The sequence below is a fragment of the Mercenaria mercenaria genome, chromosome 4, assembly GCF_021730395.1.
Source record: "Mercenaria mercenaria strain notata chromosome 4, MADL_Memer_1, whole genome shotgun sequence".
Taxonomy (NCBI): Eukaryota; Metazoa; Mollusca; class Bivalvia; order Venerida; family Veneridae; genus Mercenaria; species Mercenaria mercenaria.
In genome coordinates, this window is record NC_069364.1 from 76,787,666 (window position 1) to 76,931,844 (window position 144,179).

General features: G+C 35.2%; 3 protein-coding genes across 9 annotated transcripts in view; 1 reads left to right on the forward strand and 2 right to left on the reverse strand.

The window, feature by feature from the left end:
• Positions 1-4,406, reverse strand: part of LOC128556672 (ATP-dependent RNA helicase DHX33-like) — a 13,001-nt gene extending 8,595 nt beyond the window's left edge. Inside the window, exons 1-4 of the mRNA XM_053542285.1 lie at positions 4,335-4,406; positions 3,697-3,763; positions 1,735-1,839; positions 1,166-1,299 (exon numbers count right to left, since the gene is read on the reverse strand). Coding sequence (XP_053398260.1) covers positions 1,166-1,299; positions 1,735-1,839; positions 3,697-3,763; positions 4,335-4,402 — 374 coding nt within the window. The 5' untranslated portion in view covers positions 4,403-4,406. The remainder of the gene's footprint in view (positions 1-1,165; positions 1,300-1,734; positions 1,840-3,696; positions 3,764-4,334) is intronic.
• A 9,385-nt stretch (positions 4,407-13,791) lies between these two features.
• Positions 13,792-40,090, reverse strand: LOC123552202 (ATP-dependent RNA helicase DHX33-like). The gene is made up of 21 exons (XM_053541728.1): positions 39,908-40,090; positions 36,003-36,068; positions 35,105-35,250; positions 32,759-32,809; positions 31,850-31,921; positions 30,587-30,696; positions 30,157-30,274; positions 29,506-29,604; positions 26,298-26,383; positions 25,097-25,268; positions 24,650-24,747; positions 23,140-23,313; positions 22,196-22,286; positions 21,778-21,843; positions 21,232-21,320; positions 20,596-20,662; positions 18,822-18,926; positions 18,239-18,372; positions 16,046-16,112; positions 15,411-15,520; positions 13,792-13,935 (listed from the first exon to the last, which is right to left on the reverse strand). Exons 2-21 carry the CDS (start codon positions 36,061-36,063, stop codon positions 13,809-13,811), a joined length of 2,043 nt encoding a protein of 680 aa, XP_053397703.1. The 5' UTR covers positions 36,064-36,068; positions 39,908-40,090; the 3' UTR covers positions 13,792-13,808.
• A 224-nt stretch (positions 40,091-40,314) lies between these two features.
• Positions 40,315-116,254, forward strand: LOC123552203 (uncharacterized). 7 transcript variants are annotated; one of them, XM_053541725.1, is made up of 16 exons: positions 40,315-40,379; positions 47,532-47,587; positions 51,699-51,853; positions 68,578-68,692; positions 70,346-70,405; positions 99,251-99,381; positions 107,632-107,730; positions 108,051-108,149; positions 108,457-108,555; positions 109,069-109,167; positions 110,712-110,810; positions 111,063-111,161; positions 111,892-111,969; positions 112,253-112,408; positions 112,916-113,071; positions 113,442-116,254. In XM_053541725.1, the coding sequence occupies exons 6-16, from the start codon at positions 99,259-99,261 to the stop codon at positions 116,112-116,114; spliced, it is 3,780 nt and encodes a 1,259-aa protein (XP_053397700.1). In that variant the 5' UTR covers positions 40,315-40,379; positions 47,532-47,587; positions 51,699-51,853; positions 68,578-68,692; positions 70,346-70,405; positions 99,251-99,258; the 3' UTR covers positions 116,115-116,254. The 7 variants fall into 7 exon arrangements, with proteins under 7 accessions (XP_053397700.1, XP_045197615.2, XP_045197617.2 ...); XM_045341680.2 differs by lacking the exons at positions 40,315-40,379; positions 47,532-47,587; positions 51,699-51,853 and adding an exon at positions 55,774-56,302; XM_045341679.2 differs by lacking the exons at positions 40,315-40,379; positions 47,532-47,587; positions 51,699-51,853 and adding an exon at positions 56,397-58,032.
• Positions 116,255-144,179: the final 27,925 nt, after the last annotated feature.

Below are 144,179 nucleotides of genomic sequence, written 5' to 3' on the forward strand. Positions count from 1 at the left end.
CTGTTTCGAACTTGACCTAGATATCATCAAGATATCTTCAAGATGAACATTCTGACCAAATTTCATACAAATCCCATGAAAAATATGACCTTTAGAGAGGTCACAAGGTTTTTCTATTATTTGACCTACTGACCTAGTTTTAGACGGCACGTGACCCACTTTCGAACTTGACCTAGATATCATCAAGATGAACATTCAGACCAACTTTCATGAAGATCTCATGAAAAATATGGTCTCTAGAGAGGTCACAAGGTTTTTCTATTATTTGACCTACTGACCTAGTTTTTGAAGGCACGTGACCCAATTTCGAACTTGTCCTAGATATCATCAAGGTGAACGTTCTGATCAATTTTCATGAAGATCTCATGAAATACCGTATATGGCCTCTAGAGAGGTCACAAGGTTTTTCTATTTTTAGACCTACTGACCTAGTTTTTGACCGCACGTGACCCAGTTTCGAACTTGACCTAGATATCATCAAGATGAACATTCAGACCAACTTTCATACAGATCCCATAAAAAATATGGCCTTTATAGAGGTCACAAGGTTTTTCTATTATTTGACCTACTGACCTAGTTTTTGATGGCACGTGACCCAGTTTCGAACTTGATCTAGATCTCATCAAGGTGAACGTTCTGACCAATTTTCATGAAGATCTTGTGAAAGATATGGCCTCTAGAGAGGTCACAAGGTTTTTCTATTTTTAGACCTACTGACCTAGTTTTTGAAGTCACGTGACCCAGTTTCCAACCTGACCTAGATATCATCAAGGTGAACATTCTGACCAATTTTCATCAAGATTTCATGAAATATATGGCCTCTAGAGAGGTCACAAGGTTTTTCTATTTTTAGACCTACTGACCTAGTTTTTGACCGCACGTGACCCAGTTTCGAACTTGACCTAGATATCATCAAGATGAACATTCTGACCATCTTTCACAAAGATCCGACTGAAAATGTGACCTCTAGAGTGGTCACAAGCAAAAGTTTACGGACGCATGGACGCACGCACTGACGCACAGAGGGACGACGGACACCGCGCGATCACAAAAGCTCACCTTGTCACTTTGTGACAGGTGAGCTAAAAAGCATGAACATATCACTTTAAATCCACATAAAACATACAAATTATTTTTGAGATGGATAACTCTCCTAGAACAATACCTGATAGAGGCTGTATCATGACCACATGTATTGAGAGGTAGTTCTTGTCTGACACATATATCCCTGAGCTGCCGTCGTACATCAAACACTGTCCGCATGTTTCTCATGTTGATAAAATTCTCTTTACACCATCCCTATAAAAAGAAAATAATTTCTTCATGTCACCTTCTCAACATAAAATAACTCATAAGAAATAATCCATTACTGGAACTTTTTAATTTGAACATATTCAGCAATAATTTAATGATGTGTTATCGAAATGAATGGAGGACACCATAAAGGTTTATTGTGGTTAAACGTTTTAATTTACCTGCTAATAGTGCATTTTACCATTAGACATCATAAAAACATGTATAGTTATCATAAGAGGATTTCAATTTTCCCGTACTAAAGTCTTTTAGAAAACAATTTATAATGGAAATTCATCACAGGAAACATAAAGGAGTGTGTTATGGTTATGATATTTCTTACAAATCAAAAATCAAACACTGAACTATTTAACTGGTTTTTAGTTAGAATCTTCTCCCTATATCTAAAATTTCTTACATAAAATACTGTAATTATCCTACCTTGTTTCCATTAACACCTTTATAAGCCCTGAATACATTAAGTAGTGTTATATGGTCACCTTCACTTGACATAAACTTCTGCCTTACAGCTACAGCTTGCTCCCTCTGTAATTAAAGAAAAAACTTTCTTAAACCTGCACACTGAGCTCATATTTTTACACAAAGAAATAACACTGGCTTGAGTATCGATGTCTGAAGTACCCCAGCTGGCTCGAACAATACATAACATTGTAGTCCTTGGCCATATTCCTAATATTTTGTAGTTTGGATCCCTTGAAACCTTGGACAGCTCGAACATTATGCTCATCCTTCTGCATCCTTAAAAAATCAGTGTTTTTCAGTCAAACTTCATTCACTGCAACTTGACAGGGCCAGAAATATTTGTTGGAGTTATCGCCAATCTGAGCCATCAAGCAATACACATTATATAGGGATTTTGCCAGAACTTAATGATTGTGAACAAAGGGTGGTGTTTGAATTATCAAGTTCAAGTAAACGAAGTTCAACTTTACTGTTTTATTACTATGCTCAAATCAGCCTGGCTGTCATACTATTACTGTTTCTTTTAATTCCCCCCAAAAAGTAAACACAATTTTAGACTGCAAGAACCCAAATTTCATGTAATCCACATGTGTGCTGCTTAACTGAAATAATACTGTGAAATCATAACTAGTTGCTGGAGACACTTTATTACATGTTTTGTTTTTCAGTAAATTATCAAAAAATATAACATTGAACTATATATATAGTAATTTCAATGTGAAAAATATATATAAGATATATTTTAGGGGTACAGAACTACAAAATGGGTAGAGATTGGTTAAAAAACTTTCAAAAACAAGAAAAAAAAGAAAATCTGTTTGATTAACATGAAAGATCAAACACCAGATCTTGCATTTTCACTTTTGCTATGACAAACCTGAATATACTGTATCCATTGTTCTCTTAGTAGAAGTTAGATTAGTTTGATCTTACATGAAAACAAATTTCTTCATTTACATAAAGTTTTACATAAAATAAATATATGAAATTGAAACATAAGAGTGAAAAGCAATATAAAAGATCTTTGACCTCTAAGTGTGACCTTGACTTTGGACCTAATGACCTGGGCTGTGCGCTCTGCATGTCATCTGGATGAGGTCAACAACTGATGTTAGTTTTTTAAATTAATTTAAGAAGTTTAGAAGATATAGAGTAGACACAAATTTGAGCTATTTGATCTTTGACCTCTTGATCCTAGTGATCTGGGCTGTGCACTCTGCATACTTTCTTCATGAGGCAAATAATTGATGCTAGTGTTATGAAAATCCTTCTAGTAGTTAAAATGAAATTAGCAGACAAAAATTTAAGCTATCTGATCTTTGACCTCCAAGTGCAACTCTTATCTTGGACCTTATGAGCTGGGTTGTGTGCTCTGCCCATCACCTTGATGAGGTAATCATTTGACTTTGTTTTATGAAAATCTTCCAAGTAGTTTAGAAGATACAGAGCAGACACACAGTTCGAGGTATTTGGCATTTGACCTCCAAGAGTGGCCTTTTGAACTGAATGATGCAGGTTGCGCCCTCTGCATGTTGCCCTGACAAGGTAATATTTGATGCTAGTTCTATGACAATCACCAAGTGGTTTAGAAGATACAGAATGCAGCTATCTGACTTCTGATCTCCAAGTGTGTCCCTGACTTTGAACCCAGTGACCGCCTCCCCCCTCTCCCATATACAATTTCATTACAGTAACACATTTATTTCAAAATTTTGCTTATAGATATATAAAGTAATCCATATGTTACATCTTTCCATTACAATCTCAATTTAGTCTAACTGGTATAACAGTGTATAATTCTAGTTGCACTTTATATGCTCAATGTATTCATATACTCTTCTACTTTTTACTGTGACTATACAGGGGCCACTTTATCATTGTTTCACCTTTTGTACAATAAAAATTCTCTTAGATACTTACTCTGCTTTGTGGAGTATAAAGAACAGAGTCCACAGACAGCAGTGACACTATAGTCAGAATCTCCTCTCTGTAACATTAAAAATAATCAGTATGTTAAAATTGAAAGTCCATAATGCAAGAATACTTCATGTAAAAACATCTTTAATTCCCCACAACATACTCAAGCTATACAGCTTGTCACCTTGCATTTATTCGCATATTTTATAGAGCTGTCAGTCCACCATATAATTTCTTTCTGAAGTTCAAATTTAAATAAAAGACCCTTACTTAAGCATATTTTTGTGTAGGTCATGCAAAGCCTGTGATATTGTCCACATAGTGGACGAGACCCGCCAGAGTTCTCTTCAAGAAGAGTACTGCAAGAATCTTTCAATGGCTGAAGGATCAGATTGATATACATGTATCTGGCTTGAGGGTAGCTGTTTAAGTGTAATGAGGCTCTCTGAAAACACAGAAAATTCTGGCTGGCATGCAAGAAAGAAATGCTATAATCTCAATCTGATAGAACTGTTCCTTCTGCACGTAACTTGGCTGTTTCTTGACTTTTTGTGATTTTCTACCATAACAAAATATATTTTACTAAGCTTTAAATTTCACACAAGCTGACTGTGGCTGAAATTCCATTATCAAAGACTTACAAACATTTGAAATCTTTGGCTGATATAATGGCCTTTGACATTCTAGGGTCAAGTGGAAATTCTGCCATCTGTTTGCCTTGTGACCTCTCTAGAGGCCATACTTTTCAATGGATCTTCATGAAAATTGGTCAGAATGTCCACCTTGATGATATCTAGGTCAAGTTTGAAACTGGGTCATGTGCCTTCAAAAACTAGGTCATAAGGTCAAATAATAGAAAAACATTGTGACCTCTCTAGAGGCAATATTTATCATGTGATCTGAATGAAAGTTAGTCTAAATACTTCTCTTGATGATATCTAGGTCAAGTTTGAAACTGGGTCAACTGCGGTCAAAAACTAGGTCAGTAGGTCTAAAAATAGAAAAACCTTATGACCTCCCTAGAGGCCATATTTTTCAATGAATCTTCATGAAAATTAGTCAGGATTTTCACCTTGATGATATCCAGGTCAATTTCAAAACTGGGTCAACTGTGGTCAAAACCAGGTCAGTAGTTCTAAAAATAGAAAAACATTGTGACCTCCCTAGAGGCCATATTTTTCAATGGATCTTCATGAAAATTGGTCAGAATGTTCATCTTGATGATATCTAGGGCAAGTTCGGAACTTGTCATGTGCTGTCAAAAACTAGGTCAGTAGGTCTAAAAATAGAAAAACCTTGTGACCTCTCTAGAGTCCATACTTTTCAATTGATATTCATGAAAATTGGTCAGAATGTTCACTTTGATGATATCTAGTTCAAATTCGAAACTGGGTCACGCGCAGTCAAAAACTAGGTCAGTAGGTCAAATAATAGAAAAACCTTGTAACCTCTCTAGAAGCGATAGTTTTCATGGGATCTGTATGAAAGTTGGTCTGAATATTCATCTTGGTGATATCTAGGTCAAGTTTGAAACTGGGCCAACTGCGGTCAAAAACTAGGTCAGTAGGTCTGCGTCGTCCGTGTGTCTGTGCGTAAACTTTTGCTTGTGACCACTCTAGTTTAAGATCAAGCCTTGAAATTTGGATGACATGTACAGTTTTGCACACCAATCTTTAAACTGTCTTTCAGTGACCACAAATATGACCTACTGATCTACTTTCTAATATTTTAGCATCAGTTTGCCATTTGAAACGTGGTTCAATTTACTCAGGTGAGCGATTCAGGGTCATCATGACCCTCTTGTTCTTTGATTTGACTGGGTGACCTAGTTTTTGACCACAGACGATCCATATTTAAACTTGACCTAGATTTCATTAAGACAAACATTCTGTTCAAATTTCATGAAGATCCAGTGAAAAATATAGCCCCTATTGCATACAAAAGGTTAATCTTTGATTTGACTGGGTGACCTTGTTTTTGACCCCAGATGACCCATATTCAAACTTGACCTAGATTCATCAAGACAAACATTCTGATCGAATATCATGAAGATGCAGTGTAAAATGCAGCCCTATTACATACACAATGTTTTTCTTTGATTTGACCTAGTGACCTATTTTTTTTACCCAAATGACCAATATTCGAACTTGACCTAGATTTTATCAAGGCAATCATTCTAATCAAATTTCATGAAGATCAAGTAAAAAATGCAGCCTCTATTGCATACACAAGGTTTTTCTTTGATTTGACCTAGTGACCTATTTTAAATAACATTCTGACCAAGTTTCATTTAGATTGGGCCAAAATTGTGACGTCTAGACTGTTAACAGTCAAATTGTTGTCGATGACTGACGACGGACAAAGGGTGATCACTAAAGCTCACCTTGAGCACTGGTGAGCTAAAAAATGAATGTTACCCTCAATAAAATCTTGGATGGGTTCGATATTGGGTCATCTGGAGTCAAAAACTAGGTCATCAGGTCAAATGAAAGGAAAAGCTTGTTAACACTCTAGATGCCACATTTATGACCCTATCTTCGTGAAACTTGGTCAGAATGTTTATCTTGATGACCTCTAGGCCAAGTTTGAATCTGGGTCAAGTTGGGTCAAAAACTAGGTCACCCAGGTCAAATCAAAGAAAAAGCTTGTTAAAACTCTAGAGGCCACACTTATGTTTAACTTGATGACCCTTAGGCCAGGTTTTAATCTAGGTCATGTCTGGTCAAAAACTAAATCATTAAGCCAGATCAAAGGAAAATCTTGTTAACACTCTAGTTACCACATTTTAAGTTTGAAACTCATGAGAATTGGTCAGAATGTTTGTCCTGATGATTTCTAGGTTAAGTTTGAATCTGGGTCATATGGGGTCAAAAACTAGGTCACCCAGTCAAATTAAAGGAAAAGCTTGTTAACACTCTAGAGGCCACATTTATGACCCTATCTTCATGAAACTTTGTCAGAATGTTTATCTTGATGACCAGGTTTAAATCTGGGTCATGTGGGATCAAAAACTAGGTCACCCAGTCAAATCAAAGGAAAAGCTTGTTAACACTCTTAGAGGCCATATTTATGATCCTGTCTTCATGAAACTGCCTCGGTAGCCTAAGGGTAGTGCGTCCGCTTCATGTGTGGGAGGTTGTGTTTTCTATTCCCGGCCGAGTCATACCAAAGACGTAAAAAATGGTACTAGTAGCTTCCTCGCTTGGCGCTCAGCATTAAGAGGGTAGTGCTAGGACTGGTCAGCCCGGTGTCAGTATAATGTGACTGGGTGGGGTATCATGTCACGTGTCTACGGCGTGATATTCCAGTGAGCCAGCACTATAAAGTTGGGCATTGTGCTCACTGCTACAAGCAGACACCGTCGTTCATATGACTGAAAAATTGTTGAAAAAGGCGTTAAACCTGAACACAAAAAAAAAAATCTTAATGAAACTTGGTCAAAATGTTTATCTTGATGATCTTTAGGCCAAGTTTGAATCTGGGTATCTGGGTCATGTGCGGTCAAAAACTAGGGCACTAGATCAGATCAAAGGAAAATCTTGTTAACACTCTAGGGGCCACATTTTTGATTCAATCTTCATAAAATATTTGGTCAGAATGTTTGGTATCATGAAGTCTTGTATGATTTCGACTCTGGGTCATGTAGGGTCAAAAACTAGGTCACTTAGTAAAATCAAAGGAAAAGCTTGTTTATACTCTAGAGGCCACTTTTTTATCCAATCTTCAGGAAACTTTGTTAGAATGTTTGTTTTCATAAAATCATGGACGAGTTTTGAACTGGGTCATGTGGGGTCAAAAACTAGGTCAAACATGTTTGTTATGGTGTGTTACTCTGGTGAGCGTCCTAGGGCCAACATGGCCCTCTTGTTATAACTGTTGTGATCGCTCATTGTCCGGCATCTATCCATCGTCCATCCAGACTTTCCTTTAAACAACATCTATTCTGAAACTTTTGGTGGAAGTTGAAACTTGGCTCGGATGTTCCTTGGGTGGTCCTCTTCCAAAATTGTTTAAATGGTTCCGCTTGGAGGCACATAGGGGCTGCCAGGGCTAGAAATAGAAAAATCTTTAAACAACATCTCCTTAACAGCTGGTCCAATTTTGAAATAATTTCACATAAATGGTCCGTATATAATACTCTACCAAGATTTTTCAATTTTTTCCGATTCGTCAAAAAACATGGCCGCCAAGGTTAGTGGTCACTTTCCCTATATGTATTTATTGGAAACTTTAAAAATCTTCTTGTATGAAACTGCTGGCCCGATTTAAAATAACTTCACACAAATGGTCCTTGTGTGATCCTCGAACAAAATTGTTCAAATTATTTTGATTCATCAAAAAACATGGCTGCCAGAGGGCATGGTCACTTTTCCCTATTTGTATATTATGGTTTAAAAATCTTGTTGTATGAAAATGGTGGGGGTGCCTGAGTGGAGTAGCGGAGTAGTGAGGTGGGGGGGGGAGTGTACAACTTTACATGTTTATTAATATTTATGGAAGGTTTAACATTTTTTTTAAAAAATGAAAAAAAAAAAAGAAAATTTTGTGGGGTGGGGAGAGGGAAGTGGTGTGATCAGGGCAGTGGGGGTGACCGGATGTGGGTACACAACTTAACATGTGGATAATAAATATTCATGGAAAAAAATGAAGGAAGTGCAATGAAATTCTACCAATTGGTTTGTTTGTTATGTACAAATATTTAAACAATTAAAGGGCAATAACTCTGAAGTTACTACAGAGATCCTGACAAAATTGAGTGTGCACTACCACATTATGGTGATCTAAATTTAATTCAAGTTTCATAGTTCTAGGTCAAATATGTCACAAGTTATGAAGCAGAAATTGCCATATTTATAGTACCCTATATAGTTAACACTAGAAACTACAAAGGGCCATAACTCTGGTGTTATTTGGGCAATCTGTCTGAAACTTGACAGGCAGCATTTCCCCATAGTGGTGAACATGTAGATGAAGTTCTATTTAAAAATTCAAAAACACTTCCTAGATATGGCTCAGGACAGACAGAAAATGCCAAAACTATATCCCTCTGCCTTCGGCGAGAGATATTGATTTCATAAAACAGTCCTTGTGTGTCCTTCTACCAAGATTGTTCAGATTATTCCAGTTCATCAAAAAACATGGTTGTCAGGGGGGTGTGGTCATGTCTTCCCTAAAAATGTTCTTGTCAGAAACTGCTGGCCCTTTACAAAGATTGTACAAATATACTGTTTCACAATAATTTCACAGACATTTTCCTTGCATAATTAACTTCCAAAACAGTGTATCTCAGGTGAGCAACCTAGGGCCATCATGGCCCTTTTGTTTATTTGGTCTCCCCATACTTAGATTCAGTGTTGTTGTTTTTTTCTGGTCCTTTGGGATCATGGAGTCCATTCAACATAATTATGTGTAATAGGGTTCTGCATAAGCCGGTGCTAGGGGGCAGGGGAGGTGTTGCATATTTCATTACCTCTCATGAACAGACTCAATCAAAGCGTGTCTGCTATTATTCTTCTTGGTTGCATTCTTTGCTTCTAAAGGATCTTTTTACAAATTTTTTAACACAGATGTTGCATTCACATAGGGGTCAGAGGTCAATTCTGATCTTGTCTAGACTTTAAACTTAGACATGCATGAACAAACGTTTTTTATCGGAAATGTTTGCCTCAATGTCACATTATTGTGTCAAAGGTTAAACAGACCTTATCTGATCCATTATTTAGACATGCATGGAGCAATCTTTCTTTATTTTACAGAACTGTTAACCTTAATGGGGTGGCATTTCACACAGAAGACACTGGTTGCAATCTCAGATCAAGGCAACACTTGTAGGTCATCATGCCAGATTTTGTATGTATTGTAGTGTTAACATGGCTTATTGCACAGAGCAGTATGTATTTAATAAGAAAATGTTTGCTATGTGATGTGTTAACTCAGATGAGAGGCATGGAGCCGTCTTTTTTCAATTTAAACAAGAGGGTCATTGACCCTAAAGCGCTCACCAGTGTACAAGGCTTCAAGTGTGTCCAGTACAAGTACAGAGTTAGGTTTCTTTTATGTTAGCCTATATTATATATACATGTCACACACATTTTTGAACCTAGGGCAATAATTTGAACAATTTTGCTAGACAGTAAAACTCTGATATCACACACCAAATAGCAAGGCTCTAGCAGGAGATTTTCAAAGTTTCTAATATAAAAGTCTATAGTAAGTACATATGCCACACACAGGCGTGGCCATTTTTGACCTTAGTGCAATAATCTGGACAATTATGGTAGAGAGTCGAACCCTTATATCACATGCCAAATATCAGAGCTTTAGAGAAGAAGATTTTTAAAGTCTGATAACTGAAAACCTATTTTTAACCAAAAAGTCCCATATGTTCAATGATCCAGAACCATTTGAACAACTTTGAAAGAGATCATTTATGTAAAGTTTCATCAAAATCCATTCAGTGGTTTTGGAGATGTCATTTTAAGAAATTGTCGATGGAAAGTGACCACACCCTCCGGGGGGGCCATGTTTTTTGATGAATGAGAAAAATTTGAACACTATTGTAGAAGGTCACACAAGGACAATTTGTGCGAAATTATTTTAAAATCGGGCTAGCAGTTTCATACTAAAAAGATTTTCTAAGTTTCTACTATACATATAGGGAAAAGTGACCATGCTCTCTGGCGGCCATGTTTCCATGAATCATAATAATTTGAACAATACTGGTAGAGGGTCACATAAGGATAATTTTTGTACAGTTATTTTAAAATAGGGCCAGCAGTTTCACACAAGATTTTTAAAATCTCCACTATAAACATATAGGGAAAAGTGACCACACACCCTGGCTGCCATGTTTTTTGACGAATCAGAATAATTTGAACAATCTTGGTAGAGGGTTACACAAAGACCATTTGTGTAAAATTATTTTAAAATTGGACCAGCAGTTTCACACAAGAAGATTTTTAAAGTTTCCACAATATACATATAGGGAAAAGCGACCACACCCTCTGACATCAATGTTTTTTGACGAATCAAATTAATTTGAACACTTGGTAGAGGGTCACACAAGGACCATTTGTGTAAAATTATTTTAAAATCTGGCCAGCACTTTCACACAAGAAGATTTTTAAAATTTCTAATACATACGTATATGGAAAACAAAAGTGACCAGGCCCCCTGGAGGCCATGTTTTTAACTCACCTGTCACATAGTGACATAGTGAGCTTTTGCGATCACCCTTCGTCCGTCGTGTGTCCGTGCGTGCGTCCGTCAACAATTTCTTGTCTGCACGATAGTGGTTTCATTTATGATTTTATTTTAACCAAACTTGCACACAACTTGTATCACCATAAGATCACGGTTCCTTTCTTGAACTGGCCAGATCCCATTATGGGTTCCAGATTTTAGCCTCTGAAAGGGCCAAAATTAGCTATTTTGACCTTGTCTGCACAATAGCAGCTTTATTTATGATTGGATTTTTACCAAACTGGCACACAACTTGTATCACCATAAGGTCTTAGTTCCTTTCTTGAACTGGCCAGATTCCATTATGGGTTCTAGAGTTATGGCCCCTGAAAGGGCCAAAATTAGCTACTTTGACCTTGTCTGCACAATAGCAGCTTCATTTATGATTTGAATTTAATCAAACTCTCAAAAAACTTGTTTCACCATAAGATCTCGATTCCTTTCTTGAATGGGCCAGATCGCATAATGGGTTCCAGCGTTATGGCCCCTGAAAGGGCCAAAATTAGCTATTATGACCTTGTCTGCACAATAGCAGCTTCATTTATGATTTTATTTAAACCAGACTTGCACACAACTTGTATCACCATAAGATCTCAGTTCCTTTCTTGAACTGGCGAGATTCCATTATGGGTTGCAGAGTGATGGCCCCTGAAAGGCCCAGAATTAGCTATTTTGACCTTGTCTGCACAATAGCAGCTTCATTTATGATTTGAATTTAATCAAACTTTCACAAAACTTGTGTCACCACAAGATCTCGGTTCCTTTCTTGAACGGGCCAGATCGCATAATGGGTTCCAGCGTTATGGCCCCTGAAAGGGCCAAAATTAGCTATTATGACCTTGTCTGCACAATAGCAGCTTCATTTATGATTTGATTTTAACCAAACTTGCACACAACTTGTATCACCACAAGATCTTGCTTCCTCTCTTCAACTGGCCAGATTCCATCATGGGTTCCAGAGTTATGGCCCCTTGAAAGTCCAAAATTGGCTATTTTGGCTTTTGCAGCCATATAGAGACTTCATTTATGGTTTTATTTGATACAAACTTCCAAAATACCTTCAACAACAAGAAATCTTGGATTCCATGACAAATCAGATCCAATCGTAGGTTCCAGAGTTATTTTATATCTGATTACCTCCCCTGATTGTAATCAAAATGGATTTATATCAGTAAGTACTTACAGGACTTATTTGAAATTTCATTATTGTTATTAGTTGGACTGAGACAATCAGGGTAGATAACTATGGACTGATTTTATGTCAAATTACCTCCCTTTATTTCAAATTAAAATTGTTATATCTCCATAACTAATGAAGATACTGATCTGAAATTTCATTTACGTCAATAGATTTATTTGGCAGATCCTTTTTTTGTCCACTTACAATATTTATTTTTTTTAATTACTTCCCTTTTATGTTACTATAAATAGCTTATTTTTAGTAACTTTTTTTATTATTGGCCATAGGAAAAACACGAGACCAGTTTTCTGTGGTACAACATGGATGGTACCTCCAATTTTTAGGTGTATTTTAACATATCTGTACCTTGTAAGATTTTTTTTCTTTTTGGTTAAATTTCTTCCCTTTCCTGTCCTTTGGATTTTTTCTGAGGACCTTCTTGTCCTCAAGTGCAATGATAACAGGTGAGCGATATAGGGCCATCATGGCCCTCATGTTTGACGAATTGGTATAATTTGAACAATCTTGGTAGAGGGTGACATAACGACCATTTGTCTGAAATTATTTCAAAGTCGGACAATCGGTTTAAGAGGAGATGTTGTTCGAAGATTTTTCTATTTTTAGGTCTGGTGGCCTCTATGTGAAACCAAGCGGAACCTTTGACTAACTTTGGTAAAGGACCACCCAAGGAACATCTAAGCCAAGTTTCATCAAAATCCATTCAGTGGTTTTGGAGGAAATGTTGTTTAAACACAATTGTTGACGACAGACCAACAGACACAGCGTGATCACAATAACTCACCATGAGCACTTTGTGCTCAGGTGAGCTAAAAAAAATGTACAAGGTATTGTTGTTGCTTTGACTTGTTGGTGCTTTAAAAGTTTTGTTTTGGTCCACTTTCTCGAGTACTATGGGAGTTGTAGCTTTTAAACTTTGCACACTTGTTCATTGTTCTCTGGTAAGTAGTTTTAACACGTTTTTTTAGATTTAGCATTTTCTGAAAATAGATTTATTGGTGCAGCAGACTTCAGTTTCTGCGAAACTTAAATTTTGAGAAAAAACTTGCAAACATGAATGAGAATTATTACAAGTTCCATTTACTAACAGTAGGTAGAATATAAACAATGATTTATCAGTGATGATAAACTATGCACAGACGATATGTACAATACCATACACATATTAAGTGAATTGCTTAAATCCTCATCAGTGTTGATGTAGAAAGAAAAAAGGAAACAAAATTTGCATAATGATTAATATCTCTTCTTAATAACTACTGATCTCTCATAGTCACATACTTTCTCACTGGTACATATTAAAATGCTGTTTGCATTTAATAATTCAACATACTGTTTCGCTTAATCCTATAAAAATTTATTGTTTTAAACTGTAATTGTTGCATATTCAGTTGTATTTTCCAAACGTAGCATACTGTGAAATTATAAACATTCACAGTCAACAATTTCTTTGATCAATGAAATTAAATTGCAAAGGACAGATAAAACTGCCATACATGTTTTATGTTAAAAAGTTGAAATCAACAAATTCATCTCCCCAAGAAATAAACATTTTTGCCGAGAACCAAGAAATATCATGCCCATGAAATTAAATTATTTCACAGTATTGGTTTTCTCCATGAGTGCATTTTGTATGTTAAGTGAAAAAAAACAACATGCTTTTTATATTATACATTTATTTCATTAGATTGATAACAAGTAAAGAATAATAATTTACAACAGCGCATTCACCAGGTTTTTTCTTCTTGAAGTAGGTAGGTGCAGTCTCATATAACCAGTCAGCATCTACGACACACAGATCCCTATAAAATTGAACAAAGAAAACTTTATATCTATTCATATCATTTTGGACATTAAAGCTATTTTCCATGCCTAATATACTCACATTTCTCAATATCTGTATTATCTAATATATCATACATTTTATGTGGTAAAAATCATGTATGAGGGTTCGATTCCCTCCGCAGACTAACAATGATGCTGGTGCAAAGTGGGCAGATTGTCTGTTGGCCCCGCATGATTTTTTCTTACTAATTCAACCATTTAACTGCTGATGTCCCTCTTTTTTAACTTTTTATCCCCCGCCGATGAAATCGGGAGGGGGGTATTGAAATGGTGTTGTCCGTCCGTCAGTCAGTCCGTCCGCAGCCATTTCTCTGTAACTACTTGGTAGAATTTCATGAAACTTGAAATAAACATGAACCAACATACTGCGATGATGCCCGTCAAGTTTTGTTTTTGATTGGTCAATTTCCCTCAGAGTTATTGCCCTTGATTTAATAAAAAAAGTCCGTCTGCAGCCATTTCTCAGTAACTAACAGGTAGAATTTCATCAAATTTGAAATAGACATGAACCAAGATACTGTGCTGATGCCCGTCAAGTTTTTTTTTGATAGGTCAATTTCCCTCAGAGTTATTGCCCTTGATTTAATGAAAAATGTCCGTCTGCAGCCATTTCTCAGTAACTAGCAGGTAGAATTTCATCAAACTTGAAACAGACATGAACCAAGATACTGCAACGATGCCCTTCAAGTTTTTTTTTCGATTGGTCAATTTTCCATATAGTTATTGCCCTTTAATTGTTTAAAAATCCACAGATCTGTACATAACAAACCAACCAATTGGAAGAATTTCATTAAACTTCTTTCATTCTTTTCCATGAACATTTATTATAAACATGTGATGTTGTGTACCTACACCTGGTCACCACCTTACCACGCTCACCCCCCCCCCCCCCCCCCCCAATTTTTTTTTTTTTTCATTTTTCGTTTTCTGTCAATATTTATAATCAACATGTAAACTGTTGTATCCTCACCCCACCCCCCACCCAAACAAACCATTCATTTTCTTTTAATTTGATTTTGACTAATGAAATTATTTGCTTCTTGGTAACATTCTTAACTTTTTGCGATATATTTTTTGCCGTTCCTCAACTCTGACCCTTTTGGCGGGGGATTCCAATTCATCGAATTTGCTTGTTGTATACTTGAAAGTAATTAGTCTTCAAATGGTAACATACTACTTCATATGTTACTACATATTTTTGATGAAATGAATTTATCTTTTATTGGAGTTCATTACAACTGTCATACACAGCTATTGAATTTCAAAAAACAAACATTGTTTGTCTACACACTTTATGAAGTAAGTTTGTCATATGGCTTCACCATTTAAGTCTACCGTGAAAATCATTGTTGGTCATGGAGGACTTATTTTTGTGGATCCATGAAATTAAAACCCAAATGAATGAATGTTACAGAAAGTGTAGTAATAATACCTCATGTAACATTTAGTAGTCTGTACAAGTTCATTATAGATGACATATGCAGGTTTACAATGGAACAAAGCTGATGATGGATGTATCGTAACTGATTTCCTAGTTGATAACTGTAAATGAAGAAGTTACAGGTAAGTTACATATTATACGGTTATTAACTAGCAAGCCATACAATATTTTCTGATGTCAACAGGCAGGAAGTCATAATGACAAAGGCGAACTTGTTGCTCGACAAGTGTATATTTTGCTTCTCTGATTGTGTACTGGACAATGAGATACTGTTTGTTTATAGGTTATATAACAGAATTTTTTTTGGTCATTAAAACGAAATATGCTGAGACCCGCCCCTCAACCCCCTCCACAGCAAAAGCAGAAACATATCCTGAATGAAAAAATGTCATCGTCTGACATAATTTGATTAGATATAGTGTATGTTGCAAAATTCTGTTTTGTTGTGAAAGGACATAATTATCAAGTTTCACGACGCCATAAACATTATATATATTCGAGATCCTTCCTCGTTTCTTACTACAGAAAATGAACTCAGAATATCTTTACGCCTGATAAGACTACTTATGTTATATCTATATTTCTTGAGGCTATCAGTTAAATAAAACACAACTTAAATCACTTACAGACATGTATTCTCCTTCCTTCTGCAGTTCTGCTGAATTCATGAAAAATCCAGTAGCTAAACATTTTCTGTAAAAGAGAGAATATCCTTTACATACAGTTTACAAAAATTGCACATTGCAACCTTCATTTACAACTTTAAGTGATGATATCTACATGGTCAGGAAGTTTGTTGTAAAGACAACATTTTAAACAACAAAATATTTCAAACAAATACAGCTTGTCAGAGCGGTACCACAAGTAGAATATTGCACAGATTGCAATGGAACTTGGCAGAAATCTTCATTCTGCAGCTAATGATGACTCAGCAAAATTTTTGCAGTATAAATATGCTATATAGTTTTGAAAAATTGAACACTTGTCTTCCTAAAATTTTCCGTTTCAGACTTTAAACAGTAATGATTACGAGCCGAAGAGCTCGAGTCCTAGGCAATGAAATTGTCTGAAGGAGGATTTGACATTAAAGAGTATGTCTGGCATCATTTATCTTTCACACCTGATTCATAAAGGGAAGTTGCCATTTATCGCAGGAAATCAATGTAGTACTGATATGCATTCAAGGTAAATTGAATGCCATCACATAAACAATGAAATCAAGTTGAAACATGGCATTAAATTTAATGCTACTTGTCAGAAATGGCATGAAAATTTAAAATATCTTGATTTCTGCAGAACTGATATAACTATAAAATGTGTGTCTAAGTCTGATAAATAACAACAGAAGTGAAAACCATTAATAAATATCAGTAAAAAAAACATTATATATTGATTACATATATCATAAACAAGAGCTGTCCGACAACAGCGTGCTCGACTATTCGAAGAATTGATTGAAGAATGGGGTCAAAATATTTCCACGGATATTCAGACAAAAGAAATAAATAGATTAGACAAACAATGTTCCTGTATTACTTTGATTTCGATAAGTCTTGCACTAAATGGCAATATATGAGCCAATTTCAAAGTCCAAAAAGGGCCATAATTCAGCCAAAATAGTTATGTACTCTTGCCTACAGATGGAAATCATAATGATAAACAAGTGTTCAAAGTTTAAAAGCCATATGTCAAATAGTTTTGACAAAACATGGACTTGTATGAAAACAGAACCAATTTCAAAGTCCAAAAAGGGCCATAATTCATCCAAAATAGATGACAGAGTTATGTTCTCTTTCCTACAGATAGAGACTATTATACTAAACAAGTGATAAAAGTTTAAAAGCCATATGTCAAACACTTTACAAAAAATATGAACTGGTACGAAAAACTTAACCAAGATTTCTAAGTCAAAAGGGGCCATAATTCAGCCAAAATCTTTGATGGAGTTATGTACTCTTGCCTATAACTGGACATGGTGATGATAAACAGATGTTGAAAGTTTCAAAGCTTTATCTCAAAAGACTTTGTCAAAATATGAACTGGTACGAAATATTTACCCAGATTTCTAAGTCGAAAGGGGACATAATTCAGCCAAAATCCCTGATGGAATTACGTACTCTTGCCTATAACTGGCCATGGTGATGGTAAACAAGTGTTGAAAGTTTCAAAGCTTTATCTTAAAAGACTTTGTCTAAATATGAACTGGTACGAAAAACTTAACCAAGATTTCCAAGTCGAAAGGGGCCATAATTCAGCCAAAACTGATGGAGTTATGTACTCTTGCCTATAACTGGCCATGGTGATGATAAACAAGTGTTGAAAGTTTCAAAGCTTTATCTTAAAAGACTTTGTCTAAATATGAACTGGTATGAAAAACTTAACCATGATTTCTAAGTCAAAAGGGGCCATAATTCAGCCAAAATCCTTGATGGAAATATGTGCTCTTGCCTATAACTGGCCATGATGATGGTAAACAAGTGTTGAAAGTTTCAAAGCTTTATCTCAAAAGACTTTGTCAAAATGTGGACTGGTACGAAAAACTTAACCAAGGTGTGACGCTGACGCCGACCTGAGTAGGATAGCTCTACTTATTCTTCGAATAGTCGAGCTAAAAAGAATCTCCCACATTTTTTACTCCTTTTCAATGATACTTTTAAGAAGTTAATGCCAGCTGATTCCTGCCAAGACCAGCTTTACCAAAATAAATTACGAAAAAAAAAACCTTTCATTTTTATCAGGAAAATCATGAATAAGTCACTTTAAATCCATATAAAACATACAAATTATTTTTGAGATGGATAACTCTTCTAGAACAATACCTGATAGAGGCTGTATCATGACCACATGTATTGAGAGGCAGATCTTGTCTGACACATATATCCCTGAGCTGGCGTCGTACATCAAACACTGTCCGCATATTTCTCATGTTGATAAAATTTTCTTGACACCATGCCTATAAAATGAAAACAATTTCTTCATGTCACCATAACATAACTCATAAGAAATAATCCATTACTGAAACTTTTTAATTTAACATATTCAGCAATAATTAATGATCTTTCAGATGTGTTATCAAAATGAATGGAGGACATCAAAGAGTTTGTTGTGGTCAAACGTTATAATTCACCTGCTAATAATGCATTTTACCATTAGACATCATAAAAACATGTATAGTTATTATAAGAGGATTTCAATTTTCCTGTACTAATGTCCTTTCGAAAACAATTTATAATGGAAATTCATTACAGGAAACATAAAGAGTGTGTTCTGGTTTAAATCAAATGCAATTTGATATTTTTTACAAGTCAAAAATCAAACACTGAACTATTTAACTGGTTTTAGTTAGAATCTTCTCCCTATATCTAAAATTTCTTATATTATAAAATACTGTAATTATCTCACCTTGTTCCCATTAACACCTTTATAAGCCCTGAATACATTGAGTAGTGTTATATGGTCACCTTCACTTGACATAAACTTCTGTCTAACAGCTACAGCTTGCTCCCTCTGCAATTAAAAAAAAACTTCCTTAAACCTGCACACTGAGCTCATATTTTTACACAAAGAAACAACACTGGCTTGAGTATCGATGTCTGAAGTGCCCCAGCTGGCTTGAACAATACATAACATTGTAGTCCTTGGCCGTATTCCTAGTATTTTGTAGTCTGGATCCCTTGAACCTCTGACAGCTCGAACCTTATGCTCATCCTTCTGCATCCTTAAAAAATCAGTGTTTTTCAGTCAAACTTCGTTCACTCGAACTTGACAGGGCCGGAAAAATTTGCTGGAGGCATCAAGCAATACACATTATATAGGGATTTTGCCAAAACATAATGATTGTGAACAAAGGGTGGTGTTTGGATTATCAAGTTCAAGTGAACAAAGTTCAACTTTACTGTTTTATTACTATGCTCAAATCAGCCTGGCTGTCATACTATTACTGTTTCTTTTAATTCCCCAAAAAATGTAAACACAATTTTAGACTGCAAGAACCCAAACTTTTAGGGGTACAGAACTACAAAATGGGTAAAGTTTGGTTAAAAAACTTTCAAAAAACAAGAAAAAAAAGAAAATCTGTTTGATTTACATGAAAGATCAAACACCATATCTTGCATTTTCACTTTGGCTATGCCAAACCTGAATATACTGTATCCATTGTTCTCTTAGTAGAAGTTAGGTTAGTTTGATCTTACATGAAAACAAATTTCTTCATTTACATAAAGTTTTACATAAAATAAATATATGAAATTGAAACATAAGAGTGAAAAGCAATATAAAAGATCTTTGACCTCTGTGACCTTGACTTTGGACCTAATGACCTGGGCTGTGCGCTCTGCATGTCATCTGGATGAGGTCAACAACTGATGTTAGTTTTTTAAATTAATTTAAGAAGTTTAGAAGATATGGAGCAGACACACATTTGAGCTATTTGATCTTTGACCTCTTGATCCTAGTGATCTGGGCTGTGCACTCTGCATGCCTTCTTCATGAGGCAAATAATTGATGCTAGTGTTATGAAAATCCTTCTAGTAGTTAAAATGAAATTAGCAGACAAAAATTTAAGCTATCTGATCTTTGACCTCCAAGTGCAACTTTGATCTTGGACCTTATGAGCTGGGTTGTGTGCTCTGCCCATCACCTTGATGAGGTAATCATTTGACTATGTTTTATGAAAATCTTCCAAGTAGTTTAGAAGATACAGAGCAGACACACAGTTCGAGGTATTTGGCATTTGACCTCCAAGAGTGGCCTTTTGAACAGAATGATGCAGGTTGCGCCCTCTGCATGTTGCCCTGACAAGGTAATATTTGATGCTAGTTCTATGACACTCACCAAGTGGTTTAGAAGATACAGAATGCAGCTATCTGACTTCTGATCTCCAAGTGTGTCCCTGACTTTGAACCCAGTGACCGCCTCCCCCCTCTCCCATATACAATTTCATTACAGTAACACATTTATTTCAAAATTTTGCTTATAGGTATATAAAGTACTCCATATGTTACATCTTTCCATTACAGTCTCAATTTAGTCTAACTGGTATAACAGTGTATAATTCTAGTTGCACTTTATATGCTCAATGTATTCATATACTCTTCTACTTTTTACTGTGACTATACAGGGGCCACTTTATCATTGTTTCACCTTTTGTACAATAAAAATTCTCTTAGATACTTACTCTGCTTTGTGGAGTATAAAGAACAGAGTCCACAGACAGCAGTGACACTATAGTCAGAATCTCCTCTCTGTAACATTAAAAATAATTAGTATGTTAAAATTGAAAGTCTATAATGCAAGAATACTTCATGTAAAAACATCTTTAATTCCCCACAACATACTCAAGCTATACAGCTTGTCACCTTGCATTTATTCGCATATTTTATAGAGCTGTCAGTCCATCACATAATTTCTTTCTGAAGTTCAAATTTAAAGAAAAGACCCTTACTTAAGCATATTTTTGTGTAGGTCATGCAAAGCCTGTGATATTGTCCACATAGTGGACGAGACCCACCAGAGTTCTCTTCAAGAAGAGTACTGCAAAACTTTAAATGGCTGAAGGATCAGATTGATATACATGTATCTGGCTTGAGGGTAGCTGTTTAAGTGTAATGAGGCTCTGTGAAAACACAGAAAATTCTGGCTGGCATGCAAGAAAGAAATGCTATAATCTCAATCTGATAGAACTGTTCCTTCTGCACGTAACTTGGCTGTTTCTTGACTTTTTGTGATTTTCTACCATAACAAAATATATTTTACTAAGCTTTAAATTTCACACAAGCTGACTGTGGCTGAAATTCCATTATCAAAGACTTACAAACATTTGAAATCTTTGGCTGATATAATGGCCTTTGACATTCTAGGGTCAAGTGGAAATTCTGCCATCTGTTTGCCTATTGAAGTTAACTGAAAAGAAAAAGTAGAGTGATACATTCCAATATAGCATTAATACTTATTACATTTAAATGTTTTAAATTGATTTTGCATACATTAATGCTATAAAAAAAAAAAGAACCAATCAGTTACTTGTTTTTTACATAGTGTGTCCTTCATCTGTGACCATATTCTAAAACTGTTCTATTCTTTATTACAAACAGAAAACAACTGTTTAACACCAATTTAAATAAGTTATGCAATGTCTGTCACTTGAAGTCAAAAGTAGTCCTTGATTCCCTATCATTACTAACTTCTGTGCAAGTTACTGATAATTTTTCAAGAAATGACTTTTAGGAATGTTTTCTTTCGAACTGTCACCGAAAATATTTAAGCACATTTAAAGAAGCCAACCAAATTATATAACAACTGTTCAAGAGTCAACAAAATTAAACATCTTGACAAGCTGCGACTATATGCTTGTACTTACCCTGATTTCTTCTGTATTCTCCAATGCCCCAAGAAGTTTCAGATGTTCTATTGCACTTATTATCGCCTATTCAATGAAGAAAAAAAATTCAAGTAATATGTAGTAAACAACATTCAGGCAAACTAAAATATTACTAAAATCTCTGTATGTAGTAATGCCATAATTTTACATCTAGCAATACTGATGTGATGATAAACTTTAGAAGTGAAAAATGGATTGATACTTTAGCTCAGTCTGAAGTCTTGTGTCATTTAAAGGCTTTCAAAACCATAACAGGAGAAATTTCAAAAAAAAAAAATCAATTTGTTCAAGGTCCAGATTTAATTCAGATAAATTTCAGAACAATGTTCTGTCAACACGCAATGAACATGTCATGTGAAATCTGAAAATAAACTTGAGTTAAAGTACAATTACCTACCTCAGTAGAAGGTTTATCCATGAAATCAAAGTTAACTATATCTTGTATACCCATTGCAGTTAACTGTAACACTACACTGGCTAAATTACACCTGAAAAAAAAAGCATGTATAAATTCATCTTACTGGGTAAAAACCTGAAATACATGTCAATGAAAACCACTCTATGCACATGAAGAAGTCAGAATCAGTAATTCTTTTTGATGCTGTTGTAATTTCATGTATGAAGTAACATTGGACCTGAAAACTTGGGTTACTCAAGTTTTCAAGCTTTCATGGAAAACCCTGCGGTCATCTGATAAACACCACCTGAATGCCAGTTGAAGAGCAGCATTCAACCTTGAGGGCAAGTTTTGAACAAGCTTAGAGGAGTTAGTGCTTAAAAACATACTGTCAAATCATTAAAATTCACGGGGGACTAATTTTCCTGGATTTTGTGGTTGCATGGATCCAGGAAAACAAATTCAGACAAACTTTTATTTTATTTGATCTAGAAAATTTGAGATCCAGTAACTTAGGTCTCTGTGATATACCAGTAGTCATTTTGACAAAACCACAAAATTTAATACCAATGAACTTAAATGATTTCGCAGTTCTATTGTAATTCTTTCAAATATGTTTGTATATCAAAATGAATTTATTTACAGTTATTTGATCTAGACAAGTACTGCACAACTTGTTACATTATATATGATCTGTTTCAGTAGATGTTTACAGGTTACTAGATTTACATTTGGAAACATACAAGGGTTCTGCAACTGAGATACTGCATAACTTTAGGTGCACATCATTACCCAGCAGAAGAAGAACAGGTGTGTATTTGTCGATGCTAAGCTAATAATTTTTCTGTAACTCACAGTGTTTAAGAATCAGTTACTGTACATGTATATAATAATTTCCTAGCTCGGCCTTGTTCATAACTCGTATATACAGAAGAACTTAATACCTTTGTATTTCTGGGATTGTTGTTTTCCTGAAAGCTTCATACTGTTGTTCAGTATACAGTCTGTAGCAAGTCCCTGGAGACTCGCGCCCGGCACGGCCACATCTCTGCTGCGCCTGGGCCTGTGACACATGTACAACCTTCATAAGGTCAAGGCCACCTCGGGAATTATATATTCTGAAAATGAATGAATTTTAATTTCAATTTTAGGTTTAAAAATAAATCATTTCATGTTTCTTTGGTTTTACCAAATAGTCCAGATAATTTTCTAGCTGTACTGGTGGTAAAAGATGAAAGATGTTCGTCTAGCATTATTAAAGGCGCAGGCTAGCAGCTGGCCTTCCACATCCAGAAGAATGCTTTCTTGCATGATGACCTTAACAGGGCTTATACCTACAGAGGTGAGGGACGATTTGAAATCAATGATACTGACCACTTTTAAAGCAGTACAGGAATGACAGAGAAGTACTATGCATAACTGGATAGGATAATATTTGTGAAAAGTTTTACTTTGCAACTTTTGCATACAATGCTAAATATGCAACATATTGTCTGCAACTATATCCACCAGTTATAGAGGATTTTTAACCAATGTCATTAAATCAATAGCCAGATATTGGTAAAACAAAAAATATTCTTTTACAATATATACAATGGATGTTTTCGGCTGTTGGTACTTTGTCTGTTTTTTTTCTGACCACTGTTCTGGTTGCTTAAAATTTGAAGGACACATAACATAGCATTTCATACAGTTTCAGTCTTAGTGTTACCATTTTATAAATTATTAATACAATACAGCAAACAACACTTGAGGAGACATAAGTCTGTTTTGTCATGTGTAATAAAATATACATGTAGTTCCAACAGAAGCAAAAATGCAATGAAGCAAAATATCTGAACTCAGATAAACTGATTTTGTTCATGAAAGATATTGAAATATGAAACATTAGTCATGCCCCCTAGCACCAGCTTAAGCATAATTCTATTTATATATATGTATATATCTAATGAATTCCATGACCCCATAGGACCAGAAAATATAACAACAAGGCTGGGGAGACTTTTATTGTGCTAAACATCACTTGGACATTACAGTCATGATACTAAATAAAGTCACCAAGATCTGATAGATTCCACAATCTCAAAGGACCAGACCACACTGAGTTCAAGTACAGAAGACTTACTATGCACTTATAGACTGCTGTTGTGAAGGTTAAAAAAACTTGTAGGAAGATCTTTAGATGCATACATGTGTATAACCAAACAAAAAATAGCAGACTTTATATGACTGAGTGTGTTTATGACAGGAAATGAAATTTGCAACAACCCTTACACTCCCTATTCTTAAATTTAAAAAAAAATTTTTTTTTGGGGGGGGGGGGGGGGAAGGGGGTGTTTAATGCCGTTTTTCAACACTGCACTCCATACCAAAAGTTGGAAAAATTAATTTTTTCCATCAGATTGTTCGAAAGCACTTCATTTTTCAAATAAATAATTTGAGTTTAATGCTTACTTAGCCTTAACTTTCCCGGAGTCTATGACATATTTCACACCACTGACTGTAATGGACGTCTCTGCTATATTTGTAGCAATAATCACTTTACGACATCCCTGAAAATTTATCAAAACAAATAGAAATGTGTCAAATATATCTTCAATTATGGCTTGTTCACTAGAACAATTCTGGTATTGGAAACTCTAAGCCTATTTATTTAAATGCACAAATCATGGAACTTTCTGTCAAATATTTCATTAATCACAGAAAAAAAAATGTTTTTCTTGCCTTATGTTTCTACAAACAATGTAAAATTGTATAAATATTGTATTAAAATTGCAAGCAGTGTAGCAAACTTAAGTTAGGAACACTTACAGTACTTTGTGTAGGCTAGAATACTTTTAGCTGTTGCTGTGAAGGCAGTGCAGCATACAATGTTCAGAAAATCAAGTTAGGAACACTTACCTTTGGTGTAGGCTGGAACACTTTCAGCTGTTGTTGTGAAGGCAGTGCAGCAAACAGCGGACAGACAATCAAGTTGGGAACATTTCCTGTCATGTTTTTAGCTATATCTCGTATTGACTTAGCAGCAGACTCTATCTCTTCTTGTCCAGTCAAAAACATCAAAATATCTTCCCTTGAAAGAGATAAATGTATTATGTATGTCAAACGAAAGGTTCAAAAAACTAGAGCTATCATTTAAGGTGATTAATACCCCAAGACATCGCTTAGATACAGGGAAAGTAAAATGTTGTTATCTTGACCTTTGACTTTCAATTGTGACGTTGACCTTGAATCTTGCTATGCACTCTGCATGTCTTCTAGATGAGATTAACAACTGATGCTAGTTTTATGAAAATACTTAAAGTAGTTTAGAAGATATGGAGCCGACACAGAATTTAGCTGATCTTAGACCTCTGCATGTGACGTTGAACTTGGACCTAGTGACATGGGTTGTGCACACACTGCATGCCATTTTGATGAAGTGTGTATTTTATGCTAGTTTAATGAAAATTTCCCAAGCAGTCTAGGAGACATGGATAAGACACAAGTTTAAGCTATTTGACATTTGATCTCCAAATGTGACCCAGACCTTGACCCAGTAACCTTGGTTTTGTGCTCTGCAGGACAGCTTGATGCGGTTAATAACTGGTGTAAGTTTTATGAAGAGTTTCCCAGCAGTTAAGAAAATAAGGAGTGACCAAGAATAGGGATTGACCAATGGATGGATGGACATGTGTAACTCCAATATAGCCCCCATATAACTTTGTATATCTTGTCCTCCAACAGTGACTATTGCCTTTCAATTCATTCCTGGGCGGTAGAAAAAATTGCTGATCAGTCAAATTAAAACAGAGAACATTGTCTTGCCTGTGCATAAATTTCATAGCCTTGCACTTTTTAACTTAAGCAGGAACCAAAACTTACTAAAAAAATTTAAGAGTTATATCTATATTATATAATTTAATCACAATCAATATTTCAACAATATATTCTAATGGTTTTTAAGCCATACCAACCCAGTTTTGCTCTTCGGGCATTATCTCAGGCACAAGCAGACACCTGGGTAGAACCACCAGCCTTCCATATGTCAGCTTGATAGCTTCATTACTTTAACAGTCATAATTTAGTCAGTAGCTTAAACAGAAAACTTTGTAATACTTACTGAGGAAGAGCTTCCCTGTGTATCTGGAACAATGTGACCAGTGAAGCAAACAGATAATCTGACTGCTCTTCTTTGCAGTACATCACCTGAAAATATTACATATAATTATCTATCACACTATCTGTTACCTAACTGTCTATATCTTAATATAACAATCTTACTATTCTGTGGAGGCCGGATTTTTTTATGAATTGTTTAATTTTCATACGAAACAGTGCATCACCTCCGAATGTCGATCAAGCAAATCATGATTGAATTTTTTATTAAATCAAACTTCTTAAGACTTTTAAAACATTTTCTCTTAACCTCAGTCTTTCTCAATTTTGTAACATCACTGCAAACATGAATATATTTGTAATGTCCTTTTTATTATTACTAATATTATACCAGATTTATATAGTGCCCTTTTCATGATAAACACGTTCAAAGGCGCTTTACATATAGCAAATGTAGCAACACAGGGTGCGTAATTCATCCTCTACTAGTACAGACACAGAGCAATCTGACCAGAGGGACAGAGTGAGATAAAGCCTCCAGAACAGAGAGAGAGAGAATCCTTTTCAGATACAGACTTGTCCGGCTAACTTAGCCTAGCTCTTTGCGGATAGACAGTCTGGTTATAGCACCGATACACGCGAAGCTGTCTTTCCCGGGAAGAACCAGTACAGGCCTCTAAGTTAGGTGGGAGACACTCAAGAGCATCTCAGAAATTTCCAGTGCCTGGACCGGGATTCGAACCCGGACCTCTGGACTGACAGTCAAACTTGTTACCACTAGACCACCGGCCCACCTTCTTGTCTGTTACTGAATTTACTAGCACTGAAAAGTGACTAAAAGAACCAAATTCATGCTTTAACATAATAACTTCAGTAGCTAGATTACAGTATTACCTTTTATGGTATTTTTTAAGCTTTAAATGTTAGGCAGATGGGGGCTGGGGAAGACCCCAGGGGCCCTTTGCAGAGGGGCACCTAAGGTCAATGTCTGAATGCTCCCACAACAATTCTACACTCAAGGCAGACTTTGAAACCAAATGAAGTGACAGGCAATTGATTTTAAGTCGGCAATCAAACAACACCACAGAAGCCCCTTGAAAGAACAAGTGAATGAAGTATTGCCATGCAATACAAAGTCCCCTACTGGAAGGCACCTAATTTTCTCTACTGCAGCATAACATAATGAACTGATATCTGTCAATGATGTATAAACAATATTGTACTACATATACAATATGTTATAATCGCACACTTGGATTAAAATGTGCATATATAAAAACCCACAGTTGCTTTCATATTGAATTTTTTTGGCTGATTATAAAAATGTTATCATGTAAGTTATTTATAGTAACAACAAATGGAAATTAATCTTAAAAAAAAAAAAAAAAAAAAAAAAAAAAAAAAAAAATCTAAATAATATAAGTCCACAAGAAACTCTTTACCAGGTAGAGAAAGGTCAAAATACACCTAAAAATTGGATGTAACATGCATGCTGTACCACAGAAAAGTGGTCTTGATTTTTCTCTACGGCCAGTAATAAAAAAGTTACAATAAAATCTATTTATAGTAAAAACAAAGGGATGTAATTCTAAAAACAAGGGTGCCTCATGGTGGTGAACATTTGGTCCAAGTTACATCAAAATCGCTCCATGCATGAAGAAGAAATGTTCAGTACAAAGTCATTCTAATTTGACCTTTGACCTCTAAATATGACCTTGACCTTAGACCTAGGGACCTGGTTCTTGCGCATGACATGTTGTCTCATCCAGGGGAATATTTGTGCCAAATGATATCTAAATTCTGCTTTGCATGACAAAGTTATAGACCGGACAGGAAAAAAATCCTCTTGACCTTTGATCTCAAAGTGTGACCTTGACCTTTAAGCTAGGGTACTGGGTGTTGCGCATGACAAGTCGTCTCATCATGGGGAACATTTATGCCAAGTAATATTGTAATCCCTTGATGGATGACAGAGATCTGGATCGGACAGAGAAAAAACCTTATTGACCTTTGACCTCCAATTGTGACCTTGACCTTTGAGCTAAGGGTCTGGGCGTTGTCTCATCATGGGGAACATTTGTGCCAAGTAATATTAAAATCCCTTCATGGATGGCAGAGTTATGGACGGGACAGGAAAAAAACTCTGTTGACCTTTGACCCCCAATTGTGACCTTGACCTTTGAGCTAGGGGTCTGGGATTTGCGCATGACATGTCGTCTCATCATGGGGAACACTTGTGCTAAGTGGTATTAAAATCCCTTAATGAATGTCAGAGTTATGGACCGGACACGAAACAGACCCTGTTCATGCTATGTTAACATTTGACTGCTAAGTGTGACCTTGACCTTTGAGCTAGGGGTCTGAAAGTTGTGCATGACACATCGTCTTATTATGAGGTACATTTGTGCCAAGTAATACTAAAATCCCTTCATGGATGGGAGAGTTATGGACCGGACAGGAAAAAAGCCTTGTTGACCTTTGACCTCCAATTGTGACCTTGACCTTTAAGCTAGGGGTCCAGGTTTTGCGCATGACATGTCATCTCATCATGGGGAACATTTGTGCCAAGTAATATTAAAATCTCTTCATGGATGGGAGAGTTATGGACCGGACAGGAAAAAAGCCCTGTTGACCTTTGACCTCCAATTGTGACCTTGACCTTTGAGCTAGGGGACGGGATTTGCACACGACATGTCATCTCATCATGGGGAACATTTGTGCCAAGTAATACTAAAATCCCTTCAAGGATGGGAGAGTTGTGGACCGGACAGGAAAAAAGCCCTGTTGACCTTTGACCTCCAATTGTGACCTTGACCTTTGAGCTAGGGGTCCGGGTTTTGCGCATGACATGTCGTCTCATCATGGGGAACATTTGTGCCAAGTAATATTAAAATCCCTTCATGGATAACAGAGTTATGGACCGGACACGAAATTGCGGACGGACAGACGTTGTAACGTTAAACGATATTTATGTGACACCCCCATTGTTCTCTCCATTGTTCTAACAGTCACATAAAAAGAAAAAGGTCACATAAACAGAACGGAATGAATGACATCAAAGAGAAAGTACCGTTATGCAGTCACTTAACCATCATTTCGCGGGCACGGACAGACGGACGGACGGAATGACGGAAAAGTGCATTCCTATAGTCCCCGAAACTGGTTTTCAACCAGTAGGGGACTAATAAACCTCATTAAGAAACAAAACTTACTGTAATTGGGAACTGACGTCCTTCCAGGTAGAGTACAGGTGCTTTGTTAAAATACTGTGAGAAGTGATCAACATCCATTGTTGCAGACATCACTATTATCTATAACAAAACAAAGATGGATAAATTAGAATCAATATGTATTGTAATACTAACATCCAGATTTTATTATACATACTCATTTCTATTCCCCGTTAAGTTACAATGGTACCGGAAACGTCAATATTTTTCCATACACTGACGCCTGAATTTTATATCTGGTGCGTGACATAATTTAATGTGTGTCGTTGCATAAATTCTTTTATTTAGTTCAGTTTTGTCAATCTTATTCAGGCTATTGAACAAATTCATAATATTTAAATCATATTTATATGTGTAGATACGTATGTAATAAAAAGGTTATTATCTTAGCACTGGGAAATATGCACTCATTCTTTAGCAGAAGAATATTTTGCTCCTGAAGTTGTGCAATATTTCCACTAAAGAACGAGTGCATATTTCCTGATACAAAGCTAATAACCTATAAATATTGTAGTTACAAGACTATGTCCAGGCTGACAACCTGTCTCCCACTTCTCTCAACAATTTCAAACATAAAAGGCATACATGCAAACTGTTACTATTTCAATGTCTGTATTTCAGTAAGACTAATACCTTGAGAGGTTTCATTCCTAGTTTATGTCTCTGACGCTGGGCTGATTTGACCACTCCAAACAAAACATCTGTGTGTATAGTTCTCTCATGGGCCTCGTCAAGTATCACAATAGAGTATCTATGAATGCAGAAAAGAACATAAGAAAACTGATGTATAACAAGTATTTATAACTTTCATAGTTATTTGTAGAAGTTTAATTATGACTGTACAAAATCCACTAATAAAAAGTAATGTATAAACTTATTGAATGGCTTGCCAGTCAATAGACAAAACTATTGCCCAAAGTCCGAAGGTAGTAACTGCGAATATTTTACAGTGCAACCTCTGTAGAGCAAGTACCATTGCATCGACAGGACAGGACAGACACTGCCATAAAATGATATGTTTGTTTGTTCTTTTTTTTCCGTGAGTGCTTAAAATTATACAAACCGTTTCATGAGAGGATCAGATATGGCCTCCCTCAACAGCATACCATCTGTCATATACTTGATCTTTGTATGCTCGGATGTTGTGTCGTCAAATCTCACACGATATCCTACCTGTATAACACAACATAGCAAATTTTACAAAATATCCTACCTGATACTAAAAAGTGTCAAACTATATGTACTAACTTTACAGCTTTCATACAGTATCAAATGACAAGTCTTTATATCAAATATAACAAATAAAAGACATTTTGTAAGAATACAAATAGTTATATTGCAAAAAAGGCTCACTTCTCATGATCTAAATATTTTCATTTACTGCAAGTGTTCCTTTAGAAAACAAGGAGCTGCGTTCAATAAACGCTTGATGCCCCCGGTGGCATCCTTGTCGATACAAAGCAACCTAAGTCCAAAACGAGGTCAAGGTCAAGGTCAAACTGAGGTCAGGTGATGTTTGAAGATGAGGAATGGTCACAGGTTACATCTGTATTAGTATCAATTCATTCTTGTAAGCGGTATTGATGCTAGACGAAACGGTCCCATTTGGTTAACCAAGAGATGGCCCATATAAAGCAACCTAAGTCCAAAATGAGGTCAAGGTCAAGGTCAAACTAAGGTCAGGTGATGTCTGAAGATATGGAATGGTCACAGGTTACATCTGCATTAGTATCAAGTCATTCTAGTAAGGGGTATTGATGCTAGACGAAACAGTCCCATTTGGTTAACCTCGTACGGACGGACTCCCATACGATTCATGTATTAGGTGGTCATTCCATTGTTTGAAAACAATAGAATAACCACTTAAGGAACAAAAGAATTAAGTGGTTATGGAATGAATACAAATAATTTCTATTGTCCTAGGCCACACCTCCTACCACCTAAGGTACCAATCTTGTGCTCGGACGAATGAACGGACGGACAGGACAATCACTAGATGCCTCCTGCATCAGTAGATGCCGGGGGCATAAAAATCACTTTTATACTGGTTTGTGTTGCATGTATCTCAAAAAGTATTTGATCTAACCATGAAACTTCATACTATTATTATTCAGCATAAAAAGTTGTGTACCTTAAATAATTTCACTCAGTTAGACAAGTTATGGCCCTGGACTTAATTAGTCCAAAATATGCTTCATGGGCGAAGCAGTTTGTGTCATATGTATATATTTTTAACCTTCAGTCCTGAAACCTTACCAAAATCTTTATTTCATCACATAATTGGCTACTTATATCCAGTAAAAGTAAGGTAAAGGTAAAATCTTACCAAGTCTCCCATATCGGACCTTTTCTCTAAAGCTACTCTCTGTGACACTGTAATAGCTGCAACTGTTCTAGGCTGCAACATAAATGATTTTAATATAAATATTACACATATGTTTTCAGTATAAATTGTATACACATAATTTCAAATACTTTAATCCAAATGTTAATCATTTAACAGATCAAATAACAACTAGTCTTTTTCTTGTGGTGAATACTTGGTTAAAGCTATTTCACAGTCCATTTAAGAGTTAAAGACCAAGCTCTAAAAGTGACATAAAATCATGAATCAGTATATGTGATACTGATGTTTTAGCTTGGGGTCCAAGTTTTGCAGGAGATACACTATCTTCTTATGGTGACTGTTGGTGCTCAATTCTTTAAATATCTATCCATAAATACAATGTGATAGATGACATACCATACTCCATACTAAACTTCTTCAAGTCTTTGACCTCTAAGAGTGACCTTTACCTATAACCTTAACCTATGAGAAAGGGGTCTCAGTCTTACATCGGACACTTTACCCCATTATGGTAAATGCGTATGCCAAATTATCTAAGTATCAATCCTGGTACCTGGTATAAACAAGAGAGACAATGTGCAGAGCAACATACAGAGTGCCTATAACGTCTGAGATTAACAACCATCAGTAACATTACTTTCCAGTCTCTAATTTCCTCTGTAAGGTAAAACTTAATTTTTGTTTTATATTTTCTCAATTTTCAAAAAAAGGATAGAGTCAGCATGTCTGGACTTTTAACTATCAGTATACAATATAAAGATTCAGTATGAAAATTGTCTTGTCTAGGAATCAAACTTGCAACCTCTAAATGCATAGTACTGTGCTTGACCTACTGTGCTAAGCAGAAAAGCTGAACAAAAAATTAACAGAACAATAAAATTTATTTACCTGTGTAATAGCTATGATGGAATTTCTGTGTAGACCAGCTTCAAATAAGTACTGTAATACACAGAAAAAAGATATTGTTAATACAGTGAAACACCGCTCACTCGAGCATTGATGACTCGAGCACCCGGGCTCACTCGAGCAATTCGTGTAGTCCTGGTCGATTTCCTTCTATTTTCTATGTGAAATTACCATGTTTAGGTCGAGCATCGCTAACTCGATCGCTCGAGCATGGCACCTGGTCCCTGTGTATTAATTTACTCTTTGTTGCTTCTGGCAAACTCGAGCAGAGGTGTCTCACACCTTTGACGGTAAGAAGGTATCGCTGTGAGAATTACGTGGTCTATTTCCCGGCTATCTTAAATGTTTGTTTTTGTCGGTATATTTGATCTGATAATGAGATTAATTATTGATGAAAAGTTGAAAAAAGTTTTATTAATCGAATATTGATCAAATACTGTTTGTTTTAGACTAAAGCAGGTATGTTATTACTTATTATATCTTTCCTGCAGGATCAAGATCTTAATATTTTAATCTGCAGTTGTTTGCTTGCAAATAAAGGAAATAATATAGCCTTTCCATAAAATAAAGACAATAATTATGATATGCACTTGCTGATAAATAAAAAAAAAAGATTAATAAAAGCTCCTACTTGTTTCTTCACGTGCCATTTACAAATTACATTTTGAAACGTCCATCATAGATTACGTTTGTAATACTTTTTTTTAATGATACGAGTGCGTTATTATAAGCATCACCATTTCGTCTGCAAATGGTCTCGATGACAACTGGTAAAACAAACTTCACTTTTCTTCATATGTTGGTCAATGTTTGGGTCGCTCGAAACCATGGACAACTCGAGCATTTTGCTTATCCCCTTGCGACCTCAAGCGAGTAGTGTTTCACTGTAACTTAATATTCTTCTCCCTTTGACAGGAAAGATATTAAGATAATGCACCATGTAAAAGATATACCCTCAGAATCAGAGGTAAGACAACTGCTCTAGACAGATGCAGACTTGTCCTAGCCATAAGGAAAAGTACCTTTAACCCTTACCTTGCTAAATTTCTATAATGGATTGGTCCATCATTCAATTTGGGCTATACTATTTATTATTCAAAGGGATGTTTACTGAAAATTTACTGACTGAATAGTGAACAGTGCAGACCATGATCAGACTGCACTGATGTGCAGTCTGATCTTGGTCTGCACTGGTCGCAAAGGCAGAATCACTTGCCACCAGCAGGCTAAAAGTTAGGTAGTTTAAGGTAATTCTTGGAGAAAATTTCGAAATATGCTTACATAACAATTTGAAACTTCACTAATTGCCTTCCATCATGTACTGAGATTAACTCTACTTCTTGTTATTATCTTTCAACATGATTTAAATTATAGCTGCATTTAGTTCATGCTACTGGAAGTTCATTTCAGATCTTGCATCTTGCTAGTGAAGAAAGCTTGAAGCTTCCTTAGCATTAGTTTCAAGACTTGAAGTCCTCTTCTTACAAACTTCAGTGTCACACAAGGCAGGATGTTATGATCAACGTGAGGTTTAAACATACAATCTCTGGCTAAGCAGCTCCATTTGGACATTAACAATACATGTCACTGCTTTTAAAATACTCCAAGTTGTTGATTTCAGCTTCTTCTTTAACCAGTTATTTGAACTAATTGGCTATCGAAGTCTCCTCATGCTAATGTGTAGAAAACTTGTAATACAGAGAAACCACTCTAGATTTACCTCTGTAGAGCAACATCATTCAGAATGAATGAAACTTGTTTGTGGTCTGACCTTGTTGCTCTGGAGAGGTGTAACTTGTGTAGTTGGAAACAAAATGTCTAAACTTGTACGGAAACATACGGTATTAAAGATGAAGGATCTATTTTACATGAATTCAAAACTGTTGTGAAGCATTTACTTTGTAAGTGTACATAGCTATGGAGGAAAAATTCTTAACAATGTGATTATTCCGAAATTCTAATATGCTTGCCTCTTTTAAAACACTCTTACGCTAGAATGACGTCGCATTAACGTGCGGCGACGTCAATGTTTTTGTTGTGACCAAGGAAGAGCACATCTATATTTTATCTACTGTTTTAGATTAAGGGCATATTAGAATCGAAATAATTTATAGCACAAGGGTGTTTTAACACTATTTATACACTCGGGTGGTGATACGTCGTTCAAATAATTTCACTTGGGCTACGCCCGACGTGTAACCACCCATTGTGCATAAATAGTATTAAAGCACTCTTTTGCTATAAATTATTTCTTAAATAAAAGTGACACAAAAGTTATCCGCTCTTCCGCATTCCGCCTTTAGGAAGGTTATAATGTGCAGTAATTACCTGCGGTATCTGTGTTGTTTTTCCACTCCCCGTTTCCCCAATGACCACCACTGAATTATGTCTCTGTACCTCTTGTATCAATCTACTTCGTGCTGGACGTATTGGCAACTGTAGGCGTTCTTCTCTGATCTTTGTGTAATGGTCATCTTTAGCACATAAAAAACATACTTAAAAGCACCCATTAAAACAACGATCTAAAATATATGGAAAAAATCTCACTCAAGAACACAGAGTGAAATCTCAATCAATCTACTGTCTTTCTAAAATGATTTGTCAATGAAGACACTTTCCTCCAATTTTTCTCACTTTAAGCATCTAGGTGTTTGACAAAATCATCAGGGTGGTAAATGATGTTTTACAAGAAAACAGTCAGTTACAGGTCTGGCATATTTCAAAATGTCTTTGATAAAAAAAGCCAACAAAACACAACTTTATTACATACAGGCCTGCAATTCAGTTAAAAAACTTTTTCATAATAGTTACAGAGCTTCAAAAGCCTGAAATCAGGACCAGTCCTGAATAATCCCTGCAACAGCAACATAAATATCATTTTTCAAAGAGTTTTATGTTTTTTATAAATTGTACAAGTATTCATATTCATCCGCAACTTCCCTATGAAGTACAAACAAATTTTGTGTATGACCATCAAACCAGTACCATGGAGACTGACACCAAATTTGAATTTCTGGAATCAGAATGCTTGAGTGAACAAAATGTCTCACCCAAACACATCGATCATTTAAATGTTCCAAATTTATAACAAAATAGATATAAATTATATACGATATAAAGTAAAATATTTAAACTTGTTATTTATATTTGTTTCCAGCTTGATCACAATGATTTTTTTATAATTTCCCCACTGTATGCATTAGTATCTATAGTTATGTTTGTATACCTCCATTCTGAGAGAATTTCATTTTCTTTGGTGTTGGTCCTCCTGTGCTTGTATTCATCATTTTGTCTGCAAATACAAAATGGAGTATAAATCTAATACTGAGCAAAACAAGGACATCTTACAACATAAGTAGATCTATACAGGATTTGAAAAGAAGTGTAAGAATTTTCAAATTGGCAATTCGGAAAATAAGAGACTCTGACTGATCTATGTAAAAACTGGTACTTGCTTGGCAATCAGCATAATGAGGATGGAACTAGGACCGGTCAGCCCGGTGTCAGAATAACGTGACATGTCTATGGCGCGATAGAATTTCCAGTGAAGCAGCACTATAATTTAGTATAAAGTTGGGCATTGCGCTCACTGCTACTAGCAGACACCTTCCTTTATATGACTGAGAAATATACTAAAACTAACTGATCCAACAGGCACAGCCTAATTTCATATTAAAATATGGAACTTTTACAAATCGTCACAAGAAACCTAGCCAAACTCACACTATAAGAAACCAAGACTGCAGTGATTTTTTTTGCCCTTTTGGGAAAAGGTCCGGTACCGGATAAATTTGGAAAAATAGCGGGCTTTTTACTCAGATTGGGAATTTTTATTGTTAATTGGTAACATCATTTAGAATGTTTCTTCCTTTAATTCCATGTAAATAGCATCAAACAAACTGTTTAAATGGTTAAATCATGGTGAATGTCAATGTCAAAGTTTTCCTTCTCGCCCAATGTCAGTTAAAAGAGCATTTTCATATTTTTGCTGTCCCAAGCCTTTATTTTTAAAAGTATGCTACACATGGTGTCAGCTTGAGCATTTAATTGCAGAATAAGACCAAGTTTATCAGTATATATCGTTTTTACCAAATTAAAAACTGATCTTTATGAAATATTTAACAAAAAGTATTCCAAAAAATGTGACATTTTCAGTGTCCTGGCTGTGGGGCTATTGTAAGTACGAGGTCAACTGAGTATAAATTGGTTATTTATGACACCGTTTTATCATAAGATTAAAGAAATAATGTTTGGAAAACATACTAATATTCTTGTATAGACTGTAATTGTGATAATTTGATTTTCATATGTAATACTTGGGTGTCCCTGAATCTCACGTAAGATACGTTAACATATTTTGTGCCCGTGAGTCTCGTATAAAGTAATGTCATTTAAACATGGATTATACGTATATGACATTTGCTTTGGTGATTTTGAATGTCTACAATAGTTAAAGGAGTAATTCTTTTTCAATCAGGACAGTGAGAAGTCAACAATTTCAAAAGTTCAATTGTTGCGTTCATTTTACGTAAGATACGTTAACATTGAAGCAGCTGGATACAAAAGAATAGCATATATAGCATAATTCAGAACGGTTTTTCTTCATAGTCTGTGTTATTTTAAAAAGATATAAACTGGTACGATTAAATAACAATGCATGGACGTTATATTTTCATTGAAAACCGAATTGTTAGTAAGATACGTTAAAGTAAGATACGTTAATATATTTGTTGAGAATCCGTTTTCATTTGCGGTAAATCCAAAATTTGGCTTCCATCACTGCTTATACCCTTAAAGAGTGTTATTACATCCAACAGAAGTATGCGCTGACGTATGATCTTCAAAGTTTTACAAGCGGGAGCATTTAAATTTCGGTATTTTATGGAGGCAATAAACACACAGGTACGAAGGTAAGTTATCATGTTAGACTTATTCTTTTTGCATTTCATGGCAGTATGTACCTTATATCTTATTCACAATTGCATTTTTAAAATCAGGCATGTGTTTTGGTGAAGAAAATGTGAAGAAACAAGTTTAACGTATCTTGCTTAAATTTAACGTATATTACACACGGTATCCAATATGTATTACATAATTTTTAGAATATTTAGCTAGGTTGATAAGTAAATGCATGTTTATTAAATCTCTAAAGGATTAAATTCATACATTAAATTAAATGAAGATAGTTTCATTGGTTATAAAAGAGGGAATTATTGCTGGTATACCTTAACGTATCTTACAATTGTGTTAACGTATCTTACTTTTATCGGAACTTTGCAAAAGGGGCAGCCTTAGAAATAACCTGAAATGCTGAGATTGGCAGCATATGAAAAAAAGAAATCTGAAGTTAGAAAAAAAGAAAACTGTCCATGAAGAGAACCTATAGTTTTTCAAAGAAGAGCAAGTACATATATTGTCACACTGAGGAAGTATAATGTTTGAGAAAAGCACAACGGAGTACATCGCGACTCAAAATCAAGTTACAGTTACAAAGTTACAAAGCTGGTATTGAACACGACCAAAGTGCCAACAAGAAAGAGGAATTAGCTTGATGAACACGGAGACCACATTGGGAAAGGAAGGCAGATGAAATGAACGATGTCCCAGTTAATATAGTTAGTTAGAAGAAGAACAATAAACAGACCGATGATACTTTAATGCAAAATAATTATGTCCCTAAGCGAAATTCCAACGTTGAACAGTTCCATTTTAAGAGAACAGGATGAGAATAAAAGAACCAGAAAATGAAGAGGGTGCGAAGGTATCTTTATAGAGGGATGTAAGCATAAATATAAATTTAAACTATTTAAATGGCCGCCTAAACCAGAAGTCGATTTTGCATAAATTGTTCGCAGTATATAAAATACCATGCACCGCAAGACAAGAGGAAGAGACAGTTCAAGTTTCATAATAAAATACTACTCATACTATCAACATATGGTAATAAATTGGTCATTTACTTTGAAATACACTTGTATTCATTTTACAACAAAATATTCTTTAAAAATGAAGATGGTGGTTATTGCGTAAGATACGTTAACATAACATTGTAATGTATTGTTATATACGAAGTTCAATGCCGGACTTTTAACAATGCCTGAGCCATAACTTGGTGTAGAAATAATGTACTTAAGGATTAATATGGTTCTATGAGATATATCAATGTTTTGTTAATTCTGAAATGATACATGTAAGATACGTTAAAAAGTTCTTTTCATGGCTTATTATGTATCATTATTAGACTTATAGAATTTTGATTTGCCGTGGCAAAGTCACGTTGTGATGAATCACTCATTTCATGTGTTCTTTTGGCATAAAATACTTCCTTACGCTATGTCATAGTCCTTGGTAAGATACGTTAAAGAGCGTATATTTTATCTTAAGGAAAAATATAAACTAACTGGCACATAAAGCAACAGTCGATTTTCACTTTGTGAATGGAAAAATAGTTAATTGATGTAAAGTCGTTGTTAACTTTGAATAAACTTAATTTTTTGTGAGTAGATCATAAACGACAGACAACAAAGAATTATATTCTTATTTCTTTTATTTATTCATCAATTTTAAGAGTCTGACAAAAATTTAAATCAAAAGTCATATGGAATCACATACCATGGAAATGTTACCATGTATGATATGAACTAAATTTAATAATGTGTTTAAAAATGAAAATCTTTGTTATACCTTTAAGATGATTTATAGAATATTTAACGTATCTTACAATGGGAACTATATATGTTTGTTCCAGTAACAGTCATGAGTTAGTGATTGCACAGACAGGGCCCCCACATGTGTTTTATTAACGTTCAAGGGTTATTTCTTCAGTTTGTTTCAATAAAATTCGAGAAAACACAAGTTGATTTTCATTCAATTCTTAAAATGAAAATGTCCCTTTAACTGACATTTGGCGTTCTGCAATCATCAAAATGCAAACTTAATTAATTTGGTCATTTGGGGAATTTTTGGATGATAATTGGGAAAAAATATTGCATTTTTCAATTGGGAAAAGGTCCTTATAGGGGTACTTTATAAAGAAGGAAAAAAATCGCTGAGACTGTCATGACATGAGTGGAGTTTCAGACAAAAACATTTGTATACAAAAAATCAAATAATTTTAAATTTAATAATTACAATTTTATAACAACTGCCCCGACCTCCCAGTTACGATCAGAAATTGATTGTTGGGAGTTTCCCCGTAGATGTAGATGTAGATATTCGTCCCGAACCACTGTTATGTTTCATTCACATTTCCATCGTGTTTTTCTGGATACACAGGGCGCTGACATATTGGGTAAGCTCTAACCTCTGAATATTGTTGTCATCTTAATTGAGACACGTAATATCGTTTGTATTTAATGAATGTGTTAATTTTTTATATTCAACATACTCATATACCAGTTTTAAAGATGACTTGTATCGTTTGCACATTATTTTTAAAGGAGGAATCGCATGTTTGAATGAAAGATGACAAGAATATTTTATCTCTTATTCGTTTTTGATTATACCGAGACCAATTAGTAAACAACGCGGACAAATTGAATGTATTTTTGTTGTGCCATTATTTTCCTACATCTTGTTTGGCGTCATCGAAGTTTGGGACTTGGTAATATTGCAGTTTAGAATAATGAAAAGTTACCTTTTAATTGAAGAATGGCTTTCGAGCTGCCCACTGATCGACTACATTTTTTATACAGTCTGTTCGTACCAGAATGTGTTCGTACTCATCCGTCAACGTTCCTATTTAATCGTCAAGAAGAACTTATCGTCAAGAAGAACTGCCATTTCCTATGCATTCTAATACGTACAATTTTTACAGTGTTCTTACACATAGCGACAGTGGTTAGGCCATCCTTGCAATTGTTATGACAGACTGAACGTTCATTGCATGAAAGTAATCAATTTTAAGCATGAAGTTCATGTATATTTTCCCTCATGTGCGTGCACATTTCACATAAATGACAACCTCAACCTCAATGGTGGTACTTGGTAACATCCAATTGTAGTCATCAACGCCAAGGCTGCTAAAACATAAACACCAAGAAATGAGTAATGTCACTGTATTAAATTGTAACAAAGTTTGGTTATGTGTTTTAAATGATTGTCAAATATGTAAAAATGGTTTAGTACTGAAACTTTATAGGAAGTGGCTAGGTATCTGGTAACAAGACATCTAGATCCAGAGTCTAGAGGTCCAGTAATTTATATAATTATGTACTATTATGTACATGTACTGTATTAATTACCAGTGTATCAGGTAATTGCTGGTAAAACAGTCAGGGGTGTAACTGTTTTAAGTTAGGAAGTGTCTAGCCGTCCGGTAACCGGACGTCTAGCCTGCGTTCTAGTCGTCCGGTGACTGGACGACTAGCAAATCCTCAGGGGATTTTCTAGTCGTCTGGTAATTGATTTCTTATTTAATAGGTAATGATTTTATACAGTTTTAAATGTTATTTACTTAAAATACCAATACTTATCTGATTTTTCAGTCAATTAAACGCAAGAGCTCGTGTTTGTTTACAAAGCCGTTGATATTCTATTTTTAGAAATGATAAAACATTGATCGCCGAACGTCCATATGCTATTTTTGTAAAAAGTGATGTTTTTCTAACGGCCTAAACTTTGATTATTAAAACACAAATCTCTCTATATATTTTAACTACTGTTTTTCTTAAAGTTTTGAACATTTCAGTGCCGCTTTTGAAATTAGATGTCATTTAAAACAGTTGTTCATTAAAAAATATTTGAATACTAAAATATGAAATTGAAATTTCAAAACTGTTTTAATTTTGAAAATCCAGTGAAAAAGTTGTTAAGATTTAAAAATTCCGATCCCATAAAAGCCTCCAGATGAACAGACTTTGATAAGTGACGTCATGTCGATCTCACCATCATAGAGTTCGGCAAACTTCCATTTTATCGGCTGAATAATGCAGTGATTTATTGTAAATCTGTATAATATGTATTCACACAACATTTTGTTTGCAGATAAGTATCAATATCTTAAGTAAATAACATTAAAACTATATAAAATCATGTCTTATTCATTTGGAAATCAATTACCGGACGACTAGAAAATCCCCTGAGGATTTGCTAGCCGTCCGGTAACTCAGGATTTAGGCATAATGAATATAAAATTTTAACAGTGATTTACGGTAGTCACTGTTATTTATTTACTCAAGTTGTAAAATGAATTCAACAATTCATGAGCACTATCCATTAAGTTTATTATTTTAATTCATCAATCCTGAGAAATACAAGAATTTGATAAAAGCTTCTGATTATGGCGTACAAATTGCTATTTATTATTTATTGAATTTGCAATCATATTTTTCCCGGGATTAAAGAATCATAAATACTTCTGTTTCCAATGTATTTAAAACAACGAGAACAATACGAGAGCAAACTTGAAATCATCTCCCATTTTTAGCTCATCTGATTTTTTGAAAAAAAATGATGAGTTATTGTCATCACTTGAGCGGTTGTCGGCGTCGGCGTCTGCGTCGGCGTTGCCTGGTTAAGTTTTATGTTTAGGTCAGCTTTTCTCCTAAACTATCAAAGCTATTGCTTTGAAACTTGGAATACTTGTTCACCATCATAAGCTGACCCTGTATAGCAAGAAACATAACTCCATCTTGCTTTTTGCAAGATTTATGGCCCCTTTTGTACTTAGAAAATATCAGATTTCTTGGTTAAGTTTTATGTTTAGGTCAACTTTTCTCCTAAACTATCAAAGCTTTTGCTTTGAAACTTGGAATACTTGTTCACCATCATAAGCAGACCCTGTACATCAAGAAACATAACTCCATCTTGCTTTTTGCAAGAATTATTGCCCCTTTTGGACTTAGAAAATCAGTTTTCTTGGTTAAGTTTTATGTTTAGGTCAGCTTTTATCCTAAACTATCAAAGCTATTCCTTTAAAACTTGCAACACTTGTTCACCATCATAAGCTGACCCTGTACAGCAAGCAACATAACTCCATCCTGCTTTTTGCAAGATTTATGGCCCCTTTTGGACTTAGAAAATATCAGATTTCTTGGTTAAGTTTTATGTTTAGGTCAACTTTTTCTCTTAAACTATCAAAGCTATTGCTTTAAAACTTGCAACTCTTGTTCACCATCATAAGCTGACCCTGTACAGCAAGCAGTATAACTCCATCCTGCTTTTTGCAATAATTATTGCCCCTTTTGGACTTAGAAAAATCATTTTCTTGGTTGAATATTATGTTTAAGTCAACTTTTCTCAAAAACTATCAAAGCTATTGCTTTAAAACTTGCAACAGTTTTTCACCATCATAAGTGGACACTATACATCAAGAAACATAACTCTATCCTGCTTTTTGCAAGAGTGATGGGCCTTTTTAGACTTAGAAAATCATGGGTAGGACAATATTTCTATTATAAAAAAAAAATCAGATGAGCGTCAGCACCCGCAAGGCGGTGCTCTTGTTTAAAAATAAAATATAGTCTCCTCCTTTGTTTCTTAAAAAGACAAGTTCCATAACTCTTTTTGTGAATTATGCGTCTTTAAAAACATTAGTCCCTTTCATTGGATTTGGTTTAAACTTCACTTAGTTCTTCAAGATCATCACCAACATCATTAGTCCCAATACGTGACACTAGTTACCTCCCCTGACAGTCTGTCCACTGAGTCGCAAGCAACGACTATTCAAAATCGGCGTGATTGAGGTACTTCGCTCTTCCAGACATAGTTTATTGGCCGCTCATTACTGATTCGGCATGTATCATGCTATCAAAATGAAATAGGACATGAAATTAAACAGAATGTGAATCAGTGTACATGACTTGCTGTATACCATAGTCGTGCATATCATTGGCATGTTCCGGTTAAATGATTTTCAGTGGAGTTACGACCTTTGATTTGTCAAATTCTGTATCTGTGCTACTTCCCCTATACCACTTGATGGCATTCCACCAGACTTCACTGTAGTGATCAGTGCTAAGCTTAGTTGTTCAGTGATTTTTACTGGAGTTATGACCCTTAATTAGTGGCATTTTACAATGTCTTTAAGTTAAGTGGTCAGAGACATACATTTTTCATCAAAAAAACTGTCTCTGGTTTTATTAGCTCACCTGTCACATAGTGACAAGGTGAGCTTTTGTGATCACCCTTCGTCCGTCGTCGGTCCGCCCAGGCGACCGAAATGAAAGAGAGGGCCATCTAACAGTAAAGAGATCAAAAGAGAACAATAGCTTCAATCCGTAACAATAGAAAAAAGGGCCAGGGCCCCCTATTCAAACAAAAGAAAATAACAAAAGAAATGGCCCCCTCTTTCATTTCGGCCGGGTCCGTCCATCCGTCAACAATTTCTTGTCTGCACGATAGTGGTTTCATTTATGATTTTATTTTAACCAAACTTGCACATAACTTGTATCATTATAAGATCTCGGTTCCTTTCTTGAACTGGCCAGATCCCATTATGGGTTCCAGAGTTATGGCCCCTGAAAGGGCCAGAATTAGCTATTTTGACATTGTCTGCACAATAGCAGCTTTATTTATGATTTGATTTTTACCAAACTTGCCTACAACTTGTATCACTATAAGATCTTGGTTCCTTTCTTGAGCTGGCTGGATTTCATTATGGATTTTAGAGATATGGCCCCTGAAAGGGCTAGAATTAGCTATTTTGACCTTGTCTGCACAATAGCAGCTTTATTTATGATTTGATTTTTACCAAACTTGCACACAACTTGTATCACCATAAGATCTTGGTTCCTTTCTTGAACTGGCCAGATTCCATTATGGATTCCAGAGTTATGGCCCCTGAAAGGGCCAGAATTAGCTATTTTGACCTTGTCTGCACAATAGCAGCTTCATTTATGATTTTATTTTAACCAGACTTGCACACAACTTGTATCAACACAAGGTCTTGGTTCCTTTCTTGAACTAGCTAGATTTCATTATGGGTTCCAGAGTGATGGCCCCTGAAAGGGCCAGAATTAGCTATTTTGACCTTGTCTGCACAATAGCAGCTTCATTTTTGATTTGAATTTAATCAAACTTGCACAAAACCATCAGATCTCGATTCCTTTTTTGAACCGGCCAGATCCCATCAAGGGTTCCAGAGTTACGGCCCCTAAAAGGTCCAAAATTTGCTATTTTAGCTTTTGCAGCCATATAGAGACTTCATTTATGGTTCGATTTGATACAAACTTGCAAAATATCTTCAACAATAATGAATCTTGGATTCCATGATGAATCTGTCAGATCCAGTCATAGGTTCTGGAGTTATTTATATCTGATTACCTCCCCTGATTTTAATCAAAATGGATTTATATCAGTAAGTACTTACAGGACTCATTGAAATTTCATTATTGTCATGAGTTGGACTCAGACAATTAGGGTAGATAACTATTGACTGATTTTATGTCAAATTACTCCCTTTACTTCAAATTAAAATGGGTATATCTCCGTAACTAATGTGAAATTTCATTTATGCCATCAGATGGTCTTGAACAATCAGTGAAGATACATATTGACTGAATTTATGACAATTTTATTTTTTTTGAATTTATCTTTTATGTAAATGAATGTACCTAGCAGCTTCTAATGAGATTGGTTTGATACATTATTTATGTCTTCCATGGTAAGAAATCTACTTTTACTTACTTTTTTAACCTTTAGCCTGCTGGTGGCAAGTGGTTCTGCCTTTGCGACCAGTGCAGACCAAGATCAGCCTGCACATCCGTGCAGTCTGATCATGGTCTGCACTGTTCGCTATTCAGTCAGTAAATTTTCAGTGAACACCCCCTTGAATGATAAGTGGTACTGCCCAAATTGAATGATGGACCAGTCTATTTTAGAAATTTAGCGTGCTAAGGGCTAATATATTGTAAAGGCTTGTACTCTGTATCTTCTACATGCACATACCAATGCATGATTACCTCCCCTGATTTTAATAAAAATGGATTTATCTCAGTAAGTATTTACAGGACTCATTTGAAATTTCATTATTGTCATTAGTTGGACTGAGACATGAGATTATCAGGGTAGATAAGTATGGACTGATTTTCTGATTTTATGTCAAATAATCTCCCTTTGTTTCAAATTAAAATGGGTGTATCTCAGTAACCAATGAAGATACTTATTTGAAATTTGTCATTTACGCCATCAGATGGACTCGGACAATCAGGGTAGATAACTTTTGACTGAATTATGACAAATTACCTCCCTTTATTTTATGTAAATAAATACACCTCAGCAGCATCTAATGAGATTGGTTTTAAATGTTACTTAAGTCTTCCAGGGTAAGGAATAGTCATGCTAGTACAAAAATGCAGCATTTGAATCAAGGACCCTCAAACTTGGTATGGAGATTGGCTATGACTAGTACATGACCCATAGGTCAAAAGGGATTGTTACAAGAAAATATTTATCCTGGTAATATTTTAAAGTGTATGCCTATGTGATATTTGTCAAAACTTGATCTTATCATTAAGAGCAATTGTACTCAGGTGAGCGATATAGGGCCATTATGGCCCTCTTTTTGTACCCCCCCGCGCACCCCCCCTGGTTTCAGGTTGTCTGTCTGTACGCCTGTCTGTCTGTCTGTCCATAGACACAATCTTGTGCGCACCATCTCTCCTCATCCCCTTGACACAATTTAATGAAACTTCACACAAGTGATCAGTAACAACAGTAGTTGAGCATGGGGCATGTTAGGTTCTTTCAGAAAAAAAAATTGCAGAGTTACAGGACTTTGTTTTTTGTTACTATACTATATACATAGACACAACCTTGTGCGCACCATCTCTCCACATCCCCTTGACACAATATAATGAAACTTCACACAAGTGATCAGTATCAACAGTAGTTGTGCATGGGGCATGTTAGGTTCTTTCAACAACAAAAATTGCAGAGTTATGGGGCTTTGTTTCTTGTTAACATACTATGTACATACAGTCTGCATATGCAATCTTGTGCGCGCCTAATCTTCCAAACCCTTGCACACAATTTAATGAAACTTCACACAAGTAATCAGTACCAACCCAGGTTGTGCATGGTGCATGTTACGTTCTTTTAGATAAATATTCTGCATAGTTATGAGTCTTTGTTTTTTGTTACTATACTGTATACATACAGTCTATATACATACAGCCCACATAATTATGCAATCTTGTGTGCGTCAAATTGCAATGTACTGTGTCAGTGCATGCGGAGGGTACATTCATCACCTTTAAGTGATAGCTCTAGTTATATTTTGGTTAACCAACCACCACCAGCACTAAAATCTTACTTCCTTTAACGTTTTCATCACTTCACTCATGAAATGATTTGTTACATGAGATAAAGCTACATATTAGCGCTATATTGGGGGAATACATATCACTCGAGTAATAGTGCTTGTGTCCTTAGATAAGTCCTGTAAATCTAGCATCAAAATAGTCAAGTTAGCTGCGTCCTCAGATAGCCCTTGCTGAGTGTCTATTGCCACCATTAGTGCTCCTAATCAGGTGTGTCCTATCTTTCAAAAGTTCTTCTTGGTTATTACCCTTGAATTATCAGATACTATCTTGGCTACAGTTTGAGTATCAATGGCTCAAGCATTCTCGCTTACTCAAAGAATTTCTGTAAGCCCCAGACTTTTTTCCTCTTACATTTCGTTTACTTCTATTACTTGAAAAGTTGATAACTCATGTATTTTGCTTATCCCCACACAACCTCTGGTGATTGGTATTTAACTGTATGTCTAAACTGTGTTGCTTTTCTTTAATTACTATGAATTTATGCATTGCAGCTTAGGCACCCATTACACCGGAGTACAAAGTTAAAAAGACCTTCCAAAGAACTTTGGTAAGAGTTTTTTAGGTTTTTTTGGTGAATCACAAGTAAAATATTTGAAATTTGTTTGTTGTTCTCAGATAGATAAATCTGGAGATTTAACATTTTATTGGCTAAATAGATTTTTAAGATAAGATACAGTAAAATTTAGGCCATATACTGTTCAAATTTACCATGTTAAAAGGGACAACTGTTTCAATTACTTAAGCTATCCATTAACAACAAGGTCACTTTAAATTACAGACCTACTGGTATTAAACATATTTAATGTAAAAGCTGATATTAATGCCTTTAGAAAAGGATCAGTTAATTCTTGTTAGTGTTAATAAAAGTTAACAGATTTTTAAAAAAATGAAGACACATTTACAACTTATATTGTTATGTTTTGAAATTTTTGCTTCTTCAGTATGTGCTTTACAATTCATATATTGAGAATTGGTACAAATTTATAAGAGAAGGCAGAAAAAATAAGCATTTTTGTGGAAAGATCCTGTGAAGTTTCTACCTTGATATTTTTTCATGTCTGGCTACGTCACTCAAAAAGGGAGTGTGGGGTGCTTTTAGATTTACCATGCATGCATAGAGCATCCATTGGTTTTACCAATATTTTCTTGTTCTTACTTTTTATTGCACATTTATACTTTATAAAAAAAAATTTTGATGGAGCCAATGGATAGAGGTGTGCTAAGATGTTATTTTTAGCTCGTAGTATTTAAAGAGCTATCCTTGACCTGGCATTGGGGTCCACATCGGCATCCATTCCACATCAACACCTTCGTTAAAGTTTTCATGCACTTTCTCTTTATCTCTGTAATTACATGATGGATTTGCTTTAAACAGTTATGAACTTCTCCTCGTCACCACCCACATCAGATTGCACAAGAGCCAAAACTCTTGCACCAATATTACATAAATTATCCCTCCTTTTAACTTAGAATTTCAGGTAAAAGTTTAGATGCACTTTCATTTTATCTCTGTTATTGCTAAATAGATCTGATTCAAACTTAAAACAATTGTTCCACATCATCATCAACATCATATGACAGAAGGTCCATAATTCTGGAACGAGTATGTTATTAATTATGCCCCCTATTTTACTTAGAATTTCAGGTTCAAGTGCTTACTAAATAGATTTGATTCTAACTTGAAATAGTTTTTCCACATTATTTAGCCACATGATATGACACATGGTGCATGAGTTGCAGAAATTGTCCATGAGTTATGTCCCATCTATACTTAGTAGAAGTTAGGATACACTTTACCTTTATCTCTGTTATTGCTAAATGCATTTGACATAGACTTAAACAATTGTCCAGTATCGCCATCCACATTAAAGTCATTAAACTCTCCAGTGATAGCTCCAGTTTCCTCAGATGTGCCCAATACCACTATCCAACATCGAAATAGTCAGAGAAAATGCAAGTTGAAGAGACCTGTCCAGAGTCCGAACAGCTACTTCATGGACGTCAAATGTCCAGGCTGTTACAAAATAACCACAGTTTTCAGTCATGCACAGACAGTGGTTTTGTGTGTTGGTTGCAGTACAGTTCTGTGTCAGCCTACAGGCGGTAAAGCCAGGCCCACAAAAGGCTGTTCTTTCGGATGAAAGCAACACTAAACTGAAAGAAGACAACCAGTTTCCTCAGATGTGGCCAATTCCACTATCCAGCATCGAAATAGTCAGGCACACTGTCTCGTTAATGGCAGCTCTTGTTGTTCTTGGTGCTGTTTGTGATTTGAATATATTTAGAAGATAATGATTTTATTTATACAACGAAATAACAGAAAACTGAAATGAAATGAAAGCGATAACTACTCCAAGAGTTGGACTACCTCAGATGTGGCCAATTCTACTATCCAGCATCGAAATAGTCGAGCATGCCATCTCCTTTGACAGCTTTTGTTTCTCTTGATGCTGTTGTAATGACAATATATAGACATTTTTACAATGAAATAACAGAATATTGGTGGAAGAATGCTTTCATTTAAACTTCTTATACACCCGCAGGGACGTATTATGTTATGACCCGGTGTCCGTCCGTCAGTCCGTTAGCAATTTTGTGTCCGCTCTGTAACTTTTGAAACCCTTGAAGGATTTCTAAGAAACTTTACAAAAAATGTTCACCACATTGAGACGACTTGCAGAGCGCATGTTTTGGATGGCTCGCTTCAAGGTCAAGGTCACACTTAGGGGTCAAAGGTCATATGACTTTGTTTTGTGTCCACTCTGTAACTCTTGACCTGCTTGAAGGATTTGAAAGAAACTTGGCACAAATGTTTACCACATAGGGACGACATGCAGAGTACATGCTTTGGACGGCTGGCTTCAAGGTCAAGGTCACACTTAGGGGTCAAAGTTCATTCCTCTGTAACTGTTGAATCCCTTGAAGGATTTCGAAGAAACTTAACACAAATGTTCATCACATGGAGAAAACTTGCAGAGCGCATGTTTTAGATGGCTCGCTTCAAGGTCAAGGTCACACTTTGGGGTCAAAGGTCATATGACTTTGTTTCGTGTCCGCTCTGTAACTCTTGAATTGCTTGAAGGATTTTAAAGAAACCTGGCACAAATGTTCACCACATGGAGACGGCGTGCAGAGCATATGTTTCGGATGGTCGCTTTAAGGTCAAGGTCACACTTAGGGGTCAAAGGTCATACCTGTGGGCGTATATTGCTCCGCATTGCGGTGCTCTTGTTATAGGTTATAAAACTTGTGGATAGTTGATGGACGTTACACTTCTATAAGTCACTGAAGCCATTTTGTGGTTTTCAGTTTTAAAAGTTGTTGTGTTGCTGTGTAAGATGTGTACGTGGTTAGTATCATATACTAGATATGTTAGTATTTGTGTATATAGGAACATAAACAAACTTTATTTACGTAGATCTGCTCGTGTTACAAATAAATGCTCATTGCAATAACGGATCTTACTGTGCACCCACACTTCCCAGTTTGTTTAAAGTGATTTTGTGTACCACAAAGATTGTTCAACATTTTGAATATGTTTTGTACCCACTCCACCCCTATTTACATAACTTGATATAATGTAAAATAGACATAAGATATTGTGGTGTAACCAGACACTTCTACTTCTCTTCACAGAGAATTTCACATTCATCTACAAACCAATCTAAATTTAATCAAAGTAAATAAATGCTGGTAGTTGAAACGTAATAGAGGGCCTGTATGACTTAAAGAGAAAATTAATCTAAATATGATTACTCGTACATAAAATCAACTGCCTCTTGCATTGTAAGTCTGTTTGATAATTATTTTTATCATTCCACTCTTTTTGTACCGCAATTTTATAAGAAACTGGATGTGCATGACTGTGGGTGATACAGAATCTTGACATTTTGCATGAGAAAATATAATTTGTCATAAGTACATAATTTGGTACTAAGCAAACCTTTCATCAAGCTAGTTTTTAATTACAATGTATAATAATCATGATAATGGCCTAAGATTCCTTTGCACAAATGTTGTTCCATCAGTTTTGACTGGTATAACTGCCCATTAATTTTGAAGTGATCCATCATTTTAAGACATACCGGTATCTCTAAATTTACTTTTTTCTAGTCAAAATAAAAAGAGCTGTATATCATTCAAACTTACGAATTTTTTAATCATAAAATTTTGAGAACTTTAATAGGAAACTGGTTAGTTGGCTACACTGACTTCATTTTCACAGTAATTCACATCCTGTTGTTCACAAATTAGCCAAGGTGGGAAGCAAAATTACTTGTTTTGAAAAGCATTGAGAAAATGACCATTAAAGTGTCAAAATCAGCTCAACAATACAACACCACAAGGGTGCATTAAGTATACAATGGCCAGGATAATTGATCCTAGGTGACTACTTTTAATTGACTGTTAAAGGTCACTTGACGCATCGTTAAGGTGCTCGCCACCTATCCTTTAAGTAAACTGAAACTGTTTATTCAATATTAATGCAGAGACTTGATCTATGTACTATAATAGTGCCTTCTATTACAAATGTACAATAGAAATATCATAACACCTCATAAACACCTCCTTGATAAGTATCAGTTTTGTTCAAAAAGAATTTTTAATTACATATCCCCCATGTTGATATTATAATTTTTGTTGTGTAATTTTTCCAGATTGAAGGAAATATGAAAATGCGGAAAAGAGTTGTATGTTAACTTTAGTACAAGGAATATCAGACAAATTATGTTCATGTGATTGTTTCTAAGCCTTGTACAACAGTGTAATCGGAATGGGGAATGGTTGCAGAAAATGAATAATACTTTTACAGGTGAGTGCAAGTTTTGTTTTAGGGATTCTACAAAGATAAAATATATGCTGTCGGTGGAAATAAAAAGTTTAAAGGTAGATGTGAAAATAATACACAATCAGGAAGAGATCTGTATCATTAAAGAGGAAACAATACATCAATGGTCAAATACCAAGCACTTGGCAAAGGTTATCAGAATTTATTAATAAGCTCAGGTTTCGAACATCATGATAATTATTTCAAGCTGTTGCAGTCTTGACTACTGTTGGTTTTAATTTTGTTATAGATATATTACATTGACTATTCAAAGAATAATAAGGAGAACTATCCTACTCACCACGGCGTCGGCCTATAGCTTTGAAACTTTCAACACTTGTGTACCATCACCATGTCCACTTTTAGGCTAGAGTACATAACTCCATCAAGGATTTTGTCTGAATTATGGCACCTTTTAACTTACAAATCTTGGTTAAGTTTTTCATACTACAATGTAGTTTATATTTTGTGTAAACTGTTTGACATATGGTTTGAAATTTAATTTGTTATAACAGTCTCTATCCTTGAAGCAAGAGTACGTAACTCTGTCAAGTATTTTAGATGAATTATGGCCCTTTTTTGGACTTGGAAATCAATTAAGTTTTTCATACCAGTCTATATTTTGTGTAAACTGTTTGACATATGGCTTTGAAATTTTGACCACTTGTTTACCATCATAGTCTCCAGATGTAGTAAAGACTACATAACTAGGACAAGGATTTTGGCTCAGTTATGGCCCATTTTTGACATAGAAATTAGTTCATTTCCGTGTACCATTCCATATTTTGTCTAAACTGTTTGATATATGGCTTTGCATTAACAAAATATCATTACACATTGCCATATAGTGCAAGACTTATCCAGTTCCACAAATACATGTAGGTACATTGTTTGTCTTATATATTCTGTTTTCCTTCTTTTGTCAGGAAATCTGTGGTAATAGCATGACCTCATACTAAATTAATCAGTTCAGTCAAGTGTGCTGTCAACAGACAGCTCTTGTTTATTGACAGGGTACATATAAATGTTTGACATGGAATTATATACTAGAGATGTTCCTGTAACAAGTAATTATGTCTCCTACATGTTGTAGGCATGACATATTGTTTCAATTCCGTTTCATTGCCTGTCACAAAATTTGTCCATACAACTCCTCCAACACCAAGAGAATTTACACAAAACTTCAGAAAAGTGATCATTGCCAAGCTAGTTATGCATATCGTCAGCATGGTCAGGTTCGATGATTTCCTGCGAAGTTATGGCCTTTGACTTGTCAAACTTTATGATGTTTGGCCACTTCTCTTATTATCGTGCGGATTTCCACATAAACTTACAAAAGTGATCAGTGCCAAGCCTTACTGTGCATGTTGTCAGCTTGTTCCAGTTCATTGATTTTCATTGTGAAACACAGTAAACTGTTGTGCATTTCATCTGCACAATCCTAATTAATGATTTTTAACACAGTTATGACCCTTGATTTGTCCCATTCTATGATATCTGTACTACCTCTCCTATATCACTGATTGGAATTGCACCAAACTTCACAGGAGTGATAAGTGCCAAGTCTAGTGGTGTATATCATTGGAATGTTATGGTTCAGTGATTTTCACTGGAGTTATGGCCCTTAATTTGTGGCATTTTACAGTGTCTGCATATTAATTGATGGGAGACATTATGTTTTTCGTGAAAAACAATATCTAGTTGTAGGTAGTATGATATGGTCCTTTAAACAAACACACGTAATTTGACTTTGAATCACATGTCCCACACAGCTTACTGGTACTTTTGTTTCATGCAGAGGAGCCAGGGTCTCTTCCATTCTAATTTCTAACACATTAAAAATTATCAATATTAATCACTTTACTATAAATTTTGTAAAATCTAAAACTTTAATTGCTGTATTTACCTTATTATTGACATTAATAGAAACCAAAATTTAAAATACTATCAAAAAATCTTATTTCATGGTTTTGGTCCAAGTGGCTTTTTTGTGGGGAGTGATTTGAAATTGTGGATTTTATGTTTTGAAGATAAGGTGAATAGGAATTTTATTTGTTCATTATGATTTAATTTCAAGCAACTATGAAAGTCACAAACATCAGTTCCTCAGGATATTTAGTACTTCACAGTATTAGAAAAAAAACTGAAAATGTCAAATGCTATATATGGAATAGCATCATGTTAAAATATTCACATATCTTGTATATTCCGTATTCTGTCGTTTATGTAATGTGTTGTGTAACATTTTGTATAACTTAATTTATTTGTAACAATCTAATGCTTTATTGCTTTAACTGCATGTCGTAAAACGCAAAATTGGTTTTTAAGGTCTTTAAGTACTTGTAACATATCATCGACAAATTTCACACCTGAGATTTTGTATAGATATTGAAGGTTATGATACCGTCTCCCTGATTTATATCTGAAAATGTTCATGGTTAAATCGATAAAAAACGCGCCAGCTTTATTTTAGGTAAAGATATATACACGTAATTTATTACGGTGTTGTAATGTTATCATCAGATAATATGTAACATTGTTGCATTTGATAATTGTGTAGACTGTAATTATTCTGCAAAAGAAAGATAAATACATTGTAACGCAGTTAACATTATTTTGGCAGTCTGCATCTTAACAAATACATGATGTGTCTGATTTCTCGGCCCAACACATTTCATTCATGTCAAGGGAGGTTATACTAGAGTAACACATAGGGACATAACTCTTTCCTGAGCATTATTACTGTAATACTATGATACTGTTTTAAGTTAGTGACTTCAAATTGCTGGCTGTCACCTCATTGGGGGTTCAAGCCCAGCTTGAGCCATCATGTTAGCTAGGATTCAAACAGTTGCCGTGCCAAATGTCAGATGCCTGGAGCTTGCCTGAAGGGGCCCCTCTATCTAAAGCTGGAAAGTTGCCACATGACCTGATTTGTGTCATTGCAAATTAAAATAGAAATAAAACATAACATTTAAACTGGTAACAGTATTTATTATACATTCTAAAATGCTTTTCTCTGTTAAAACACTCTTAAGCTTGAATGACGTCACGTTAATGTGCGGTGACTTCAATGTTTTTGTTGCGACCAAGAAAGAGCGCTACTATATTTTATCTACTGTTTTAGATTAAGGGCATATTAGATTCGAAATAATTGATAGCAAAACCGGGTTTTTAACACTATTTATACACTCGGGCGGTAATACACCGTACAACTAATTTCACTTGGGCTGCGCCCTCGTGAAATTATTGAGCCCGACGTATAACCGCCCATCGTGCATAAATAGTGTTAAAGCACACTTTTGCTATAAATTATTTCTTAAGTAAAATATTCAGTGATAATTTACGTAAAGGTAATTATTTGTTGTTGAGTTGTTTTTTCTTTTGGATAAGATATTAGATTTTTGCATTAGATTGTTGAATGCAATGTGATTCAAGTTTTGTATCAAATTTTGAAGTGCTGACAAATTTACAGTAACACAATCTTTTTCTTATCTGATGCATATAGCAATTAAGCATACAGTTTGCATGTTTTGTGCATTTTTTACAAGCCAAACAGTTAAAAGGATGAGTGTTGATATCCTGGGATCACAAATTCAATGCCATACCCAGGTATCTGATACAAATTGGGGCTATATATCACATAACTTACCCATCTCATTTACCTTCTCAAATATCAAATTAACACTGGCTATCTATAACATAAAAGATGATGCCTTTGCTAACTGTCACTTAAGATGACTTGATGTCACCCAGTATTTTGTGGTATGACCCTTCATGTATCAATATAACATACCCATGTTAGTTTATATCCCAGCATTATCGCAGGGAGTGATCAGTTTACACTTGCCCTGGCCCTGTTATTGATAGTTGTACTTTTGGTAGCGCACCATAAAATTTATATTATCCTACCATCGCTAAAATTTCTTTTACTTTTGAGCACATAATTCACGTCTCTTTCAACCTGGATGTTAATATTTTTATTATTGTTGATTAAATACTTCATTCTTGTTTAATTACAATAAATTTACCAGTGAATGCAGGATATTTAAACTTTTTATCACAGAAAATAAAACATGTCAAAAAATACGACAGCTTTATGGTAAATTTGATTTTCCCCTCTAGTGTTAATATTGTGTCTTGCGTCCCACTCTACCATTGGCTGTCGCTGAAAGAAAATGTTTTTCAAATAAGACTGGATGGCAGACTTTATCAAAGTTGTATTTTATTCTAGAAATTGGATTTAGATTTGTGGATTAAAAAGTGTAGCCATTAAATTGGAATTTAAGAAGTTTATTTTCTGGATTTAATTGAATTTGTGATTTTATACCGGTATATAAACTGATAGTTATCATATTCATATTAGTGATTTTATAAAGAAAAAAACTTAAAAAGGCTTTCAAATTACAAGGTTGGATTTTGGTTTTATAACAGGTAAATATAAATTATAAAAAAAAACATCATTAGAATTTTGTTAATACATGTAGTTACATTTTCTGCTTTCCATTGATAATGTACATGAATATTTAAATATTAAAACTTTTTGATATGTGGCAGATAGCAGGGATCGATTTAGGTTGAACTTTATGTCTGAGTTAGTTATCCTGTTTGAACTGTATTGTCAAAGATTGTTATATTAATGACAATTTTGTAAAAAAAAAATTCAAAATCTATATAAAGGAAGAAACCTGTAACTGATTAAATGCCATAAAATGTGATTTTTAAATACCTTGGTAATTTCCTGACATCATCTGGGTACCACCTGGGCCTGCAAGGCCCATGACCTCATAGAAATTTTACACTGTATAAAGTCAAAACAAACAGGCATGTTTGGCAAACATGGTCTGCTATGGTCTTTTATTTAATAAAGATCCCTACACTATGCTGAAAAATATTTGATGTAATATTTAGAACAATTCCTGACAAGTTTCAACCAGTCTTTGCCAGTTAATGATTAAAATAGAGTGACAAAAAATGAATGTCAGATTATATATTTTGATAAAATTAGTAGCAACAGCTTGTCTGAACTGAAAATACATGTACAGTTGAAACTCGTTGTCTGAAATTCTGGCTGTCTCGCAGACATTTTCAAGTCCCATCCCAAAAACACATGCACAAAATATCATTTAAGTTGAATTTCAGTTATCTAGAAGTAAAATGCTTCATCCCTTGGAATTCAAGATACTGTGTTTCAACTATATCACAAAGCCTACTTAGGACAAAGTTAGAACTATATAAGGTGTAAAGTGTTTCACGAAGATTCATTATAACTATTCGGCTATTCTTAGAATATGAGTCAAATATAAATGACATAGCTTTGTCTTAAAATTGAATTAATGACACCTTTTTAAAACCATCCTTTGAAATAAATGTGTTTTTAAAGTTCATACTAAATGGAAGAGAACTTAGGATAAACTTATGAACTTTTATGAAATGGGGCCCCAGACCTTCAATGTCTGTTATCAGACCTGAAATCTTCAGAAAACATAAATTGCTAGTTTTCAACAACAAACATATCAGGGTTTTTTTCCGCTGATATTATATCTATTGTGAAATAAAATTTAATATGAAAGAAAACCATATTTTCACTATAAGCGCATTGTGTTTTCAAGTTGAAAGAGATGTGAATTATGTGCTCAAAAGTAAAAGAAATTTTAGCGATGGTAGGATAATATATGTGTTTTCATGGATAATTTTATATATACAAACAATGTACTGACTAACATCTTGGCAAATTATTCCTAGAGTTATGGCTCTTCTTATTTTATTTTATGAACTCTTACTGTAGAACACATTGATATAGCTTAAACAAAAAAAAAGACTGCATTGTTTAAGTTGAGATAATTATTTATGTATATACTTGTGAAGCGTAGATTCAGACCCCAGTACCCCTTTAAAAAAGCTAGAAGTGTTATAGTTCTACATTAAATGTCATCTGGAGGTTAGATCAGGTAGATTATCAGAAATAATTGAAACTCTACCTTTAAACATCATCTTATTCAAATGAGACGAAGTAGAGTGGAAGATGACTGATGGAATGTGGGTAATTATGGACTTGTTGATAAGTGTCTGTCGCGGAGTCATCTGATGGGGGCAGGTGTATGCAACAAACAAAGACTCCCGCCAAGCCCTACTGTCACCGTTATTGACTTATTATTCACTTGGTTAGTGCTTTATTAAGTTGTCACCTCTAGAGTTAACCACTTTTCTTACCCTGCTATAAAAAACCTGTGATGTTAGCGCTATTTTATAATGCGAGATCACTTATTTCGGAATACATAAATTGGTATATGTTCAGCTTGTAAAGACGTTGTATTGAGAGATAATAACAAGAAAACCTGAGATGAATAGATCTAATTATATTGGATTGAGTGTCATCTTTTATACTTAAAGTGAATTTCTATAAAGATGACAGATAATAAGCTGTTATTATATCAAAATTGTTGAATTTTTTTTATACATTCTTCCCATTTTGTTTGGCACTTAACTTGAGATTTATGAAAGATCTAAAATGTAAATTTGAATGAAAAGAATATTTCAATGATAATTCTTTAGTATTTGAATATTTTAAGATCCTAAAAAGTTAAATATACATACGTTATAAATCTACGTAACTTCCTCTTTTTTTTCTGCGTCAGATTTGTTTATTGCTGTACCCTGTTAAGATTAGAGATAATCATAATGCTTGAAATTTTCAAAGGTCTTGGTGTGTTCTTTAAGGCCTGTGACTCAGCTAAGACGCATGGAAACCTCATTTAAAAGTCTCTTATAGAGCTATTTACTAAGGCATTGTAAAAAAGATATAAATATGTTTAAATAGTCATATCATAGCCAGAATAGCAAAATATGTAGTCAGTGGACTTTTAACTAAATGTCCTTTTTTGCATAAGCCATTGTGCTGGGTGTATAAGTAGGAATGTCTAAATGTTCTTTGGAAAAAATGTGCCCAAAAGAGAATAATCCTAAATTGTACAATTTATTTGTCAATATTAAATCAATAAAATCATGTGTCGAACATAGCAAGATACTATATTCTTGAAAAAATTCTGCAACTTCATCTAAGTATACCCAGTCGAAATTGACGGTTTATTGCCATGGTAATTCATGGTTTACCATGGTAGTTCATGGTCGTGAGACAATGGTTTACCTTGATTGACCATGGCTGTGGTAATTGGCACCAAGGTCATAAAACATGGTATCAGACCATGGTCAAAAACCATGGTTGACCATGGTTGTAGACCACAGTCAACCAAGGTCCACACCCAAAGTCGACCGTGGTGATCATTAACTATCAAAAACTGTATAAATATGAATTTGAAAGGGTCGTGAAAATACATGACAGTTGCAGTCTATATCTATTTTTTATAAGTCAGTCATTTATTTGTCATAAAATTGCTAAGATGACAACAAATTAAGTCAGACTATGAAAGTTTACCTGTGAATCTGTCTATAAATGCAGGAAAACTATTCAATAACTAGAAAAACTTTTAGAGGCAAAATGCAGTCAGGTGTCTTTGGTGCATTGTAAAACTTGATAAGTGTGAAAATTACTAACATGACCATGGTAGTCTATGGTCAACCATGGTTGAAAAAAGTTGACCACGGTAGACCATGGTTGATCATGACCATGAACTGTTGATCATCTTTTCTGACCATGGTCGACCATGGCCAATCTTATCTCACCATGGTTGACAATGGCCGACCAAGCTCCTGACCATGTTTTCACCATGGTATTTGATGGTTGACCACCTTAAAACATGGTCAACCATCCATCAAAAACCGTGATGAACATGGTCAACCATGGTCATCATTTCGCCTGGGTAGTGTTGTTATATTATTTATTTTAAGTTTTCCACTTATGTTTTAAGGTTTGCAGGACTATTTTCTAACATTCCTAAGAAAGTTACTTTACATGCAGTTATATGTTTTACGTTCCTTTTCAAAATTCAAAGAGTTATGGCTCTTTGTTAGTAAGTAATCGTAGTACTTAATTAGTATTAACAAATTTACAGAAGGCATTTGTGTGCAAGGGACGTTTTTCTATTGTATTAATCAAAATTTGTACTTGAACATTAGATTTCTGTTTGTACTGTATCATGTATACCAGTGAAACATGACGGTTATTGGATTTTCTCAGGTGAGAGTTATCCATATGTCACATGTACGAGGTTGAAATAATGACATTGATTTTTGCCGATGCTTTGTTTACAGGTCTGTAGAGTATCAATGTTACAAGTTATTTGATTATGTTCTCAATGTGGTTTAATCTGTGAAATAATACAACAAGTGGTCAGATGTCCAGTCTTTATTGAAATAGTTCGGATGAAATATTTATGAAGTTGTTTTTGTGCTTATTTGGCTGTATTGGAATTTCTTTGAAGGAAGGTATTCTGCTTTATATTTTGTATGATGTAACAACTTATACATTGGAATTTCTTTTTGTAATATAGAGTTATTAGTCATAAAGTATTTAAATCAGCCATCAGCTATATCCATACACTGAATAACAATGCCCCTGTGAAAAACGTTCATGAACTTCATGAATTTATTCATGAACAAATTCATTACATAGTTCATGAATAAATATTCATGAAAATCAAAATTTATGTTTCATGAATTTCAATATTCATGAGTTTGTTCATGAATTAAAAATCATACATGAATTTTAATTCATGAATATTGAAATTCATGAAACATAAATTTTGAGTTTCATGAATATTTATTCATGAACTATTTTTGAAAAAAAAAAAAAAAAAATCAAGTTTCATGAACTTACTCATGAACAAATTCATGAACTAGTCAAGGTAACCTGGTAGGAGTGTAACACTATGAAACCTGAGAGATCTGCATGTAATGTAATTCTTTGAACAATTTCGGTAGGGCTTGATACAAGAAAAAAATTTGTAGGTCAAGGTGTTGTTCAGTTAGTGGCCAGAGACTGTTTTTTTAGTATCTGCAGAGTCACTGTGACAATGACATTTTCCACCCTCAACAAATGACATGTTGAGTAAAACAGTAAACTAGAGTGGGATTGGGAGCATAATAAGAAGTAAACAATTGCTGTATAAAATACAAAACATTAAGTTAAACATTGTATAATTTACTTTAATCTCAAGATTGAAATTCAGATACCAGCTTTGCTTCAGGGTCGTGAAAATTTGTGACATTTTAAAAGGATTTTATATTTTTAGCTCACATGTCACAAAGTGACAAGGTGAGCTTTTGTGATCGCGCAGCTTCCGTCGCCCATGCGTCCATAAACTTTTGCTTGTGACCATTCTAGAGGTCACATTTTTATGCCCCCGAAGGGAGGCATATAGTTTTTGAACCGTCTGTCTGTCTGTCGGTCTGTCAGTCTGTCGGTCTGTCCGCATTTTCGTGTCCGGTCCATATCTTTGTCATCGATGGATGGATTTTCAAATAACTTGGCATGAATGTGTACCACAGTAAGACGACATGTCGCGCGCAAGACCCAGGTCCGTAGCTCAAAGGTCAAGGTCACACTTAGACATTAAAGGATAGTGCATTGATGGGCGTGTCCGGTCCATATCTTTGTCATCGATGGATGGATTTTCAAATAACTTGGCATGAATGTGTACCACAGTAAGACGACGTGTCACGCGCAAGACCCAGGTCCATAGCTCAAAGGTCAAGGTCACACTTAGACATTAAAGGATAATGCATTGATGGGCGTGTAAGGTCCATATCTTTGTCATAGATGGATGGATTTTCAAATAACTTGGCATGAATGTGTACCACAGTAAGACAACATGTCGTGCGCAAGACCCAGGTCCGTAGCTCAAAGGTCAAGGTCACACTTAGACATTAAAGGATAGTGCATTGATGGGCGTGTCCGGTCCATATCTTTGTCATCGATGGATGGATTTTCAAATAACTTGGCATGAATGTGTACCACAGTAAGACGACATGTCGCGCGCAAGACCCAGGTCTGTAGCTCAAAGGTCAAGGTCACACTTAGACGTTAAAGGTCATTTTTCATGATAGTGCGTTGATGGGCGTGTCCGGTCCATATCTTTGTCATTCATGCATGGATTTTAAAATTACTACGCATGAATGTGTGACACAGTAAGACGACTTGTCATGCACAAGACCCAGCTCAGTAGGTCAAAGGTCCTAAACTTTAACATCGGCCATAACTATTCATTTAAAGTGCCATCGGGGGCATGTGTCATCCTATGGAGACAGCTCTTGTTCATGGGATCTTTATGAAAGTTGTTCAGATTTTTCATCTTGATGATATCTAGGTCAAGTTTGAAACTGGGTCATGTGCGTTCCAAAACTAGGTCAGTAGGTCTAAAAATAGAAAAACCTTGTGACCTCTCTAGAGGCCATACTTTTCATGAGATCTTCATGAAAGTTTGTGAGAATGTTCAGCTTGATGATATCTAGGTCAAGTTTGAAACTGGGTCACGTGCCCTCAAAAACTAGGTCAGTAGGTCTAAAAATAGAAAAACATTGTGACCTCTCTAGAGGCCATACCTTTCAACAGATCTTCATGGAAATTGGTCAGAATGTTCACCTTGATGATATCTAGGTCAAGTTCAAAACTGGGTCATGTGCCTTCAATAACTAGGTCAGTAGGTCAAATAATAAAAACACCTTGTGACCTCTCTAGAGGCCATATTTTTCAATGGATCTTCATGAAAATTGGTCTGAATGTTCACCTTGATGATGTCAAGATAAAGTTCGAAACGGGGTCATGTGCGGTCAAAAACTGGTCAGTACAGGTATAAAAAAAACACCTTGTGACCTCTCTAGAGGCGATATTTTAAATGAGATCTTCATGAAAATTGGTGAGAATGTTCACCTTGATGATATCTAGGTCAGATTCAAAACTGGGTCACATGCCTTCAAAAACTGGGTCATTAGGTCAAATAATAGAAAAACCTTGTGACCTCTCTAGAGGCCGTATTTTTCAATGGATCTTCATGAAAATTGGTCAGAATTTTTATCTTGATGATATCTAGGTCAAGTTCAAAACTGGGTCACATGAGCTCAAAAACTAGGTCACTATGTCAAATAATAGAAAAAACGACATCATACTCAGTTCAAAACTGGGTCATGTGGGGACAGGTGAGCAATTCAGAACCATCATGGTCCTCTTGTTTAAAATGAACGATTTATGATAACACCATAATTACTTATTTGATATTCAGTATAATATTTCCTTCTTATTTGCTGCACAAACTTCTCAAAAATTGCTGAATCACATGTGCAAAAAATTTCCCAGCATGCAACAAAATAATGGAAACTGATCATGTGACATTATGAATTTAATGTTCATGAGCATTCATGAACAGTTCATGAACTTATTCATTTATTGTAAAATGTAATAAATCTAAGTTTTATGTTTAATGAAAAAACAGTTCAAAATTTAAGCCATAACCCTGTAGTCGATCCTGAATCACAATTTCAGTCATCTGAATTTCATTTTCAAGTTCATGAATTTCTTAAATTATTTAATGGATTTTCCAAAATGTTCATGAACTACATTTACAAGTTCATGAAATGAAAGTAATATTCTTGAACTTGAGAGTTCATAAATTTACGTTAGTGAACTTTTCCTGGTAGTTCATGAACTTTTTGATAATTCAATTCTTACAAATTCATGAATAAATTCATGAAGTTCATGAACCTGTTTCACAGGGGTGTGAATGATATAAATTTTTCAGAAATAGCAGACACTGCATTAGAATGCTTTGAAACACTTTCCATTAGTCAATTAAAGCTTCATCTTAGGAACTATAAACTGGCCATTCAGATCAAACAACACTTTATTTGAGATTGATGGAATTAATATAAGAAACCATAAAAAACATAAGAATTTTCATTTATTAGCTCATCTGATTTTTTGAAAAAAAATGATGAGTTATTGTCATCACTTGAGCGGTTGTCGGCGTCGGCGTTGGCGTCGGCGTCTGCGTCGGCATTACCTGGTTAAGTTTTATGTTTAGGTCAGCTTTTCTCCTAAACTATCAAAGTTATTGCTTTGAAACTTGGAATACTTGTTCACCATCATAAGCTGACCCTGTATAGCAAGAAACATAACTCCATCTTGCTTTTTGCAAGATTTATGGCCCCTTTTGTACTTAGAAAATATCAGATTTCTTAGTTAAGTTTTATGTTTAGGTCAACTTTTCTCCTAAACTATCAAAGCTATTGCTTTGAAACTTGGAATACTTGTTTACCATCATAAGCAGACCCTGTACATCAAGAAACATAACTCCATCTTGCTTTTTGCAAGAATTATTGCCCCTTTTGGACTTAGAAAATCAGTTTTCTTGGTTAAGTTTTATGTTTAGGTCAGCTTTTATCCTAAACTATCAAAGCTATTGCTTTGAAACTTGCAACACTTGTTCACCATCATAAGCTGACCCTGTACAGCAAGCAACATAACTCCATCCTGCTTTTTGCAATAATTATTGCCCCTTTTGGACTTAGAAAATCATTTTCTCGGTTGAGTATTATGTTTAAGTGTACTTTTCTCATAAACTATCAAAGCTATTGCTTTAAAACTTGCAACAGTTTTTCACCATCATAAGTGGACACTGTACATCAAGAAACATAACTCTGTCCTGCTTTTTGCAAGAATGATGGCCCTTTTTAGACTTAGAAAATCATGGGTAGGACAATATTTCTATTATACAAAAAAAATCAGATGAGCGTCAGCACCCGCAAGGCGGTGCTCTTGTTTTATACAGTGCAGTAGAAATTTATGACACTGGAATAAGTTATTTTTCACAAACTGATCTGTGGCTAGTCAACACCTCCATACTGACTATCTCAGAAGGAACTTGGGGTAATATAAACCTATCTTTTGCTTATAAGTCAATCCCAATACTGACACCTTGTTTCCATATTTGGGCTTACTAGTTTGTAATGATATCTCCATGTTTACTGTTTGAGGTATAGTACAAGTTTACTTAAGGTGAATTTATGGGTATCTGATACCTTTCTAAAGTGTGTACATATTGTCGGCAGCCATGATAACAGAGATAACGGCATATAGTTAGACAGAGATTGGCATTATAGATGATTGAAAAGTTTTTAAAAAAAAATAATCATAATTACATGGATTATTGTGTTTTCAACTTCAAATACCAAGACATCAAAAAATGAAAGGTACACTCTTGATGCTTGTTATTATAAATGTGTTGCAAAAAGAGGTGTGTGATGAAGTCTATTTTAAATAGTGTTGTGGATAGGTCACAGAGTGATACATGACAATATTACATTCATTCATCAGTTAAGAATCTTATATGGATTGTTAGTTCTTTTTTATCTGACATTTGATCTTTACATTAATCTTTTTTTTCTGATAAGACATTCACCTTGTCATGTAAATCCATCATTATACAATTGAAATAAAGAAGGAGGTCATTAATTAGCTGTTCTAATTGTGATGTTTGATATTAATGACATAATGTTTGACAAGTTAATTCTCCACACATTCCTCTTGTCCCTTGGGGACTCTTGGCTACTACAAATATTTTGACAAAATGTTTTCAAATGGTACAGTGACATTTCTAGATTGTCTGTATGGGTATAAACTTAGTTTATAAGTTTAAAATAATATTGTTTTAAATGGGTCATATAATGTTTACATTTGTGACAGCTGTTGACATTTCATTCATGTACTAAGAGCCAAAGGAGAATCATTTTTAATATCATAAAATCATTGAAAGAAAGTCTGTGATTTCAGTGACCACAACAGGCAAAGATTATACTGTTCAGGTTTTGCACGGATGGGCACCTGGGGTCATCCTCCACCATCAAAAGCTGGAAAGTCACCATATGACCTATAATTGTGTCAGTTAAACCTAGTCTGGCTACAGACTAGATAATCTTTTTAAATTTTTTTAATCATTTCTCTTATATATCCTGACCAATCTTTCTTGGCTCTGATATACCAGTGTACCAGAGAAGAAAAGGGACACAATTATACAAAACTTGAATAGCCTCAGAAGTTATCTCCTGTGAACAAAACACAGGGTCTGAACACAGACTACATTAAACCCAACAAAAAACTGCTCATGTTTGCAGTGCCTGCTTTGCTACCAAGCACAGCTATGGCCACCAGACATATAGAGGGAAATGTCTTTCACCAAATGAGTACTGGAAACTGAGGCAATATTTTCATGAGTTCACCAGTGAATGATATTTTGTCCTGAATGTAAATCATACAGGTGTTCTCTTCATTACATGTTTTTCAGTGTGTGTATTGTTTTTTTTTTTTTAGCTCACCAGATCACTTTGTGCTCGAGGTGAGCTTTTGTGATCGCTGTGTCCGTCGTCTGTCATCAACAATTTGACTGTTAACACTCTTGAGGTCACAGTTTTGGCCCAATCTTAATGAAACATGGTAGAATGTTATCCTCAATAAAATCTTGGATGAGTTTGATATTGGGTCATCTGGGGTCAAAAATTATGTCACCAGGTCAATTCAATGGAAAAGCTTGTTAAAACACTAGAGGCCACATTTTTTACCCTACCTTTGTGAAACTTGGTCAGAATGTTGACCTTGATGACCTCTAGGCCAAGTTTGAATCATGTTGGGTCAAAAACTAGGTCACCCAGTCAAATCAAAGGAAAAGCTTGTTAACACTCTAGAGGCCACATTTATGACCATATCTCCGTGAAACAAAATCCGAATGTTTATCTTGATGATTCCTAGGCCAAGTTTGAATCTGGGTCAAATCGGGTGAAAAACTAGGTCACTAGGCCAGATCAAAGGAAAATCTTGTTAACTCTCTAGAGAACACATTTTCAGTTTGAAACTCATGAGGATTAGTCAGAATGTTTGCCTGCATGATCTCTTAGTCAAGTTTGAATCTGGGTCATGTGGGGTCAAAAACTAGGTCACCAATTCAAATTAAAGGAAAAGCTTGTTAACACTCTAGAGGCCACATTTATGACCCTATCTTCATGAAACTTGGTCAGAATGTTTATCTTGATGATCTTTAGGCTAAGTTTGAATCTGGGTCATGTGAGGTAAAAACCTAGGTCACACGGTCAAATCAAAGGAAAAGCTTGTTAACACCCCCAGGGGCCACATTTTTTATTCAATCTTCATAAAACTTGGTCAAAATGTTTGGTATCATGGGGTCTTATATGGTTCCGACTCTGGGTCATATAGGGTCAGAAACTAGGTCACTTGGTAAAATCAAAGGAAAAGCTTGTTTATACTCTAGAGGCCACTTTTTTGGCTCCAATATTCACAAAACTTTGTCAGAATGTTTGTTTTCATTATATCATGGACAAGTTTTAATCTGGGTCATGTGGGGTCAAAAACTAGGTCACTAGGTCAAATGAAAGAAAATGCTTGTTTACACTCAGGCCATATTTTTTTGGTCCAATCTTAATGAAAATTGGTCAGCATATTTGTCTCTGAAATTTCGGACAGGATAAAAATTAGCTCCAGTTGGGTAAAAAATTAGGTTACTAAGCTAAATCGAAGAAAAAACACTAGAGGCCACATTTTTACTCCAATCTTCATGAAACTTGGTCAGAATGTTTATCTCCTTGAAAACTCATACAAGTTTAAAACTGGGTCATGTGGTTTCAGAAACAGGGTCACTAGGTCAAACATGTTTGTTATGTTGTGTAACTCTGGTGAGCGACCTAGGGCCATCATGGCCCTCTTGTTTAATCATATATTTGTTAATTTGCACTGTGAAAATGTCAAACATATTTCAGTCTAATATTTCAATAATAAACTGAAAAACATGTAATAAGTCTTTTTATTCTAAGTTACGAAATGATACCAGTATAGCAGTTGGATCAAGACATGCAATTTATTATGCTTTTATTGATCTTTCATACAAATATTAAAACCTGTACAGTTGAAACTCCAAGGGACCAAGCATTTTACTTTAGGACGATCTATAAATTTGACTTACCGGTATAAATGATACTTTGTGACGGGACTTGAAAGTTTCTTTGAGGTATAAATCAGAATTAGAGATAATTAAGTTCATTGATCAAGAGACCCAGTTTCAACCCATATAAGAGTTTTGAATTTTATGCAAAATACCAAGACTGCGATAGTTTGATTTGTGACCAACATTATGCTTCAATCACAGTAATGTACAAAAAGTTTACTGATTTACCTGATAATTGACTAATAATTTGATAATTTATAACAATAGTAACCCATCCCCATAAGATAAATTGCATTGTGTAAATACTGTGGAATTATTACTATTAATGGGGGACTATCGTAACTATGTGTTTCGTGGTGAGATCAGTGAACAAAATTTAATTCAGACATTAAGGTTTAGAAACCACAGATCTATACCTGTATGAAATAGTTATTTTGGCCACCAAAAAAAACAACAACTGAAGTTTAGGCAAATGAAATTAAACTTTTTCAAAATATTCCACTTTCTGCAACTTATTTTTTTCTATTTATATGCTTATTGTCTTATCACAGTTTAAAGCAAATTTTTAGTAAAACCTTTAGAATTTCCCTGTCAAAATAGAAGATGTCGTATTTGACCCTTTAAGATAATAAGAAGTTACTATAAATTAGAATCTAACCATCTGCCTTAAATATTTGCATAAATGTAGACATATGGTATTAAGTAATTTTACGATTACATGCTTGAAATGCCGTTTTCCTCTTAAGGCAAAATTTTGTTGAAGTTATTGTGGTGATTTATATGGACTATATCTTATTTCATTCACAGGTCATTTGCATTTAATGGAGTTGTAAAGTAATGTGGCTAAATTGTGCAAGTTGTTAAGTGAATCAGTTTCGTACACAATTGACAAAGACTTGCTGCAATTGGATACATTGGTTCAGTAAGTGTTTTTATTTTCTCTTGGTTAGAATATAATATTCAAGGTATAAAATACCTGCACCCGCCCACTTAGCACAGTAGGGAGAGCGCAGGTCTATGCATCACGGGGTCGTGAGTTTGATCCCTCAGGGCGTGCAGTATGTTCTTCATAGATATTGTGTCTGAAATCATTCATCCTCCACCTCTGATTCATTTGGGGAAGTTGGTACCAACACTTGATAGGTTAACTGACGGCCATATACATATCTGAACTACTGTTGAAAAACAGAGTTAAACCTAGAACAAAAACAAGCAAACAAAATCTGCAGAAAGCAAGAATCTGTCTAAAATCTCCACTCCTCTCTTCAAGGCAGAGGATCATGCACCTCCTTATATACTTGACATTTAGTTCCCTACAATATCAGGTATTATTAAAGTTTTATTATAGTTTTATAGATACCTTTCTACATTTATAGCAGAAATAATTAGTGTTGGACTTAAATATTTCTGTATTAAAAAGAAAAAAAAACATTTATGATGATTTTATCTTTGCATAATTAACAGGTTTTGAAATTTGACCAGGGCTGATTTTATCCAAATAAATGTTTTATAAATAGGTTCATTGTTAGCTGTGAAATTTTCACCAGTTTAATTGATTTTCAAAGAATTTCATTGTGATTTATATTGACATTCCAGTCAGAGAACTTTATGTTCAGGAACACCAGTTGTTTATGAAGTGATTGGGTAAAGTTTGTTATCTCCATAATTTGTTCTTTTCTTATAATATTGATTGGTCTCCAGACTTTTAAAATGTATTTTTAGAATGTTATAGGGTTTTTATTAGAAGAAAATTAAACATTTAGGAGATAAATTATAAAATGAAAATTCTTCAAAAGTGACTTAAACTATAACTCTGTGTTCATTTGCCTGTTCGTTTGTTCTGTAGTGAAAGTAGGTTCCCCGTTATAAGGCCACATCCTATAGCCTTATCATTGGGTGAACCGTAAGCAACATTGTAAGAGTGTTTAGGTAAAGGGTTTGTTCACTGGTATAAATGACCTTGGTATTTCTACCCTGTGTTTGCTTTCGAACATTGTTGCGTGTTCACTACAAGTTTAAGGAATTTGCATTTGTTACGAGACCTCATGTCTGACCAGATGTATTCCATATCAGGTTAGTAATTCTATATTGAGTTAGCAGTCATCCTATATGAATTACATAGTTAACTGTTAAATATTGGTATTAAATTCCAGTTATGGTAAATTCTACAAAAACGTAAGAATAAGATAGTTGGCAAGATGAAACCGTTAAATGTATGTTTGTGACCAAACAAGGGATCATAATTGTGTATTTCCGTAACATGCATATTATATGTCTGGTATACATTCACCAACAAATCAGGTAACTAATGAATACCTAGGTCACACCTGATATCTACCTGTGAAGTAAGTTTTGATACAAAAAGTGAAAATGCAGGCTCATTCAGTTTAGTTCTGTCCACATTACCACCCAAATATCCACAGAGTTTCATGCCCAAACAGCACTATGTTTCATCTTATGCCAGTATATGTTATCTAAAAATACTAAATGGTACTGTATTTGATGATATCAACTAAAATAAAAATTGTTTCCAGTTCTACATTTGAAAAATGATCTTTTGTTTTTCTGTTTTCAGTGGACAGTATGAGTGCATTCTTAGGACATTGTGAATTATAAAGGAATTAACTCAAAACTGGTAAGATCTGCCTGTCAATGTTCAAGTAATTAACTGTCACTATGAATAGTGTACAAAGTTAATGATGAGTAATGCTAAAATATGTGTAAAATTGTCTTATAAAAAGATGGACCTTCAGAATCTATGACGGTGGTAAAAAGAAGTAATCTTTGAAAGAAAAGGTGATTATCATATTCTAAAGTTACTTAATAATTTTCATGCTCAGTCTTAAAGCCTAAATGGTAGCATACATATGAACAGGATCAGTCAAATGTTCATTTTTGTCCTGTTGCGCAACCTGTGGCATCCGTTTGTCAAGTTAGCAAAACCATTGAAATTTCAAGTAACAGTAATAACCTATTTCATTCCTTAAAATATGTAAAATATTTTTTTCATGGTAATTGGAAGGCATCTCTTTTCGCTTTTTGACCTAAATTGTTATATTTTACTAGATGTCAAACAGGAATAAGAAAGAGCTTTAAAAGAATTACGCAGTTTGTTAATATTCTTTCCATAAAGGGAGATAATTAAAAGGCAATACAACAAGGATTTCTAATACAGATCTGGGTCTATGTTTCAGACCATTTTGTTCTTTAAATAGATCTTTAACAGAATAAGTGAAAATTGAAAAATTGCATGAAACACTTCTGCTGCTTCCAACTCCATATTGCAGTTTCATGCTCAAGTAGTCTGTATATATTCTGCAGAAAGGAACAAGTACTGGTCATAGACGTAAGCTTATATTCAAGTATTCTCAACAGTCGGTATACAAAGTCATAAGTTAAACAAAGATTTTAGGAAGAGTGATTCTTCATAGTACTATTTTAGGCCAGTTTTGAACTCTACAAATAGCCCAGTTTTGCATGCTTTTATATGGCCAAGCAGTAGATAAATGAAAAGAAAGTTCTTGCTATAAATCACTGCACCATTGAGTCATGAATGATTTATGTTTTTTATCTATAAAGGTTTTCTCTGTTTTGCATTTATTCTTTAAATACAAAAAAACCCCAACTGAATACAGTACTTTTGAAGTGCATATTTTGGCTGGTTTAACATACCACCATAAAATTTCTTATCTTGAGTCAAAGTTAGATTTAAGAATATAACATACATATCCTTTCAAGTGTAATGTACTACTATATACCCAGCATTTTGCATGTAAGGTAGTTCTGCACTTCTGGATCATAAATTTTTTTACATTTTACAATGTAGAATTTTATTAAACCCTGATTTTTAGCTCGACTTTTCGAAGAATAGGGGAGCTATCCTACTCGCCCGGGCGTTAGCGTTAGCGTCACACAAATGTTAAAGTTTGCGTACCACCCCAAATATTTTCAAAGACCATTGAGATATTGCTTTCATATTTTGCATACTTGTTTGCCATCATGACCTCAGTCTGTAAAAAGGAGGAGGCAACTCTATCAAGCATTTTGACTGAATTATGGCCCCTTTTCGACTTAGAATAAATGTTAAAGTTTGCGTACCACCCCAAATATTTTCAAAGCCAATTGAGATATTGCTTTCATATTTTGCATACTTGTTAACCATCATGACCCCAGTCTGTAAAAAGGAGGAGGCAACTTTATCAAGCATTTTGACTGAATTATGGCCCCTTTTCAACTTAGAATAAATGTTAAAGTTTGCGTACCACCCCAAATATTTTCAAAGTCCATTGACATATTGCTTTCATATTTTGCATACTTGATTACCATCATGACCCCAGTCTGTAACAAGAGTGCCAGAATGTCACAATATACGCCCGTCACAGCAAATTTCTTTACATTGCATATGGAAATTTAATTTTCTAGTTTTTTACAATGTTGTTTTTTTAGCTCGACTATTCGAAGAATAAGTAGAGCTATCCTACTCACCACGGCGTCGGCGTCACACCTTGGTTAAGTTTTTCGTACCAGTCCACATTTTGACAAAGTCTTTTGAGATAAAGCTTTGAAACTTTCAACACTTATTTACCATCACCATGGCCAGTTATAGGCAAGAGTACATAACTCCATCAAGGATTTTGGCTGAATTATGGCCCCTTTTGACTTAGAAATCATGGTTAAGTTTTTCGTACCAGTTCATATTTTGACAAAGTCTTTTAAGATAAAGCTTTGAAACTTTCAACACTTGTTTACCATTACCATGGCCAGTTTTAGGCAAGAGTACATAACTCCATCAAGGATTTTGGCTGAATTATGGCCCCATTCGTCTTAGAAATCTTGGTTAAGTTTTTCGTACCAGTTCATATTTTGACAAATTCTTTTGAGATAAAGCTTTGAAACTTTCAACACTTGTTTACCATCACCATGTCCAGTTATAGGCAAGAGCACATAACTCCTTCAAGGATTTTGGCTGAATTATGGCCCTTTTTGACTTAGAAATCTGGGTTAATATTTCATACCAGTTCATATTTTGACAAAGTCTTTTGAGATAAAGCTTTGAAACTTTCAACACCTGTTTACCATCACCATATCCAGTTATAGGCAAGAGTACATAACTCCATCAAGGATTTTGGCTGAATTTTGGCCCCTTTTGACTTAGAAATCTTGGTAAAGTTTTCCGTAACAGTTCATATTTTTTGTAAAGTGTTTGACATATGGCTTTGAAACTTTTATCACTTGTTAAGTATAATAGTCTCTATCTGTAGGAAAGAGTACATAACTCTGTCATTTTTTTTGGCTGAATTATGGCCCTTTTTGGACTTCGAAATTGGTTCTGTTTTCATACAAGTCCACGTTTTGTCAAAACTATTTGACATATGGCTTTTAAACTTTGAACACTTGTTTATCATTATGATTTCCATCTGTAGGCAAGGGTACATAACTATTTTGACTGAATTATGGCCCTTTTTGGACTTTGAAATTGGTTCATACATTGCCATTTAGTGCAAGACTTATCGAAATCAAAGAAATACAGGAACATTGTTTGTCTAATCTATTTATTTCTTTTGTCTGAATATCTGTGGAAATATTTTGACCCCCATTCTTCAATCAGTTCTTTGAATAGTCGAACGCGCTGTCATCAGACAGCTCTTGTTTTTAGAAATTATTGTAATTCTTTTATTTTTCTAAGTCCACAAAAAAAAAAAATCATTACCAGGTTAAGATACCTTAAAATACACCCAAAATTTGAAAGTAACATCAGTGTTGTACCACAGAAAAGTGGGCTTGGTTTTTCCCTACGGTCAATTATAAAAAAATTACAGTGTAAGTTACTTATAGTAACAACTAAGGGAAGTTAATCTTTAAAGAGAAAAAAAAAAAAAAAAAAAAATACCCCCCCCCCCCCAAAAAAAAAAAATTACAAGTCCACACAAAAATCCTTACCAGGTAGAGATAGCTCAAAATACACCTCAGAATTAGATGTAACATGCATGTTGTACTACAGAAAAGTGGTCTCGATTTTTCCCTACGACTTGTAATGAAAAAGTTAGAATACAAGCTATTTATAGTAATAGCAAAGGGAAGTAATTCAAAAGAAGGGACCAGTGCATGACACTCCGTCTCAAGATGGTGTACAATTGTGCCAAGTTACATCAAAATCCCTCCATGCATGAAGTAGAAATGCACCGGACAAGTCATTCTTGTATCTGACATTTGGCCTGTAAGTGTGACCTTGACCTTAGACCTAGGGACCTGGTTCCTGCGCATGACACTCCGTCTCATGATGAAGAACAACTGTGCCAAGTTGTATCAAAATCCCTCAATGCATGAAGAAGAAATGCTCCGGACAAAGTTTTCATTCTTGTATCTTTGACCTCTAAGTGTGACCTTGACCTTACCCCTAGGGACCTGGTTCTTGCGCATGACACTCCGTCTCATGACGGTGAACAATTGTGCCAAGCTACATCAAAGTCCTTCCATGCATGAAGAAGATATGCTCCGGACAAAGTTTTCATTATTGTATCCTTTGACCTCTAAGTGTGACCTTGACCTTAGACCTAGGGACCTGGTTCTTGCGCATGACACTCCCTCTCATTATGGTGAACAACTGTGCCAAGCTACATCAAAATCCTTCCATGCATGAATAAGATATGCTCCGGACAAAGTCATTCTTGAATTTTTCATTCTTGTATCCTTTGGCCTCTAAGTGTGACCTTGACCTTAGACCTAGGGACCTGGTTTTTGCGCATGACACTCCGTCTCATGATGATGAACAATTGTGCCAACTTTCATCAAAATCCTTCCATGCATGAAGAAGATATGCTCCGGACAAAGTCATTCTTGAATTTGACCTTTGACCTCTAAGTGTGACCTTGACCTTAGACCTAGGGACCTGGTTCTTGCGCATGACACTCCGTCTCATGATGGTGTACAACTGTGCCAAGTTTCATCAAAATCCCTCCATGCATGTAGAAGATATGCTCCGGACAAGGTCTGTGAACGCCGCCCGCCCGCCCATCCACCCGCCAGGGGCGTTCCCATAATACGTCCTGTTTTTCAAACGGGTGTATAAAATGGAGGAGGCAACTATCAAGCATTTTGACTTAGAATATGCTTATTGTAATGTTAAAGTTTTACTCATTGCTTATATTATACTATCAAGCACTGAGAATAATCGAGCGCGCTGTCCACTGACAGCTCTTGTTATAGGGCTTACTAAGTAGATGACCCCAATTGTTTTTGGGGTTACTCCATCATAGGTCAAGGTCACAGGATCTGAACATGGAAAACTGTTTCCGATCAATAACTTGAGAGCCACTTTACCCAGAATGTTGAAACTTCATAGGATGATTGGACATGCAGAATTATAGGTGACCCCTATTGATTTTGGGTCGATTGGTCAAAGATCGGTGTGACAGGGGCCAGAACATAGAAAACCATTTCTGATCAATAACTGGAAAACCATTTGACCTAGAACCTTCAAACTTCACAGGGTGATAGTGGCTTAAGGAGTAGATAACCCATATTGCTTTGGGGGTCATTGATTAAAGGTCAAGGTCACAGGGGCCTGAACATGTCTGTCAGTCAGTCCATCTGTCCAATCAATAACTGGATCCATTTCATCTAAGAACTGTAGTAGGTTTCATAGGAAAATCAATAGCAGATTCAAAATGAACCTGAATATTCAATTCCATTTAGTGTTTTACAAATATTATTTAGCTTAGTTAATGTATTTTAAAAGTTGACGATATTAAAACTTTTGGATGATCAAGTACTGGCTTAAATGAGGTGCAGAAATCATAACTGTTGCTCAGTTAGAATTTGTGACTTTCCTTGTTGAGAACCTTTATATCCGCATCCACGTAATCGGCTAGACAAGCACTCCCATTTTTGTTCTTGCGTTTTTTATACCGGTAAACATTTTTTGTAGTAAACAAACAAACAAATAAATCTGTCTAGTAATCTATGCACACCTTCCTCATAAAACCAACTGATTTCTGTACTGGACTTTGTTATACTAGGCTTTGTCAGTGTAATGTATTTAGGACATTACCTTGCTTCTGTGAGGATATGCTAATATTTACATAGCTGCCGTTTTTTCGCTTAGTCATATTAGATCTTATAACAAACGTCATGCTTTATTATATGGATTTTACACTATTTACTTTCTCATTCTAAAAACTTCACATTAGTTGAAATTTAAAAGTTTGTTTTGTACAAACAGAGAAAATGTAAATCATAAACCAAACTTGCATATTTTTGTATCAGTTGTTCAGTTAATACATTGCAGGTGTGCACAGGAGAAATGTTCAAAGTCATTGGGCTAGAAGTTCCCCATAAATTGTAGCTGTTATACCATATTGAAAGATTTGTTATGTTTTGCTTCTTGATGGTGTATGGGCATAAAATAAGTAAGTTTAATGAAAATTAACTGTACCAAAGATTAAAGTCTATTGTTAGGAAGTTTTCTGGAGCCAAAGATTAATTTACTGAGAATTTGGTCATCCGTGTTTGTATGGCAGGTATTATTAACAGAGATTAGGCTGTAAAGGTCACTAAAATTTTCTTCTATGCTCTGCAGAGACGTGAGCAATTAAAGTCAAAGGTCACACATTGTACATGGTAATTAAAGTTTAATTAGTCAGTTATGTATAAAAGTGTTAGAACGAAGCATGATGCTACAGCTTCTGTTAGAAATTATAAGATCTTGTAGTACAGAAAAAAACTATCCACAGGTTTGTTTTTTTTTTTTCGTAAATAGAATGATTAATTAATTAATTTTAATATACATGTTACTTGCACATTTGAATCTGAATAATATCCTACTGAACTTGTGAATAAATCTTGTAAGATTGTACATCCTGATTACAGTTTGGATTGTAAATCTAGGCAAAAATTTTAGCTAAACCATTTAATCAGGGTCAGAGCTACCCATAGACATAAAAGCCTCGACTTTCAGTTCATTTTAAAATCTCTTGCTTTGAATAAAGATATTAATTCTTTGACTACCATTGATTGTTGTGCCGTTTTCCTTTGAAACTGAAAATGAGCTATCAGCCGTCTAATTAATGGAGTAACAACCTGTAATTATGATAATCACAAGTATAAGGTAAAAGCCCTTTCATTTGCCCACTTTATTGTCAATTTTTGTATGTGCTTTCAACCTTTCACGCTCTTGCATATCGAATATTACTTAAAACGTTAATAAGAAAATTGAGCATTTATCAAATAAAGGTGTATTTTATCGTTAAGTATTGTAATCATGCTGTGAAGTTCTTTTGCACAGATTTATTGATATAAAACTGATATGTAAGATCGAAAGATATATTTAAAGTAATTTTTAGTGGCTCAAAATAACGACTGGCTTTTATATTCACTAGTGTTTGCATTTACATTCCAAAGAACTATAAATATATATATAATCCACAGCATTAAGTAATTTCTTCATTTGATGAAAAGCATAAGTCTAATGGCAATATGGCTTTGCTGACAACTTCAGTAAGAGGCTACAGAAAAGAAGCAGTGTGTAGCATTTGAAACTCATTTTTAGCTCAACTATTCGAAAATTAAGTAGAGCTATCCTACTCACCAGTCATACCAGTCCACATTTTGACAAAACCTTTTGAGATAAAGCTTTAAAACTTTCAACACTTTTGTACCTTCACCATGTCCAGTTTTAGGCAGGAGTACATAACTCCATCAAGGATTTTGGCCGAATTATGGCCCCTTTTAACTTACAAATCTTAGTTATGTTATTCATACCAGTTTAAATTTTGTGTAAACTGTTTGACATATGACTTTGAAACTTTTATCACTTGTTTATTATAACAGTCTTTATCTGTAGGCAAGAGTACATAACTCTGTCAACTATTTTGGCAAAATTATGGCCCTTTTTGGACTTGGAAATTGGTTCAGTTTTCGTACAAGTCAACATTTTGTTAAATTATTTGTTCTGTGGCTTTGAAACTTTGAACACTTGATCTCCATCTGTAGGCAATAGTACATAACTCTATCAACTATTTTGGCTGAATTATGGCCCGTTTTGGACTTGGAAATCAGTTATATTTTTCATACCAGTCCATATTTTTCTAACGATATGGCTTTGAAACTTTACCACTTGTTAACCATCATAGTCTACATATGTAGACAAGACTACATAACTAGAACAAGGACTTTAGTTCAGTTATGGCCCTTTTTTGACATAGAATTTAATTAAGTTTTGCATACCATTCCATATTTTGTTTAAACTGTCTGTGGCTTTGAAACTTTGAACACTTGCTTACCATCAATGGTTACACATTGCCATATAGTGCAAGACTTATCCAAGTCCACAAATACAGTTACATTGTTTGTCTTATCTATTTTTCTTCTTTTGTCTGAAAATCTCTGGTAATATTTTGACACCATACTTCCATTGATTCATTGAATAGTCAAGAACACTGTCAGCAGACAACTCTTGTTTTAAGTTAAACAGATTTCTTTTAATGCAACAGTAGATTTATTTAATGTATTATTGAAACTGGCATTTACTGTTTTATTTATAATATTATCAACATTGTATTTGGCTTAAACCCCATCATTGCAACTAGATATTACAGATAGATGTGCTTCTTACATTTATGTATGATTGCTAGTGACATGTAACCATAAAAATTTATTCCTGATTCCATAACATATAGCCGAGATAGCTTCTTTTCTACATACGACTTTCCAGGGGGTTGAATTGTAATTTGAAGGATTACTTCTTGCAGCAATAAATGGTGGTGTAATTTGCTGATAAATTCCTTTTTTGCCACAGAAGAGGTCTTCGACAGTTCTCCCTTGATATTTATATTTATCTTTAAAATGAATACTTTAAACCTTTGTTATCTTTTTGACATATTAGAGTCATATTCTGTATTCCAAAAATTGATTTTCGTTATGTGTTTGCATGTTACATGTATCGTATATATGCTCAGACTTTCTGGTGATTATACTGACATGCTGGCAAAACCCATCTGGCATCCCCATGTCAGATCATCTTTAGATGGATATTGCAATTAAATTGTAGCTTATAGAAAGTTTATAGTATATACTTTTTCAACTATTTCAAAGTTCGGACGTTGGCTATGATACCTTTACATTCTCATACAAATTTTTAAGACTGTTAAGTTTGAAGGAATTTTCTCTTTTTTCTGTAATATGAAAATAGCCATATAGACTCAGCTTCATGTCTTTAAAATGGTTTATGGTGAAAACACGTGTCATTTTTTGTGTGGAATTTCCATGTTTCTTAATATCTTTTATGAATCATCCACAGTTTGCATTGCACCTTTTAGATCATGATAATTTATATAACTTTAATTTGTGAAGATGGGCTTGAAGTACATTTTTATTGAGGCAAATTTTTATCATCCAGATATAATAAGAGATTTGAAAAGACTCCGTATTGGGTGTCCATGTGACGTCTTTCTTTATTTTGCATCATGACACGATATTTACATAAACACAGTCATGCGGATGCATTTTTTACTGGTTGATTTTTGTCAACTTCAATTTCAACAGGATTAAATTGAATGCCTCCAGAGTTTCTATTCATCTTGTCTTAAATTTTTTTTTTCACTGATGTAATTTATGATTATTACGTTTCATAAAGGGATAGACATCTTTTACTATTTAATGAATAAATTGGGTTCATAGAATTACTTTTAAAGAGATTGTAGCATCAATAAATTGTAAGTTTTCTTTGTTGTTTGATATCCATAGCAGCTATAACTTACTCATGTGTAACTATAATTGTTCTGCAGAAACAATATTAACAAATGACAGTGTATTGCGTGACAGTACAGTGGAAAACTTTGTGTTTGTACCTTGCGATAGTTTGCATTAGTGTTAGTCAACCACACTGGAATAGTATGCAGGGAAACTGGAGCATTTGTGGACAAACCTACCAAATAAATGCAATTAAAAGTTATGGAGCAGAAAGCTTTGTACTTGACCTTCAATGTAACTTTGACCTCTGACAGGCATGGGTCATGCAAGCAACACATCATCTGGTTATGGGGTGTAGGGGGGTGGGGGGGGGGTGAACATGCATATATATAAAAATGCTTCAAGGCATTTGCAAGCTTTGGAACAAAAACTATTCCACTTTAATTTCAATAGTGACCTTGACCTTTGACCACCAAGCATATGTCATGTATGCGACATATTGTCTGGTTATGAGGAACATTCATTTTGCTTGTAGTGGTAAGAAAAAAAAAGTTATGGAGTGGAAACAAATGTTTACTTTACCTTAAACACTCACTCACTGTGACCTTGACCATTAGCTGACAAGCACAGATCATGTGTTGATTTATTGTTTCATCATGGGAAACGTATGTGTGTAGCACTAAGATAATCCATCAATGTATATGTTATTGAGCGGAAACAGTTTTTACTTGACCTTCAGTAGTGACCTTGGCCTATAACCTACAAGCATAAGTCATGTACGTGCATAATCTACATATTGCCCTGCATTCATATACCAAGTTTTATGAACCTAGCTTGAATACTTTGTGAGTAATTGCAGGATCTAGATTTGCAGATGGACAGACAGCATTCCCTCCAATCATTTATTGCTCACTTTCTATAATCATGTAAACAGGGCTTGACTCATTGACTGTGAAAGGGAGTGCTTACCAAAAAGATACTGACTGAATTGCGCAAAGTGCAGATCTTGATCAGACTGCAAGGATGTGCATGTTGATCATGATCTACAATCCTTGCAAAAGGCATAATCAGTCATGTCCAGCATGATAAGGGTTATAAGTTAAGACTTAGGCAGGCATAAGGTGTTTCACGAAAATCATTTTAAGTAGTTTTGTTTCTATTATTCTGCTCTTCATATAACCTGAGAAAAGAGACATGTAATTGTTATGTTGTAACATTTCATTTAAGACATCTTTTCTATGATGTTAGGAATATTCTCAGAAAACAAAAGAAAATGTATGTGTTTTAAAAAGCCATACATAGGCAAGAACTTAGGTTGAAATGCATGAACTTTGTGAAACAGGCCCCAGTATGAAGGATGATTTACTAGAAATGAATGAAAGGAGACATCATTACCATAGTTCATTTTAAGGAGGTAGGTTACCTTGTTACAAGGGTAAATTCAAATTAGTTGAACCGCAGCATTCTTTTGTATTTCGTGTAATATGAAGTTTTAACTGCTACAATCTCAAGTTTGTTTGTCTCTGTCCCTTCAAGTTTAATTTTTATCCAGGTTTGAAGAACATGACCCTCCAAAGGTATTTCATATTGAAAGAAGAAGGAAAATACGGATATTTATCACTTTTCAGTGTAGAGCAAAGGAGGCAATTATCGACCCCTTAAGACCATAATCTACCGTACATATTCTTACTTTCACTTTCGGAGACAAAGTGACGCATATGTTTGAGACAAACTATCATTGGTCGATTTCAACCAATGAAAACACTTGTTACATTACAGAATAAGGTATGGACTAATATTCTGTCTCGTGACATGTGTCTGCCATTATCGACCCACTTCTGCTATTATCGACCCCCTAGTTTTTTTTTTTTTAAACTTTGAAAACACTGAAAATCAAGCATAATATTATTATTAACTTAATATTAAGTTAATTTTTATTTGTCCTTTATTGTCATAATTGCAATTTGAAATTATGCAACTGAGCATATAAACAAAGCATCACTTTACTACGATTTCATGGAAAATATTATTTCATGTGTGTTTTTTTTTATTTATAAATTTGGTCTTTCATACTATCACAGTTTCATATTTGGTCTTTTGACTGACAAATTGTAAATGTTAGATAATAGTTATTTGTAATATAACATTAGCCACACACAAGAGATAAATAATTCAAACATTCAAACAAAGTTGATTATCCATTATTATCTACACCCTTAACAACATTTTTAGCGTTCAATTTTTATACATTTAAAATTAACTTTTTTTAAGTCCTCTGGAGTCAACAAGTGAAGTTCTGGTTGCTTAGTACATTTAATGTGCCACCATCCTGGGCATTCATCACAGCCTTTTCACTCATTTGGCTTCCCATTAGACTGACCACACCCCTGACATTGGTCTAAGCTGTCTGCACTGTCCGTCATCATTTTGTCCATCAGAGGAATCGTCAAAATCGTCATAACTGTCACTATCATCATAAATGATAGAAACATCAGACTATGACGAACTTTCAGAGACTCTGTGCTTTTTTTCTTTTCATTTTAGGAGATTTTTAATCCTTGTGATCAACTAAAATGTGCATTCATAACTTTATCATGAGTCATCACAGAACATTAGGGTTTCTAACTGACCAATCAGAGAGCAGCATTTTAGAGTACCTGCCAGTTTCCACTTTGGTATAACAAAGTATATTTACAATGAACATAATAGTGACTTTAGAAATAAATATCACACTATTTTAGAAATAAAATCAAGATTTTTCACTGCACATGCTTCAGATGATGCTACAAACAACAAAACTTTGAAGTTTCATTGAAATTTTATATTGATTTATACCTTTATTTTAGTTAAAAGTTTGAGATTTTACACTGAGAGTCTATGATAAAGTCCGAGTAAAATGTAATCAATACCCAAGTGAAATAAGTATCATTCCACAATGTTTTGGACATGTTAAAGTTATGAATTAAGTGCTTTTCTCAAAGCAACAAGAAATTATATAAATTTAATTAATTGGGGGTCGATAATAGCAGAAGGTCATATTTTCAATCTGCTATTATCGACCCCCACATAATCTTTCCAGAAGTTGCAAGAGACTACAAAAATGGCTGATAGAAATGGGTTCTATATGTGTATATTAGGATTAAATACAAAATTAAACTGATTCGATCCATAAAAACGGTAAATTTGATTTAACAGAAAGATACCTACCTTAACGGACGATATAGTGGTTGGCACTGAAATTTATCTCATGCAGTCACACTGTATGTAAACATTCAAAATGGCGCATGAAGAAAATTTGTGACGTAAAAATGACAGTGAATGACATGATCACATGATTTCTAGTAATAAATGTGATTAAGTATCAATTAAGGGTGGGGGGTCGATAATAGAAGAGGGTCGATATTAGACTCCTTTGCTCTATTTTAGTTTCATCGATATTCGTAGAAGTCTGCATAATTGACAATTTTACTAATATGCACGTTAGCTTTCTAATATAAGCTTAAAATGTATATGTCGCGGGGCTCGTGTTTCCATGGTAACGCATTATCTCTCATTTTTAAACAACTATGTAAAAAAATAGGGGTTTTCGACGGCCTCAGAGCCATTCTGTTAATGACCAACATGGAATATTTGGGTAATATTATTAGCAAAATACTAAGCACTTTACAGGGTACCCTATTTTTCTTAAAGTTTAAAGTAACCATGGCAACAGAGATGTTTAAAATAGCTTATATCTTGCTTTTTGTCCTAATTTTTATAAAAAGTATTGAATAAGATTATCTTTCTAGTTGATGTAGCTTTAAAACATATTATTTCTAACGTAAGTAATATTTTCGTGTTATTTGCATTTATTCAAACAAATTTCACAGCTTAGAATACTTACAGCAGTACCCCTCGTCTGGAATTTTTCATGGAAAAATCGTTCAGCATGCTGCTTTTATTCTCATGGATATTGTTAAAATGAAAATAAAAAGCCGAAGCTGTGTTTCTTAAATAGACCAGTGTCAACGCTTTTAAATTTTACATTTAGATGCATAGGTCACGGGCTTCGTTTCCATGGTAACATCAATTAAATTCAAGAAACCACAATTTTCTACTGAAATTGCAACAATTTTAGGTCTTAGTTTTAGTACATAAGTAACAAATTATCAACGGAACCTGAAAAATAGGAATTAGAAATCAAACTGCTAGATTTTTTATTTGAAAATGGCTGTAACAAGTAACCTTTCACCCAACTATATTCCAAATAACATTGCTTATCATTATCCATTTTCTTACATTCCGCATAACATTTCAATATATCTACATAAAAGAAGCAAAATATTGATTATTATTCAGAGCAAAAGACTCATAAAAAAATATTTCAGCAAATAATGGTTACTTGAAAATAGTTAAGTAAAGAAAATGCACAGAATTACGTACTTTCAAGATAAAAACTATTATTTTTGCACGGTAACTGACACGTAACGTCATGACGTCAATGACGTCATTTTAATGCAACATTGTTTTGAAGCGTTTCTGCGGCAATTTATTCATTATTTCTGCATTATTAAACCATAAAGCATCAGATCGAAGACAGGTTCATGATTAATTTTCAGAAGAATGAATATACAAACACATTTAGTTTGCGTAAACGCCGTCGTAAATCGTCACGTTAGCTTCCGGTTGGACATGCGCACATACAAATATGAAGGTAACCTACCTCCTTAATTGTCCTTTTACTTAATGATGTGTTACAGAGAGATAGAACTCCCGGGAGATCAAAGAGATATAAAACAGAGTACTTTTCATTGTTTCATGGTCCATTGAGGTTATGCATAATTGATAACTGCAATATCGAATCTATGATCTATATGTATTGAATTTCTTAATTAGAGTTGATTAGGCATCATATTGGTTTTAATATAAGTTGAGTGATCTGTTGTTGGTGATAAAATCAAATTGAAAGTAAATATAATGGACTATTTTTAGCTCACCTGTCACAAAGTGACAAGGTGAGCTTTTGTGATCGCGTGGCGTCCCTCGTCCGTCCGTCTGTCCGTGCGTGCGTGCGTTCGTGCGTGCGTAAACTTTTGCTTGTGACCACTCTAGAGGTCACATTTTTCATAGGATCTTTATGAAAGTTGGTCAGAATGTTCATCTTGATGATATCTAGGTCAAGTTCGAAACTGGGTCACGTGCGGTCAAAAACTAGGTCAGTAGGTCTAAAAATAGAAAAACCTTGTGACCTCTCTAGAGGCCATATTTTTCATGAGATCTTCATGAAAATTGGTCAGAATGTTCACCTTGATGATATCTAGGTCAAGTTCTAAACTGGGTCACGTGCGGTCAAAAACTAGGTCAGTAAGTCTAAAAATAGAAAAACCTTGTGACCTCTCTAGAGGCCATATTTCTCAATGGATATTCATGAAAATTGGTCAGAATGTTCACCTTGATGATATCTAGGTCAAGTTTGAAACTGGGTCATGTGGGGTCAAAAACTAGGTCAGTAGGTCTAAAAATAGAAAAACCTTGTGATCTCTTTAGAGGCCATATTTCTCAATGGATCTTCATGAAAATTGATCAGAATGTTCCTCTTGATGATATCTAGGTCAAGTTCGAAACTGGGTCACGTGCGGTCAAAAACTAGGTCAGTAGGCCGAAAAATAGAAAAACTTTGTGACCTCTCTAGAGGCCATATTTTTCATGAGATCTTCATGAAAATTGGTGAGAATGTTCACCTTGATGATATCTAGGTCAGATTCAGAAGTGGGTCACGTGCCTTCAAAAACTAGGTCATTAGGTCAAATAATAGAAAAACCTTGTGACCTCTCTAGAGGTCATATTTTTCAATGGATCTTCATGAAAATTGGTCAGAATTTTTTATCTTGATGATATCTATGTCACATGTGCTCAAAAACTAGGTCACTATGTCAAATAATAGAAATAATGACGTCGTACTCAGTTCAACACTAGGTCATGTGGGGATAGGTGAGCGATTCAGGACCATCATGGTCCTCTTGTTTGTTTTACTGCAGGTAAAAGTAAAACACTGATATGCTGAACAGAAGTTTTCTTCGATTGAAAGTGTTCAGTTTAAATGTTCATGGAAAAGTTTTAGTGCCCTGAATCCTGCATCGATGCATGTTTACTTAAAAGTGCATTATTTATTCATCCAGTATCCATCTTACAATTATGTCCCCTTCTTGTATTCAGTCTGCCAGTAGACCATTTGACTTTCTGTCATAGTGGTCAAACTGTACAAGTTAATTGCAACATTGTCAGTACTAAGATTGAACCTAATAGTTTTGGGGTCAGTGGGTTGTCAGAAGACCAAGTGAAAATTGTTTCTGCTCTCGGAGTGGAAAACTTTGTAGCCTATGACTATCAAACTTTGTTGGATGATTGCATATGTACAGTAAATGACCCCTACTGTTACTGGAATCAGTGGGTCTAACATCACATTGCCCTTAGAAACAACAGCAGGTCAAAAGTCAAAATGATCTTGGAAATAATTTCCAATCAATAATTGCTTACATTTTACTACCAAGTTTCTCAGTATGTTTTTGTGTAGTCAGAAGATGACCACAAAAGTGTTTTGTGGTCATTAGTTGACCCCTACAATTTTTTAGGTCAGTAGAATAAAGGTCAAGGTCACTGTGACCTTGGAACTGGAAATAGTTTTATATCAGTAAATGAAGAGCACCTGAGCCTCCACAGACTGACTTTTGCAGCCAGTTGATGACCTCAGTCTGACTAAAGTACTTGATCTTCCTAAAAGTTAGTTCTGATGACAGCCCATTCAAATTCATCTTTCTGTATAAACGGATTTCGAATATTGCTATATTTATTTCCACCAATCTATTTTTATTCCAACCAATCAGACGACTTGTTTCAACAAGTGTTTGACTAAAAGTGACTGGACTCTAGAGTTTGGCTAAAATATTTTTTCTTTAGAATAAAAGTTTTGTCATATTATGAACACAAGAACATGAGACTTGTTTCTGAACTATCTTTAAGATATATGAAATCATAAAATCAAGCCCAAGTCGGGAATCAAAATCATAAATCATAAACATTTTCCTGCGTCCTTGACCAATACAACATAGAGGAACATGTCCTTAATTATGTTTAAATATAAAGCTTTATCAATAATTAATGCATTTTACCTCCAGTATCCCCTTACAAACGCTAATCAGTTTTGAATGGAAGATTTTGAAAAACAACTAATTCTAATGTGTGTCCATAATCTTCCTTATTGAAAGAAAAACAAGGGCGCAGCAATAAGAATTATAAACCCATGTAATCGAAAACTGGAACCCCAGGTTAAATGTAGATTTTTTCAGGTTCGGTGTATGTGCATGTGTCCGTCCGGATTTGTTTGTCCGGACTATAACTGCCATGCATAGAGCAATCTTGTTTATATCTGGCATGAATGTCAACCTCATTGAGACGGAGTGTCATGCGCAAACCCCAGGTTCCTATCTCAAAGATCAAGGTCACAGTTAGGGGTCAATGAGACGGACTCTATCTCAAAGGTCAAGTTCACAGTTAGGGTCAAAGGGCGGGCTCAACATGTTGCCCGTGGGCATCTAGTTTAAGCTTCTACTTACACTTTCAAAATGTTGAAAGCAAGGCTCTGATTGATGAATGTGAGTCTCAATAGCCTGTCCTCAGATCCAATGCGTAGCATTAATAGGAGATAATTTTAATCAAATTGTAGATGACCCCAAATGTTTTAGGAAACAGTGTGTCAAAGGAAAGTGTTTTCAGATCATTATGATTATGGAGAATGCTGAACCGCCTACCTATATTGATATTTGGGTAAGTAGGTCAAAGTTCAATGTCACTGTTACTTGCGACAGTTTCCTTTGACATGGCATTATGGAGTTTGAAGCATAACTGTGTGTTTAACAAATAGCCCTTGTTTGAGAGGGCTATATACTTCTTATATGTGTTATTGCTTTGACGTATTTAGTCAAGATTCTATTGGGATGAGTAGACAGTTTATTAATAATACGCTTGTATTCAGATAGTAAATGGGGCTTGTTGGTCATATTTTTCTTCCTTCAAAGGATGTTTTTGCTTGACTTTAAAAGTCTTACGAAATGGTAAAGAAGATTCATATTACTTATGAATGGTTGTGACATAAATAGATCAACTAAATTCTCTACAGAATCATTAATTATACGTAAAAGAACTAACTACAAAGACAGTTGTATCTAAAATAGCTTACATATCATAGTTAATACATTGCTGCATTTTAAAAGCGTTAAATTTCAGTTTTTACCTGTGCATACTTTTGTTGCTGCATTATTTATTTGGTTCTGTCACATTCTTTATAATTTTATATTTAATAGTTGAAATAGGAGTTAATATGTTTACAAGACGTGGATTACACTCCACAGTTACAGATGCATTTTAATCCATGTGTCTCCACATTTACTCCGTATTTGGTGTCACTGCAGCTACTACATACAACCTTTGACTCCAACAAAAAGCTTGGCGACTTTAATTTAAGTTTTGTTTTACCATAATTATTATTAACATTTCGCCTGATTCTGCTAGTGGCTGTTTTAAATATTTTGTACTCTCCACTTTACGAATATTTGCATATTACTGAAGATTTTGAGAAAGTGAATTTTAAAGATTGTCAATGTGCTTTTGGAAACAAAACAGGGAAAATTCAGTGGAGAAAGCTTTTTAGTTTATAATTTGATTCTCAATTTAGTTCAAATATTAAAGTTTATTCTCTCAAAACTTTCTTATTATTTGGTTTATGTAGCCATGCGTAATTTATTTTCCGTTCTAAATATTTTACGCCATTTACGTTTTAACATATGTTTATAGTAATGTAAATATTTACTGTAGAAAATGGATCTTAAGTAAATAGCATTCAATAAACTGCAATTACAAGAAATTCTAAAATTGAATGATATCAGTTTGCAAATTGATTTAACTTCTGGATGGCTGAAGTAATATGGGTTTGAGAAAAAAAGAAGGATATTTAATAACCAAAAGAATGCTTACTTGTTTGAGATTGACTATATATAAACTTTAGTATTAAAACGGCTTTTAGGGCTCAGTTAATGAGTTCTGGCATCATACTGGAATCATTTTATGTCCATTCTCTCCATTACGCTTATTATTTTCCTCTACAGGGAATTACGCAGTAATATTTTTTGCTTATCAGATCTGTATAGAGATATATGCACAAGTTTTGCAATGAAAATATTGCACAACTTAGAGTGCAATATTATTCCATGAAATAAGAGTGCATATTTCTCAATACAAATCTAATAAATCCATTTTTTTCAGTCCATTAGGCATATCTCTGAAAGCATTAATGAATTTTCGCAGTTGAGTGTTCACCATCATAATATGCCATAATATGCTCATAGCCAAAGTTACCAGGTCCAAAGTAAATGTCACAGTTGCATGTCAAAGGTCAATTACCTTTACTTTCTGTCTACTGCATAATTACCAGCCCGCCCGCTTAGCTCAATAGGGAGAGCGCAGATCTACGGATCTCGGGGTCATGAGTTCGAGCCCTAGGCGAGGTGTATGTTCTCTGTGACGATTTGATAAAAGACATTGTGTCTGAAATCATTCGTCCTCCACCTCTGATTCATGTAGGGAAGTTTGCAGTTACTTGCGGAGAACAGGTTTGTACTGGTACAGAATCCAGGAACACTGGTTAGGTTACATAACTGAAATACTGTTGAAAAACTGCGTTGCGTTAAACCCAAAACAAACAAACTGCATAATTACCTCCTAAATGGCTTGAAGGATTTTCATGAAATTTGCTTCACCGAAACAACAGTTAGAACGCTTACCTTCACAATTTGAAAGTGGCATCTGGAGTTATTTGTGACTTTCAGTGACAACTCTAGTTCATTATATATGTATATATTTCTCTTAAAAGAAAATGCATTTTTAGCTTGACTGTTTGATGAATATATAGATCTATTCTACTCACCCAGGTGTCGGCGTTGGCGTCGCACCTTGGTTAAAGTTTTACATGCAAGTACATATAGCTATCATTTGAAGGCATATAGCTTTGAAACTTATTTTTTCTTTTCTAGGTCAATTACCAACCTCACTGGGTCAAGTCCTGCAACTCTGACATGTATTTTGGCCAAATTATGCCCCCTTTTGTACTTAGAAAATCCTGGTTATAGTTTTGCATGCAAGTTACTATCTGTGTACAACTCGTTTAAATAGGTCAACCGTGTTGTTGTACTTATAAAATAGACTGGCCCGGTTTATAGGTTGTCAGGGCTACGATATGTATTGCATTTGCCATCGAAATATTTTAAAAAATGCTTCTTCCCCTTCCGTTTGGATCCGTCCATGTTTACAAACACGTTTGTTTATTTTATGAACTGTACCAATAATTGGCATATTAAAGGCAGACATAATATTATGAGTGCTGTAAGAGTGATATGACACAATAATTATTTTTACAGACAACTCATTTTTTCAAATCTTAAAACTGGATTTGCACATAAGGCTTCCATTAATACAGGATTTGTAACCCGTGCAAGCATTAAATGCTTGAAATTCGTAACCTCCAACATTCTTTTAAGTTTTGTAAAAAATATGACAGCAGATCAAAGTTTTATTAACTGTTAAAACCTATCATATTTCTTCAGAATGTCTTTCATGTCTAGGTGGTCCACCTGAAAACAATAGAATCTCCATTTCCACTATTGTTTAAGTCTGTCAGCTATTGATCAAGACAAAATACTAATTGAGAATGCCCTTTTGCAGTTAGAGTAAAGTAAAACAAATCTTGTTCAGTTTCGCTCTGTTCAGACAAGGTTGTGATTTTCTTGAGCTGGAGTGTTAGCGTAAAAACTGAATTATTACAGATGAATGGATAATGCTAGAAGAAAAATAATTATAATTAATAATTTATAAGGATTAAGTGAAGACAGATATAAAAGTGCTAAAATCTTCAATGTCATTAATTGTCTTAGAGTTAAAGAAGTTTTCAAACCAACAGATAACAGTATAAACATTTAAAAGTCACCTTTTAGATTATCTGTTACATATCTTTCTAATATGATAATTCATTGTACCTATAACACTATAATTATGAGGATTTTTATGTAGAAGGGCGAGACAAAACTGTAAACAACTGGAATTTTGTAAAAGTATATCTAGATGTACCTTTTTAAAATCTTAAAAATGTTACTGAAGGTTAACATATTAAAGAAATATATTGCATTATACATTATGCAAATTTCTTGTGATTATAAAATCCCAACCATGCAGCTTAAGATTACAATTCTTAAATGGGTGTGACTGAAAACATAATACAAAATGTTCAAAATTGAGCATTTTATGTGCTAATTTCAGAAATTAGGCCTGTTTGTCTGTCACAGAACATTAGTTTTATCATTTTAACTTTTAACCAAATTAGCTTTTCATATTTACCCAAGAGAACTATGTAAATTTTTAAAATTAGAGGTCAGCACCTTTTATAAACAGTTAAACAGAAAACAGACTGTTGACATTTCTAATATACATGGGTGTTTGTTATAACAGCCGGCTGGTATTTTGACAACATACAAAATAACAACATGATAATGTTCTGAACTGTGCTATTTTGTAAAAAAAGTATTCTGCTCGATTTATGAAAAATGTAGCAAAATTATTTTTTATTATATATTTGTAAGAGAATTATATAGTTGTCAGATAGGAGATGCACAGTTTATTCAGTAAAATTTGGCATTAAAGAGACAATTTTATTGCTTTCGAAAGCTAATTTGATGAAGATAAGTATAATGTTGACAATTGCGATGGAGTAGTTAGCAGGATGGACATGTTGTTTGTACGCTGATGGATAGGACGCAGACATTAAGTCTTGGATTAGATCAACAAGTTGTAGGCAGTTATGGTACAAACTGATAAATGTCTCTCTCTCCATATACTTATTGGCATTCATGTGATGAACCTTTTCATTACTGAAACTTATATTGACTCGGCTGTGACTTTATGAACATTTTAGTGGACTGGTTCAGTAAAAAAGAAATTATACGTAAGATTTTGCATAATATTATCATGTTAAAATTGTGAATGTATATATAGCCACTAAACAGTCTGTCATTTTGAGATTGGAGTAGAAAAAATTGTACCAAGAAAAATGTGGCATCATTTTCCATGTGCCGGATGTCGAAAGGGAAGTAAAAAGTATGGAGAGGATTCACATATTAAAGGTAGTTTGTGCGTTTTTTTCTCTTTAAAGTTCTGTATAAACATTCTTTGAATCGTGCTGCATGCACATTACATGGAAAACCGTTTCTGATCATTTGACCCAGAACTTTCAAACTTCATAATTTGATAGAATAACAGAGTTTTTGTTTTGTTTGTTTTGGGTTTAAAGCCGTTTTTCAACAGTATTTCAGTTATGTAACGGTGGGCAGTTAACCTAACCAGTGTTCCTGGATTCTGTACCAGTACAAACCTGTTCTCCGCAAGTAACTGCCAACTTCCCCACATGAATCAGAGGTGGAGGACTAATGATTTCAGACACAATGTCGTTTATCAAATAGTCACGGAGAACACAAGCCCCGCCCGAGAGAATAACAGAGTAGATGATCCCTATTGTTTTTGGGGTCACTTGATCAAAGGTCAAGTCACAGGGGCCTGAACAAGGAAAACCCTTTCCGATCAAGATCTTGAGAACCACTTGACCCAGAATGTTGAAACTTCATAGGAATTGATTGGACATAGAATGTAGACGACAGCTTTTGATTTTTGGGTCACATGATCAAAGGTCAAGGTCACAGGGGACAGAGCATGGAAAACCACCTGAGAACTGTTTGGCCCAGAACATTGAAACTTCATGGGATGATTGGATATGCTAAGTAGACAATCAATATTGCACTTCAGTCACTAAGCAAAGCATCAGTGTCTCTTTTATTTCCACTCCTGTCCCCTATTGACTTCTAACCTATATTAACACTATGCATGCTTTGGGGAAGACATGCGCTTTTCTACAAAAGCATCCTCTAGTTATGTCTCCCCCAGGAGACATATTGTTTTTGCCCTGTCCGTCCGTCTGTCCGTACGTACGTCACACTTCATTTCCGAGCAATAACTGGAGAACCATTTGACCTAGAACCTTCAAACTTCATAGGGTTGTAGGGCTGCTGGAGTAGACGACCTCTATTGTTTTGGGGGTCACTCCCTCAAAGGTCAAGGTCACAGGGGCCCGAACATTGAAAACCATTTCCGATCAATAACTAGAGAACCACTTGACCCAGAATGTTGAAACTTCATAGGGTGATTGGTCATAAAGAGTAGATGACCCCTATTGATTTTGGAGTCACTCCATCAAAGGTCAAGGTCACAGGGGCCTGAACATGGAAAACCATTTCCGATCAATAACTAGAGAACTACTTGACCCAGAATGTTGAAACTTCATAGAATGATTGTACATGCAAAGTAGATGACCCTTATCGATTTTGGGGTCACTCCATTAAAGGTCAAGGTCACAGGGGTCTTAACATTGAAAACCATTTCCGGTCAGTAACTTGAGAACCACTTGACCCAGAATGTTGAAACTTCATAGGATGATTGGTCATGAAGAGTAGATGACCCCTATTGATTTTGGAGTCACTCTGTCAGAGGTCAAGGTTACAGGGGCCTGAACATGGAAAACCATTTCCGATCAATAACTAGAGAACCACTTGACCCAGAATGTTGAAACTTCATAGGATGATTGTACATGCAAAGTAGATGACCCCTATCGATTTTGGGGTCACTCCATTACAGGTCAAGGTCACAGGGGTCTGAACATTGAAAACCATTTCCGGTCAGTAACTTGAGAACCACTTGACCCAGAATGTTGAAACTTCATAGGATGATTGGTCATGAAGAGTAGATGACCCCTATTGATTTTGGGGTCACTCTGTCAAAGGTCAAGGTCACAGGGGCCTGAACATTGAAAACCATTTCTGATCAATAACTAGAGAACCACTTGACCCAGAATGTTGAAACTTCATAGGATGATTGTACATGCAAAGTAGATGACCCCTAACGATTTTGGGGTCACTCTGTGAAAGGTCAAGGTCACAGGGGCCTGAACATTGAAAACCATTTCCGGTCAGTAACTTGAGAACCACTTGACCCAGAATGATGAAACTTCATAGGATGATTGGTCATGCAGAGTAGATGACCCCTAACGATTTTAGGGTCACTCTGTTAAAGGTCAAGGCCACAGGGGCCTGAACATGGAAAACGATTTCCAGTCAATAACTTAGGAACCACTTGACCCAGAATGTTGAAACTTCATAGGATGATTGTTCATGCAGAGTAAACGACCCGTATTGTCACTCAGTTAAAGGTCAAGGTCACAGGGGCCTGAACATTGATAACCAGTTCCGATGAATAACTTGAGAACCACTTGACCCAAAATGTTGAAACTTCATAGGATGATTGAACATGCAGAGTAGATGACCTCTATTGATTTTGGGGTCAGTCTATTAAAGGTCAAGGTCACAGTGGCCTGTTCATGTAAAATCATTTTTTGGAAATAACTTGAGAACCACTTGACTTACAATGTTGAAACTTAATAGGATGATTGGACATGCAGAGTAGATGACCCCTATTTATTTTGAGGTCACTTGATCAAAGGTTACGGTCACAGAAGCCTGAACAGTGACTTGAGAACCACTAGGCCAAGAGTGTTGAAATTTAGCGGGATGATTGGACATGCAAAGTAGATGATCCCTATTGCAGCCAACCATCAGTGTCTCTTTGACTTTCGCTCCTGACACCTATTGACTTCTTGCCTATAGGACTTTGCACTGGGGGAGACATGCGCTTTTTTACAAAAGCATTTTCTAGTTAGAATCCTGATGTAGGTCATCTTATGCGTGAAACGGATTGATTGATGAAAATTTAACCTAATTTACAAGGTGTGTTGTGTTGTCCCTCATGTTTTCATATATTGTTAAAATCTGGTTAACTGTTTTAGAAAATATTCTCATATAATTGTATGAAAAAATCATCAAAATGGTGCTTACATTGTAAAAACTTAGATTCAAATCAGTTTAGCAAGAAATCAAGCACTATCATGTGACAGCCCTATCTTTTGCCAACTTAAACTTACGTCTATCTTGATATTTAAAAAAATAATTATCAGTGTTAAATCAAATTCTACATTGTAGAAAAAGATTTCTTCCAAACTTGCAGAACTACCTTAAAAATGCTTTTTTCTGACAGACACCTTTCAGGTTTGCCAGTGAATGAACCTATTTTGACTATTTATAAATTTAATAAATACCATCAGACACGTACGTACGAATACGAATGAATTATTTTACATTATTTTGCGTTATAATTTCTAACATTTTTCCTTACATAACCCTCTATAAAAGCATGCGGCTTTCCTGAACAGGTTTAGTTGTTTACAAAAGCAGAGAATAGTAGTTATTTGTTTTAAAAGTTAAAGTATTAATATTATTATTGTTATTATTATTACATGTATTATTATAGACAACAGAAATATAACAGAAGAAAAAGGAGGTTGTTTTTTTTATATACAAAATTCAGTGTACATTTTCTGTGTCACAGAAAGGCTGCGAGTTACATTAATTTTATCTAAACTTGTAATAAAAGTTTCATTTATGGTATAAATAAGAAGATATTAAAACGATTTCAACATTTATGTGACACATTTAATTGGATTTTAAATGAGGTGGAATAGTCTAATGATATTAAAAGTTGAAAAGTAAGCAATATCGTAAGTGTTAAAATTGGCAGTTAGCAAAAATTTGCATGTGGGATTTAATTCTTTCAATTGATTTATTCAATTGCTGGCCACTTAAAGCACTCTTTTGAAAAAAAAACCTTTCATCAATTATTTCATAAGAAATGGAAGTACTTGGATTATGTTTTCACTCAGGTAATATCGGAGTTATAAATTCTCCCCTACTGATTATCTTGTAATATAAATTTACCTGTAATTTTTATTGAATTTAAGAAAAGGCTAGAAAATAGATTTCTGCTTTTAAGATCTAGCACAGTACAGTCCATAAAATAAAAAAAACGTGTTTGTAAACATGGACGGATCCAAACAGAAGGGGAAGAAGCAATTTATAGAAATATTTCGATGGCAAAATACAATACATATCATAGCCCTGACCAACCTATAAACTGGGCCAGTCTGTTTTATAAGTACAGCAATACAGTTGACCCATTTAAACTAGTTGTAATTAAATGTATAAAAGCTGAGATATTTCAAAACCTGGGGATCATCAAAATGATCACAAGGGAACTTTTTGTGCCCTCACATATTCAAGAGAATTCAAGAGTTATGGGCCTTTCTTTATATCTTATAACCCCTTTTATGGTTATAATGTTATATTTTAGTGGGAAACCATTTCCACTGGACATTTTCTAGGTACATTATACATACTTCAGACTGGAAAAGACTTAAACTTGAAAAGAAAGTCGGCACGGCCCAGACACACTCTTTTGCTGATACTCTTTACCAATGTAAAATGTTTTTATTAAAACCAGGATACTTTTCTGCTGATAAATCTGGTTGAAATCAGAGTAATCACTCGTAAATTTATTAAAAAAACCTGTTTGGGATTTTTTTTACTGAATCCTTTATATCAAGTGATACTGTGCAGTTAATATGATAGGGGTCATTCATAAAATACCTAGGCTGATGCCATAACTTCAAAACTATGTGAGGATTAATTTTCGCTAGATGTAGGACCTAGCGAATACAGAGAAAATTAAACCCTCGCGAAAATTTCAGCTTTTACAGTAATATTCATGACCTGACACAGTTCTATATATAGCGCAGACAAAAACTTCAAATCTTCACACATTCCTATTTTAACATCCCCAAACAATAAAGATTTCGTTCAATAGCAAAACAACAAACAAAAAGACAGAGGTATATAATAAAGGGGTCATTACAACAAAAGCTTGATCTGGGATTTTGCAAGGATGGATCACATTTGGCGCTTGCGCGCATTGTGAAATCCAATCTGGCAAAATCCACTCTAGCTGAATACAGCATCCCAGATCGAGCTACTATTATAATAACCCTTTTATCCTTGTATTCTCAGTTTCTCACATACACTGGTAATCGTAATTTTGAGTATGATCGAGCATTGATCAGAAAAAAAGAGCATAATTATGAATTTCTGTCAGACTATAACCTTGAATATCTCCTAGCTTTGATGTTCCAGTTTTCTGTGTTTATCTTCCTTCTATTTTTGTTTGATGTAGAGGCAATTTATTTCATAAGTTTGCTAATTGGCCCCACAGAATGACAAGTCTCCTAACCTTACCAAAATTTGTTATTTATCAACAGCCAGAGAATAAATATTCAAATATTGATATTTGTTAAAGAAAATATTCGTTGTTTTTTTAAGCTTTATCAAAGACTTTTTGAAAATAGGCGACTGTTGAAATAATTAGGTGAAATATAGTGTCAACTTAAGGTAAAGAATAATTTTCCTCTTGTACAGATATGGACCAAGTGCTTTTACGATTAAAATGATAACATCTTGAAATGCGCACGTTATTGATTCACGGGTATCAATTTTTGATTTCGCTGTTCTCAACAAGCTGTCACTGTAGATCTTACGCTCTCATTACCTGTGTATGAATAAACTGTGAAATGCAGCCATAAAACGTGTTTCCTGTTCAGCTGGTTATTGTAAAGAAAGGGAACCTATTGTGGGGAATAATGTGGTGTGCGTTGACACATAATGTGTATGGAACTAATATATGTGTCTTCACAAATAAAGGATTTAATTAAACTAAGGTAGATAGCTAAAATATTTTATGACATGTATTAGGTATGAAATCATATTTATGTAAGCTTTCACATAAATTGAAAGTACTAAAGTTCGGTACCAGGCTTGTCTTACATCCAAAACATGATTGTAAATCTTCTGCTTTATAATACAGTAACATTAAAGAGGTATCAGGTATATTTTTGTGCCCAAATCTGGGGGGCACTTACAGTTGCCCTTGTCCATCCGTCTGTCCGAACTTGCATTTGCATACTTAGATGGCTATAGGAACAATAGGTAACTGAACTTTTTCCTTGATGTCATTCATTCCGTAAGCTTTTATGTGGCTATTTTTCTTTTACCTGGCTAAAAGAACAATAGAGAGAACAAAAGAGTAGCCACGTAAATACCCATATGTAGGAATGTCTGTCTGTCAGTCGGAGCTAACATTTACATACTTAGGTGGCTAGGAAAACACAGAACATACCTGATTTTTGTTAGTATGGCAATTTCCAGTTGCTGTATTAAATGATGAGATTTTCTTGAATTGCATTATTATACCAATGGATAACATTTCTGCTTTTACAGTATTTTGTAGCAGTTTTCAGGTGTTACCTTTATATTTCACCTTTATATTCCTTTCTAGGAAATCTTTAAACTTTTTTTTGGCCTCCATGGCTAAGTGGTTGCTGACTTGGGCCTATTTATACCATATTATGGTATAACAGTGGTGCTGTACCACAATAGGCATGTAATAGATTATGTACAAATTTGTCATAAAATCAGTTTAAAAAGAATACTGTCTAGTTCGTTACGAATGTTCATCTATACATTTACATAAAAGGACAACAACTTTTTGTCTATCTGTATTTTAAGAGAGGAAGTTGTAGGTGTCTTGTTAAGTACAAGTGAAAGGTGGTATTCTATCCAGAAATATATTGATCCCTACTGGAAGGAGAGCATGAAGCTGGTGGATCTAATAGTATTTCCTGCTGCATTTTATATGTCCCTCGATCGCAACATTTGATCTCATAAATTCGATATCTTCATTATTATTGCTGCAGTAGGTAGTCTTCAATGCCTTGAGGCTTTACACATTTACTTAGGATCTATATTGCTTCTTTTTAAAGTGGCATACGTATATTTGATATGTCCAAGGTTGTCCTCATTTTTGGTGTTGTTTCAGTTTCGCTTTCCCTTCTGTGACACTTAGTGTTTGTGCCCGCGGTAACTATCGTGGTGGCAAAGCTGGAGGCAACTGTAAGGTTTTATCTAGACAATTGCCAATGCTGGATTTACTCCCATATGTGGGATTCGTAGTAGGAGTTCCATAGGGCCCAAGTGGGGTTAATTCTAGTGTGATTTGGCTGTGTATGAGCCATGGAGGGAGTGCTCTCTTGTTGGCTAGACATCAAGAGAGCATGTCCTCCAAGAGTGACATACCCAGCCAAATAATACTAAATTTAACCTTAGTAGGAACTTGTTTACCGGCTTGCTCGAATACTCCTGACAGAAAAAACATCAATATTTTGTCATTTTGTTGAAACATTAACGGGTGGCCACTTTGCTTATCAGGCATCTGAAGATTTTTTTATCATACTTGAATATGAAGAGTATGCTAACGTCCTTGTAATTCTGTCAAGCACCTTGATTAATACTGGTATTTTCTTGTGTACTGATAGTGCTCATAATTTGCATATTTTATCCATCATTAGGCCAGTACCTCTGCCCAGGGAGAAGATAAAAGCTGGGTGATTAGTTCAATATACAGTATGTGATTAGAATTTCAAATTAAAGCGTGGAATGTGGGCACTGTTTTCACATGACCTGAGGTGACTTTACTTATTGGTCTTGAATGAACTGTGATTTTCTTTCAGGATCATTAAGTGTATAGACTATAATGTACTGGTGGAGACATGCCTATACTGCATAATTTATCATTAAAATTTCCTACACCAGAGACTAATTTCCACATTTATAGATACAATTTTAGAAACATAGTGATAATAAAAGGTGACATTAAAATTTTCTCTTTTCAGAACATAGTATGGATGTAGGTTCCCAAAGGGCCACAACCTTATCCGACCATCTACGTCATGCTGCCAGTAAGGGAAATATTGAGGATATTGTGCAGTGCCTTCAGGCTGGTGCCACATTTGAGTCAGATCAGGTCTGTATATACATTTATAATGATCTGTAAAAATTAGTATTTGGAAGAACTAGACTAAGAATCAGTTCGCGCTTATCTTCCAGAAGTGATTGGTTAAGTTTGCCTACTCAGAATCACTTGCTGTCATCACTGTTGGTTTGAAACTCACTTGGGCTATAGAATTTTTTTCATGTGTAGAAATTTTCTAACTGGCATATGGAAAGTCTGTTGTTTGACTCAGGTACTGGTCTTTGCCTAAAATAATATTCGGAAAGGTCTTTCTCTAATGTTGCTTTTATGACCTAAGATGTGCTAATGTGATTTAAAATCCTAGCAAACCAACCAAAATCAGTTCACCTGCCAGCATCTAAAACTACTTTAATTCCTTTCATGACATAGATCTAGTGCAATTTGTCAAATTGTCATTGAGAAATTTGACTCTACTTTAACTGAAATTTGGACTTAAGATTTTTTAAATTCCAGTGCTTGATATATTGAACCAACATTGAAAATGAAAATTACTTGAGCTTTTGGTCATGAATGCCTAGTTTCGTAAAGAAAAACATTTTTGTACCCCCTGACAACAAAGTTGTAAGGGGGGTATACTGGTTTCAGGTTGTCTGTCAGTCCGTCCGTCTGTCTGTCCGTAGACACAATCTTGTGCGCACCATCTCTCCTCATCCCCTTGACACAATTTAATGAAACTTCACACAAGTGATCAGTAACACCAGTAGTTGTGCATGGGGCATGTTAGGTTCTTTCAGAAAAAAAAATTGCAGAGTTACGGGACTTTGTTTTTTGTTACTATACTATATACATAGACACAATCTTGTGCGCACCATCTCTCCTCATCCCCTTGACACAATTTAATGAAACTTCACACAAGTGATCAGTAACAACAGTAGTTGTGCATGGGACATGTAAGGTTCTTTCAGAAAAAAAATTGCAGAGTTATGGGACTTTGTTTTTTGTTACTATACTATATACATAGTCACAATCTTGTGCGCACCATCTCTCCTCGTCCCCTTGACACAATTTAATGAAACTTCACACAAGTGATCAGTAACAACAGTAGTTGTGCATGGGGCATGTTAGGTTCTTTCAATGACAAAAATTGCAGAGTTATGGGACTTTGTTTTTTGTTAACATACTATGTATATACAGTCTGCATTTGCAATCTTGTGCGCGCCTAATCTTCCAAACCCTTGCACACAATTTAATGAAACTTCACACAAGTGATCAGTACCAACCCTAGTTGTGCATGGTGCATGTTACATTCTTTTAGATAGATATTCTGCATAGTTATGGGACTTTGTTTTTTGTTACTATACGGTATACATACAGTCTATATACATACAGTCCACATAATTATGCAATCTTGTGTGCATCAAATTGCAATGTACTGTGTCAGTGCATGCGGGGGGTACATTCATCACCTTTAGTGATAGCTCTAGTCAGATTAAAAAAATAGCTGTGTTGTGTATTTTTACCAAGACAAAAAGACGAGACAAGGCCAGAAAAGCAGGCTCCTGTGATGTAAGGATGGGTTTTTGTACCTTACTAATAATGCCTGAAATTTCGTTTCTTTCAAATAACCATAAAATGCAGAAAATATGAAAAAATTAAGATTGCATCTACACTATGTAATTTCTTGAACTTAAATGAACAAATTATTTTACTAGACAGAATAACAAAATGATGCTGGGAAAATTGCATAAAATTCTTCTCTTTTTTTGTTTTCAAAGAAAGTTTTTTGAGATTGAGACAGCCCCGCTACCTTCTTTATAATGGATAGAATGAGATAACTACTGCATTTATGAGTTAAATGTTACTTTTTAGCTGGACTATACAGAGTTTATGGAGAGCTATACTACTCACTCCGGTGTCAGCGTCGGCGTCAGCATCCTTCCGCGTCCACACCTTGGTTAAGGTTTTGATGCACTTTCTCTTTTTATGCCCCCGAAGGGAGGCATATAGTTTTTGAACCGTCTGTCGGTCTGTCTGCAATTTTCGTGTCCGGTCCGTATCTTTGTCATCGATGGATGGATTTTCAAATAACTTGGCATGAATGTGTACCACAGTAAGACGACGTGCAGTGCGCAAGACCCAGGTCCGTAACTCAAAGGTCAAGGTCACACTTAGACGTTAAAGGATAGTGCATTGATGGGCGTGTCCGGTCCATATTTTTGTCATCGATGGATGGATTTTCAAATAACTTGGCATGAATGTGTACCACAGTAAGACGATGTGCAGTGCACAAGACCCAGGTCCGTAGCTCAAAGGTCAAGGTCACACTTAGACGTTAAAGGATAGTGCATTGATGGGCATGTCCGGTCCATATCTTTGTCATCGATGGATGGATTTTCAAATAACTTGGCATAAATATGTACCACAGTAAGACGAGGTGTCATGCACAAGACCCAGGTTTGTAGCTCAAAGGTCAAGGTCACACTTAGATGTTAAAGGATAGTGCATTGATGGGCGTGTCCGGTCCATATCTTTGTCATCGATGGATGGATTTTCAAATAACTTGGCATGAATGTGTACCACAGTAAGACGACGTGTCACACGCAAGACCCAGGTCCGTAGCTCAAAGGTCAAGGTCACACTTAGACGTTAAAGGATAGTGCATTGATGGGCGTGTCCGGTCCATATCTTTGTCATCGATGGATGGATTTTCAAATAACTTGGCATGAATGTGTACCACAGTAAGACGACGTGCAGTGCGCAAGACCCAGGTCCGTAGCTCAAAGGTCAAGGTCACACTTAGACGTTAAAGGATAGTGCATTGATGGGCATGTCCGGTCCATATCTTTGTCATCGATGGATGGATTTTCAAATAACTTGGCATAAATGTGTACCACAGTAAGACGACGTGTCATGCACAAGACCCAGGTTCGTAGCTCAAAGGTCAAGGTCACACTTAGATGTTAAAGGATAGTGCATTGATGGGCGTGTCCGGTCCATATCTTTGTCATCGATGGATGGATTTTCAAATAACTTGGCATGAATGTGTACCACAGTAAGACGACGTGTCACACGCAAGACCCAGGTCCATAGCTCAAAGGTCAAGGTCACACTTAGATGTTAAAGATCATTTTTCATGATAGTGCATTGATGGGCATGTCCGGTCCATATCTTTGTCATTCATGCATGGATTTTAAAATAACTGCATGAATATGTGACACAGTCGCGCGCAAGACCCAGCTCCATAGGTCAAAGGTCCTAAACTCTTAACATCGGCCATAACTATTCATTCAAAGTGCCATCGGGGGCATGTGTCATCCTACGGAGACAGCTCTTGTTTCTCTTTATCTCTGTAATTACTTGACGGATTTGCTTCAAGCTAAAATAGTTATTCGTCATCATCACCTACATCATCTGGCAAAAGGGCCATAACTCTCATACCAATATTTTATGAATTATCCCACTTTTTACCTAGCATTTCATGTTAAAGTTTTGGTGCACTCTCAGTTATTACTTAATGGATTTGATTCAAACTTAAAATAATTGTTTCACATCATCACCCACATCATATGACACAAGGTCCATAACTCTGGCACCAATATTTCATGAATTATGCCTGCTTTTTACTTGGAATTTTGGGTTAATTTTGATGCTTTTTCACTATATCTCAGATATTACAGATGGGATTTGATTCAAACTTAAAACAAATGTATGACATCATCACCTACATCATATGACACAAGGGTCATAACTATTGCACCAATATTTCCTGAATTATGCCCCCTTTTTACATAAAATCTGAGGTTAAAGTTTTGATGCACTTTCACTCTATATCTGTTACTACCAAACAGATTTGATTCAAACTTAAAATAATTGTAGCACATCATCACCCACATCATATGACACAAGGGCCACAACTCTGGCACCAGTATTTCATGAATTATGCCTGCTTTTCAGCTCGAATAAGTAGAGCAATCCTACTCACTACGGAGCGGCAATGGCATCAGTGTCACACCTTAGTTAAATTTTTCGTACCAGTCCACATTTTGACAAAGTCTTTTGAGATAAAGCTTTGGAACTTTCAACACTTGTTTATTATAACAGTCTCTATCTGTAGGCAAGAGTACATATTTCTGTCAACTATTTTGGCTGAATCATTATAGCCCTTTTTGGACATGGAAATTGGTACAATTTTCAGTCTAAGTCCACATTTTGTCAACACTATTTGACATGTGGCTTTGAAACTTTGATCACCTGTTTATCATCATGATTTCTATCTGTAGGCAAGAGTACATAACTCTGTCAACTATTTTGGCTGAATTATGGCCCTTTTTATACGCCCGAAGGAACGTATTATGTTATACCTCTGGTGTCCATCCATCCGTCCATTAGCAATTTTATGTCCACTCTGTAACTCTTGAACCCCTTGAAGGATTTCAAAGAAACTTGATACAAATGTTCACCATATCGAGACGACATGCAGAGCGGAGGTCAAAGGTCATATGACTTTGTTTCATGTCCGCTCTGTAACTCTTGAACTGCTTGAAGGATTTTAAAGAAACTTGGCACAAATGTTCAACACATCAAGATGATGTTCAGAGCACATGTTTCAGATGGCTCGCTTCAAGGTCAAGGTCACATTTAGGGGTCAAAGGTCATACCTGAACCCCTTGAAAGATTTCGAAGAAACTTGACATAAATGTTCACCATATCAAAGCAACGTGCAGAGTGCATGTTCTGGATGGCTCGCTTCAAGGTCAAGGTCACACTTAGGGGTCATTGGTCATATGAATATGTTTCGTGTCCGCTCTGTAACTCATGAACTGCTTGAAGGATTTTAAAAAAACTTGGCACAAATGTTCACCACATCGAGACGACATGCAGAGCAAATGTTCTGGATGGCTCGCTTCAAGGTCAAGGTCACACTTTTTCCGCTAGACAATCAAAGCCTTACTTACAACATTTTGTATTTAAAGTAGAAGTTTAAAAAATCTATATATTTAGCCTGGGTTTTTGTATTTACAATTCTTATGATGACCACATCGCGACTACGCCCTTGTGTTTTGAGAGAAATCATATGTCACGGTACGGACTTGGTCACGTAAGATGTCAGACAGCCGGTTAGCTCAGTTGGTAGAGCACTTGCCGTGTAAGCGAGCGGTCCCAGGTTAGAGCCACAGACTGACTGCACATTTTTCTCACCCCTTGACATTCGAGGCTATTTTGATGGTTTGGGTCTTCTGATTGGTTCAAATAAAAATAGATTTGCGAAAATAAAAATAACAATATCGGAAATCCAAAATATACAGAAGACGAATGTGAATGGGTCATTCTCAGATCTTCGTTTAGAAGATCAAGTACTTTTGTCAGATTGGAGTATTTAAACGCTCCAGTGACAGCTCCAGCTTCTTCAGATTCCCCCAGTTTCACTATCCAGCATCAAAATAGTTTAGCACGCTGTCTCTTTTGGCAGCTGTTGTTAGCTTGACTATTTGAGATTTTAAAACTTGCAACACTTGTTCACCATCAAAAGCTGACTCTGTACAGCAAGAAACATAACTCCATCCTGCTTTTTGCAAGAATTTTGGCCCCTTTTGGACTTGGAAAATATCAGATTTCTTGGTTAAGTTTTGCGTTTAGGTCAACTTTTCTCCTTAATAGTCAAAGCTGTTGCTTTAAACTTGTAGCATTTATTTGCCATTAAAAGCTGACTCTGCTCAGCAAGTACCGTAACTCTATATTGCTTTTTGCAAGAATTATGGCCAATTTTGGTCTTAGAAAATCATGGGTAGGACAATATTTCTATATACAGAGACAAAAATATGAGATGAGCGTCTGCACCCACAAGGCGGTGCTCCTGTTGAAAAATTATGCCCTTAAAATTGTGTTAAAGTTTTAGTATGTAAGTAAGTATAAAGTGGAAGAGCTTCAAAAAAAAATAGTCAAGCGCAAGTTGTCATTAGACAGCTCTTGTTTCTGCAATAATTTTGTCGATACATTTCATTAAAAAAATGAGTTTTGAAGGTTCCCTGCAGGGAACAAGTTATTACTAGTAAAGAATTCAGGCACTCTGTCCAGCCTGTAACACATAACCAGAAAGTTTGAAACACCTTATTAACAAATAAAGACTTACAAAACAGACTTACGTTATTCGTTTTATACAATCTTTACCTCCGATCTGGATTTAAATGAAATTTATAACATCAGTTTTTCCGTCAAAGGATTATTGCTGAAAAAAGGAGAATAGAGAGCCATTACAGTGTGAAATACAGCATAAAATATATTTTTATACGTACATAAATAAAGTATGTCATTATAAACTTTTTATATGTAAGCAATAAAAAACAAAAGTAGCTGTATCACATTATGGCTCATTTACCACTTACTGCCTATTAACTGCTTAATTGGACATAAAATTGCCATCAAATTCAGAAAGAAAATGCTCGTTTCTTTCCTTCGGGTTAATTTATAGATAAAAACAGTCATTAGTATTTTAGCATTGATCTTTTCACAGCCCAATTCACTTGTCATACAAATGTCATAGATTTTATCTATGTGGTTTATTATCGAAATTTGCGCCAAAAGTTTTTCATGACTAGACTGTACTTGACTCTAGACTAAACTGAACTACTTACAGTATCAACAGTTCAGATTTATGAGAGATGGGACTGTCTTGAATTTCTGATAATTGTTGTCAACAGGGGCGTGTATCATTCTCTTTTGGAGGAAAAATTGTAATACAGCATATATGGGCCAATTTTCCTCCAAAAGTGTATTGTAATAAGGTATATATAGGCCATTTCCACTCACCCCTCAAAAAGTGTGTTTGATACTGGTCCTCCTTGCTGTTGTCAAAAATAAAAATAACTGCAACATATATGATTTTACAAAAGGACCTTTATGAATAGCAAATTAATCGCCTTGATAGCCATCCGCTTAAAGTGCTGGAGGTTGTGGGTTCAATCCCCTGCCATGTTAAACCAGACATTGTAAATGATACCAGTAGCTCCCTTGCTTGGCACTCGGCATTTAAAGGGAACCTGATTCTCTTCTCTCATACCCACATGGTGATCAATTCAATCAGGAATGAGGTGTCAAGTGTTATTAATATAAGTTGTACAACTTTCATCACAAACTACCTAAAATAACTTAATATAGATTAAAAGGAAAATTATTTTGGTGCATTTTGCTTATTTTATATTTATCACCTTAGTAATCAGAATTAACACATTCTTATAACATCTGACCATGAAATTAGTTTTCAAATACAATTTTAATAATTTGATTATATTTACATCTTATTTGTGACACCTTTTCAGTAGTTTAATTCTGACATATGGTGATTTTAACAAAAATGCAAATATTGACCTTTAACCTGAAGTGACATGCCCTTTCATAAAAATTGTGACAAACAATTATCTTTAAAATTGTGTTGAATTAATTACATATGTATTAGCTTGGCACACTCCAACATTTACCTTTTCATTGGATGAATTTGTTTTCACACACATGAGTAATTTATAAAAAAAAAAACAGCTTTAATAATGACATGGTTTCTAATTGTTTTTATCACCAGATGTCAATCACTCCATATCACTTAATCAGGGGCAGTAATCACTCCTGGACACTTGGCTTCTGCTCTAAGTGTTATATTTATTCAATAGTATGATATAAATATAATTACTTGTGGTTTGCTATTCAAAAAGGATAAATTAACATATTTAAATTATAGAACTTATAAAAATAATAGAATAATTGAAAAAATTGCCATAGTGAAATTAAAAAAAAATATATTAGGAAGGATTAGTTTTGTTAAATGTAAAAATACTTCTCTCTGTACTTATGAAGTTTGGGGATTTTAAACTAAAATAAAATATGTGTATATAATAAGACAAAATGGCCTGTAGATCATTGTTTTGTGATTCATATGAATCAGAAGTTAGTTGTAAATGTGAGGTTAGTAAATGTATTTATTATTGTGTGAATGATAGAAAATTTACTTTAATTGATTAATAATGTTTTTAAGCATTGAATGATTATTTATTGCTAAAAAATGTTTAAATAAACTCTTGAATCATTTAAATAACTATAAAGAGATATGTAAAAGTTTAAGTCATTTTCAGAAATACAATACAAAGTAGTACAGTTGTTAATTGTTCAATAAAAGATGATTTTGTATTGACACTGAAATACTGAAAAATTTAAAGAATACAGTACTAGAAAATATAAAGAATAATCATGTTTCCAAAGTATGTATTTTAAGTTCTTCTTATGTTTTCAAATGGTATTAATTTCTCATTGCAGGATGGTAGAACAGCTTTACATTATGCAGCACTGAATGGCTTTACAGATGTTACGAAGTTCCTGCTAGAGAAAGGTTGTGAAATCAATGTTCAAGATGCTGTAAGTATTTATATCTCTAGTTTATAATACATGCAAGGCAGTAAGAGCAAAAAGAGTAAAGTCTTGTTAACGCTTGTGATAACCGAATGAGGTTTAGTTTATTTATTTAGACACTTTCCTCACACTAGTAGACCTTCAATAACTTGAGCAGTTTCAGAAGAAAATTGTAGAATTTGAGGGCTGTGTATTTGAGCTGTGGTTTTGAAATACAACTACAATGTACTGGTCTTTATATTTCGATGTCTAAATGATAACAAAATGATTATACTTCCTATTAAACATGAAAAGTTCCTGACATTTTGTAATTTCATTGTTTTCAGAGTGGTTATACAGCACTACACAGAGCAGCATCTCAGGGTCATGTAGAAGTTATAACTGCCCTGCTGGAGAGAGGATGTGATGTCAACACACAGGACGAGGTATTGTCTACTCATTGAAAAAATGTTACTTGCAATAGCTAATGCGACAGTTATTGCCATGCGGATATTTTAAAATTTCATTATTTATTGGAACCAGTCTGTTGCAAAATGTTTTCATTCAAAGGAGTTTCTGTTTTGACATGTGCCCCATTATTTATGTATAATCAGTAGTTTTATGTTTAAAATAGAATATTTCTAGTAGATTACTAATTTATGAAGTGCTTGCGTGATTTGTTGAAATATTTAACAGATACTATAAATATATATGTCATTTTAAGTTGATGTTAATTTATTAACTTTTTTTCAGCATGGTAATGCAGCTATACATGAGGCAGCCTGGAATGGATTCAGTAAGACGATAGAACTGCTGGTAAAGTTCAATGTGAATGTCTCTATAGTAAATAAGGTAAGGCATTTATCTTACATGTGTAACCATGCATTTTGATGCACATGTTCAGCTAAAAATATTCATTGTGCAGTTGAAAGCAATTCTATGGTCTTTTTATTGGTAAAAAAAAATGTTCCTAAGTTCAGCATGTAATGAAGGATCTTTAAAAAACTAAATAATGTGCCACATATGAGTTGTCAATGGACCTTTTTAATAAGATTGTTCAAAAATTATTTGATTTGTAAGAACATGGCTGTTGTTGGGTGGGGCTACTTTCCGTATGTTTTTACCAGTTTGAGCTGTGTGAGCGATCTAGGGCTTTATTGCCCTCTTGTTTGTGTGTGTTCAGCATTTATCAAAAAGCACAAAACTAGTTTCGTAGGTTTCAGAAAGGAAATATTCATGTTCTCGTGTTTCTAACCAAATCATATTCCCATATGTCATAATGATATGAACTACCTGATATATATTTCAGGCTGTAAACGTTTCTGATGTGTAAAATGTTTAACCATGTATAATGTAAATTTTCAGGCTGGTTTTACAGCACTACACCTGTCTGCCCAGAATGGACACAACGAGAGTTCCAGGGTTCTGCTGTATGCTGGCTGTAACAGTGATATTAGAAACAATGTAAGTAGATTGTTGCATCTCTGATCTATTCCTATGTCACCAAAGTGTCTATACATTCACAGTTAAATTTAAGTGTTACAGTTTAAAACTGATCACAAGTTAGATTTCTTCTGAGACTACTGGTTCGAGTCGTAAATTCGGCCACTTTTTGCGGTTTTTCATAAATATTTCTTTCTTTATACAACGGATTTGTACAAAATTTCTACCATATTTGCTTTAATACAAGCAACATTGATTGTTACCATTAACGGCTGTTTATATTATGGTAAACAATAAAACTGCGCTTAAAATAACGGACAGGTTTAGACTCCACATTTTACCCTCTGGAGGTTGTAAATATTCGGCCACTTCTTAAACATAAAGTTGGTTATGTTTTCGACATTGTCTTGGAAATAAATCGATGCTACAGCAAAAATCATTCTTTTCAATAAACTGCAATCACTTTTCAGTAGCATATCTCGTGGGAAATATTTGCCAACAGAGATTTAAAAAGCGCCTGTCATCCTTCTTACACCAGCATGACGTAGTTTAAGTTTAACGTCACTTTTTATTACACATTCTAGCACAAAACTGCTGTTCTTGTCACTTTTCCGTGGTGGGGGGGGGGGGGTTTAACTGGAGAGTAAACGTGTGAAAAAAAGAGAGATTCGCGCGCTCACGTGCTGTTATAACACCCTTTTATATATGCGCATTCCGTGGCAAACCATAAACATATTACGGCCCCAAAACAGATAATTCAAAAGGAAATGACGTCAACGTGAAAAACAATGTAGACATGGAAATTCAATTACCTTGAGGGACAATATATTCATTTACTTGGTTTTAACGTGTTTTATGCTAGTTAGCGTATGTTCTTTTCGTGTTATAAAGTTTAGATTTGAATTAACCCTTGCCGGGCCTCAGCATAAACGAGCGCGTGCGATGACGTCACGCTACCCGCGAGACAAAATATTTGCTATTTAGAGTACATAACTTTAGGGAAGGACAACTTTTTTCCTACTCATCTTAACTTGTTGTTTTTGCCGACTTTGTTGCTAACGCAAGTGCTTGTGATGACACAGATGCGTTCTCAAGCATCTGGCTAGAAAAAAAGCTTTAAAGTGGGTGGTCGAATATTTACGACCTGGCCGAATTTACAACTCGAACCAGTACATTACATAGGAATTTTACTGCTCAGATATCAGGACATTTTATTATAGTAAAGGATCAAATTTTTATTATAATTTTTCCACTTCCGAACTAAGCTGAAAGTAACTATGGTTAAATTTTCCACCAAGTATTGTCATAAATTTGGAAAAATTGAATGTATATGGTGGAGATAAGTTGTGTGTTAATTAGTGTAAGTTTTTGTTGTACTTTTACCATTGATCTGATACATTTAATGATTAATAAATTTGTTAACTTTTCCTAGGATGGGGTGTTAACATGTTGATCTTGTTGTTTTGTTTTTTTCAGTGTAGTAATATACTAAGAAAATGCTTGATTGAGTGACGTTTGTATATTTTATATATTTTTTGTGAATATATTGTTTTATGCTTTTACAGTATGGTGATACAACGCTCCACACAGCAGCAAGGTACGGGCATGCTGGAGTTACAAGAATCCTCATTAGTGCTAGGGCAAAAATAAATGAACAAAATAAGGTAAGGTATTAAAACATCAATATATGTTTCAATTCCCATTGTTGTCCTCTCCATCATATTTCAAGATCTGTCTCACAGTATCACAATTTTTTCTATGATACAGGCTTTTTGTTCGTTAAAACAAATAAATTTAAAAGAGTTACAAATGATAATTCTCTCTCTGTTACATTTTTATGACAGATAATTTGAAGGGATTATTATACTCTGGGTAATTTCTAGGATTTTGTTGCATATAGATTTATTGTCTTTCAGAATGGAGATACTGCTTTACACATTGCAGCAGCTTTAAAAAGACGGAAGATCGCCAAGCTGCTTGTTGAGTCCGGATCAGATGTTTCTATAAGAAATAAGGTATGTATAAGATATTTGTTTAAACATAACATAGATACATAGATTAAGAATCTGACCAAATAGACCACAGTATCAGTTATAGTACAATTTGTTGTCGACCATCCTTTTGTTAGGTTTAACGTCACACTGACACAATTATAGGTCATATAGTGACTTCAACCATCCTTTATACCATGATGCTATATTTAGCACTGGACACACAGTAATCCGGCCTGCATTCCAAACAAGGGGCTGCATAACTGAATCACTTGTCTCTCACCGCTGGGGGGTTCGAAACCTTGCTTTGGGTGTAGTCTTACATTTGATGAAGCCATACAGCTTGCTAATGGAATGTCAGTGGTTTTACCCAGCTGCCAACCCTTGCCTGAAATAGTGCCCAGAAAGACACCTGGGGATCTTTCTCTAGATCATGAAAAAGTAGATAGTCACCATATAGCATATGAATGTGATATTTCACCAGTAGTTCCATTTTCAAAGCATTCCTGCCAAGAAAGCAGGTAACAAATCTCTTGTGTTAAAAGGAAACACTTTTAAAAGGCTGTTTAAAAATAATCATGGAATGAATATTTCAGAATATGTTGTTTGAAGTATGCCTTCTATTTGATACATTCAAATGAGACTGGGTGAAATTATTATATTGAATTGATTTATCAGTCGTAACATTCAGATATTTAATAAATTACTTTCACATAAGTGGACTTCAAAATGTGGACATTTACATATATTTCAGCAAAATGAAAATGCTGTGGATGTAGCAAGAAGAAAGGATCATGGAGAAATCATCGTCATTATACAAGCTTACTCAAGGGTAAGTGTTCTGTTACTATGAACCATTTGTATCCAATATAAATCCAATATAAGGACTTGAATTTTGACATAGGGTATAAAGAGTTACCTACCTTGATGAAAGCAAATTTGTGTCACATGTGGAGGAAACAGATGATTGTATAAACATTATAGATATTTGGGGACACCTGGATTAAGTCATTTGGTCATCTGCAAATTTTATGTAATAATAAAGTAAACAGGGAAATTTGTGACTTCAACTTGCTTTCTGTAAATGCCTCTAGAATTATGTTTTTATATTACAGCCTGCAAAACAACCAGTTAAGGAGGTGAATTTCAAACCAGAAGTACAGCATTTTGAAGGTCCTGTTGTCGTTCCGGATATGGACATTCCTGAAAAGCCTGACACCAAAGCAGACAGGGGCAAACGATTTCTCTTCTTTAAGAAAAGAAAACCAAAGGTATTGACATACTCTGTGTTAACTACTACAAATATTTTTTTCAATGAATAATTATTAAAAATTTTCTAGAAACAAGTTCTACCGTTCACTATTGTTCCAAGACAGGTCTGATTCTTGAAATTTGAAACTGGGGAATTCCTCATTATGGCTCTCACATGTTTTAGAGGAGACTGTCACAAAAATTGTCCAGGCAACTCTTCTGAAACCACTGGACAGATCAACTCGAAACTCCACAAGAGTTGAACAACTGTTTATGCAAGGAGTAATGAGTATTTTTAAAATTCCAGGGAAAAAAATTAATATTGAGGACATTGTAGAATTTTACTTATAGCAGATATTTCTGTTTTGAAATCTAGATATTGTGGGGTATAAACCTGTAAGCATACCCCATTAAAGCCAGTTTAAAAGATTTAGTGAAACACTTGCTGCTTAACATTTTGATTATTTCATAAGACTTCTGTCATTTGAAGTAAAGGTATTTGAAGACAATTCTAATATATTCTGTAGGAGAAAACCCCACCTCACAGAGGAGTTGTACCCCAGCATAATGTTCCTGGACACAAATGCCATGTCCATACTGCGCCGGTACAAGGTTTCTTCAGTAAATATGTGCCAAGAGAGGGAGTCCAATATTACAGGGATCTTGCCGGAAATGTTAAACAGGTATAGGCTGAAAATTTGTCACAAATATGAATAGAATTTTTCTGAAAGGAAGTTTTAAAAAAGTCTGTAATTTGTAAGTTGTAAGTTATTTTGTTCATTAAGAAATAATCATGTTTTCATATCAGTATAAATTTTGTAGTAAATAACAGTTTCATTTTAGTCTTTGACATTTGGAACAAAACAACAGCAACAAAAAACTGCTCAGTTGTCAGAAGATTTAGGAATTTGATCCTTATTACCAGTACTGAATTTTTACAGACATTTTCTTTGAGTGTTCCCCCAAGTGCCTGTATTAGTAACATTATATTCTATGAAGTATATTAAATTTGCATTTACTTGGCTTAGTTCTTATGTTGTGATTTTATTATAGGGACCAGTTGGCTACACTCCGACATGTAACTGTCTTCCAGCTATACACCGCCTAGAAAAACAGGTCCACGACACACAGGATCATGTTTATGGTCAGATACAGTCTACAAATCGTGTCATGCAGGAACAGATAAATCAAGTCGATCACAGGTCAACGATGCGTCTTCAAGCTTTGGAGAAATATACTCAGGATCGGTTTGTTGAGGAAGAGAACTTGTGTCGGCAAAGGCTTAATGAACGATATAATGAACATGACAATTATTATATGCCTAATGATGATCATATGAAATCACAGATTCAGAACTGGTTAGAACAGAAGTTGGAAGGTTATGGACATTGCCTTCATCATCATCATGATGACTCAGCACTTCCGAACGAAAATATTTTCTCTGAAGTTCATGAAACTGCCAATGGACGTTTGTTTAAATCGCGCTCAGATGAAACATTATCACAGTCAGATAATCATAGTGGACGCTTTAGAAAACGAGAATTTTATGAATCTAGGCAACAGGCTATGCAGCAGATTCGAGCTTGGCAGGTACCAAGCTATAGTAAGGATAGAAGTAGGGTGAAAGTGCTAGAAAAACAAGGACAAACAAAACGATCTCAGAGTAGACCGGACTTAAATAAAGTGACAGAACAAAGACATTATCCAGTTGAACCTAGAATTCAAGTCAGAAACAGACCCCAGTCACAAAGTGTTGAAAGAACAGTTAACAAACCTGAAGATAACACCTATATGACGATGACAGGTACTCAAAATAGTGGTGCTATAGGGAAACATTCCACTCTCCCCCAACCTCAGGTGTATCCTAGTGCGAGAAAAGGGTCAGGGACACGTGGCCCTATGGGACACAGTACACCAAAGTCACGAGAATCTAGTCCTTACGCTTCTCACAGTGGAATAGTACGTAGTCAGACTGACAGTGGTATTAACAACAATGTGTCAAATAATTCACTACAACAGACTTTTGGAAGGGTGGAGTCTTCAGCTGAATCGAAAAGACAAATGTCAATAAGTGAAAAAAATCTGAGTGATAGATCGTATATGTTTTCGAATCAACAACAAACTCCAGTATCTAGTGTGCATAAACCAGAGACCAGTTCAGTAAGAGTTAATTCCCCTTACAGAAATTCTACAAGCAGTGATAACTTCTTGTCCAGTGTTCCAAAGCCAACATTTTCTACATTTGGATATGAGGATGGACAGGATAGTAGAAACATTCCAGCATTTAGTCCTGAACAAAACAGTGCTGAACATACTGATCAGGGACAATGTGAAATGCCAAGTTCTAGTACACCTAGGTCAAATCATTCCGGGAAAGAGGAGCAAGTTAGTAAGTCATTTTTAGCTCCTGATTCATTTTCCCGCCAAAACTCTCAAGGCTCGTATGGTTTCACACCAAGAAATCATGACGATATGTATGTTGAAATGAAACATTTAACTCCAAGATTACACCAGCGTGCAAGATCTTCTGAAGGAATACTTGAAACAGACATTGATCATGTAAATCTCAGTCGTAGCCAAAGTGAAGAACGAACACTTGAATTGCGGGACACTTCATACACTCCAAACACAGTCAGATCTGCTGAGACCAGAAATCTACAAAGTAACATTTCGCACAGTCCAATTGCAAAATCTGTTTCTAAGCAGCAGACAGGAATTTTGTCACCTCGACAGCAAAACTCATTTTCAAATGGCTCATCTCATCCTGTATATAGCAGTTCACCCTACACAGTACAAAGTGGAACAGTCCGTTCAACCCCTGGACCACCAACGTTACCTAAACCTAGTGTTCAGTCATCGTCTTACCCATATTCAACTGTGCGAGAAGTGAAACGTGTTAGTGATGTGAGATATAATGGAAATACAAGTGGTGCTAATAAAAACATTAACGGAAATGTTATGGAAAACGCATATAGTACAGTGAGGGATGTCCAGACACAAAATATTAGTAATCGTAACATAACAGTTGCAGCAGATGTACATAGTCCGTCTGACATTTACAACAGTCATCCTGTGATAAACAATACAAGCGGTAACTCTAAACAAAACCAGCTAGAACCTAGATCAAAAACTGCTTATCAGACTTACCTTACTGAGAACCCAAACTTTTCAAACGAGAATTTATGCCACAGAGAAAACTCTCCAAACATTTGTAACAATAGTAAAGAGGACTCTAGTAGTAACCCTGACTCTGGTTACAGCAGTAAAATATACGGCAATCGGGCTAATTCGGCAACTCCAGCAAGTTTAGGTAGTACACCATCATCATCTTTCAGTACAGATCGTGGTGTCCATAGTAACACAAATTCTCCACAAAGTCAGTATTCTAATACAGATTACGAGTGTTTGCCAAAGAGACAGTATGAGGACGAGGTTCAAAATCATGTGCAAAGTTGGTATCAGCGCAAAATTCAGGAAACTACTCAAAAAGTATATGATAACTGGAGGTCTGAAAGGTCACCAGGCAAGGTCACACCACAACAACAACAAAATGGTGGACAGAGACTTCCTGTCAGGTATTATGGGAACAGTGACTATGCTAAAATTGATTACAGTGTTGTAAATGCGCGACAGCAAAATGGGCAAACAGGAATTCCAAGTTATACTCCATCTGGGCAGACAAGTCATATGGTTTCAACTTTTGTGGTTCATGGCAGTGATGTATAATTCTGAATAACATGTATTATTTTCTTCATGGATACTGTTAAGCTTTAGTAATCATATGAATTTATATAATATTCTTTCAGTAAAAACCCATATGACTCATGCAATATATTATTTAAGATTACCATCTTGTATGTATGAAGGGATGAATTAACTGTTGACTTATTGTTTACACATGGAAAACATGTGCAGCAAAGATGTTTTATATTGTGTTCCATTAAAGTTACATTCCTTTATATAGGTCCAGATATGTGCTATATTTTTACTGTGTACAGACAATTCTTTACCTGAACATTATTACATTGCATTGCATATCATGTCATTTTTGACATATATTGAGGACAGTACATAAAATCAGAAAATGGCAATATTTTTTTTTCTGTCTGTTACTGTGTTAAATGTATCCTATGTGTTTGTACAAAGATGTTGTATAAGTTATTTTTTTGATACTGTATATTTTATAAAAAACATGAACATTATATTAAACAAATACTACTGAAAAATGTTGCTTTTTGTGATTCTTTATAATATGCTAGTCAGTCAAAGTCTTTGGGGACACATGGGTTGTAACAATAAAAGGACACATTTTTAGCTTGACTATTCGAAGGAGGGCTATTGCACTCATCCTGGTGTTGATGTCAGGGTCCACGGTTTTTATGAAGTCCAATAACTCTTTCATAATTTATTCAATTGAAACTTATCATAACCGTTGCAGATACTATGTTAACACTTCACATTCATCTTTCAGGTATTAACATAAGGTTACTGCATCAAGTTCTATAACTCTTACATGAATTGTTTACAAAATTTTCCCCCTTTCTGCACTTTGAAAATCTAGGTTGAAGTATTGCATACAAATTGCTCTCTCAAAAGTCGATGCAGATACTTTGAATACAAGTTATTGAGGTGGATAAAACATGGTGAACATTTCATGTCCCATATCTGAATTGTATTTTAGCAAAATTGTACCCCTTTTTGAACTTGGAAAATACAGGAAATTACTATCTCCAAAACTAATGCCAATACTTGGTTGAAACTTCATACAGATGTTGGGTGCAACAGAACAAGATCACAGCACTAAGTCCAATAACTGTTATATGGATTTGGACAATATACCTAGTCTTAGATAGAAAATCCAGTTTATTTACAAGCCTTCAAGTAGTTGCGTATGCTGTCATGAGACAGCTCTTGTTAAAAAAATTGTACCCCCGCACAACAAAGTTGTAAGTGTGGTATACAGTTTTAGGTTGTCTGTCCGTCCCTCTGTCTGTGGACACAATCTTGTGCGCACCAACTCTCCTCATCCCTTAATGAAACTTCACATAAGTGATAAGTACCAACCCTAGTTGTGCATGGTGCATGTTAGGTTCTTTCAGAAAACAATGCAGAGTTATGGGACTTTGTTTTTGTTACTATACTATATACATAGAGCCGGAATATGCAATCTTGTGCATGCCTAATCTCTGGAACCATTGCACACAATTTAATGAAACTTCACACAAGTGATCAGTACCAACCCTAGTTATGCATGGTGCATGTTATGTTGTTTTAGATAAGTATTTTGCAGAGTTATGGGACTTTGTTTTTGCTACTATACTATATACATACAGTCCACATAATTATGCAATCTTGTGTGCGTCAAATTGCTATGTACTGTGTCGGTGCATGCCGGCGGGGTTGGGGTGGGGGTGGTACATTCACATCACCAGTGATAGCTCTAGTTGATACCTTTGGTCTGTGCCCTCTGTCCTCAGTCTGCACTATTTCTGTAAACATATTTCTTACGTAGTCTTTGCAAACTTAACAAAAAATATATTCCACAAGATCTAGTTGAGTCAGGGTTTACAGGGCAGTAGCACCACAGTTACGATCCTTAAGTCATTTTCAAGAATAGTCCTTATGAAACTTGCAATAAATGGATATTGTCACAAGATCTCTGTCAAGCTAACACAAGAGCCATGGATCTTGAATTTGTCCAAATTTCACTATTTAACATTGTTAACACATCAGCTGTCGCAATTCTTGAGCACTGGAGGCGTTGAATTCTTCATGTGAGGAAGCCATCCAGCTGGCTTACGGAAGGACGGTGGTTCTATCAAGGTGACGGCTTGTGATGAAATAATGCACGGAGGGGCACCTGGGGTCTTTCTCCACCACCAAAAGCTGGAATGTTGCCATATGACCTATAATTGTGTCGGTGCGACGTTAAACTCAACAAAAATCAAATTCTTAAGCAACCGTTTAAGAACGTTTAATATATTCAGGAACAAGATCTTGCTCAATGGGACAGATTTCTGAAAACACCACTTATAGCCCGTTTATTTGTCTTAATTGCCAGATTAGATATTGTAATCTTCATGAAACTTGCAAAGAATGCATATGTTATGAGAACTTGTCAATGTCCATATGGGCATAACTGCATTATAATCTTTTGAATAAGTCCGACATTTTCCATTCGAGACCACATAACTTGAATACCCTCAAGAAATTTGCACAGAATATTTATGGTCACAACATTATTATACGTCCGTCTCTGAAAGAGCAGGGTGTATTATGTGAACACCCGTGGCGGGCGGGCGGTTGGCGTCCAAAGCATGTCCGCTCTCTAAGTCAAACAGTTTTCATCAAATCTTCACCAAACTTGCTGACAATAATTGTGTGCAAAAATCTCGACCAAGTTCGATAACCTCCCAAATCGCCCGAGGCACTCTTGGATTATGGCCCTTGAATTACTCGAAAAACTTCGAATTTAGCCTTGTCCGCTCTCTAAAGTTGAACAGTTTTCATCCGATTTTCACCAAACTTGCTGACAATGTTTGTGGGCATAATATCTCGACCAATTTCGATATCCACCCAAATCGCACCAGGCACTCTTGGATTATGGCCATTGAATTAGGCCAAGTTCGATGACGAGCGTATTTTGTAACAGTCTGGCACTCTTGAGAATGTATTCAATAATACACAACTAGTATGTTTTTCAAAAGATCTCGTAAAATTACAAAAATTGGCACAATTTGTAGAACTACACCAGTGTTATGGCCCGTGAAGTAGTAGTGACCAGATTTCACATTGTTAATGCATTACCGTGATTTAAGCCAATTTTCATGAAAGTAACGAGAATGCATATGGCCTCAAAATTACAAATTTACAAGAGATTTCTGAAGTAACACCTATAGAGCTACTATGAACTTTATTTCCTACATAAAACTATTTTCACAAACATCTGTAAAATTTTACTTGTTGAAGTTGAAATTGCTGTCGAAGCAAACGTTCTAACATTTGGAATGTCCCAGCTTTGGAGTCTTCATAGGAATTGGAATGCAGAATCTAGCTTCATCGATGGAATGGTAAGTAAACCTAAGTATGATACATACTTAAGCGTATAAAAAGTAAAAATGGGAGTAGAAAGTAAAGGTAAATTGTATATACTGTCGCTTTGTGAAAAAAATAAATATAAGCATTTTATGATTTTACAGCTTTCGAGCGAGCGACACTAGTTATACCTTACTCTCAGCAGTTTGCTGGTACCCATTCACAGCTAGGTCGACTGAGGCAGTGCCTTGTCCAAGGAAATACCAAAATAGAAGTGACCAGGATTCAAATTCCAAAGGAAAGCGCTAAAAATTAGTCCTCAGAATCTCTGGAAGCACTGGTGGGGGAGGGGAGAGGAACATATTTATAAGACGTTATACTTGATTAAATAAAAAAAAAAAAAAAACGGTTCGAGCAAAATAGAGACATTGCGTGTGTCTACTCAGAGAACAGTCCGATTTTTTAATAAATGAAAACCACATATGAATGTATAAATGTGATTTTGTATTGCAGCCTCGTTTACATGTATTAATGTTGTAAATACCTCATATTGCATGTTTTTGTACATGTTTGAGAGAATAAAAGAGATGTTCTGTTCTATTCTGTTCTGAGAAATAAATTGCAAATGATAATAACATTATACAAATATAACAAAAGAAGTATAAAATAATTTATATTTATAGCTCTTTGGGTTATTACATTTTTTTCATGAAATTACGGCGGGTAGTCAATACGGCGGCTGGATCATACTATATCAGGAAATAATTAATACATATATATTTACACCATAGACACGTGTATCAATTAAAATAATCGATATTTAAGCTCAACTAATTATGTTTCAAAAATACTTATTAGCGGTGATTAAACTTTCTTAACTTTCTTGTAATGTGTTCCAATTAATTATAAAAATACTAATTATTTACCACGCGCCATAATTATATAATTATGTAGTATTTAGCAAGGAAATAGCCACCACGTGGCGTGAATGATACTTACCACGTGGCTATATACCGTAACATCTACCATATAAAAGATCACAACAACTAGGTTTTTGGCATCAGAATTATTTTGATTTCATAAAAACTTCAGCAATACACCATATTAAATATTTACTTTGTTAAAACTAATATCAGATCAAAGACGGTTCAAGGTAAGCTGAAAATACATTCTCTATGCTCTGATTGTATACAAGTTTGACTCGCGCTTCATTTGATCTTATCAGCGACATGTATGCTGTTGTAATTTGCGTTCTTAAATTTACCAGTTTGAATTTAATTCTGAAATTCTAATTAAATTTTTGAACAAGCGTTTGAACGCTTAAGCCTACTATTGAACTGTTATCATGAGATCATTTTTTCTTATTATTTTCTTCAGATGGAAGACAAAACAACAATAACAGTGATCATCAGTGGAGCAGCCGTTCAGTGCAACGTATCAAAGAAAACAACTTGTGATGATGTTATAAAAATGGCGACTAGAAATATATCGTCACCAAACTGTACCAAAGGTCTTGCTATTTTTGAATCAGCATTTGGTGTGCAGAAAGTGTTACCGGGACAAACAAAGCTTCTGAAACAGGTCAGATCTTGGGGAGTGGACAGACGTCATTTCTCTCTTGAGGTGAGAGAAGTGGATAAAGTACAGTCCAAGATGGCGTCGATATCCCGGGCGAAGACAAAGCTCCAACGTTTAAGAGCCTTGATAATGAAACATGAATTGAAAGCTGGTCAAAAATTTGAAACTCATCTTCACGACAACCTCGCTACCAATGCTATGAATAAAGACAACAAAGTTTACAACAAAAACATAACTGTTGTTGACGAAATCACTCAAGTCGAAGTTATTGGTAAAAAGGAATTGCTACAGAGATATCTAAACGATTCGATAGAGAACAACGTCGCCGGCAAAATTCACCTTCCGATCAGAACAAGCGGCGTTGGTCGTGAGAATGATTCCGTCATTGAGTCAGAACTTCCGGAAAGAACACGTGGCGACGGCGAAGAAAGCATAGATTACAGTACAGAAGCTGACGATGAACATAATATGAACAAGGCGTTTATTTCCAGTGAAACAATTACTGAAAATATGTCCTATAACGGGAATGACGCGTTAAATGAATGTATACTTTATGATACTGACGACACAAATTCAGAAAACGAAGAAAGCGCGTTTGAAAATGATAGTGATTATGACAGTGTATGTGAGTTAGAAAGGAACATCATAGAAACCTACGCTGAGAATACTTTAACAAATATAAATGAACTCAAACACATATTTAGTAATCGTGACCTTAATGCTAGAGTTACGGAGGACGAATTACTGGACAGTTTTATGAATACATTTGTTCATAATGATGATAGTGATGAAGGAATGAGCTCGGTGCATAGTGACTTTGAATGACAAGGCTGATACCAACGGTCAGACTTGTACAAAGTTTCACGTAATTTTTATTGTATCTTATTGTTCAAGTTTTGTTGACCAAATTGTTAATTTAATGACGTTGTATGTGCTATTGTTGACTGCACCTCATAGACTTTTTATAAAAAAAGTAAACACTGCGATGTATATTATGTTTTCTATGTCTTTCCTAAAAGATAATTCCGTATTATGTGCATACCCTTTCCTTTTTAATGCAAGCAGTCCTGAAGTTGTTTATATATACTCTCATAAATATGCATTTTTGATGCCTGCTACTGTTCTTAAAGGCATTTTCCCTGATTTGTCTTTTGACAAAGTATGCACAAACGCCCGTGGAGGTAATCTGGTGGCGATTTCTACACGGAGTATGAACACACGCCCATGCAGCTAAGTTGGTGGCGCTTTCTACACAAAGTAAGTACAAACGCCCCTGGAGGTAATCTGGTGGCGCTTTCTACATAGCGTATGTACAAACTCCCATGGAGCTGAGTTGGTGGCGCTGTCTACACAGAGTATGTACAAACTCCCATGGAGCTAAGTTGGTGGCGCTGTCTACACAGAGTATGTACAAACTCCCATGGAGCTACGTTGGTGGCGCTGTCTACACAGAGTATGTACAAACTCCCATGGAGCTAAGTTGGTGGCGCTGTCTACACAGAGTATGTACAAACGCCCATGGAGCTAAGTTGGTGGCGCTGTCTACACAGAGTACGTACAAACTCCCATGGAGCTAATCTGGTGGCGCTTTCTACACAGAGTACGTACAAACTCCCATGGAGCTAAGTTGGTGGCGCTGTCTACACAAAGTATGTACATACTCGCGTTCTTGTGTTTTAATAATTTATTTAAAACATACTAGATCTTGTTTCATACTGACAATTACAGATTATTTCAGCACATTCCACTAGATCCGACCGCCTCCATACAATACAACATAACATTCTAGAAAGGTCATAACAAACTTTTTGAAATCATATTCAAACCGAACACGTCTGCAAACAACCAAAGGATGCTTACACAAAAAAATGTACATGTTTTAAACCCGTGGAATGCGCAGATCACTTTCGGGGATATAGTTCGTGTGTGTTCTTTTCCGACCAATGTTTTAAAGTGGTAAATCACTTTTAAGCAATATTTCATGACTTTAATTCTGTTACAGATTAATTTAAGGGTGATAAAAGGTCCATTACCCATTAGAAATACATGATTGTGTGTTTTTTGTTTAGCTCGCCGTAAGAAAGAGCAGTTTCGGAGAACATTGAAACATGCATTGAATAATGTTTTCAAACACGTGCAGGAACTCTTCTATTGTCACACTACCAGCTGATTCAAAAGTAACACATAATTGCATTATTCAAACCAACAGGATCTGGTATTGCACATATATTAACATTTCTGCAAATATTTATGACAAATGATATAAAAGTTACCGTTTCTATCTACAATCACAGGAGGGACTTATTGTTGTTGTTTATTCTAACCCAATCCGATTCAATGTCCTATTAAACAAATCAGACTGAAAACGTGTATTATATGCGTTATCACGCAACCAAATAACGTTAAGTCTCAATTACCAATTTACCACGTCATCGCGTCAAATATAACAGCGGCGGGCTGCAAAAGAAAACAACACAAAACAGGCAATTATTTGATAGATGTCTTCAAGAATGTAGATAACAGTACGAATCGAAATGATATGTTTAAAAAAAAATTATTTGCTCTTGAGTAAAATGATCACTATTTGTCGTTCAGGTGCATATTATTACAGCCCCTGTGATATAATTCCTTCGCACCTGAATTCCAGACAATTATTTTATCTAACGACAAATCACTTTTTTTTCCGAAACAATTCAAAAGCTATAGGGTCTGTGCCATGTGACGTTTTTGTAAAGCAAAGTACATATGACTCAATGGTATGGAGTTGTTTTTTTCTGCGGAACTGTCATTGGGGGTAATAAATCGTTTTCGTGCATCCGATAAATTCTGAGGAACATCGGGCGTGCCTGGCAACCACAGCATGTAATACAGTGGAGATCTGTGTCAGTAATGGTATGGCTGAAAAAAAATTGTAAAGTTTTCACAACATGAAAAGCTATATTTTATTTTACGAAATGTTTAAACAAATGATGATTAACAGAATTTACTTGCATTTAATGTCAATGTATAGAGCAGAATGCACTCGAAAACAAAAACAAATTTAAACGACAGAGCAGGAAGCTAGTTAAAGACTTATGAATTTACTTTTTAAACACGAGTTCTTAACTGAAACAGTTGAAAATGTTCATGTCTCTAACACAATGAACGGATTTTGCAAAATTTAGATGCTCGGTTGTCACCATTTGACTTGAAACTGGCCAATACGAGAACCTTCCAGTTGAGAGCACTGAGAATTTGCACAGGTTGAAAATGAGGAACATGCAGCGCTCCATCATAATGCTTATGAACATTTAAGAGAGCGATTGATTGATGAATTATTCCTTATTCTAGTGCATTCACATATAGTGAAAAACTTTTTCTTCTTTCATCCAACGAATACATTGTTAATGTTACTGCAAAAGCCTACAATATGTTTTAATTAAGGTCAACAATTGTTATTCTTTTTTTATCACAAATATTTTATTTTTTTTTAATTATATTTCGGTAATTTCTTATATCTGACTATGCTGACAATAGTAGATGGGGAATTATGTTTCTAGCTAATGCTAACGCGGCGGGTCTTAATAAATTTAATTCAATGACATTACAGATTCTTATACGTATTACTTAGTAAGTACACATTATTTTGAAATTAGTTTGAAATTTTTGTTGTTAAATATGTATTATTCTCATGTGCGTGAAATTAGCCAGAGCAGCCAGAGTAGCCAGAGTTAAGCCAGAGTTCGGCCAGAGTTCAGCCAGAGTAGCCAGAGTTCAGCCAGAGTTTAGCCAGAGTAGCCAGAGAAGTCAAAACTCTGGTTACTCTGGCTAGCCAGAGTAGCCAGAGTTCAGCCAGAGAAGTCATAACTGTGGTTACTCTGGCTAGCCAGAGTTCAGCCAGAGTAGCCAGAGTTCAGCCAGAGTAGCCAGAACTCTAGTTACTCTGGCTGGCCAGAGTAGCCAGAGTTCAGCCAGAGTAGCCAGAACTCTAGTTACCCTGGCTGGCCAGAGTAGCCAGAGTTCAGCAAGAAAGCCAGAGTTTGTAGGAGTTAAATGTTCTGGCTACTCTGGTCAGCCATAGTATCCAGAATAGCCCGAGTCACCTGGATTTTATTTGCTTTGGTTAGTCTGGCCAGAGTAGCCAGAGTTTCTATGATTTAAAGAGCAGGCAGAGTAACCTGGTTCACAAAACATTTTCCGTCTTAGCTGAATTTGATTATAAAACTTAATATGTAATTTCTATCTAAATAGCATGTTTAAACTGAATTTCAAGTTAATTACTATTTTTTAGTGGCTATTTAGAGTAGCCAGAGTAGCTAGAAATCTGGATAATCTAGAGTAGCCAGAGTAGCCAGAACCCTTGTTACTCAGCTGGCCAGAGTAGCCAGAGTTCAGCCAGAGTAGCCAGAGTTCAGCCAAAGTTCAGCCATAGTAGGAAGAGTTTCTAGGATTTTAACATGTTCTGACTACCTGGTCAGCCAGAGTATCCAGAGTAGCCCGAGTCACCAGGATTCCTTTTGCTCTGGTTACTTTTGCTGGCCAGAGAAGCCAGAGTTTGTAAGATTTTAACATGTTTTTGCAAATCTGGTCAGCCAGAGTAGCCAGAGTAACCAGGTCCCATGTTCACAAAAGTTTTTCAGTCTTAGCTGGATTTGATTATGAAATTTAATAATTGAGCCGTGCCATAAGAAAACAAACATAGTGGCTTTGGGACCAGCATGATCGAGACCAGGCTGCGCATACGTGCAGTTTTGTCAGCTTCCATGTTGTTTGCTTTTAAAGCGTATTGGACTTTGAGAAACTGTTAGCGAACAGTATGGATTCTAACGCTCAGGCTGGTCTGGATCCATTATGTCCCTCAAACCCACTATGTTGTTTCTCATGGCACGACTCATATGTCATTTCTATCTAAATAGCATTTTCAGAACTGAATTTTAATTTAATAACTATCTTCAAGTGGCTATTTAGAGTAGCCAGGACTCTGGTCACTATAGCTGGCCAGAGTTCAGCCAGAGTTTAACCAGAGTACCAGAGTTCAGCCAGAGTAGCCAGTCCTGGTTACTCTGGCTGGCCAGAATATCCAGAGTTCAGCAGAGTAGCCAGAAACCTGGTTGCTCTGGCTGGCCAGAGTGGCCGAGTAACCAGGATGTCAATTGCTCTGGCTACTTTGGTTAGGCAGAACAGCCAGAATTTCCGAAATGTCCATTGGTTCTAGCTACCTAGGCTAGCCCGAATAGCCAGAGAAAATACTGTAATACCTATTGCGAAATGACCCTTTTGGTTCTCTCAGGTTTGATTTTTGAGTGTTTTATATATATCAAGTGATTCATAAAACGGACTTCAAAGAATTGTCTTATCTTTAGACTGCCAGCCAGAGTAGCCAGACGTTCTAGGATTTTAATATGTTCTAGCTAGTCTGGTCAGCCGGGAGTAGTCAGAGTGACCATGATTTCATTTGGTCTGGCTACTCTGGCTAGCCAGAACAGCCAGAATTTTCGAGATGGCCATTGGTACAAGCTACCCTGCTAATCAGAAATAGCCAAGAAAATACAGTAAAACCTGTTTGCCAGAGTAGCCAGATTAATCAGAACTCTGGTTACTGTTGCTGACCAGACAGTCTGTTTAATAATTTTACATAGTCTGGCTACTCTGGCTGGCCAGAGTAACCAGGAATAACTGAAAATGCGCACGGTTCTGGTTACTCTGGCTGGCCAGAAAAGCCAGAGAAAATACAGACAAACATGTAAACTAGAGCCATTTTTAAAATGTATGACCCTTTTTCATAAAAATCATATTATACATGATTAGGCTGCACTAACTGTTGTATATAATTATAATGTAAATAAAAAGTTAGACCTGTTGCGTTTTGTGTGTGTGGTATATGAAGGCTGAAATTCACAAAGATTAAAGCGGACAGGTCTATATATTTATGGTAGATTGAAAGTCTTTAAAACACGCCTAAAAATATAAAATAACAACAACAACAACAATGAAACTGTAAGACGGCAATGATTTTCGAACAAAGTTAAGAGTAACACGAAACAGAAAATGACACTTTCCAAAAAAAAAAAAGTAACAGGGTATATGAAAAGGCTGTTTGTTTATATATACTCAGCGTCACTGAAAGTTACCACCATAATGACCCTTATATTTTAAAAGTCGCACTGGACTGTTTTAAAAGGGTATAACACGACTACATTTTGACGCAGCTGAGACGTCACTGGTGTAAAGATTTGTCAAATTCGATTAACTCCATTTGAGGCACGGGCTGCACTTGCAAAATGACTTTTTCCAGCAATGTTGACATGTACGAATTTTCTACCGCAAATCATTCATCGCACTTAAAAGTTAGTCGACAAAACTTAAAGGAATACGTCAAAAAACCCAGAATACCCTTTGCTAAGAATGCCACGTTTAAGGCACGATCAACGCCATCAGGCCATTGGCATGGTTGACGCCGAACTTTCATGTCGCGAAATTGCACGTTGTATATGCTGTTCTCACCTGACAGTCATGAAATGGGTTTAGGAGACATGATCAGACAGGGTCTATGAGTAATAAACCGCGCACGGGCCATGAAAAAGTGACGTCGATATTGTATAAAATAGTAAAGAGGTATATATTAGGTGGAAAACTTTTCAGTGACGCCGAGTAACATTGTAAATAATGCTTAGGTATGTTTTCTTTTTCTATAATTGTAATTATACAAAGTAGCCTGCAAGTCTGTGGCAGAATATATCAGCGTTGATATTTGATATTACAGCCCACATCTAATTTATTTTGAACTGGTAGGCGTCCAGGATTTTGGACTTTTCATCCACTACTTTTGAAAATATTTTAACAAAATATTAAATTGACTACTAAGATAAAAAAAACAAAATTTTGATATTCCTTCAAATTTCTTCAAAAATGACTTTAGTTTCAACGTACCTCAAATCGGGTTGTACAGTTTTCAATAAGCTTATACAATGCATTTCCAAATTCATTGTTCTCGGGATCTTAATGTAAAACTAAGAAGTCGTAAAAACATTGCGAGTCCGGATATGCAAGGCTATACTATACTAGTAATATGCCTGTATCATGTCAAAATGTATTTTCGATACAAGTTCTTAGAATATCCTTTAACAGTTTATACAGGTCCTGGCAACTTATTTATTACACACGATGTCAACCATCCACACGATAGCTACATTTGGGTTGCCCATGGCTAAAATCAAGTTACTAATTGATATATTGCAAATATCATTTTGGTATATGTTGCACCTTTTTGAGAAACCTTGTTTAAATAATTCCGCCTCCATAGCTCAGTGACTAGAGCGTCTGTCATCTAATCCGACCGTCGCGAGTTTGAGCCCTGGCGGAAACGGACATATATGTGCCTGCCATGTTGGGGTCAAAATTACATCATGGCGAATAAAGGCTAAGCCCGGCACGGCACGACGGTTAATGGAGCACAATTTTTTAAAAATTTTTGTCAATGTCCAGTTTTGAGCATGCCTTGAAAATAGCGTTGTCATACAAACAGTACAGATATTTCCCCATAAGTACGATGTTCCGTTTGGACAGTCATGACTTTTTATCTAATACTAAATCGTGATGCACAATGGTACAATGACGAAAACGCGATGGCACGATGATGAAACAACGGTTGTATGATGGTGAAAACACTGGCGCGATGGTGAAATGTCGATGTAATATCGCGTTTTCACCGTCGTGTTTTCGTCATCGTACCATCGTGTTTTCATCATCGTACCATCGCATTGTCACCATCCGGAGGTCATGCGCAGTGGTACAATACATGTTTCAGTAAAATACAGGCTTGATACAATCTCATTTTCACATTGCAATTTTACAGTTTTATTGAACAGAGCACTGAACATTTTGGAAAAAACAGAATCTAAATGGTAAATTTCTTCTCTCAAAAAACCTTTAGATAAAATTCATCTATTGTTGACAAAAAAAATGTGTTTCGGGACTACGCATTTCTAACTGGAAGGCTATGGTACGATGGTGAAACCACGATGGTACGATGATTATAACGCGATGGCACGATGGTGAAACCACGATGGTACGGTGATGATAACGCGATGGCACGATGGTGAAGACGCGATGATATGATGGTGAAAACGCGATGGTACGATGTTGAAAACGCGATGGTACGATGATTGAAACGCGATATTACATCGACATCGCAAAATCGCGATTGCAGCATCGTACCATCGCGTTTTTACAATCGTACCATCGTTGTTTCATCAATCGTGTCATCGCGCCATCGCGTTTTCGTCATCGTACCATCGTGCATTGCGGTTTAGTATTAAATAAAAAGTCACGATTGTCCAAACGGAACGCCGTACGTAACAGTGTGAAAATGGTGAAAAGTCAATTTGCATTACTGAACAAAATTAATAGGTAAGACTAAGTCAGATTAAATGATATTTAATAGTTACCATTATATATTGAGTGACCCTCATACAATATACTTAAATTTTTTAGCTCTTGTCACTGTGTGAGGTTTTGAGATCAACTTTTGTCTTGTCTATCAGATTGAGTCAGGCTCTTTGACTGAACTCGGTACTTATTCCATTTTGTATTGTGAAACCTTAAAAATCTTCTCAAGTATCGCAAGACCCAGAGCTTAATTATTTTGCAAGAAGCATTGGCAAGTACATCTCTTTCAAAATTGTTCAAATCATGGACTTCGGGGTCATATTGGATCTGCCTTGGGGCTATAACTTTCATATAGAGTAATATATTAAATCCTATAAAAATAGTCTTATTTTCCTTTAGGCCCAGACTATATATATTTTGTATGTAGCATGGCCTAGTGAATGCCTCTCTTACAATTGAGCAAATCATGTCCCCTGATATCAAAATTGCCCCCGCTTGTGCTAATGAGCTTGCAAAGTCTTTCAGGAAAATCTTTTAAAATCTTCTCATAAGAATTGCAATGACAAGAGTAAAGATATTTTACATGTTCAAACCAATACCCCAGAGTCAAAATGGATCCTGCATAAGTTTTACATAGAAAAAAACATGATATACTTACATAGCAAACATCTTTCAGAGCCACAAGGTACTAGTAAGAGCTGAAATAGTTTGCATGTAAATTAGCAAAATTTATAATGGAGTTCTTTCAAACTTGATTGAATCACCACCCCGGGTAATATAAGTCTCTCTCGTGGGATTATCAAGTATACTTTTAATCTTTTTCAATATAAGTTTAAAATTTCCAGAATACCCAGAATTTAGAGTTGACAATTACAAATTGTGAATTTTTACTATGACTGTCATATCCCACAAAGTCCAGTAAGCGATTCAGGACCACAAATGTCCTGTAGTTTATACTGATATCATAAACAATTTCAGTGAATTCCATATAACTTTGAGTGTAAAAATAAAGAATATTTATTTGAAGGCTTCTTGTTTTGTATTTATTTAACTTCAGTGTTTGCCTTGAATTTGTACCAAATAAATTAAACTTGAAGACATAACGATAATATAAAGAAATTGGAGAATAAATTTTCATACATGTTGACAACAACCGATTCCTGAAATTTGCATATTAAAGTTGTGGAAGTTGACGAAATGTTGACATGTGAACACATACACTTAAAGCGGCTTAATAACGGTATTTCATCTAAACCCTTGGAAAAAGGTAGGTACCTGTGGCATGAAATCAAAACGCAAAATGCCATTCAAAATTGATTGTGGTCACCTTATGCCATCAGACAATCAACATTCCATGTTGTATTAACTTGGTATCACTTGTGTATGTGTATGAAACGATACTCACTGTGTTCGGATTAAACAGTTATAGGACTGCTAAATGATAAACTATCTTTGAAGTCCGTTTGATGAAACACTTGATACATGAAACACTAAAAACCCTGAGAGTACAAAAAAGGGTCATTTCGCAACATGTTAAAGCCTTAGAAACTCTGGCTACTCTGGCAGAAGGTCGTTTTTATGAATCACTTGATACATAAAACACAAAAAAAACAACCCTGAGAGAACCCAAATAGTCAAACTCTCTAACCTTTCAATATAGCTTCCGTTCCAAACATAGCTGTGAGGCTCACCTTTTATCCTTTAAAGAAGGAATTTGACAATATCCAATCTGGAAACAAACAGGTCTCATTGTAATGATTTTTAGAAAACTTTCGACAAGATTCTCTATAAAATCGTGAAACTTTGTGTCGATAGAATCTCTCTATCCTGGATTCAATTTCCTTTGTAACCGTTCTCAATCTGTAGTAATTGAAGGCTCACACACTTTACCAGTTCTTTCAGGGATTCCTCAAGGTTCAGTGTTGGGTCCTTGTCTCTTTCTTTATTTTATCAATGACCTTCCTGACTCTGTTAAAGGCAGAATACGCTTATTTGCTGATGACACTATCATATACCTCAACATAGACTCGTTAATAGACTCTTACAAAGTCAAGATGATTTGACAAAATTAGAATAATGGGAACGTAACTGGTCTGGAATTCAATCCTGATAATGCGAAGTAATAGGAATCTCAAAAAAAAAATATCATCTTACCATATATATTACTTATCAAGACCTAAAAACTACAGAAAATGCTTCCCTATCTTAGTGATGTCTTAACTTTGAAACACTTACTGAAATATTACATCTTCAAAAGCTAGTAACACTCTCAGATTATACAAAAATGTGTACAATTTTATAACAATAATATTAAAGAAACTGCCTAAAAACATACGTTCGCCCACAATTAGAATACTGTAACACCATATTGCATCCATTGCAGAAAAAACTTAGTATATGAGATTATTATCATTATTATTATTATTATTATATATTATTATACGTTCAAGGGCGCTTAACAATTAAACATGTGACATATCGCAGATATGTAGGTAATTCATAAAAACATGGCATATGCAATATTAAAACTGAAAGTGAATGATTTGATTAATGGTTATTTGTATAACATTAATCGGGATGCATGTATTCTTCTATGTTCTAGTGTCTGCCATTAAGTTTCAAACATTGATGTTACGCTGCTTTGGTATGAGTAGCCAGAACATGTTAAAATCCTAATAAAGTCGTGTTACTCTGACTGAACTCTGGTTACTCTGGCCAGCCAGAGTAATCAGACTTCTGGCTACTCTGGCTGAACTCTGCCTACTCTTGCCAGCCAGAGTAACCAGAGTTCTGGCTTCTCTGGCTACTATAAATAGCTAACTGAAAATAGTTATTAACTTGAAATTCAGTTTTAAACATGCTATTTTGAAAGAAATAACATACTAAGTTTCAAGATCGAATTCAGCTAAGACTGAAAATGTTTTGCGAACACGGGACCTGATTACTCTGGCTACTCTTGCTGACCAGAGTAGCCAGAACATGTTAAAACCCTAGAAACTCTGGCTAGCCAGAGTAACCAGAGCTACTTTAATTAACCACTTGAAAATAGTTATTAACTTGAAATTCAGTTTAAAAACGCTATTTAGATAGAAATGACATATTAAGTTTCATAAATTAAAAATTAGCTAAGACTGAAAATACATGGTACCTGGTTACTCTGGCTACACTGGCTAGTCTGGCTGATCAGAGAAGCCAGAACATGTTAAAATCCTAGAAACTCTAGCTTCTCTGGCTGAACTCTGGCTACTCTGTTAGAAACAGCCAGAGTGACCAGAGCAAATGATATCCTGGTGACTCGGGCTACTGTTGCTACTTTGGCTGAACAGAGTAGCCAGAACATGTTAAAAATCTAAAAACTCTGCCTACTCTGATTGAATTATGGCTAATCTGGCCAGCCAGAGTAACCAGAGTTCTGGATACTAGATGAACTCTTGCTTAACTCTGGCTGCTCTGGCCAGCCAGAGTAACTAACCAGAGTTCTGGCTACTCCAGCTGAACTCTGGCTACTCTGGCTAGCCAGAGTAACCAGAATTATGGCTACTCTGACTGAACTCTGACTACTCTGGCCAGCCAGAGTAACCTGAGTTATGACTTCTCTGGCTGAACTCTGGCTGAACTCTGGCTACTCTGGCCAGCCAGAGTAACCAGAGTTTTGACTTCTCTGGATGAACTCTGGCTACTCTGGCTAGCCAGAGTAACCAGAGTTTTGACTTCTCTGGCTACTCTGGCTAAACTCTGGCTGAACTCTGGCTACTCTGGCTGAACTCTGGCCGAACTCTGGCTGAACTCTGGCTGCTCTGGCTAATTTCACGCACATATTATTCTCAACCTACAGGAAAGAGGTTTTAATACAAGCTTTTAGCTTACTCCTCAATCCTATCACATTAATATATGTTTGTATGAAATGCATATTTGGAAAATAAATATTGTTTAAACCAAGTACACACTTAAACACTTCACCTATCTTCGTCACCAAATGTTTCAGTTACTGTTTCATTCTTCTCAGTCCTTCGAGGGGAATTCAGAAAATTTTGAAACTAACGTATATATAGGAAGAAAATAAGGTTCTACATAAAGATGCGTTGTTCTTTGAATATACTAGCCAAGCAGATTCTGCAAGAATTTAAATCTGTTTGCGGTGATTCTTACCCGTCCAAAACAACTTATCCATAGCCACTGTTTATAGATAGGTAAAGGTATATAATGTACTAGTATGTATGTTTGTCTTGTTTTATCTATATGTTTTACATTCTTGATTTTTGTTAATGTGGAATCCATATTTTTGTATGCGTATTTCTTTGTATTGTTTGCAATTTATTCTGTAAAGCACTTTTGAACGAGTACATGTGCATGAAAAGAGTGCTGTATAAATGTGGTATAATAATAATATAATAATGAAGAATCTCGAGTCTAAGATCTACCTCGTGTAGAGCGCCCTCAAAATTGGTAGCAGAAGACTCGAGATATACAGTTCCCATTCCAATTAGCTGCATCTGTCGGCATTTAATCAGGAAGTATTCATGAAATTCTGGCTAAACACTTGACATCATCGAAGGCGTGGGCAAGGTTGGTACCCCATCTTTTGACCAAAAAGCCCAAAGGATGCAGTGTTGCAAAATATTTCTAAAAAATATATAAAAATGCAGATGAAAGAAGATTCAAAGAACTTCTCACAGGGAATAAGACATGGGTATATAACGGCTGATAAACAGCAACCAGCGGCCCAGGAAATGGCAAGAACGATCTGTCATCACAAAAACAATTCAGTTGCAAACGGGCTTTTTACCCAACTTCCATCAAATTCGAAGGCCCATTTGAACCGGCAGATCTATTACTGAAATGTTTTACAGAGAGAAGGTCCTAAAATCAGTTAGAAAACATTATGTGAAAGACCTGCTCCAGTCCTAACTTTTAACCTTAAATTGTCACTGAAAAAGCATGAAAATCCTGACTATGAACAGTGACGCCTGTTAAAATAGAGTCTAATATAAAATTCTATATAAAATACCTGTGGTTTTGCGTGCTTGGCCGTTAACTGTTACCTATTGTAATCATGGGTTGCATACACACAATAGAATTTGAATAGCCGTGGAGCAGGGCTTTAAACGTCGCCTAGCAACTGGTTTACGGGGCATCTGCCTTATTCATGACAATTCATCTGCAAACAAGAGCAATGTTGTACAACAGTATTTACATTACCGACAGGTTAAGCAATTGCCGCACACTCCGTATGCGCCCGACCCTAAGTCCTCCTTTCCATTGCTGAAAAAAAATGTTGGACTGGCGTCGCAAGTGCCCTTGGTAGCGCAATGTATCACTGTCTGCATAGACCAAGGCCATACTCTGTAACTTTCAGGAGTACCATGTTATCGAGTTACATCAATGCAACTAAATTCATAAGAAATATTCAGTAACCGTCCTATTAGCGCGCTAGGTTAAACACTATGAATCAAGCGTATGCATCCATGGTGTGGCGTATACATCAATTTGTTAACAAAACAACTGTTATTCAACTGTGGCATTTGTGGATTCCTGAAAAAGAATTGACGGTTACTACAATAGACAACAACAGCAACAACATATATCTAGCTTAATGACAGAGTTGACCTGTAGCGAGACATTTTTATTCAAATTTTTGGACAAACTTAAATATAGACACTGAGAGAAGCTTTTCAATATTATAACATCTTGTACCAGAAAATTCTAAAGATATAATTCTAAAATACAATATTTTAAACGGGAAAATGTCCATCTGTCTGTAAAAGTCAATACTTCTTTCCTGCTTTTAGTAGAAAATAGATTATTAAAAGAATGATATCGGTAAAATGATTTCAAGAATGAGAATAACAAGGCAGTTACTACATAATGCCACTAATTATCACAATTACTTCAGGAAATAACTCCATATACACGTGTATCAATTAAAATGAGCGGTAATTAAACTTTCTTAACTTTCTTGTAAAGTGTTTCAATTAATTATTTTTTCTTTTATCTTTTTTATAAAAATACTAATTATTTACCACGCGCCATAATTACCTAATTATGTAGTATTTAGCAAGGAAATAGCCACCACGTGGCGTGAATGATACTTACCACGTGACATCTACCATATAAAAGATCACAGCAACTCCGGTTTGGCATCATCATTATTTCGATTCCACAAAAAAAGAAGAATATTAAAATACGCACATTACAGAAACTTCTTACTAAATCGCACCCGACTGCATTAAATATGGTATGCTTGTTTTCTTTATTCAATTTGATAGAGGGCGCCGCAATAATTATTCAATATACAATGTATATGCTATGCAAAACGACTGCATGTTTTTGAATCTGCAGACTAAAACGTCATTTTATATTAATCAATAGATAAATCTCTTGTCAAGTGATCTTATTTACAACAAAAATGCCAATTCATGTATAATTTATGGTATTATGTTAATTCAAATTATATTAATTCAACTTTTTAAAAATAAACTCTTTGATTGTGGTTATTTTGCAAGTATTTGCGCAATAAGACAAACTTAATGGTATTATTATTAATTACTATTATATTCTTCAGATGGAAGACAAAACAACAATAACAGTGATTATCAGTGGAGCAGCCCTTCAGTGCAATGTATCAAAGAAAACAACTTGTGATGATGTTATAAAAATGGCGACTAGAAATATATCGTCACCAAACTGTACTAATGGTCTTGCTATTTGTGAATCAGCATTTGGTGTTCAGAAAATGTTACCAGGACAAACAAAGCTTCTGAAGCAGGTCAGATCGTGGGGAGTAGACAGACGTCATTTCTCTCTTGAGGTGAGAGAAGTGGATAAAGTACAGTCCAAGATGGTGTCGATATCCCGTGCCAAGACAAAGCTGCAACGTTTAAGAGCCTTGATAATGAAACATGAGTTGAAAGCTGGTCAAAAGTTTGAAACGTATCTTCACGACAACCTCGTTTCCAATGCTGTGAATAAAGACAACAAAGTTTACGACAAAAACATAACTGTCGTTGACGAAATCACTCAAGTTGAAGTCATTGGTAAAAAAGAACTGCTACAGAGATATCTGAACGATTCGATAGAGAACAACGTCACCAACATTCACCTTCCGGTCAGAACAAGCGGCGTGGGTCGTGAGAATGATTCCGTCATTGAGTCAGAACTTCCGAAAAGAACACGTGGTGACGGCGAAAAAAGCATAGATTACAGTACAGAAACTGACGATGAACATACTATAAACAAGGCGTTTATTTCCAGTGAAACAATTATTGAAAATATGTCCTATAACGGGAATGACGAGTTAAATGAATGTATACTCTACGACACTGACGACACAAATTCAGAAAACAACGAAAGTGCGTTTGAAGATGATAGTGATTATGACAGTGTATGTGAATTAGAAAGGAACGTCATAGAGAGCTACACTGATAATACTGTAACAAATATAAATGAAATCAAACGCATATTTAGTAATGATGACCGTAATGCTAGAGTTACGGAGGACGATTTACTGGACAGTTTTATGAATACATTTGTTCATAATGATGACAGTGATGAAGGAATGAGCTCAGTACATAGTGACTTTGAATGACAAGGCTGATTCCAACAGTGAATCTTTTGTAATATTTCATGTCGTTGTTACAGATTGCATTATTTTTCGTTCATGTATTTTACATCAAGTTGTTAATGATTTTAAATGTGCTATCGCCTAGAAAATAATCATGAAAAATAAAATACCCTACTACACAACGGCGTCATGTTTGCTTGAAGTCTTACTGAACAGGTCCTACCGAAAGGTCAACACTTTGTCCCCTATGTCTATATGTCAGTCTTTGACTCCTGTAGAAGGGGAGTTAATGTAACTCCTTAAAATGATAGATTGCATTGAGAGGAAGTGAAAATAAAAAGAACCGCAACTCTAGCTCATTTAATGATAAAGCTGACTTTCTTTTGGTACTTCACTTTAAAAAATCATATAACATTTGATATATTACATGACTGTAACGTTAAATCCGATGAAGTGAATTGTATTTCACTTGATACAGCAATTTTGTTTTAGCTTGTCTGGATTATTATAATAAGTTGGTTGTAATGTAATTATGAATTTGTATTAGTTACAACGGAAGCGAGGAGATGTTGTTATAAGGCGGATAAACAACAACGAGCGGCTTAGGAAAGTGCAAGACAGCCACTTATCAAATTTCAATAAGGAATCAAGCAGAAAGTTTCCAATATGCGCAGGAATATATCACGCCTTGCTATAAATAATAATTATTAATGATGAGCGAGTGGAGCAAGCGGAAATTTTTTCATGCCTTTAGCTTTTAATTGCACAGAAAAAAAAACGTGCGCACATCCTAAACCTGCTAGTGAATATGTAACACAAAACATTGAACTGGCGAAAAATATGAAAATCAGACTTTGTCTACAAACAAAAACGAAAAGGTATAGTCAATTTAATATTATCTACTCAATGATACGACAGTCACTTCAGACAGTGAGGTCATCGTCTTTTAACAAAATAGTACTGATGGCAACATTATGATTCGGAACTGTATCAATTTAAGGTATTTAGTAAGATACAAAATAGCATTATCTTCATTGTTATTCATTGATGGTTTCAATGTTTCCGTGCGCCGCATTACATGACCGATTTGAAAAATCCTTCTGCGAATGCATTTTATACAGAGCGTCACGTCATTTTTTTCCGTTAAGGATGTTGGATACGTTTCAGGCCAATTTGTTCTACAATTAAGAATATTTTCATACTTTGCGTGTTTGAAGATCTTTAGTATCTATTGCATATAAAAGCAAAAAAACGGTAGGTCACCTTACTCCTTTTCATTATATCGGCATTTTCTACACACACTGTCAAGACAAAAGTGAAATTTGAAAAACCTGGAAAAATTGGGGGTACATTTTAAAACACAAACTATCTTTATCAGCTGTAAAATAATTGTATTTCTAGCAATTCAGTTTGAATATGCTATGAAGTCAGTATGAAATTTTAATGATTTTCACATAATACTGTAATTCATTTTTACAAGGCAATATAATTACCCAACCCACTTTTTTCCCATGAGACCAGTACTTGTATCAGTCTGAAGATAGCATAACTTTACTTCTACAATTAAGATTTTTGAAATATTTTTTGTATTTATTGTGTCTCAAAATTGCTTCAAAATAAGGGGGAAAAACTGGGGGTCACCGAACATATAAGAGAGATATTCTGTATTTTATCATGAAAGTACCAACATTTTAGAATATTGGGGTTGGCTGGCAAATAAGCTATAACAACAAATATTTTCATGAAAGAAAAAACGCCTAAACAATATGAACATGTGTGCAAAACATAATTTTAAATAACAAAATAGTTCCAAACCATTTACATCGACATTTCATCATAAAAAAAAACAGATGCAATATTACCCCACCCACTTTTTAAAGTTAAGTATGAATTATATAGTATTTTTAACACTCCAGCATGAATATTACTACAACAATCTTCACCAAAATAAAAAAAAAAAAAAACAATATGCATGGCTACATAATCTGGAATGCGTTGCATTATGGGGATGATCCGACCAGCATGTCAAGAGTAATGTGCCTCTGATATAGTAAATAAATAGCAATATTTACCCATTTTTTAAAACTGTATCTTTTTTATTTAAAGAAATCTTGAATAAACTTATAGACAATGTGTACGGCCATAGGGTCTTGCAAGAGCTAGATTTCGGGCATTTTCAGACTAGTTAGTCCAGAGTTATCTGTCCCTGTTATATAAAAAATTGCAATATTTGACAATTTTAACGCTCTAGCTTGAACATTTTCATAACAATTTTGATCAAATTTAATGGCAATGTATATGAGCACAAGCTCTTGGAATAACTCGATTTTGGGTGTGATCAGACCAGCTTGTCTGGAATTATGTGCTCCTGATATATCACAAAAGCTGTATGTTAACAGCACACTTGAAGTGGTTTAGGAGATACAGAGCGGACACAAAATGGAAGGTTCAAACTTCTGACTTTGAGTTGTGACCTTGACCTTGAACCGACATGGCTGACTCATGGGTTCTGCATATCGTCTTGATGAGGTGATCATTTGACCCAAGTTTCATGAAAATCCTTCAAGGTGTTTAGGAGATACAGAGTGGACACAAAATGTTACAGAGTGACGGAAGATGTAAGGACGGACGGAGATCATTCCTATAAACCCCCACCACTTCACCACGACAATAACCCGGAAATAACCTTCAATTCAGCACCTATAAAATTTCATGTTGTGATAATTGCGTTTAGAGTACTAAAACAAGTCCCAATACCGTACTGTATTATCATTTTCTCATTGGTAAGCCCTGCTGAAGATAGTTCTGTCATTTGTCTTTTTTTCCGTATTTTGGTCTGATCTGGGGTTTTTTTTTCTTCAGATTTTCTGTTCGCAGAACATCAATTCAAGAACAATTTATCATTCAAAATTTACTGCCTTTTTTTTTAAATTCAAGGACTATTCAAGGAGTTTTTTTTTGCAGTTTCAAAGTACAACTAGGCATCAAATTCAAGTACTTTTCAAGACCTGTGCGAACCATGGGTGTATATTTCTGCCAAATTATTTTGAAATTGTGCCATGAACAACAAAGTTATAGTCCAGATACTTGGAAGTGTTGACTGACAATTGGAAGGATGTTCAACGACTGACCTCATCCCTATGTGTGCGCCACCTCTCGCAGGAGACAAAAGTAATAGCAATGTTTGATGTTTTCTACATTCTTGATTGAACACTTTTTAAAAATTTAATTTTCTAATATATGGCAACCACTACCTTAAATTTCTAATAGATGTTGAACACCTTAAGTATTTCTAACAGATGGTTAATCACCTAAAATATTTCTAACAGATAGTGAACCACCTCAAGTAATCTTAAATATTTCTAATTGTCACTCAAAAATGTTCTGGTATGTAGGACTCTCAATGAAAATTATCTTATATGATAATAAATCACCTTAATGTCCTGAAGTTGTGTCCAGCTACCTTAAATATATATATATTTTTAATTCACTACACAAGATATTATATTTGAAAATTTCTATAAATTGACTATTTGAGAAAAGTACCTCGGACCTTTCACCAATGAAATTTACCAAAATTCTCTAATACAAAGAAAACCTGTAATTTGTTCAGGTTAAAATTAAAACAGTAATGTTCAAATGAAATAAAAGTACATGAATTTTGTATACTGGGTATCCCACTTTAATGTAATACAAAAACAGATTTTCTGAAAATCTATTAATAGAACAATTTTACTTTATGCTAAAATTAGTTAACCACTGGACCAATGAAAAATTAATACTATCTTGTGAGGATGTGGAAAATTGCTGGAATCCCAAAATGTGTACTGTAAAAACGCTACCGTAGTGTACTTCACAAGTCACGTGAAGTAAACCTGAATTACCAATAAAAACATAATTGATTTTTCCGATAACGTTTTAGTTATCGTTCTATATCTATACTAGTAAAACAGAGAGAGTACATTTTATATATTATAAAAACATTTACACAACGTGTTGAAATTGTTTTGGATAAGAAACAATGTTTGATCCAGAACTATCAAAGAGAATTGTGGATGGTTTAACCAGGTTAGGATATAGCAAGGGCAGAGCCGAACACAGAGTAAAAATATACAACAATGCGACCATAGGGTCAACATTATATCACAGGAAAATATATTATAAAGAGCTTGATGTGATTATGACCGGAAGTCGTAGGGAAGGTATATCAAGCTTCTGGGAGAGTGACACAGATCAAATGTATGTTCCGACTAATGTAACATGTGTAGAGGTCACGGATCTTCGTTCACACATCGGTCAAGAAGAAACGATTTTAACTTTGGATTTTGGAGGGGCACCAGACGGATATACATTTTTACAACTCCCACCTAGCTTGTCGGAACAGAATGTCCCAAACATTGTTGGAGAGGATTTTGTTTTAAAAGATGGGATTGCGTATCTTACAAATAACCAGAACCTTTCCAAGGTCGTAAGAGCTGATGTTGATCCGAACACCATTTCAGACGGAAGCTCAACGGGAGCTGAACCTGACAGTGGATGGATTAGACAACATATTAACCAATACATTCGTCGAGGCCCATCCCTCCCTTTCACCTTGCCAATTCCTATTGTGTACAAATCACTTAAGTATGATAGTGTCTTTGCACTGAAATGTTCTTGTCATTTCTTAAAGTCTTGGTGTGACAGAACCAGGAGACACGATTGGCCAGGTGTAGAACTGATTAACACAATCAAAGGCTTAGATGCTCATGTTGTACCTATTGGTATCAAAGGTAGTCTGGATGAAAACTTACAGTGGAGAATTAGCTATACGCTTGCTGAACTTCAGCTGGTTCACTCATTCAATGATACACAAATCAAAGTTTATGTCGTCTTAAAGATGTTGAGTAAACACGAATTACACCAAGCAATGGAAAAGGAAAATTCTGATAGTAAAGAAAAAATGCAAATCCCTAGTCTCTCCTACATAATGAAAAATGTCGTATTTTGGATATCGGAAGAGATGCCCATTGAAATGTTCACCAATGAACTTTTCGCTGCAAGGCTTTATCAAGCTGTTGCCAAGCTGAGGGACTTTTTGGACAGCAATAACATTCCAAATTATATGATTCCGTCCCGGAATCTTTGTACTGAAAAACTAACTACTTCAGAGAGAAGCATATTGCTAGAGAAATTAAATAACATTCTAGAAGAGAATCTTCTTTTAGTAACAAAGCTGCCAGAATTAAGAAATGAAATTAACAGCACAAAGCTTCAGAAATTGGATGACGACGCAAGGAAACGGACCGTGGAAGAAGAGTTCTTGCTGGCTACATTCACTCTACCTCCAGGAGAGCTAGCTGATATTACACACCAGTTTCTCAGTGCAAATAATCCTTCACAATGTATCAGGATTTATAAAGAAAAAGTGTTGCCACGTTTAAGGCAAAACAATACCAATGGCTGTTTTGATTACTTTGGGAACAGGTCTGATTCATACATTTTGTTCCATTTATTATTTTATAATGCCGTCAGTTTTGTAAAATCGAGGTTTTGCTTTAGCAATATTCTTCGATTCATTATAATTCCATCCATTGCCGTATTGTTTATGTGTATTATTATCGCTGTCAGATTTATTTAGCATACAGTGATGTTGCCAACTTGTTACCTGACATTGATATTAAGTACTTCAAAAAACTATACCTGCGGCAGGCTGAACCAGCCTAGAATTTCGTCATGTAGTTTTCGCGTTACATCTCTATCATATCGCCCAAGTTTTATCGTATTGTTATCTTCGCCTCTAGGCCATACCAAATTGATATGTCGTTCGTCGGAACTACCGCATCAATAATTTCATTCCCGAGAAAAAAAAATAAAAATCACCCGCCCGCACGTACATAAAAATCTCCGAAAAAAAATTTTTTTTCCCGATTACGCGGTCCGGAATAATAACGGCAAAGCAGGTTTTATCGCTGTTTTAATGCGTCAAAGTGATATTGATCGGATTTCATGCGTCCGTTATACATGTTACTGATGACCAAAACTCAAAAAGTCAGGAATTATGGTGTTGTTCATCATTTGTTTTAAATCTGGAGTGTCTGTGCTAGTGCCACACATGGCCTTCGATGTGTCGGTGGGTAATGAAGTAGGCACGTTCTACTTTTGTTCAATACAGTGAAAGGAACGAAGCCCGACTTGTAAGACTGCAAAAATATTTGGAAATATTGTTCAGATATAGTTTTCAAACCATTTGTTATCAGTTATTTAGTTCAGTATGTTATATCTAGAGCCCAAAGCTGAGGCCGACTACTATCTTAAAAAAATGTTTGTTCACAGATCCTGACCGACCTATCACATTGTCTAGGCCCAAATCTTTTTGAACGTAACTTCTTTAGTACAGCAGTCAGATATTCTATCGAAACGCATTTAGTCAATTTAAACATTGTTTAGCTTTTCAAATAAGTAGTGTAGATATAAAATCTGTCCTTTTGTAACCCAATTTTGCCTGTTTGTCTATTACTTGGCTGTGAATTGATAGAACGGAAAAAAAACTGAAAAAAAAAACAGACCTCCCCAACTCTAAATTTCTAGTTCAGTCAAAGCAAAACAAACAACACTTTAAGGGTGGTCATATAACACTTTAAGGGTGGCCATATTGTGATCATTCTTTGTCAGTCTTGTTATCATTTTTGCCTGAAATGAATCTCCACCACAAAAACATAAGCTAGCCTGATCTGTTAAGAAATTATTCCAAAGGGATTCGAGCAATGTCAAAGCATCTGTATGACCAACTCTGTTTGGTGAGTCACTGGTCAAGTGGTTTATTACTTCCCTTCACCTCTATGGGTTGGAGTTCCACTAGGGGCACAAAGTTGTTCATGTGCCGAAGCCATCTAACTGTGTTTCAGAAGAAATGTTATTCCACACATGTGCCTGTTTTGTCTTAAATATTCCTCATGCTGTGCCGTTAAATAGGCAGGCCTTCAGATTAATGTAGAAAAATCAAAATTAAAAATAAGACACTCATCCCTTAGAAATTATAACTAAAAAAAAAACAAAGTGATTCAGTGAGGTTTGGCAAGCATTTATTTGCAAAATCATTCATGTAGTCTTTAAAACATAATAGAAAAGCTATATACTGTGTTACCCACACTGTAAATGTTTGATTTCTGTGTTATTTCTAAAGAAATGTTTACTTCATGTATAATCATAACCGCCTCCTCAAGGGTCCAAGCTGGGAAAAAAAATAAAAAAAGCCCGCTCGCTCCATG

Coding starts and splice junctions, on each gene's coding strand:
- LOC123552202 (XM_053541728.1), bottom strand. CDS start 36,063: ATGATGAATACAAGCACAGGAGGACCAACACCAAAGAAAATGAAATTC. Junction 35,251..36,002: donor GAAATTCTCTCAGAATGGAG/GTATACAAACAT, acceptor TATGTGCTAAAG/ATGACCATTACACAAAGATC. Junction 18,927..20,595: donor TTTATACTCCACAAAGCAGA/GTAAGTATCTAA, acceptor TTTTAATTGCAG/AGGGAGCAAGCTGTAGCTGT.
- LOC123552203 (XM_045341678.2), top strand. CDS start 91,589: ATGTGGCATCATTTTCCATGTGCCGGATGTCGAAAGGGAAGTAAAAAG. Junction 99,382..107,631: donor CCACATTTGAGTCAGATCAG/GTCTGTATATAC, acceptor TTCTCATTGCAG/GATGGTAGAACAGCTTTACA. Junction 110,811..111,062: donor AAATAAATGAACAAAATAAG/GTAAGGTATTAA, acceptor ATTGTCTTTCAG/AATGGAGATACTGCTTTACA.